This window comes from Papaver somniferum, chromosome 6, assembly GCF_003573695.1.
Source record: "Papaver somniferum cultivar HN1 chromosome 6, ASM357369v1, whole genome shotgun sequence".
Lineage (NCBI taxonomy): Eukaryota > Viridiplantae > Streptophyta > Magnoliopsida > Ranunculales > Papaveraceae > Papaver > Papaver somniferum.
The window spans coordinates 95,654,934-95,799,112 of NC_039363.1; the positions used below are offsets into that span (position 1 = coordinate 95,654,934).

Here is a 144,179-nt window from a genome sequence, read left to right on the forward strand (position 1 = left end):
CGAATCTATGAGACTCCGGATCATATGGGTGAAATCAGAAATTTGAGACACCAAAGGGCTGCAGCTTGGGATTTTAAGAATGAAGTCGATGAGGTTCAAGCTATAGTTCAGAGATATGGTTTATGGAAAGCAATTCAACATGAACAAAATGGTTGTGATTCAGTGACCGCATCTGCCTTTACTGAGAGATTTAGTCCCGAAACTTATACATTTCATCTTCCATTCGGCGAGATGATAATATCACCTGACGACGCTGATAGGATTTTAGGTCTTAGAGCACGTGGGAAAAGTGTTGATACTGAATATTCTGAATTGGATTGGGACCAGCTATATAATTTGGTTGAAGAAGTTCTTGGTTGGGATCATAATACTACCCTGAAGGAGTTTTGTAGCGCCGCTAAAGAGGTGGAAGATGTGCATGTTGGATGCGGAAACAAACCAAAGATGTTGAGGTCGTTCAAGTTGAAGAATCTGGAAGATAAGTTCGAGAACACTGTGCAGAAAGTTAAGGATGGGTTGGTGATGGACGCGACCAAAATAAAGCAGACTGTTGTTGCTTATTTGTTGCACACTCTCGGCCGAATTATATTTCCTGACCATACTGGAAACAAAGTTAGTGCTCAATATCTCCAATTCGTAAAATATCTTTCGAAGTTTCATGAGTACGCTTGGGGATCCTCTTGTGTTGCATTCCTTCTTCATTCAATTGCTACAACATCTAGGCTAGACTCTAGAAATATTGGAGGAAACTTCAGTCTCTTTCAGGTACTTCTCAATATCTTTAATTCCATTTCTAAGTTAATTAATCACGTACTTTGCTCCGTAATTAGTCGATCGCAGTGTCAAGTTCGGCCTAAATTACCAGTTCCTTGTTGAGCCGAACCTGACAACTTGTAAGTAATTATTCTGAAAACGTTAGGTTCGGCCCATAGTGGTAATTCATTTTTGAGTCGAATATTGCTCTGTGTTGCAGCAGTTTATGTTGTCAACTAAGATTTTTCCTATGCGATTAATGTAGTTGTGGGTATATTATCACTTCTCGAAGTTGAAATTAAGCACACCAATTGAGGTGGTGGATGATACAGTTCCAACTTCGGAAAAATATGAGTTCAAAGACTATAAGAAGAGGGATAAGTTTGAAAAGATAATCTCTTTAAGAAAAAAGTTAGACTCTTTGGATGGATACGATGTTGAATTTGAACCATATAACACGGCATAAGAAGAAGATGAATTCGTTGAAGACGAAGATATGCCTTTGGGGATGTACTACGGACCGTTGTTCTATCCAGGAGGGTGTGTAATTTTCGATCCTCGACGAGTACTTCGCCAATTTGGGTTTATCCAAACAGTACCATATGATGATAACCAAAAGTTCAAGTTGCTGCCGAAGGGAGGTAAAGGCACAAAGAGCACCACCGGTTCATGGAAACCAAAATATGATCCCGAGCCATCGCTTCTTCATTGGAAAGAAATGGATAACAACATGCTGAGTTGGGAGGGATTAGAGAGTTTGCGTCAAACTCCTTGTGAAGTTGTATAAGAGTATATGGATTGGTATAATCAAGTTTCCCATCCCTTCATTATTAATATAGAAAGTCAAGATCTTGTTGAAGCTGAAATCGCGGAGGCACAAGCAAAAGAAGTTGTTGCAAAGAAAGTGTCTGACAACAAAATCCATAATGTATCCGAGGAAATGACACTAATAGTAAGTGATTTATTTATTTACTCTTTTAAAAGTATTATAAAATATGAAAGTATATTCCTCTCTAATTTTTGGTTTGAAATGATATTAGTTGTCGCCGGAAACTAAGTTGTTGAGGAAAATGAAGAAGAAAGGTAATTGCAAACAGACGACATCAGTGGCTGAGCAACAAGGTTTCTGCAACGAATTGCAAGAGGTTATTCGCGTAGGTCAATCCGTCAGTGCAAAGAAAAAGTCGATGAAGAGAACCCGACAAGAACCTGGAGGCCCAAGTAGAGGTGGTAATGCATCTGATACCAATGATGAACATCGAGGTCGTGGAAGTGATCGTGGAGGTCGTAAAAGAGGTCGTGGAGGTGGTAGTCGAGGTGGTGGTGCATGAATATGTTTTTTTACTGCACTTTGATGTTTTGGATTTTAGTTTAACTTTTAAGACTATAACTTGGATTTCCGGTTTAATTGTTAACTATCACTATGAATCGTATTTATGGTTTAACTTTTAAGACTATAAATTAGATTTCGAATCCTTGTGACTTGACCTTAATGGAGTATTATCGATCACAGTGTCAATTTCGGCACAAAGTAGTAATACTTTTTGAGACGAACTTGTATTATAGAGAAGTTCGTCTCATTCGACTTCTCTTTTCCTTTGGCCGAACTTATGGCTCTACCTTAATGGAGTTTACAGTGTAAAATTCGGCCCAAAATTGGTATTCCTTTTTTAGCCGAACTCTTGTTGTAGAGAAGTTCGTCTCATTCGACTTCTCTTTTCCTTTGGGCGAACTAATGACTTTACCTCAATGGAGTTTTGTATATCACAGTGTCAAGTTCGGCCCCAAAGTAGTTTTTCTTTTTCGAGCAGAACTCACACTCTAGAGAAGTTCGTCTAATTCGATTTCTCTTAATTTTAGGTCGAACCTTACTTTTCAAGTTCACAATAATTGAGCAACGACTAGTTTTTAAAAAAAAATAGTCGTTACTCACGTAGCTTCTATATATACCCACTTTAGATGCCCATTTTTTATTCATATCTCAGGAAAAATGGAAGTTCATGCTCCAAACTTTACTTTAGATGAAGATGTATCACTATGCACACACTACGTAGCCTATTATCCAAAAAGGGGTGAGGAACGTCGCATGAATGGTATAATGAGTCAAAGTTATTGGAGGAAAATTCATGAAAGATTCTGCTCCGACACCGGGAACCCTCACAACCGAGATGGTGCCGCGTTATTTTGTCGATTGTTTGATATAAGAAAACAAGTTGAAGATTTTATTGCTTTAGTTCGGATTGTAAGGCGATATCGACTTAAAGGTGAAACCATTGCTGAAACTGAAGACCGGTCGCGAGCGAAATGGCGGCGATGGAAGGGAAAGGATTTCGAATACGACGCTCAATATCGAATCCTTGAGGACTTCTTCAAAAAACGTATGCGATTCTAATAATCCATATTTGGGTTTTATTCAACTATTTAATATTGTGTAGTGTCCATTTTATTTTGTAATGAAAAGGTTTATTAATGAAAACTTTTGGAATTATCAAAAATATAGGGCATGTTCGGCTTTTAATTTAAGTTATTGTATCAGCCGAACCTGAAAATTCCCTCAAGTTTCAATGCAATTTGTCAGGTTCGGCTCTTAATTTAAATTATCGTAACATCTGAACCTGACAATTTCCTCAAATTTTTTTGCAATTTGTCAGGTTCGGCTATTTTTGGTGTAAATAACAAACACATAAATAACAAAAATCCAAAATATTTCATTCATATAGTGTATTAATATTTGAGGATGCATTGTATGCGATTTATATTCTTACGTCATCCTCATAAAAAAAACAACCGATCCTTTATGACAATTCCAAAAAGACTTCATATTATGTTTTATGGACTTCCTAATCTTACCGCAGATTCATTGACATCGTCCTCTTCATCTTCACTTATTTCTTCATTCATCATTATAATTACTTGATCTTTCATAAGCGAGCCAATCTATCGAGTAATTATGTTGGAATCCCGGCCAAAAGACTTCACAATTCAAAGGAGGTAATGGGCAACCGGGCTTAAGCTTGAGGCCGATAAAATGACATCCTTGAACAAACGCAAGAGCGAGTCTTCAATCTTTTAGACCCTCACGATAAGGTTTTGTTGGCGACGCATAAGTAAAACTATTACCAACCCTCCCGAAACAATGAACCAAGCAATCAAAAGTCCCCTCTATCAAAAACCCACAAATCGGCATTTGCATCCAATGGTCGCTTGTGATGACGGAATCCCTATGTATACGTCGTTCGAATGCAATATACTCCGGCACCACCCCTTCGTCTCCTCTTGGACCCCCTCTCATCATTGCCTTGTAGAAGTTCTTGTTTCGGCGCAATGTTTGTAACAACCGATTCCTTATATACTTGACTTCATCTCCTTGCCACTCTGAATTCTTTGCCTCTTGAAAAGGTCCTAGTTGTTCCGCCGTGACATGATAACCGCAATTTCCATCCCCTTCGACGTCGTACATTGTTATAGTATAGTCACGAATAATTTCGGGTAGTTCTTCCATGTAATGGTCATATATCATATTAGTAGGGCGCAAGTACTTACCATCCTCATCCTTTTTAGGTCCTTTCATCAATTGTACTTCAAGCATAATTTTGTCAATACACAAATGGGACACCCGGTAAGTTAATCCCGTTAGCCAAGGATCGTCCTTATAAATTTTATGCTTGAATAATGAACAATATTCAAATCCCGCTTTAATTCTTATGATATACATTTTGAAATACTCTTTCATTGCCTCAAACACCGTCACAGTCGAGTCAACTCGCCCAAAAAGGTTCTTCTTCAATCGATGATGAGCGGACTCTACCATACTTGTAGCTTGGTTGTCGAAATGTTTGTATTGGTTTGTATAACAAGCCACGAACCTTTATTTGTCAGGATCCAAATATTTGGTAAGCAAATAGGCAATGACACTTGGCTACTTGGTGCCCCAATGCGCAATAAGTTCGTCACGTTTAACCCGATAATCATCTTCCGTAATTGACCACGTCAAAGCTTCCAATTCACGTGCGAAACAAGCCCACAACCTCTCATTCTCATCATAATCCTTCATAAATTTCTCCTTTTTATTTTCTCGTATTCCATCCGGTAGGGACTTAGTGTCCTCTAAGTCTTTCATCTTAAGTGGTTGAATTATTGGTTGACATTTTTTCCTAACGTTGTTCCCTATATGAAAAGTACAAATAAAATTATGGGCGTCCGGAAATACCTTACCAATGGTATACATCAAAGCGGATTCTTAGTCAGTTACAATCACCTTAGGAAGAGCATCCTCCCGAAACATTAACTTACATTGCTCTAATTCCAAAGCATAACTTTCTTTCAACTCGTCTCTTAATAAACAAAAGGTCACGGTGAATGGTGCCTTGGTTGAGGTATGCCCCACTATGTTCAATAACGGCATCTCATATTTATTTGTCTTGTAGGTGCAATCCATTATAAGCGCTTGCGGAAAACATTGAGCTAATTTAACGCAATCCGGTTGAGCAAGAAATAGATGTGTGACTTGGCCGAACTCATCCAATTCCTTTTGGACCATGTAGTTGTTATTCCCCGCCAATCACATCAATTGTTGCATCACTACCCTACCTTGCAATTCTTTCTTCCTCAAAGTACTTTTAGCATTGTAGATATTTCGTAGAGTGGATTTTTGTTGCGGGTCATCCACCTTCAACATGCTTAGGATTTTAATCGGTGGCATACGTGCTTTATACATCTTACCTATTTTCAACATTTCATGGTCTTTGATCCTTGAAACTCTTGCATGTCCATGAAGATCAAGTGCACGTGGGTGGTTATGAAGACAATCCATCTTTTTATTCATAGTCCAATAATATTCATCCTTGTTCTCTCCTATACGGCTGAAAAAGATCTTGAAAGGGCATTCTCTTTTGTTCTTCTTGGTCTTGTTCTTTCTCCCCGTCTTCCCAACATACACGGAACCCTTTTTATTCTTATCAATGTCTTTGCCGCTTCTCTCACAAACCATTTCAACCCAGTTATCTCGGCTTTGTTGCCCATTCATTAGCACACAATTTATTAGCAATCCATGTTCATAAGCGCAATCCTTTGCTTCCTATTTACTTCCCCATCTCTACAGAAATACAAGGCCACATATATACTTAGTAAACGTTTGGGATATATATAGTTTTTAACATATAAAGTAATACATCACTCAATTTGTTACCTACCAAGTCATTTTGGAAGTGATCTCGATTATCTTCGTGAATGGTATTAACAGCTGAAGGTTGATCGTGCAAAGGTTGAGGTTCAGTAATCACCATCTACAAGAAATGGCGTGGTTAGATAACTCTAACTAATAAAAAGCTTAGAGTAAATATAGGTTCGGCCAATACGAAAATTTGGAAAATGAGCGAACCATAAGCTTTCACGAGTTCGGCTAATTCTTTAGTGTACAATTAGATCCGAACCACGGACTTGCCTAGAGATTGAAGTTACAGTGCAGGGTTCGGCTGACATAAGTTGGGTCGAACTTTACACTGTAACTAGTTCGGTTATACAGTGAAAGAGATCGAACCATCAGAACCGTTCTTCCCTGATGCAATGTTCGGCTCTTATTTTCAGCCGAACCCAAGTACTGATTTTCTTAAAAATTTGTAAAAATTAAATTTTTAGGTGAATTGAAGCTAAAGAAAAGAAGATTAGATGTCTTATAAGAGCATACCTATGTATTATTAGAAGAAGGTTCTTCATCAATGTATTCGTCCTCTGGATTTGTCTCATAAAAACCATCATCTTGAGTTTTAGGTTGAGGTTGAGTTAAAGTAGGAGCAAAATCATTCTCATAATCCAAAAAATTAGCCAAATCCGGATCATTGTTGAAGTTGATGTGTATTATATTGTGTCTACGAGATGAAGATTCACCCGGATCATCCATTTTGAATCACAAAAATCACCTAAATCTCAAGAACCTTAGTTTTTTTTCACTTTCTTCCTCTCTCAAAAACCCAACTCTCTCACTCAAAAGTCAGATTTTTGCAACTAATATAACACTAACAACTTAACCTTATTAACTAATCATTATTATTAAAACTAATAATAAATAAGGGTAAATATGCCATTATAAAAAATGATAGATAAGGGATGATGGTGTTTTTTATTTAGTGACCCTATTTTGACATTATTCAGTATGCCTAAAAAAAACTCAGTATGCCTCAAAACAGGTTGCAGTTTATATAAGCATGAGCTCAATCACTGAGTTACATGGTCCTAGCTGATTTGTAAGGTGTATGCATCATATAATATTCTTGTTACATGCCTTTTTATTTTTGTTACATTTTTGTGTTTACATCTGTAGTTTTATTTTTATTAGTGGAAAACAAAGTTCCTTATTAATTGTTGTTACCAAATTACCATTAAATTTTTTTATATTTATTTTTACTATATAAAGGTCATCTAATCAAGTTCGCATAGGGCTCTTTAAGATTCATGATTGGCTCTGTATAAATCTAAGCTAGGTCTAGAAACACAATATGCAAGATTAATACTAGAACGTGATACCATTTTTTATATTCTATAGAAAGATGTTTAAGATGTTTGATAAACTTTCTGAAAAAAAAATGAAAGATTTAGAAAAGGTTTTAAAAGAAAAAATTGAAAGAGAAATATGAAATGAGATTTTGAAGGAATATATATTTTAAAACCTTAAATTAGAAAATAAATAAAAATCGAAAGATCGAACCAAGAAATCGTCTTTTTATCTCTCCATTTAATCATATATATGATTTTCTTTTTTTTAAGAAGTAACCTGCATTATGTTTCAAAGAGCATTTTGAATAATATGAATATATTTTTTTTTGTCTAAATCAGGAGAAAAGGGATTAACCGGTACAAAAAACGACTAAAATGTTCATGTTTTTGAAAAAAAAATGACTAGCTAGTACCAGGCTTGAAGGACAGACTTGAAAATCTAAAGCCTAGCGAAAATGGGATTGAACCTACCGGACCCAATCAAGAAATATACATTGGTGCGCGGCTTGCGCCACAGCACACCATGTACTCAACCGCTATAAATTAGGGACATGAACACCAAAACATAAACACCAAAATAAGATCTCATTTCAAATTTTGAAACAATTTTTTCCCGCCAATTTTCCTTCACCCATTTTTCTCTCCCCTCTACTCATTTGAAGAAGAAGAAGATGATTTCTCATATCGTTCAACGTTGTCCAGGTTAATATCTTATGATTTTCTCGAATTTCTATTACATAATTTCTTTTATTTTCATACGTCTATGAAATTTTGGGCACAATTTTGAAAACTTAGCTGTATTCATTTGATTTGTGCCTAGATCTTGTGGTTAAATACTTTGTTCGATTGATCTGTTCTGTTTTACAACGTTGCAATTATCTTATCTTAGTTTCTGTCTTGAAATTTTAGATTTAGTTGAATGTTAATGCTTAATCAATTTGATGATTTTTTTTTCAAATTAGGGAAAATCTGAAAAAACTTAACTATTTTCAGGGAATTTCCTGTGTAGACAACTTTATAGTTTGTGTATGCTCGTTGAATTCCTGTAATAACTTAATTATGTTAGGTATTTCTGTTTAAAACGATTTTTCCGGTCACATTTGATCACCGGAATTCCGGTAACATTTGACTACCGGAAAATAGATAAAGACAAAATTGATTCTGGAAGGTTTTCTTTTATTTTCTGTTTCAATTGCTTTGTTTCTGATTTATGATGTTGTTTTGTGTAAAACATGAATCCTCTATCCTAATCGGAGAGTTCCACCTTCATCTTCTTTTCTCGGATCAAGAAACTTTGTTAGCTTTCAGGTTAATAACCGTCCAAATACCAGAAAATTATCACTCATTAACAGTTTTAAACCTGATTCAATCAAAACATGTCCATCTATAGTACGTTGTTTGATCCATAAAACACCTCAATATGTAGTACCTAATTTGATCCAAAAAATACCTACATCTATCATACCTGTGTTGATCAAACGTAATTCTATGGTTCTGATACCTATTTTCCTTGGTCTTGCCACTGCAATGTTTATCCATTCAATTACCAGTTCCTCCTGGAGGAAAAATTTGATTATAAACTCATATAAACCTGCAATTCCTCTTTTTCTTGTTATAAATGCAAGCCTAATATCAGTCTTTTGGGTCATAACATATGGAGGTGAAGGTGATCTTAGGACCAAAGTTTGCGCGACTGTTGTTAACAAGGTTGCCGAAGCATATGTGAGTAAAATGCCTGCATCTATCATACCCGTGTTGATCAAACGTAATTCTATGGTTCTGATACCTATTTTCCTTGGTCTTTCCACTGCAATTTTTATCCATTCAATTACTAGTTCCTCCTCGCGGAAAAATTTGATTAGAAACTCATCTAAACCTGCAATTCTTCTTTTTCTTGTTATAACTGCAACCATACTATTAGTCTTTTTAATCAAAACATATGGTGGAGGTCAAGGTGATCTAGGGACCAAAGTTTGTGAGACTGTTGTTAAGAAGGTTGCGGAAGCATATGTGAGCAAATTTCTGGGTTATATTGGAATCTGCGGAATGCTTCTGATGAATTGGTTTTCTACCGAAGAATCTATATACACCACAGTGGATGGGAAAGGAATTTGTGGAAAAATTGAATCATTTGATTGTTTTGGAATTCAATTCCGAATTCCTAGAGAACGTGGAGTCTCGGTTCCACACGGGATGTTCGCTGGCTATGTTTCGAAAGTAGCCGATAGGACTGGTTTTGTTTTCTTTGAATCTTTAATTGATTTTTGATCTTTGCTTGTCTTGTTTTGTTTGAATCTTTAATTGATTTTTGATCTTTTATGATGATTTAATTCTTTTCCTTTTTTATACTGTCTGTGTTGTGTTTTTTGCAGATCTCAACATTTGAAATCGAGTATGCTCCAGTGAATATCTCAATCTTCAATTCATCACTTGCTTATAAATTTACAACAGGAAATCATCATTATGCAGTTTTATTTTGGTATTTAGCTATTTTGCTTTACTTATTGTTCTGTTAAATTAAAACTTGTTTTTTGCAAATAGTATGGATAACTAATTTCAAAATATTCTTCCCTTGTGGTTTTACAGATTGTTTGTCCCTAGTGGCGTTGGCCTGGTTTTCTGTTTTGGTAATAGCGTTGGATGATGTTGTTCCTTTGCTTGTGGAAGATGCGATTTATCCTGAAAATCTCAATGTTATTTGCATCACCATGGTTAAAGCTTGTTACATCACCGATTCTAAAGCTTACTGCTTCACCGATTCTAAAGCTTACTGCTTCACCCAGAGCAAATTATTACCGATTCAACCCCGAGAAAATTATACGAGAATGCCGCACATACACAAAACTAAGATGTCGTTTCAAATTTGAAAATTTCAAATCCCTCCTTCTTCTTTGGTCAATCAAAAATTATACACTTTCCTTTTCTGTTTCAACCAATCCCAAGATTTTCTCCTTGCCGTATTCCTTGGGATATCAATTGAAATCTATTTCCAAAAACCCTAATGATATGAGTATTTATCAATCCTTAAACCAGTCACAAAATATTAATCCTTGGAAGTACCAAAATAATTACCAAGCAATGGTGGAAAACCAAATTTCTGAAACAACTAATACCAACAAGAATACTGAAGTTGTGGATCTGGCTGCAAGGTTTAGGAAGGCAACTTTGGAGTTGAATGCTACTGCTGATACTATCATTCTGAATCAGGGAGACATCTCAGATGTGGATGAAGTTACAGGGGAATGGGATTTTTGTTTGATTGGGAAGATTATCATAGAAGGAAGAACGTCTTATGGAGTAGTGGAAAAAAACATTCAGTTCACTTGGAATTTTATTCCACTAGAATATGTTAAAATCATTGAAGTCGATCCTAATGTAATGATTTTTAAGTTGAAAAACAAGGAGGTGGTGGATAAGGTGATTGAAGAAGGACCCTGGAATGTTGACGGGCACTTGGTTATTCTTTATGATTATTTTCATGGTTCAAGTCATCAAGAACTAGATTGGTCTCAATAAGCTTATTGGATTCAACTCCAGTATCTCCAACCGGATCATATGAATGTGATAGCAGTGGAAGAAATAGGTAATCTCCTGGGAGAAGTTTTAGCAATTGAGCCAAAGAATACTGTACCAGTGGGAGGTGTTCCTGTGAAAGTCCATGTCAAGATAGATCTTTTAACACCATTAAGAAGGGGTGTTCTAGATGTCACTGCTTCTGGAGTAACGAAATGGGTAAGATTTTTCAATGAAAAAAAACCTAGAAAACTTTTCCCAAAATGCCTCATCATTAACCATTGTGAAGGAGCTTTCAAGGATGCTTCTGAATATGTGGAAGCTCTCCACAATAAGCCATTACCATTTGAAGGTGTTGGTAGATTGAAGAAAGTGATTGTTGCTAAACCTAGTGCTTCGATAACTCCTAACCAAAACTCTAGGAGGAATGGTAGAATCAATACTTTTATCCCTCCTAAAGATGGAATTTCTATCAAGCTTATTACTGAGGCTGTCTCAGATGAATCTCAAGCTAGGCTTGGTAAGAGACAAAGGTTTGGGCACAACAATCAAGAAGCTGAAGTTGCTGAAAAGGAGAATGGTAATGTATATAACATTGATGGAAAGGCAGGTAATCAAGCAACAACTAAGACCATGCAGTCGGACAAACAGCCTGGAATCACTGGTGGGGAGAATGAGGTAAAAAATCCTTTTAATCTTCTAAATAGTTTTAAACTTCTTAGATTTTAATCTTCTGTCAACTTGTTAGAAATCATGGAATTTCTGTCTTGGAATGTATGTGGTTTTGGAAATAAAAACACTAAAAACCATCTTAGAGACCTTATTAGATCCAATGACTCATACGTCATTTTTTTGATTGAAACCAAAAAAAAATGAAAAAAATGAAAAACTATACTTCAAACTTAAAATATCCTAATATGTTCTTAGTTGAACCAATAGGATTATCTGGTGGTCTTTGTCTATTGTGGAAGGAGGGAGTAGAACTTCAAATTCCAAATTCCAAATTCAATATTATCAACTGCAAAATTAGAATTGATGTCAGGACCAATCATTCTCTCTTTTCTTTTATTTATGGTGCTCTGGATGACTCTATGAGGAATACCCAATGGGCTTATATGAGTAATGTTGCTGCTAGTCACCTAAATCTGCATTGGATTGTTGTAGGTGATTTAAACTTTGTTCTCACTCAAGAGGAAAAGGAAGGGGGTAACTTAATATCTCAGTCTCTTTTAGATGATTCTAATAGACTGTTAAACTCTAATGGCCTGCATAGTATGTCTTTTGTTGGTAATCCCTTTACTTGGACAAATAGGAGAACTGGATATGAACTTATTTTAGAAAGACTGGATAGGGTTCTTTATAATTTAAGTTGGATGAATTATTTTCCTAACTCAACTTGCTTTCATTTAATACCCCTAGCTAGTGACCATTGTCCTATTTTACTAGTAACTGACAGAATTCAGAATAGCACTTATAAGCCTTTTAGAATGAATAGGACTTGGCTTAAAGATCCCTCATATAAATAAGTCATTAAAAATAATTGGAATGTCTCTGAACCTGGCTCTAATGCTTATAGAGTTACTAGAAGTCAACATTATACCAAGAAAGCTTTGAGAGATTGGAACCATCATAGTTTTGAAATATAAATACCCAAATATCTAAGATTAAGGCGCAAATAGAAGCTCTTTCTATTGGTAATAGAATTGGTAATCAGAATGAACCCCTAGAGGAACTTGAAGAAAAACTTTCTTATTGGCTTGATGCTCAAGCTGATTTTTGGAAACAAAGAAATAGAGATGAGGATCTTAGAAATGGAGATAGAAACACTGCCTACTTCCATAATAAGGTAAACTTCAGGAAAAAAAGAACAAATATAGATACTCTGAAAAATTCTATGGGTGTTTGGGTTACAAATAGGAATGATATTGCTGCCACTCTTAAAGAACATTTCTTTAATATGAGTAAAACTTCTTTGCCTGATGATCCTTCTGAGTATTTTGATTCTGTTTCTCCTTGCATTTCGGATGTTGATAATATTGCTCTTACTAGAATTCATGATAGTGTTGAACTTAAAAATGTAATCTTTAACATGCAACCATGGACCACTCCTGGTCCTGATGGGTATCCTCATGGCTTTTATCAACAGATGTGGGATGTTGTTGGTGATGATATTGTTAAAATGGTGCGTTCATTTTTTCATTCTAAACATATCCTCAAGCAGATAAACCACAATTTTACCACTTTTATTCCCAAAAAGAACTGTCCTACTAGACCTGTAGACTTTAGACCTATTAGTTTATGTAATGTCACTTATAAAGTGATCTCTAAACTGCTAGCAAATAGACTACAGCCTTTAATTGATAAGATAATTTCCCCATCTCAAACTGCTTTTCTCTCTGGTAGAATGATTACTGATAATATTGTCATAGCACATGAGTTAATTGACACTATGAAAAAAACTAAGAAACAAGATTGTTGGATCGCTATTAAACTAGATATGTCTAAGGCCTTTGATAGGGTAGAGTGGAGTTTTTTGATTGCTTCTATGAAAAGTCTAGGCTTCTATGATGACTGGTGTGCTCTTATACATCAATGCATTTCCACTGTGACTACTTCAATTCTTCTTAATGGATATCCTGGTGAAGTTTACAAACCTCAAAGAGGTTTGAGACAAGGTGATCCCTTGTGTCCTTATCTATTCATTCTTTGTATGGAATCTTTGTCTAGAGCTCTCTATGTTGCTGAAAGAAAAGGTGAAATTCATGGTATTACTGTTTCAAAAACTAGTCCTTCTATTTCTCACCTCTTTTTTGCAGATGATTGCTTAGTATTTGCTAAAGCTAGAACCAATGAAGTTGTTTCTTTAGCCAAAATCATTGAGCAATTCAGTAAGTTTTCTGGTCAGTCTGTAAAATTTGATAAGTCTGGAATATCATTTAGTTGCAAAGTGCATGATAACACTAAACAACAAATTGCTGGAATTCTGAATATTCAAAGAATGGCTCTGCAAGATAAGTATTTTGGTGTCCCTCTTTTACACCATAGGAGTAAGAATGAATCTTTTGCTCCTCTTGTTGATAAGTTTTCAGACAGGCTTGCTACTTGGCAATCTATTTTTCTCAATCAACCAGGTAAGACCACTCTGACGCAATCTGTCCTAGGCACTCTAGAAAACCATCATATGGTTGTTTTTAAAATGCCAAAAAAGATCACTGACAAAATTGATGCTGTTCAGAGAGATTTTTGGTGTAACAAAAAAGGTAGTGATAAAGGTTATTACCCTAAAAAATGGAAAACAATTTCCCTACCTAAAGATTTAGGAGGTCTTAATATTAGACATTCTGAAATCTTGAATCAATCTCTGCTAGCAAAGCTGGCTTGGAGAATGCTAGAAAACCATTCTTCTTAATGCTCCTCTATATTTAGACACAAATATTTTCTTGGTTTTAATCCTTTAATTGATGCTTTGAATGAACATGGAAGTTGGGTTTGGAGAGGAATCTGTGAAGGGATAAAAACTATTAGGAATTACTATTGCTGGGAAGTAGGTGATGGATCAATGATATCAATTTGGAAGGATAAATGGATTCCATCACTTAATACCTCTCCTAGATCTAATTTGGTGTCTGCTAATGTGCAGTGGGTTTCTCAACTTATTGATAGTGATACTAAGACTTGGAATCTCCAAATTCTGCAAGCTCTATTTGACAATAACATAGTAGATGCCATTCTTAGAATTGGGATTCCATACAACAATGTAGATAGAATTAGATGGGTTCCTGCTAGAGATGGTTTATTCTCGGTTAAAACTGCTTATAGAGCAATCTTGAATGACACTACTGAGATCTCTTCTTTGAGAAATACTATAAACTGGAAAGCCTTATGGAAATCAAAACTTCCCATAAAAATTCAACACTTTTTATGGGTTTTACATAAATGTTTGCCTGTCAGAGAAAACGTTTCTAGGCATAATCCTACCATTGATTCTTGTTGTCCCCTTTGTACCAATCCTGTTGAATCATTACAGCACTTGTTATTAGAATGTCCTGTTACTATGAATGTGTTAAGAACTATTGATCTAAATCTTTTGTTGAATATTCAGGTTAAGGATATCTATAAATGGATTGCTTCCTGGTTTGATAATGATATCCAAGCTAGGCCCAGTAATATACCTCAATTTTATAAATTTTGTTTTGTTATATGGGAAGTTCTCAAACACAGATGCAATGTTGTCTTTGACAATTTACAGGTGCATTGTGCCACTGTTATCAGAAATGTGAATTCCCACATGAATGACTGGTGTAGAGTTCAAACAATGGTGAATATAGGAAATGAGACTGGACATAATGTTGTCTCAAGAATATAGAAAAGGCTGGAACCTGATGTGATAAAAATTAATTTTGACGATGTGTTTTGTAGATATACCAACAATGCAGGCCTGGGACTAATATCTAGAAATAATGCAGGTACGTCCAATGGAGTTAGAAGTGCACCAGTCAAAGCGTTAGAACCTGAGGAGGTTGAAGCATTGGCAGCGTTGAAGGGATCAAATGAGCAGTAGCAAAAGGGTTTAGGAAAATCCATATAGCGGGAGACAGTCAGAACGTAGAAAATGCCATTAATGGCAAAGAAGGAATAGTTGCTTGGTTACATAATAATATTATTCAAGATTGTCAGTTCTTGTTAAAAGATTTTGAATTTTGGATTTGTAGTTTTGTTCATAGAGATGCAAACAATACATCAGATTCACTAGCTAAGCATGCTTTATCTATTTCAGTGTTAGAGGAATGGCTAGATATTAATCCCTCTTGGCTGGAAACAACATTGACAAATGATAGTCTGTCTATGTAATTTCATCCTAATCAATAAAATCTCACTTTTCGTATTGAAAAAAAAGGATAATGAACCTCAAGAGTGGGTAAAATAAACAGTGGCAATTCAAGAACTGACAAGGTTAAAGTCAGCTATTATTCTGATCTAGTTCACAATTAACCAGTGTTACACTCATTATATTTTGATAAATTCTTTTCCTATTTTGCATCTATCTTCCATTGTATATATTCTTTTTACCGGGTGATTATCTTCTACATCGATATCCACTTAAACCGAAGAAGACGAAAAAGAATCAATTTTGATTATTGAGGAAAAGAAAATCTCTCTCTCCAAAATGAATTTCATTCTATCTTTCAACTCCAATGAGATGTTGCATAATGGAAGCTGAAGAATTTAGAAGACCAGTTTTAGTAGTGGGAAATTCAAGAACTAGCAAGGTTAAAGTCAGGTATTGTTCCTGCTCCTAGCCTCAATCAGAAATTTTCAGTCAAGTATTGCTCCTCATAGATGTGCAGCCAACACTTACTTGCTCAACAGGTACATCCTTTTCCTTATAAGAAGAGGATACGGGCTAAGCAAGAGCCTAATTAATTTCTTTCATGTGGCTTGTAGTGCAAAATGCCTTGCCTGCAGTAGATAACCTAAATAGAAGAGGATGTTTGATAACTGAAAGTAGATGTGCACTCTGTCATCATGAAGAGGAATCTGTTGATCACCTACTGAGTATGTTATTTCAGTCTTTAATGTACATTTTGGGCTCTTCCCTGTTATGCAGACTCTTTTGATTGTTAATAAAAATAAAAAGTTAACATGTGCAGAAAAGGAAATCTTTAGAGAAGATGATAAAATATGCCGTTTTTAGTGCCTATGCTCATGCATTTAGGAAATCCAAATTTTCACGTTTTGGATATTAACCAAGTCAAACCGCAACTAAAAAGCAAAGAAAAGTTCAAGGCAAGGAAAATCAAGGCAAAACAAATTTGAAGACAAAGAAGAAGATAAAAAGAAGAAAAAAACTCCGTTCATGAGCTCATTGATTGGAAGTTTTGTGAAATGAAGAAGATAAACAAGATAAAAAACATTATCCAAATTTTTATTTTTAAAGTCTATATTTCAAATTATTGTTGTATAGCTTTATGTATTGTAAAATGACTATTAATGATTAATTCTAAGTTTAATGAATATGAAAATTTGACTCGTATTATTGAAAATTATGCTTAATTTTATTCTTAATTCAATCTTACATTTTAATTAGAGTTACATTTTAGTTTAAACTAAAGTAAGAAAAATATTAAAACTTATAATACTTAGACTTAAGTTGACAATTAAGAAATTAAAACATAAATATTGGATTATATTTGGGTAACCTTCTTAAAATCTCGAACTACAGCTTCCAAGTTGGAAGTCTTTTCCGTTGATGCGACGATATTCCGCACGACATCTTTGTTCAAGTTCCATCATGGTTCACCACCCTTCATGTTTGGACCTTCTTGCTGAAGTAAAACAAGTTATGTTCTAATTTCCTTATTCATTATAGTTAAGCGATGAGACAACCCTGAAACATCACGATTATTGGGGTTCATTGCTTGTTCTTGAAATTTTCCAAATATCCTTTCCCAAAATGTTTGGGAATGGAATGCATTTGCGAATATAGTCTTAGTTTCCTACAAATACATCCATCTTCCTCAGTAGTAAATTTTAGTAATCGCCTCCTAATTTGAATTTGCACATTTGTACGATTAGCAACTATTTGATTTTTGGCAGCACGTTGGTTTGCTATGAACTCAGCCGTGTTCAAATTATCAGCTTTGCTCTTTGAAGAATTGGAAGAGTGCTGAAAAGAATTGGTGATTGAGAAATTCTAGAGAAATATAGAAATTCTGGCGTGAACTGAAATGAGTTTGAAATTGAGTATTTATAAATGGGGGAAATTGTAGCAGTTGGATGAGGAACTGCTGAGTGATGATCTTCTCAGCAAGCGACAGCGTGACTATCGTTGGTACTGGAATGACCAACGATCGATGTTATGATCATATATGATGGATACTCTATCATTCATTAAAGACTCAGACGTGTATGCCTATGTGGTATTTCTGGCACATAAATAAACGTGTACTGTACTTTAACATGCACATAATGGATGCTAAAATGGCAAAATCAGACGCTTACAGGAATAGCCCTAAATACACATAATGTTGATTTGAAAGTTTGACCTCGAATACCTGGTAAAAATGGTTTTATTAACCGGCTTCGTCTGCTCCAATATGGTAGAAAGAAAAGAGGAGGGAAAAATCGAGAGCTTACTTTACTTGCAAATAGACCTACTCACTCACATACAACCTCCTCTCCTTCTCTCTCATCGTTAGGTTCTGAGAATCTTCAAAATCTTCGATAGAGAGACTGAGTTCCAGGGGGCTGTTTCTGAATTTCTCAATAAATCATGGCATCTTCTTCATCACAGCTTCGACTTATGTCAGATCTTAAATCCATCATTAACGAACCTCCAGAGGTTAAATTTCAGATTAATTTTTCATTGAATTTGTGTTTTTGTAAAATTAGGGCTTTTATAGTGAAAATCGGAAATGAATTTTGTACAGTATTGAATCAGGGATGTAGTGCAAGTCCTTTATCTGATGAGAATTTGTTTGTTTGGAGCGCTACAATATTTGGTCCAGATGAAACCCCTTGGGAAGGTAAACACTCAACAGATCTAGTCTTATTTTACTGTGTTCTATGAGAAATTCATTATTATGTTGCTGAATTCTGTTGTTTTATGGGAAATTCAGGTGGTGTTTTTGGATTACGATTGACGTTTGGAGATTGCTATCCGGAAAAGCCCCCTCGTGTTCGGTTTACATGTGAAATTTTCCATCCTAATGGTTAGTAGGATTTTCGTTTCATTTGCAGCTATTTGGATCTGATTATATATACAGTTTTGTTTAGGTAATTTGTATTGATGCTGCATATCTATAGATTGATGTTTCTTGCTTGAATTGTGTGTATTTGCTGCAGTTAGTCTAATTTTAGGTGGTTATTGGCGTCTTGTTTAGTTAATAATATAGGTAGTCAAAGGGTTGCATGCTGAGCTTGGTAGAATAAGATATGAAGGATTGGAAATTTGTCTTATGTTTAACCTTTATTAGATTGTTTTTATTGCTAAGTTGCGTCCCATTAGTTGTCTCCTTTAACATTAGTTCAAGAAAATGCAAGATCACACAAATGAAAAATCGTTGGAATTGAGATTTTTTAATAACCACTAGTTGAATGGATAAGGATTAGAGAACATAGGAAACTGTTCTGCAACTCTAACTTTGTTATGCCACTGCAAGAGTCAAATTTTGATCAATTTTTGTAAGGAAAACATTTTGGGTTTCTACCAATTGCCAATCAAGTCTAGCGATATAGGAGGTGCAGTGAATGATATAGGTGACTTTTTGAGTGATGGTCCACTCATCATGTCGATTAGTCGGATAAAATGACATCTTTTAAATCATTTCTGAGGAGACCCTACAGAAATGGTGGTCAAGGCCCGTCCGGGATACTTCTAATTGATCCCTCCCCACATCCAAACTCTTTGCCTCCAAGTTTTTTTTGCTAATGCATGGGTCTCCATTTAGGAAGGTTCCTTTTGGCTGCCAGGAGTTGTTAGTTTTAAAACTGATGATTCTCTTTAGGATCTTTTGCTTGTCAGGAAGTAGTATAGGAACTGTGTATCAATCTTTATCTTACAGAACTCCAAAGACATGTTCAACTGTGTAGCCGAATGTCCTTTTCTAGGTTTCTCTGCCTCAGTGCCGCACTACAAATATGATTGTAGTATTTTGAAGCTAGTTAAGGTTCATGTATTTGAGTTTGCTAGTTTTTCCTTGTATAATATAATAACTTTCCGTTGCTCAATGAACCTAAACACAATTTTGAAATTTTTTGTATTAGTTAACATATGCTTTTGCACGTTCTTAAAATTTGAAGAATGTGGCCAACAGGCCAAGAACCTATCCTTCTTCGGAGGTGAATAGAAAGTGCTCTTGCTTCTTGATTCCTTTGCTTAAAATTTGTTGCTGCATCTTACAACGAAAGAAAGAGAAATACAAAAAAAGTTTGACTTCTAATTTTGTACAATATCAATATTCTCCTCATTTCACATTAATGTATCACTAAATTCTGAGCTGTGACTAATTACCCTCCCCGGTATGCTATCTTGACAGTTTATCAAGATGGAACACTTTGCATGGACATAATCCAGGACGCATGGTCACCCTGTCACAGTGTTTGCACAATTCTCACGTCAGTTCAGGTTAGTTTTCTATCACACATGCAAATTAAAATTTCAGTCATCTGGTTTCCTAGTTTCATTTACAATCTTTTTTCTTTTGGTGACTGTTGAATTATTGCAGTCTCTACTTACTGACCCAAATCCGGCTAGTCCTGCAAATCCTGAAGCTGCTCAGATGTATCAACATGATATACAATCTTACAACAGGTTCACAGACTTCCTAATAAGATTTTCGCCTTAGCTATATCTCCAATCTAGATTCAGTATTCACTAATTTTTCAAGTCTGGGATATTTGCAGGAGAGTCCGCCGATGTGCTCGCAGATCCATCGAGTCTTAAATTTTGTTCGCAAGCAATCAGTCACCCTCATCCTGATAAACAACTTGAATTGATTTGGGTAGACTCTTCCATTAGCTGGGTTTTGTGTTCTCATTTATTTTGTAACTTTTAAGTATTCATCATCAATGTTGTATGTCATGTAAATACCATACAAAAGCATACATTACTGTTTGTCAGTCGTGGTCCTAATCTTTCAAGAACTTTCTGAAAGAAATCGGAACCTGGTTCATAATAATAATAATACAAAACAAAACAAAAAAACGTCTTTCAAAGAGAATCTCAGGCGTTTGTTTTTTCCATGTTCTTTTTGCCTTTTAGGGGCAAAATCATATCTACGAATCCCCTGGTTGTGCAAGCATTTGGAGCTAAGCTTATAACCTGTGGATGCACTGGCCCTTAAACTATCACAAGCATTGCTGCTGTACGTACCTATGGGCTCTGATAGCTTAGCTCTTTCAGCAATTCAATCTGAAATCATTCGGCTGTGGTCTGCCTGCCTAAAAGCACACTTGACTGCCTACAAGATTTGCCGTTTTGGAGTTTGGACGAGCCATGTTGCATGCATTGAAATGCTTTCATGACCAAGGATTCCTGGCTGACCCAGCTTGTCTCATTCCCCTTGGCAACATGAATTGATACCGTCAGTGTTAGATCAGAAGAAGCCAATCCGACATAAATTAGAGAAAAATTACAGGACTTAAAACCTGATCATTGGAATGTGACTCTGTAGTCTGTATCAGAATCGTCCATTTACACAGGTTACAGCCAATAGACACAGGTTGATAATATGGTTACCATTTGACATGCAGCTGACGTCGGACCAACCTAATCGAGACGAGATAGATTTTGAATTCATGGGTAATGTTAGTGGGAAGCCATATATCCTTCAAACGAACGTTTTCGCAGATGGGTTTGATGACAGGGAAGAGAGAATATTTTTGTGGTTTGATCCAACAAAAGACTTCCATACATACTCAATCCTATGGAACCTTCACCAAATTGTGTAAGTAAATAATGACAAGTTTATACGGGCCTAGCAAGGGGCTAAGTGAGAGCCCGTCCCTTATTTTGGCTAGAACTTTTTTTATTTTTAGGATACTTATTTGGGTGATTTTTGAACTTAGCCCAGCAACTCAATTATTAGCCCACTGGTTATCAAGTTCACTGGCTAATAAACACCAGAATTAACTAAAATTTTAGCTCAGTTTGCCACCGCCAAAAGTTTACAATATTCGAATGTATTGATTTGATTGATATTTTCTTAGAACTTCTCGTGAAAATCCTATTGATGCTCAACTCGAAAGGTTTGTGGACTTCATTATGAATATACAACCGAACTCTCTTGACAGACGAGAGAATCTAGCTCACCCAACACAAAATCTTGGGTCTGCTCCTGATTTTATCCATATAAATATCCCTAGTTTTATCCTTTATATTTTGTATTTAGTCCGCTTAAGTCCTGCATATTTATAAAATTTGTTTTTAGCCCCCTCCGTGCTAATTTTTGGTTCCGCCACTGACTAGTAATTATATTTGATGGAACTAACTTCTACCAAATGTTCTCATATTTCTCTGTAGGTTTCTGGTGGACAGGGTGCCAATCAGAGTTTACAAAAATTGTAAACACTTAAATCACGAAGGTATCTACGTGTTCACAACCAAAGTTCGTAATCTAGACAGACTCATACTGATGATACATTTGTGCCGATTCCTTGGCTCAAAACCCTCGGGTTTATCACAGCCTCATCTAATAACAACGTGCGAGGCGTTTGAGCACGGGACCTGAGTAAAAATAAAGAAGACCAAACATAGAAATAGATATTCATGGAGTTTTAGACGAACGTAAAGTGCTGAAATGTAAATGAGACTGGGGTTTACGTGGTTCAGCACAAAGGCCTACGTCCACGGGGTTTGTTGTTTCACTATGTATTTGGGAGTTACAAGGATAGTCGAATGACTTTGGAGTTTACATGTCTATCTTATTGTAAAAGACTTACACTCACAATTATTCTCTCTCCTTCTCTCCCTTTCTCTCCTTGATTTTTTCCGATCCTCTTTACTCTTGGTGAAGAGGGGGTATTTATAGGGTTAGAGTCTGGGACCCATCTCTGAGGACCGTTGAAACCTTATCTTCTTGTGTTTCGTGTCCGTCCCGCGGAGGTCTTCGTTCATCACTTGGTCACACAGGACCATCCTCGTTCGTTCCACGGGTTGATCGACACGTGTACTGCTCAGAGTGTTTAATGCGGGTAGTTGAGGCGCCTGCTCGTGTCAGACAAGTGTGTTCTGCCCCTGTCACATCCGTGTCAGCTAACTTTCTCTTCACCGTTGATCTTAGCTCCTTTTGGGGATGGGATAAAGTAACTCTTCGGGAGTTATTTGGTGTTCCGCGGTACATCATGTTTTGATGTGTTGGCTTGCATGCTTTCCACGTATCTTCCCATATACACGTGTTTGATGGTGAGATATGTACACACAATTTGGCGCTAGAAACAGGGACTTCGTCCCGGTAAAAGATTTATCTTATCCTGTGATTTCATAATTAAATTAGCGTAAGATTGCTCTGTTTCATTATCTTTAACAGTATCTATCTTTTATTAACTTTACCATGTTCAAAAACGCACCCGTTGTCTTCGGTACTACCGACAGTATCGTCGTATACTGGTTAAAAGATTTATTACTTAGATCCACGGATCTACATTTTTCTAGATCTCGTACGGACCTATCTTTCCGTTGGGTTTTCGTAAGTTTTCAAAGGATTTACGTGCAGTTTTAAAAGGGATTTTCTCGCGTTTCCTCATACTTTCAATGAATCCTCACTTTTAATAAGAATTTAATCCATATACTTTAACTCATGTTTTAATCAAATGAGCTTCCCTAAGAGTTCTCTGTGGCCCTCGGGCAGTTTCTCCCTGTCGTGGAATTAGGAATTTTCGCAAACTAACCCGATCCGCACGGACATTTCTGTTTCTCGCTGTTTGAAATTCCCTTGTGCAGAAAGATGCAAGAAGTAGGAAAATCCAGATCCACGTCGAAGGAAGCACCGAGGACAACCCCGGTCATCACCCGTAGCAAGCAGAAAGGAGACAAAGCCAAAATGACCAGTCAGAGACAGGACACTGCGGAAATCACTTCGCCTATGAATGCTAACTCTGTTGCAGCCGCGGCCCTCAGAGCAGCGGCAACAAAATATAATACGACAGCTGTAGTCCCGAAGACTACGGAAGCCATGAAAACTCTTGCTACGAATCAATTTCACCAACCAAAAGAAAGGGTGGATGAATCCAGAACGTACCAACCCGCGCATCCGCCAACCTTCGGAATGCCATCAACCAACGAGCTGAATCAAACTGTGCAGGTGGCTCTAACACCGCAGATGGGCACTCCGCCCGATCTGGGAATGCCAACAATCGAAGCTGAACCTCCCCCGCCTTTAGTACAAACCATAGAAGAAGAAGGCACGATGGCCGTAATAGCACGAGCTGGGACTCCCAATCAAGGGTCGAACCAATCATACCGATTGATGGCCGAACTTGAAGAATTGAAGAAAAGCAAAAAGGTTTACGCGGATGCTATGGCTTTGTTGGCCAGAGAAAACCAGGATTTAATAGACCGGATTGCCTTAGGCACAAAGACGAGCCAATAACTCGATGAAGCAAATTCAAAGGCACCAGAACCAAACCGAGACCGAAGAGTCATCGTAGCAGCCAATGGAAACGCGGCCAGAGGAAGTAGCGCATCCGACCCAGATTATAACGATGGAGAGTCAAGCTATCACGAGCAGAGGAACGTAGGGCACCACCGCGCGATGGAAGAGCTGCGTGATGAAATGATGGCAGAGATCAGGAAATTAAAAAGTAGACAAGGCGGAGGAAGGTTAGAAGAGGTCATGAGAGAGGCTAACTCCACTCCCTTAACTCATCGCCTGGCCAACACCCCTATTCCACTCAAATGCCCTGTCCCGACATTCGAATGCTATGACGGATCCAGCGATCCCGCTGCACACATTCGGTATTATAACCGTGTACTGGCTAGATGGAGCCAGAACGACGCAGTACTCTGTAGATACTTCCCATCGAGTCTGAAGGGATCGACATTGTCTTGGTTTGATAATCTGCCGCCAAACTCCATCCACTCCTACGACCAACTCGCAGAAAATTTCTTAAGAACTTACATATACAACAAGGTTGTTAATACTGGAATGGATAAGCTCTTTTCACTGGAAATCGGCTATAAGGAAACCACGAGGGAATACACCAACAGATGGCACAAGGTCTGCCAAGCCATAGGAAGTGTGGACCCGGTGGTAAGTATCAACTGCTACAAGTGGGGATTAGACCGAATGAGTCCACTCTTTGTTGAGATTCATGGAAGCGTGCCTAAGATAGAGGGGGATCTTCGAATAATTATTGAAAAACACGCTCGCCAGCGTGAAAACCCGAGGGCGTACCCACAGAGAACTCACCGTACAAATTCCGCAGAACAAACCACTGGAGCCAAAAGGAATTGCTCGATGGAACGACCTCACGAAGATAGGAAAGAACGAAGGGACGAAAGGCGAAAAGACGATCGGAAGTTCGAAGATCAAGTTTACACAAAGCTCAATGCTAGCTATGCTCGGATCCTGCGAGAGATCAAAGGAAGGGAAAATCTGGAATGGCCATGGTCTAAGGGAAAACAACCCCCAAGAACCGAGAAATCCAAAGATTACTGTGAATACCACTGTTTCAACGGGCACCAGACCGAAAAATGTAAAAACCTCAAAATAATGATCCAGAAATTGATTGATGCGGGCGAGCTCAAACATTACATACGAAAGGATGTCGCAGAGGATAGATCTAAACGAACCAAGTCATTCCAACTTCCATAAGGGAACCACACAATCAACACCATCTCGTGTTCTGAAACCGCAGGGCCCTCACTTACAGCACATATAGGAAAGAGGTTACGGAAGCAGTTCGAGGACCGATGCGAATTGTATAAGATCGATGGGATAGAGGTGGACGAACATGAAGAGTGGATGGACTCACCTATTATCTTCGATGCTGAAGATATCGACGAAGATATGGAAGACCATAACGACCCCTTGGTCCTCACACTACCCGTGGATGGATGTAACCTTAAAAAGATCCTCATAGACGGGGAAAGCTCAGTGAACGTTCTATTCTACGATGCATTCAAACGAATGAAGCTCCATGAAGAACAGCTAATGACCTCTTATTACACCATCTACGGATTTAATGGAGCACCCACGAAGCCATTGGGAGACATCGTGTTGCAGGTTGACGCCGGACCCATGAAAGTAGAAACACGGTTCAGCGTAATGGACGCCCCGTCCCCCTACAATGCCATCATTGGACGAAAATGGTTACATAAACTCAAGGCAGTGGCGGCAACGTACTACCAATATCTCAGATTCCCTACACCTGAGGGAGTAATGGAAATCAAGGGAGATCGGGTCTCTGCAAGAGAGTGCCAAGCCACTCAGGATCGCATCAACAACGAACAAGAAAAGCAACACAAAACCCGAAGACTTAAAAATAAAGAAGCTGCGAAAGAGAAGGCCATAGACCAGTTCCTCAAGGAAACTACAGGAAGGGATTTGACCAAAGATGATAATGTCCGGAACACAAAGACAAGTACTTCAGCAGCCAACGAGGGACAGAAACATACCAAGTAGCAATTAAAGAACGTTCCAGTCCTCGGGGATCCGAAGCCGGTTTTCACGCCAGTAGAGCCCGTAAAAGAAATCAACATAGGAACGGAGGAAAACCCGAAGATGATCAAAGTAGGTACCATAATGGACGAAAAGAGAGAAGATTCCCTGACCAAGTTACTTAAAGAATACACAGATGTATTCGCCTGGAAATTAGGAGATATGCCTGGGATTGACCCAAAAATAATCCAACACGAGCCGCACATCAAACCAGGCACGCCACCTTTCAGACAGAAAATAAGAAAATTTGCGCCGGAGTATCATAAGGCAGTGGAAAAAGAACTTCGAAAACTACTAGGCGCAGGTTTCATCAAGGAGGTCAAGTACCCTACGTGGATCTCCAATATGGTCGTCGTTCCTAAGAAAAATGGGGGGGGGGTTAGGATATGCATCGATTTCACTAACCTCAACAAAGCATGTCCAAAGGATAGCTATCCATTGCCAAGCATAGACCAGCTGGTAGAAGCAGTAGAAGGATATGAAGAACTGTCATTCATGGATGGACATTCTGGCTACAACCAAGTGGCCCTGGCAGAAGAGGATCAGCCACACACAGCGTTCTACACACCACATGGTCTTTATTGCTACACTAGAATGCCTTTCGGACTTCGAAACGCAGGGGAAACATACCAAAGAATGGTCGATGCTATCTTCAGGCCATGAATCGGAAGTACCTTAAAAGTCTACGTTGACGATATGCTCGTCAAAAGCAAGCTGCGCAAAGATCACCACAAGGATCTGAGAGACATCTTCGAAGCAATGAGGAAACACCGCATGAAAGTAAATCCAGATAAATGTACTTTCGGTGTCACCTCAGGGAAATTCCTCGGGTATTTGGTAACAAAAAGGGGCATCGAGGTAGACCCAGTGAAGATTCAGGCCATAGTAGAAATGCCATCCCCAAAGAATTTAAAAGAAGTTCAGAAGCTCAATGGGTCCATAGCAGCCTTGGGCAGATATATTGCCCGATCTTCGGACAAATGCAGACATTTCTTCAATATTCTCAAAAAAGGGAGCAAGTTTGAATGGACCGCAGAATGCGAAGAATCCTTCCAAAAAATCAAAGAACACCTAGCTTCGATTCCGATCCTGCAGAAGCCGGATCCTAATGAGGTTTTGGCATTATACATAGCAGCAACCGAAGACGCAGTCAGCGCAGTGTTGGTCAAAACCAATACGAAGATAGAACAACCTATCTATTACGTCAGTAAGACCCTCAATTCTGCGGAAAGGAACTACACAAAGATCGAACAGCTTATCCTAGTATTGGTATGGTCTACTCAAAAGCTGAGAACCTACTTCCTAACTCACTTCGTCCGGGTCCCATGCAAAGCACCACTAGAAGCAGTCCTCAAAAGCGCGGGAAAAGTGGGCAGAATAGCCAAGTGGAACACCCACCTGGAATAATTCAACATCATTCATGAAATTCAACATTCTCGAAAATCCCAAGTTTTGGCGGATTTCTTAGCAGACCTTCCCCTGGACAACGACGATGATATTAAGGAAATACCAGAAGCCGAGGAAGAAAGCAAGGATCCAATGGATATCCTCGAACCCTCGAGTCAAAGACAATGGGAAGTCTTCGTCGACGGTTCCAAAAATAAGGAAGGAGCAGGAATAGGCATTGTCATCACCACCCCAACCGGAGAAAGGATTGTACAGGCACTCAGGTTAGAATTCAAAGAGCATACCAACAACATCGTCGAATACGAGGCAGTTGTACATGCCTTCCGTATAATAATAGAGATGGGAGTAGCCGACGTAAGACTAACAAGTGATTCACAGCTTGTCATACGGCAAATAGGGCTCGAGTACAACGTGTACGATGACACCCTCTCAGCTTACTGGGCCTTGGTCCAAACATTGGCGTCACAAATTCCAAACATCAAGTTCCGGCACTTATGCAAAAGGGATCTCAGGCACGCAGATGCCCTGGCATATATATCATCCATGCTGAAGGACGAAAGCATCGAAGCTATTAAAATAACAAGGGTATACGAGCCTTCGATTACACCTCAATTCTCCTTCGCTACCAATCAAGATACAGTGGAAGAAAATACCGAAGACCAGGTAGGAGAGGACATCCATAACGATTTTGACGAAGAAGATATCCTGTCAAGAGAAAATCAATACGAAGACTTCAGCGACGAAGATGACTGGAGAACGGTGATCCATGCGTTTCTCGAAAAGGGAAGTTTACCCGCGGACCATAAACAGGCTAGGAAAATACTCTCCAAAGCAGGAAGATATGATCTTCGGGATGGGGTCCTGTACAAGAAATCCTTCCTCGGACCGTTACTACGTTGCTTATCTCGAAAATATGGGCACCGAATTCTAAATGACATCCATTATGGGGACGCAGGGAATCATAGCGGTATGAGATCACTAGCCGAAAAAGCCAAAACGCAAGGATATTACTGGCCCACGATGATACAGGATGCCGCAAGAATGTCCCGACGATGCGAAGAATGTCAGCGTTTCGCCAAAAAGATACACGCGCCAGCAACAATGTTAAATTCTGTAGATAGCCCGTGGCTATTCACAAAATGGGGCATAGATATCGTCGGACCTTTCATCGAAGGATCAGGGAAAAGGCGATTTTTGATAGTAGCCACGGACTACTTCAGTAAATGGGTGGAATCTAAAGCCTTAGACAGGATCAGAGACGTGGATGTGTTTACTTTCATATTCCAGAACATCATCTGCAGGTTCGGCATACCAGCAGAAATCGTATCCGATAATGGTAAGCAATTACAAGGGAAAAACATAGACATGCTCTTCGATGCTTTCAAAATAAGGAAGAACAAATTCACCCCTATATACCCTCAACTCAACGGACAAGCGGAAGCCACCAACAAGACCCTCGCCCTTATCCTCAAAAAAAAATTAGACGAACATAAGGGACGGTGGTGTGAACAGTTATACAATGTGTTATGGGCATACAGGACAACGCGAAGATCTGCCACCGGGGAATCCCCGTTTCTCCTCACTTATGGAGCTGAAGCAGTCATCCCTACAGAGATACTCATGCCAACCACAAAGACCGAAGCGTGGGAGAAAAATCTCACAACAGACATGATGTTAGAGAGATTGGACGACCTAGAAGAAAGAAGGGAAGCAGCATTGCAGAAGATGGAAAATTACCAACGAAGACTTGCAAGGGAGTACAACAAAAAGGTAAAGCTTCGGAATTTTGTAGAGGGGAAGTATGTGTTGAGAAAAATCCCACAATATCAACGAGAGAAGAGATGGGGAAAGTTAGCACCTACGTGGGGAGGACCTTTTATAATACACGATATTGCGGGAAGCGGTTCCTACTACATTCGTAATCTGAAAGGCGAGGTCCTCCGGCATCCTTGGAATGCTAAGTGGCTCAAACCATACTTCCCATAGGGGCAACGCATCCTTGGAACTGCGTGAAGCGTACCAGAAGAAGAAGGGAGCGTGACCACTCTACATGTTTCTATCTCTGGACGAGGAATTGCAGGCCTCAACCTATCAATCAAACAAGCTTTCTATATATCAAGTAACTAAACCTATCGACAATATTGGGGAAATTAGTTAATCTACAATCTCTCAGGGCTCCCCCGTCAGTGTCCATAAGTGTAAGACCAGGGGGAAGGCACCCAGCAGAAAGAGATACCCAACCAATCTTAAGGCAACGGGTCGACGGAATGGGTGTATGTAAATATTTTAACCCCATATCCTAGAACGTTTCCTCGGCCCCCACCGTCTGGGAATCCTCTGGCCCAGGATTCGCCAGCGGGGTGACAGGTCTCAAGACGATCACGAAGGTACCTCCCTTCAGTATCGCACCCAAATACTTAAAACACTTTGATTTGTAATGTCTTTCCTTACAATGCTTAAAATAAAAACAAACCAACATTGCAGGTATATCAAGAAAAAGATCCATTTCATAAAGGATGATTACAAAAAGCGGAAGACCAATTCAAGGAAGAATACACATCAAAAAATATTCTTTTTACATGATACTAGAAAAATCTAATGGAAGGATAGCGATGCCACGGTCTCTACAAAAAGCTGCGGTCTCTACTTAGATGATGCCGCCCCATCAGCAGGATTGTTCCGAAGACTTGAAGGGACGCTCCCACCAGATGAGGGTACCGAGATCCAGGCAAGGCAGCAGGTACTGGACAACGCGGATAGTTCTTCACGAGGCCATGCTCGGTCTTCAGGCCAAGATCTATCTTCTCCAACATCTTGTTCGTCTCCTCAGCCAATTGACACCGAGCCTTGTGCATAATAACTGTCGTCCGCTGCTGGGCTTGGGATAACAACGAAGATAGACGATTCACTTCTTTAGAAGCAGCGCCAACGGCCTCCTCGCGGGATGCCGCCAAACTCTTGAAGTGATTAGTCTGTTCTTCCTGCCGTGCTAAGGAAGATTGAGCCTTTTCAAACTTTTCATTTGCGACACGGAGTTGTCCCTCGAGCTCTGAAAAGACAACACCAGGGAGTTAGCATAGAAAAGACACAGTCACACTCGATGAAATAGGGTTATACCTTCGACACAAGCCGAAGCCTCTTCATACTCATTAACAACCGCATCTCGCGCTTCATCAAGATGGTCATATTCCGCTGATAGTTTCTTATAATCTAGTTGAAGGTTGGTGAGAGTAAATTGACAGACATCTAGTTCTACCTGCTTCATCGAATCCATGTGACGAAGATGGTTGACTTCGTTGTTTATCTCTGATACCCCTTTGCTAAGTCTATACATACACACTTCAATATTTATCTCAGACTCAGCATGGCGAGCTACTTAAGCACGGGACGCGGCAAGGGCCTTGCTTAGAGCCCCAACTTCGGCACGGGCATCGTCCCTTTCCCTGGATAGACACAACATGCTATCCTTAACTCCTGGAAAAGGGAGGGATCGATCCTTTCGTAATTCCTCTTCCAGAAGTTGTATCTTAGACTCCAACAATGAAGCACGCTCACGGGATTCCCGCAGATTCTCACGTGTCCACAGCAGTGTACCATTGAACAAAGCACGGTCGTGATTATACAGATTCTGCATATCAACTATCTGAACATGCCTTGCGCGCCATACCTCAGCCCGAGCGTCCCACTTTTTGGCTTCGCTCTTAATTTTCTCGACCAACTCTTTGATACGAGATTTCATCCGTGCCCTTTCGTTTCGAAGCCATATCAGCTCGGGGACGCCACCCACTGAAGATAGGGTGGGGAGACTCAGACAGAACAATTAAGTAATAGAGGAATTACGACACATGGTGAGAGAAAAAGAGGAAAAATAACCAAACCTGTGAAAGCTGAAACTTGGCCGCGAGTCTGCTCTAATTCGGCGCGAACGACAACAAGCTCAGAACGAAGACCAGCCTCCGCTTCACCCAGCCTTTCTTTCTCTTTAAGGCTTTTCTTCAGCTCTTCTATTTCCACCTCAGCCGCAGATAATTCCTTTTCTCTGTGACGAAGCTTAGCCTCCAGCTTCAAATATTTTGCTTTAAAGAACTGATACAACACGTGGTTACAATGCTCACTCCTCATAATCTACACATTAAGACAACAAACATTATTTCACCGAAGGATTCGATCATCATGAAGAGATATGTAAGAAGACTTACCTCCAAGACACGTTGCTGAGGAAAACCATATTGGTAGCCATCGGCTATGGCCATCATATCCGCAACAGAAGTATGAGGCTCCGATACAAGGGTAGTTTCGGGAACACTCAAGTTTTTCCCCCAGGCCTCAGATACCCGCGCCTGGGAAGATAGTTCCATCATACGACGGGTGTACGCATCGGAATCCTTTTCACCAGTAACCACCGGAGCAGGATGAGGAACGAACAACAGACTCTTTTTCTTGAGCCAATCCATTATGGCGTCTTCACCCTCAGATGTCGGCGAATAAGGGAAATCCGCGGAAGGCGAGTCAATCACCGACTTCCCCTTCTCCGATATGGCCCCTTCAGCACAAGTTTCGGCATCGACATGTGCACCATGATCATCCGCGCCCCCGTATCGAACAGCAACGTCTTCCTTACCAGCACCCCCGAGCAAATCACAATCATCATTGGGGGAAAGTAGAGAGAAGTCCTCAAGAAAATCGAGAGCATCATCGAAGAATTCTCCTGCGGAATAAACCCGGTCAAAAGAAAACTCTTGAGAAAGGGTGGGGAGAGTCTCCGCAGCATCACCAGCAGGGACAGAAATATCACCAATAACACCGCCGTCAGCCACCGCGGCATTGTTTCTTCCCTCATCACCATCACAACCCGCACGAACCTCCTCCTCGGTATTGAGAGGGGAAGTATCAGCACGTTCTTCCCCATCCGTAATCTCCTCATCCTCGGCAAACTCTTAGTTTACCGGACTGGTAACTTCTTCATGAACCTCAGCCTCACCCATCACAATGGTAGAAGACTGCTTCGGCCTGATCTTTTTCTTCTTCGACACCTGAAAACCAACACATTCCACAAAAAGAGTTATTCTTCCTTGAACAGTTGGACTTTTAAAGGAGGAGAAGCGCGGCTAGAATCCGCGTACCTTGACAATAGGAACACCCTTCGATGGAAGTATAGCACCAGAACCTTCCTCCTCGTCTCCTTCAACAACGTCGAGGGCATAAGGAAAGTTCATGCCTTCGAAGTTTAAACGCCAGGGACAGAAATCTCTATAACGAGCAGGAGGAGATTCACGTGGCCTGTTACTCGCAGAAGGACGCCAACCGCGCGGACCAGGAATCCAACCGTACGCCCAAGGACCAACAATTTCAATAACAGTAGCGTGCCACTCATAATCATGGTCACGCTTGATCCTCTCACGTGCTGGAAAAAGTTTCCGCTGACTAGACCCCTCGGTGCCTGGAACATACTTCAGTTTGGCATCGCTAACATCACTTAACAGACGAATTTCACCCCGAGGAGCAGCGAGATTCCGGAGGCTAACACTCCACGGTTTACGATTCCTACTATTAACGTAATCACCGAAGGAATTGTTGAAGTTTTCCGGAGTATACCATTCCCTCTCCACGGGATTTGGAACGTAACACGTCATCATCGTCTCCCCCTTACTCCGCAGATAACACTCCCTTAGTGCACGGAGATAATTCCCCGATAATTGCGACACAGAACGACTATGAGTATTGGTGGAAGATCCTTCACGACCAGCAAGCACATCGTAATAAAAGGAGTCACCGGACTTGTACAACGGCAGCATAAGACCAGCCTCGAAGGCTCCAACCGTAGTCAACAAGTGAAACTCATCAAACTGATACTTTGAGATGAGCTCATAAGTAATATCATCCTCAGGGGCATAGAAACGAAGATCGAAGGCTTGAAGCTCATGCTTTTCCTTGAAAACTTCGAGATCAATATGTTTAAACGTTACTTTTTTCTTGCTGACCGAAACGCTGCGTATCGACGGGGCAGCCTCATCCTCCTACGCGGGATCGGATGAACCAATGAAAGCCTCAGAAGCTTTTCTCTTTAAAGAAGGATTTTTAGAAGATTCAGCCCTCGGGACACCACCCTTTGTATTCTTCCCTTTGAAAGAAATTATAGGAGGGGGCAGAGGATGCTGCTCGGATACTACAGAACGCAGAGGAGGAACATCAAAAGCGACAGCACGAGGAGGTGCCTGTGTACTCCTAACTTCATCACGAGGACGAGACACCGCACGATCGACAGCACTTCGAGACCCGGAAGGATTTTTTGAAGGACCTTCTTCCCTAGGAGAAGAGGCCTTCGCCCCAGAAGAAGAAACTCTAATACCACGAAGATCATTGTGAGACTCTCTGCGTGGAGGGGATCTCGATAGACCAGCACCCGGAGATTGATAAGGAAGCCGCGGACGGTCAGACATGGCTGCGAAAAGATAAACCATAAACAAGTTAGAAACAAACACAAGGACATCACCACATAAATAACAATCCACCTAAGAAAGCACAGAAACCCTAAAACTAGCATACATACTCGAAATTCCCTAAAACCCTAACCTCAAAAACCTAATCAATACAAGTAAAACAATGGCCTCCTTGATTTGAGATGAAGAACAGGGGCAAACTAGCATGCAAGCAGTAAAAAAGGTTCTTCATCACAAACAAGGGACGACAGCAGCAGAAATAAGAAGCTACGATGTGATCAACAACAGAAAATTCACAAATCAACACAGCGTAAAATAGTGGAAACAAAGAAAAGAAAACTTACCAACAGAAACAACAGCAGAAAGGACAAATCAGAAATAAAGAAGAAGCAAGCGTAATGAATGATAAGGCAGAGAGAATTTAAGGGCTGAAGAACAAGGAATGAAGACTGACAGAGAATGAAATAAATTTGTAGGGAGAATGAAATTAATTCTCTTTCTCTCCTTAATATACCCGAAAGAAAGAGAAGGAAATTAATGGAGGAATGGGAAGCGTGCCCATTAAATGAGCAGTTAAATGCACGAATAAGAGACGTGCCCAAGCATCTAGGAGAAGTTATTAGGAGAGATGGAAAAATATGCAACGACGGTTTTCTTCAATGCACCCACTAAACATTCAAGCCCGAAGAAAAGGGGAAAATTGTGTGTACATATCTCACCATCAAACACGTGTATATGGGAAGATACGTGTAAAGCATGCAAGCCAACACATCAAAACATGATGTACCGCGGAACACCAAATAACTCCCGAAGAGTTACTTTATCCCATCCCCAAAAGGAGCTAAGATCAACGGTGAAGAGAAAGTTAGCTGACACGGATGTGACAGGGGCAGAAGACACTTGTCTGACACGAGCAGGCGCCTCAACTACCCGCATTAAACACTCTGAGCAGTACACGTGTCGATCAACCCGTGGAACGAACGAGGTTGGTCCTGTGTGACCAAGTGATGAACGAAGACCTCCGCGGGACGGACACGAAACACAAGAAGATAAGGTTTCAACGGTCCTCAGAGATGGGTCCCAGACTCTAACCCTATAAATACCCCCTCTTCACCAAGAGTAAAGGGGATCGGAAAAAATCAAGGAGATAAGGGGAGAGAAGGAGAGAGAATAATTGTGAGTGTAAGTCTTTTACAATAAGATAGACATGTAAACTCCAAAGTCATTCGACTATTCTTGTAACTCCCAAATACATAGTGAAACAACAAACCCCGTGGACGTAGGCCTTTGTACTGAACCACGTAAACCCCAGTCTTATTTACATTTCAGCACTTTACGTTCGTCTAAAACTCTATGAATATCTATTTCTATGTTTGGTCTTCTTTATTTTTACTCAGGTCCCGTGCTCAAACGCCTCGCACGTTGTTATTAGATGAGGCTGTGATAAACCCGAGGGTTTTGAGCCAAGGAATCGGCACAAATGTATCATCAGTATGAGTCTGTCTAGATTACGAACTTTGGTTGTGAACACGTAGATGCCTTCGTGATTTAAGTGTTTACAAAAATCATGCTGACAAAGGAGTTGCGTATCCGCGGTGGCAACCAATGAGCCTTAAAGTCAGTTTATGGAATGGTGAAAGCTGGGCAACTCGTGGCGGACACGATAAGGTAGATTGGTCCAAAGGTCCATTCATAGCTTCTTTCAGAAACTACAAGATTGATACTTGTGTCTGGAAAGGAAATCCACGGTTTTGTAGGGCAGATAGTAATACAAATTGGTGGAACAAAGAAAGATTTAATGGCTTAACATGGTATCAGAGGAGATTATTCAGATGGGTTAGAAAATATCACCTCATCTATGACTACTGTCAAGATAACCAAAGATTCAAGAATAGTTTACCCAAGGAATGTTCTCTTACTAAGTTTTAAATGAGTGTCATCTTACGAACAAGAGTGTAATTTGTGTTTCTTACAACTGTTGTGTGTTTTTCTTTTATCGGTTGGTGTTTCATGTGTTTGACTTGATCAGTCCTTATAATTCTTTCAGGATTTCCGGGTTTGTCTACTTGTTAGACGACCTTTTCCCTGTATAAGTTGGGGGGTTTAACTTCCATGCATACATATGCATACATTTTTATTTATATATCTAATTTAGTTATTTTATTTTATTATAACTTCTGTTTTATGGATCTAACAAACCAGAATTTTATGTTAATGCAAAAAAGAATTTTGGGAAATCCGAAAATTCGGGACCTCTCACACCCTAAGTGAGAATCGTATCACTAGACCAGTTTCCCTTTGTTGTGATGACCATACATCAAATTTTAATACCGACAATCTTGTTGCATAGATAAATTTAAATACTTAAATTGTAATGTTTTTTTAGCACTGGTGAATGAATGGATGCAAAGGAGATTAATAATTTGGCAAGAAAACTATTTCACGAGTTGCTGAAATTATACAAAGTCTGCCAGGAACATTATACTATAAAAGTTGGGGATAAGGGGTGATGAAGTGCACCACGCATGTCCAAATCACCTTCTGATTAATCTATGTCATCATATTAATTACCTCTGAACTCTAAACAAGAAACAAAAGGAAATGTAGCGCAAGAGCATGATGGACAGCCAACCCTCTAGATGCAGAAGCTAAAGCCTTGAAGAAGACTCTAAATTGGTTGAAGGAGCTTATGTTACATAATTTGTTAGTTAATGGTGCTTCAGTTAGTCTTCCTAATCTTTTTTGGGTTAGTCAAGTCATTTTTTCTTGGCACTTCAAGTTACTTTTCACTGTACGTATATCCTTACTAATAGCGCAATCTAATGATTATCTCACTTCTTATTTCTGATATAAAGTCGCTTAGATGGTGTTCAAGCATTTTAATGAAGAAGTTAATCACCAAAATTATCAAATTTTTGTTTTCGATTGAGAAAATTACATATTTGATGACGTGCGACGCCTATGCATGGAACACCTGAAGTTTTTATTGTCATATGAGGCGCATTTTTATCTTGTTCATATGTTTAGCATATTGTCTTAACTGAGCCGATTTAAACTTATCGTCTACCTTTAAAATCTAAATCGTCGTGGGATCAACACAATCACAATAACTGTTTTTATGATATTTCTTTTTACAAATAAATACTCATTACGAGTATATAAATATTAAAAATATCTTCGAAAGAAATTGTTAATTAGTAGTATATATCTCAGCTTATTTTACATCTGCCATATGTGACTATTATCCTGAGTTAAGATTTATTTTATAACTTAATTTGTTTATTTGTCTTCTCCGTAAAAACAAACCCTATATTTCATAATCTTTCTGTATTGCGGGTACATATCTATTAGTTCTTCCAAATAATAGTGAAAATAAATTTTTTGAAGCTAGGGTAAGTTTTCAAAAAACACGTATTCAACACATGAAGGAAAGGAAAATATATGTTCACCCATAGTAAGATTTCTTTAAAACTTTCTTCCTTACAAAGAGGAAAAAGAAGAAATGAGCGAGGGCCGGGAGAATTTATTGCTATTAATGGTTAATCTCAATTATGTCTTGCTTGATGCATTACTTTACAAAAATCATGTCGACAAAGGAGTTGTGTTTCCTAGGTGGCAACGAATGAGCCTCAAAGCCAGCTCATGGAATGGCGAAAGCTGAGAAACTTGTGGCGGACACGATAAGGTCGACTGGTCCAAGGGTCCATCACAGCTTCATTCAGGAACTACAAGATTGATACTTGTGTCTGTAAAGGAAATCAAAGGTTTTGTAGGGAAGATAGTAATACTAATTGGTGGAGCAAAGAAATGTTTAATAGCTTAACATGGTGTTAGAGGAGATTATTCAGATGGGTTCGAAAATATCACCTCATCTATGACTACTACCAAGATAACCGAATATTTTAAAACAATTTTCCAAAGGAAATGTTATCTTACTAAGTTTTAAATGAGAGTCATCAACAAGAGAGCGCGAAGATTAGTTCTTTGATTCTGTTTTTCTTACAATTGTTGCGTGTTATGTTTGACCAGTTAGTGGTGTATATGTGTTTAATTTGATCATTCCTTATTATTGTTTTACTGGAAACATTGTATAAGTTGAAGTTTCCACACATATATGGGAAGAACAAAAAAAAATACCAAAATAAAAGAAAAAAGATTTAGAGCAACGCGAGATTTGAAATCGGGACTTCTCTCAGTGAGAAAAATAAAATAAAAAAATGGGGACAATTTGAAAATGAAAGATTTTCTTTTTAGAAATGAAATAAAACTTTATCAAGGTTTGTACAGACCTTTGGTTGGTAGCCTAGCAACAAGCTGAGCACCAACGCCTTTTTGAATAGCTATACCTAGTCTATAAAAAATAAAACTACCTAAGCCACTGCTAGCATCATTATTAACTAAACAGTTTTTCAAACGCTTAAAAAAGCAGAAAATATCCTCACCAAGCTCTCATAAAGTAGAGAAATCTAAAACACCCAAACCATAACCATGTGAAACACATTTATCCAAATATTTGGTGCGCTTCCGAAAAACATCATTCGAGATAGCTTTGCCTGGGAAAAAAGCACGAAGACCTTCTTCCGTGAAGGGTGAGATGCCTGTGACATCCATACAAACATTTTTACCGTTCTCCCAATTACAAACAAGGATGTATACAGGGCGCAAATCTCTGTCATCATCAGACAAAAACCCAAGAGCAACTTCTTTAGGAGAAGGTACACCATCTTTGTAACAAATATCGGCGATTATATCACGAACAAGGTCATGACGAAACTTGACTCCAACATCCTTAGCACAATGAAGAGCATGATCACCAAAGATATCCATAGATTTGTTACAGCTTGAGCACAAACCATTCTCCACAAACAAGGGAATACCAAGGCGATAACAAAGTACAACTCTGAACTGTCTTGGTCCAAGGCATTGGTTAAGCCCACTAATGGACACAACAAGTAAATAATCTTGAGCATGTTTGACACGGTTGCATTTCCATAGAATGAAATCTCTTACAAACATGGAAAATTGGTTGGGGATTTGCTTCTTAACTGCATCAAAATAAGTGACTGCCAGGGAATGCATAGAAGGGGGGGAAGTATCATCGACGCGATAGCTATAAGGTAGTCTGCATACCTGAATAAATGTCTGAAGAGCCAAATGATAAGCAGAACCTTTGTCTGGTGAGAATAAGTTACCAAGTATTACCTTTTGCACCGAAGCGGTCTGGCTCTGAGAGGTAAGAAAACAATTAGTGCGAGTATCATCCATAGTATAAATACCAAACCCCCCCATCTTTGATAGGAAGGGTAGCTAATCTCTGCTACAATTTTCCAAAACCTGCCCCATCCCCCGTGACCAAAAGTCTCAAATAACAGAACAAATGATCATCAAAAAGATCAGTGGCTTTTTGAAGAGCTGCAGGATTGGTAGTACGCATTGCAAAATATAATCGAGACACGCCAGTGCAATTGCGGAGTAATAGCAACTCACTTTGAAGATCTTTGAGTTTCTTTATGGCCGCCATTAGTTGAATTGTCTTGTTCACCCTACTCAAAACCATATCGCTTATAGAATTCATATCCAAACTCACTGGACCCCCAGAAGTTTAACTCCATTAGTAGTTCTACCAATATCAAGAGGGAATACACTTTTAGAAGCACTTCTAGGATCAATAGAAGGACAAAAAAACTCCGTTTTCTTTATGTTGAGATGCAAACCCCTACTTGGCCCTTCAGTTTCTATTATGCTCAAAGACTTGGCCACTTCAAGTGTATCACCAATAATTGTACCATCATCAAGGTACCAAGCATGCAAATCAAGTGTACAACGGAAAGCAATAGACTTCACAAGAGGGTGAAGTGTCAGAGCAAAAAATAAGGGACCAAGAGGATCACCTTGTTGGACACCGAGTGCAGACGAAAAATATGTTGACCATAATAAAGTGCAGCAGGCCTTGTGTAGCAAAATTCAACCCAACGAGAAATACTTGGACAATGGAGACGAAATTCCTTGATGATATGAGAACGAAACACCATGTTGAAAGCATTAGAGAAGTCAATAAACAACATTGCCATCTTGTTTGAATGACCTTTCAACTCTAGAAGTCCATTTACAGTGTGTAAAATACTCTTTCCACGAACTGGCACACCAACACCAAATTGGTAACCCCCAAATAGGAAGCCATTTTCTTGTCGACGGAGAAAGCAGATACCTTAGAGACAAGTCGACGCCAAACAATACTATTGATGGTGGTTTTTAGCTTAGGGTTAAAATTGTAAAACTGTACATCTGACATGATGTCACTATGACCATTAGCACATTTATTGAATCAATCAGCATGCCTACATAAGAATTACCAGGGTACCTTTTTTTTTTATATACATGTGTCATGTTCCACGCCAGAACCCTTAGCATTGACCGACATCATCTGTGCCAAACCCTAATTCTCATGCTACCGTGTCAACGGCAAACCATGCCAGCCACGTCTCCGTGCCAAGGCATGCCAACCATGCTAGTCGCACCACCGTGCCAATGACAAACCATGCCAGCCACGTATCTGCGCCGAGGCATGCCAACCATGCCATCCGCATCACCGTGCCAATAGCAAACCATGTCATCCACGTCTCCGCGCCAAGGCATGCCAACCATGCCACCCGCACCACCGTGCCAATGGAAAACCATGCCAGCCACGTCTCCGCGCCAAGGCATGCCAACCATGCCAGTCGCACCACCGTTCCAATGGAAAACCATGCCAGCCACGTCTCCGCGCCAAGGTATGCCAACCATGCCAGCCGCACCACCGTGCCAATGGCAAACCATGTCAGTCACGTCTTCGTGCCAAGGCATGCTAACCATGCCATTCGCACCACCGTGCCAATGGAAAACCATGTCAGCCACGTCTCTGTGCCAAGGCATGCCAACAATGCCAGCCGCACCACCGTGCCAATGGCGAACCATGCCAGCCACGTCTCCGCGTCAAGGCATGCCAACCATGCCAGCCGCACCAATGGCATATTGTGCCAGCCGCATCTCCGCGGCAAGGCATGCTAACCATGCCAGCCGCGACACCATGCCAATGGAAAAACATGCTAGCCACGTTCTCATGCCAAAGCCATGCCGGCCCCGCTACATGTCGTTGGCTGCCGAAACGAAGGGTTGCAACAATCAACGACCACCCTTCCATCTGAGACGCAAATCTTAGCCGTCCAAGGTCACCAACCAACGCATGGTAACCTTCAACCCAACGCCAAAACCCTAGTTTTGGCCGCGCCTAAACCGCGCCAAGGCATGTCGACCATGCCACATGCGCCAATGGCATTCCATGCCATCCACCTTGTCGCGCCTAAACCATGTCATGCCGGCCTTTCCTTTGCGGCTGCCAAAACGAAGGGTTGCAAAAATCAACGGCCACCCTTCCATCTGAGACGCAGATCTTAGCCGTCCAAGGTCACCAACCAACGCATGGTAACCTTTGGCCCAACGCCAAAACCCTAGTTTTGGCCGCGCCTAAATCGCGCCAAGGCATGTCGACCATGCCACATGTGCCAATGGCATGCCGTGCCAGCCACCTTGCCGCCCCTAAACCATGCCATGTCGGCCTTTCCTTTACGACTGCCAAAACGAAATGTTGCAACAATCAACGACCACCCTTCAATCTGAGATGCAGATCTTAGCCGTCCAAGGTCACCAACCAACGGATGGTAACCTTTTGCCCAACTCCAAAACCCTAGTTTTGGCCTCGCCTAAACCGCGCCAAGGCATGCCGACCATGCCACTTGTGCCAATGGCATGTCGTGCCAGCCACCTTGCCGCGGCTAAACCATTCCATGTCGACCTTTCCTTTACGGCTGCCAAAACGAAGGGTTGTAACAATCAACGGCCATCCTACCATATGACACGCGGATCTTAGCCGTCCAAGGTTACCAACCAACGCATGGTAACCTTTGGCCCAAGTCCAAAACCCTAGTTTTGGTCGCGCCTAAACCGTGCCAAGGCATGCTGACCATGCCACATGTGCCAATGGCATGCCGTTCCAGCCACCTTACCACTCCTAAACCATGCCATGCCGGCCTTTCCTTTACGGCTGCCAAAACGAAGGGTTGCAACAATCAACGACCACCCTTCCATCTGAGGCACGGATCTTGGCCGTCCAAGGTCACCAACCAACGCATGGTAACCTTTGGACCAACGCCAAAACCCTAGTTTTGGCCGTACCCAAACCACTCCAAAGCATGCCAACCATGCCACATGTGCCAATGGCGTGCCGCGCCAGCCACACCTCCACGCCAAGGCATGCCAACCATGCCAGCCGCACCGCTATGCCAAAATCTTGTCTTGGCCGCGCCTAATCATATCAAATCCATGACGGTCATGCTTTCATACCGCTGGCTACCAAGCGAAGGGTTGCATTAATAATGGCTACCTTTCCTCTCAAGATGCAAAATCTCGACCGTCGAAGGTCACCACCGAGCCGGCAAGTCTCCCAATCTCAACTTGCCAAACAGCAGCAACATGCTACATGTTTTCCACAAAAAGCACTTGAGACATCAACACATATCACAAACTGGGGGATGCTCACTGGGTATTGGTTTGGCGGTTTGCATCGTGCGGCGTACACTACGTCTGTTACAAGACATTGTCATAAGGATGAGGCGGTTAGTAAATACAGGGAGTAATGGTGAAACGCTTTCCTTCATTATGGAACATCAATTCCAGGCGTTACCGGTTACCACCTCCTCCCATTTACTCATTTGTTTTCCATTTCCTACGAGACCAGAGTACGTTTCACTTCGACTTGTATAAATAGGTCTTACCTATTTCCACCAAAGAACAAGTTTTGGTCAGGAGCATACAACACTTAGAAAACATTTTTTAGCTTGCCCATCTGTTAGCTTACGCTTTCTGATACAAGTCAAACAACTACTCTTCCAGAACCAACTATTTTGGTCTCAACACTCTCTTCGCTTCCCTCCCCAAACCAACCCTTCTCCTCCTCTTTATGACCGAAGCAAGTCTGAAACGGCCATTTCTTGGTTTAGACCGGATTTGTACAGATTGATCTCTCGAATCTAAAGTACTCCCTTGCAATACATTGTTTATGGTTTAGACTCGTTTCTCACCCACTCACACGAAATTACCGAAATCAGCAGAAATCGTTTTCACCCTCAAACAATTGGCATCCACGGTGGGAGATTGATCTTTCGGTTACAATGTCAATTTTCAATCCTTGATCTCATACTTCGACCCAGACATCAGGGCGGTAGAAGCAAACGATCCACTCAGGGATCGACGACTCAGTTACCAGATGACCCGGTTACTAGTCATGACACGACAAGGGATGACTAGGGACTTCCCAGAGGTTAGAAGCAAATGATCCGCCCAGGGATCGACGACTCAGTTATCAAGTGACTCAGGGACGGCTGAGGACTTTCCACGATCATGGCGGTGCTTCCCACAAAACTCGGACTTGCACCTTGAAGATCCATTTTTCTTTAGGAGATCCGAAAAACCGAGTAAGTCTTGCTAGACAAAATACATGGTCCACTACTTCAAATCTTCACAGGGGAGATAAAAACCGATAGCCATATTGTTCCCATGTTTCATTTCATGCTTTCTACCATCGCACAACATTTACAATTCTATGACTTTCCTGGGGTACTCATGCTACTTATAGTCATAACCAAAAAACATGATTATACTAAAACAGTTCATTCCAAATAATAATCCAAAACCCTCATATATACAGTTCTCTATCAATTCAAATCAAACCATAAACCAGGCGCTTTGTTTGACTTAAAAAAAAAGAAAAAAAAGAGAGAGAGGAAAACTCTAACGCCCGGTTCTTCGTGGAATCAGTCACCTACTCGTACGTTCCTACTTTGCATAATAATGATTACCCGTAACTATTCATGATGTAGCCGACGTTACTACGATGATATTCGAAGAGGAATTGTTTATGATGAATTATTTCTACAAGTTTATGAAAGGCATACCTATGTCTAGGGTTTACACCAGTTCAGAAGAACAATATTTCTACAAATTTATGGAAGGCATACTTATGGCTAGGGTTTGCACCAACACAAGAAAAACAAGAAAGCAAATTGTAATAGAAACGCTGGAGTACATACCTGGAATATGCTTGCCTACTTTATTGCTACCGCGCCACGCCAAGCCGATGTCGTGCCAAGCCAGCGTCCACGCCAAGCCAGCGCCCATTCCAAGACGATCCAGCGCTAAAAGCTTGCATCCTTCCAGCGCTAACAACTTGCATATTCCCAGCGCCAGCATCTTGCATCCTTCCAGCGTTCCTCTTGAACGCTCAGTAGAAGGAAATCAACGACCCCCCTGAGTCCACAAAGACTCTCTTCCTGTCAGGAGATGCATGATTTATCGGGACTTCGCCCACAAAATCGTGCAGTCTATGATGAAACATTTGTGAGAGATTCTATACTTTTCCAAGGCGCAACGTCAAGACATATTTGCATCCCTCAATGGCGCTGCGTCAGGAAAGCAGCTATTTCCAGCCAGGAAGTCGTTCCCAAACCCTTACCTCTCTTGGAAAGCACGATAGATGGAACTGGGGACTCCTAACCACTGTTCGCTTGAAGGGTGTCCAGTTTGACAGCACACTGATTGACGCAGCCTCTCCGCTCCAACGTCCTCCAGCAGCGGCTCCGATTCAACGTTCGCTTCAGAAGCTGCTCCGCTTTAACGTTCTCTCCAGCAGCCGCTCCGCTTCAGAATTCTCTCCATAAGCTGCTCCAGGATCCGAGGAAGAAGCTTCAGTGTTTGTCTTATTAAGTTTCAACATCCTCTCCAAGAGTCGAAGCCGCTTCAACGCTGATTCCTTCTTCCAAGGATCGTACCGTGGCCACCACTTCTTCCTGCAAAGGGTCGTACCACCACGCTCCCCATGTCAAGGATCATGATCGCATCCAGCCAATCTTCATAGTCATGGCCGCCTTTGATCCATCCCACCAAAACTCATGATCGTGGAAAGTTTTCTCGCTTACGCATCCAGCCAATCCTTTTACTTCCATGGATGCCCATACAATTCCAACCAACCTACTTTGTTACCACGATAATGTAGTCTCTTCTGATTATATCTGCTACCAAGAACTGTTGCCACTCATTTGTTGATACCAGCCAGATCTTCACCACAGCAGCAATCGCTACCAAGATGAAAACATGTAAACCATACTTGGGGACTGAGGATATACACGGAATCCCTTATTTGTCAAAGCTCAGGAGACACAGTCAACCAAAAGGACATAGCCACAACAAGGTCATTTACTCTTCGAGGGTGCAGCACAAGAATATTATCACTTCTCTGTCTAGAAGACGCCTTCAACACTTTACGAGACCGCGGAGGATCTCAAGCCTGCTTAGAGGAAAACAACTTCAGAAACTAAAGAGAAATGCGGCTGGGGACTGCTCATCGCAGTCCATCCCGAAGACCATCAAAGACTCATGAGATAACTCCAGAGACGCGGCTGAAACATTTTCTTGAAGAAACAAAGGGATCCATGATAAACAACATAACTCTCTCATTCCTACCTCTTCGCTATCCAGAATATTTCGTCCATGTGATATCCTGAGCATCCCAGCGTCACATCCAGAAGAGTACAATAAGCTTGTATCAAATCCCGTGGGCATGGATCCAAGGCGATGCAATGAAAGTAGGCTACACATGGGGACTATCAGCATGGGACGCTTTCACCCCCCCTCACCCTTATTATTTCTGATTTCAACATCATCACTACCAAAGTTTTACGAGCCGCAGGAATTTCTCAACATAAATCCGTATATATGCATCGAATACTCCAAAAGCACGCCACAAAGATACATTCACATGTTCGGCCATGCCATCAGATCTAACGGAAATATAACTGGGGACTGCTCACCGCATCCCATTTCATACGGTATCCCAAGATTCAGAAGCTGGTTCGAAGGATGTCTCTTGGAACAAAGTCCTTGAATATTCGATAGCAGCACATCGGCTACAGAATGTCTCCCAACTCATCTATTTCATCTTGTGGCTTCAGAAGATTTCTACCACACAATCATCCACAGCATATCATCGTCGCGATCAGAAGGTCCGGACACTGAACAACCTAAAGTCAAGGATGGACTGACAACGCAACCACAATCTCCATGATTATCCCTGACACGATTGTTTCTGAGAATATATTTCATCCATCCATCCCAAGAATGCAATGGAGTTTGGTAAATTTTGGAATTCACTGGAGAGACACTACAGACGAAAGCACGGACCCAGACGAGCAGCAGAAAACGAAGAGGGTCGATACCTCTTTTCATGTAGATGGAGTTTCTAGAGTTTGAACAGAATAAAGATTTCTTCTTGCTCCATGAACGGGAATAGATGACTGGGCGCGAGTATGCCACCTCGGGCCCGCAACATCCCTCCTGAATTCTTCCTGAATTTTACTGTCGGACTGTTTTCACCTACCTAACGAGCTTAAAACCTAAATATCCCCGCGTAAGGAGATAAGAAATTCTTTACGGTCAGATGGAGGGGCGGACCGTCAAAATACGAGTTCGTACGAGAATTCTACAACGATTTTAGTAAGGAGTGCTATTTAGGGTTTCGGCATTCCAAACCCTGATTTCGACAAAGTTTCCAGGCATCATCACCACCGTTTGATGGACGAAGATCCAGCGTCATCACCACCATTTGACAGCCGAAGTTCTAGCGTCATTACCATTTCCTTCATTCCAAGTCGACCAATGTTGACGGCTCCATTCCAAGCTGACCAATGCTTACGGCTCCATTCTAAGCCGACTAATGCTGATGGCTCCGTTCCAAGCCGACTAATGCTAACGGGTCCATTTTAAGCCGACCAACGCCAGCGCTCCATTTCACGCCAAGTCTATGCTAGTGGCTCCCTTCCAAACCGCACCAACGCCAACAACTCGCCAAGCCAGCGTCTCAGTGTTCCCTAACCCAGCCAAGATAACGCATGACCAGACTAAGCCGACGATCTTCATCTCATCACTTCACGGTCTACACCACAGATAGAATCTATGCAAGGCCGCCAAACACGAGAATCATGAACTTTCCTTACCTCACGAAAAATGTTAGTCAGGCCTTCTTGACCATCTTTTCACGACTTGTCGCTTCGATTTTTGTCCTCGCCTGTCACCATCTTGTGCTTACCTCGCAACAATGCCCATGTCGGAGCTAAGCAGGGGACTTAATGTTGATGGTGGTTTTTAGCTTAGGGTTAAAATCGTAAAACTGTACATCTGACATGATGTCACTATGATCATTAGCACATTTATTGAGTCAATCAGCATGCCTACGTAAGAATTACCAGGGTACCTTTTTTTATATATACATGTGTCATGTTCCACGGCAGAACCCTTAGTATTGACCGATATCATCTATGCCAAACCCTAATTCTCATGCTACCGTGCCAATGGAAAACCATGCCAGCCACGTCTCCACGCCAAGGCATGCCAACCATGCCAGCCACGTCTCCACGCCAAGGCATGCCAACCATGCCAGCCGCACCACCGTGCCAATGGAAAACCATGCCAGCCGCACCACATGCGCCAATGGCATGCCATGCCCGCCGCATCTCCGCGCCAAGGCATGTCAACCATGTCAGCCACGTTCCCATGCCAAAGCCATGACGACCCCGCTACATGCCGCTGGCTGCGAACACGAAGGGTTGCAACAATCAACGACCACCCTTCCATCTGAGACGCAGATCTTAGCCGTCTAAGGTCACCAACCAACGCATGGTAACCTTCGGACCAACGCCAAAACCCTAGTTTTGGCCGCGCCTAAACCGCGCCAAGGCATGCCGACCATGCCACATGTGTCAATGGCATGCCGTGCTAGCCATCTTGTCGCGCCTAAACCATGCCATACCGGCCTTTCCTTTACGGCTGCAAAAATGAAGGGTTGCAAAAATCAACAACCACCCTTCCATCTGAGACACAGATCTTAGCCGTCCAAGGTCACAAACCAATGCATGGTAACCTTTGGCCCAACACCAAATTCCTAGTTTTGACCGTGCCTAAACTGCACCAAGGCATGCCGACCATGCCACATGTGCCAATGGCATGCCATCCACCTTGCCGCACCTAAACCATGTCATGCCGGCCTTTCCTTTACGGCTTCCAAAATGAAAGGTTGCAACAATCAACGGCCACCCTTCCTTCTGAGACACAGATCTTAGCCGTCCAAGGTCACCAACCAACGCATGGTAGACTTTGTCCCAACGCCAAAACCCTAGTTTTGTCCGCGCCTAAACCACACCAAGGCATGCCAACCAAGTCACATGTGCCAATGGCGTGCCGCGCCAGCCACACCTCCACGTCAAGGCATGCCAACCATGCCATCCGCATCGCTATGCCAAAGTCCTGGCTTGCCACGCCTAATCATATCAAATCATGCCGGCCATTCTTTCATACCGCTGGCTACCAAGCGAAGGGTTGCAATATTCAACGGCTACCATTCCTCTCAAGATGCAAAATCTCGACCGTCGAAGGTCACCACCGAGCCGGAAAGTCTCCCAAGCTCAACTTTCCAAACAGCAGTAACATGCTACATGTTTTCCAAAAAAAACACTCGAGACATCAACACATATCACAAACTGGGGGATGTTTATTGGGTATTGGTTTGACGGTTTACATCGTGCGACGTACACTACGTCCATTACAAGACAGTGTCATAAGGATGAGGTGGTTAGTAAATACAGGGAGTAATGGTGAAACGCTCTCCTTCATTATGGAATATCAATTCCAGACATTACCGGTTACCACCTCCTCCCATTTACTCATCCATTTTCCATTTCTTACGAGACCGGAGTACGTTTCACTTCGACTTGTATAAATAAATCTTACCTATTTCCACCAAAGAACAAGTTTTGGTCAGGAGCATACAACACTCAGAAAACATTTGTTAGATTTCCCATCTATTAGCTTACGCTTTTTGATACAAGTCAAACAACTATTCTTCCGGAACCAGCTATTCTGGTCTCAACACTCTCTTCGCTTCCCTCCCCAAAACCAACCCTTCTCCTCCTCTTTGTGACCGAAGCAAGTCTGGAACGGCCATTTCTTGGTTTAGTCCGGATTTGTACAGATTGATCTCTCGAATCTAAAGTACTCCCTTGCAGTAAATTGTTTAGGGTTTAGACTCGTTTCTCACCCACTCACGCGAAATTACTGAAATCAGCAGAAACCGTTTTCACCCTCAAACAAGTACCAACCGTAATAGGCCGAATACTGCCATCAGGTTTAAGTAATGGCGTTAGGGTGCACTAGCTATGAACTCGCCTAAGCCAATAGGGCATTTACCAGCCAACCAAAGGTTAACAACACCTGTAATTGAAGAAAGAAAATCATCGGAGACTGTTGTTGCTGCTCCACTCAACACATCGCATAAATGTTGAGCCTGTAGTCCATCACGGCCACAAGAGGTACCTTTTGGGAAGATCTTGATGGCAGTAAGAAATGTCTGTGAGTTCACAACGATAGAATCAATATCAACAGCATCACAAGGGTGCGAGGTTGTGTTATAGATGCTTGCATCTTCATGCCTGGAAGAAGCCGTGTAAGGGTCGAGATGGGGTTGTTCATGGCGATGTAATTGCAAGGCTTCTCAATGGGTCATCTGTGGATTTTCTTATTCATGGGGTAGAAAAACCAGCTAAGGTTGTGAAGGAATGTGTGGTTAGTGTTATGAAGAGACTGAGCTTCTTTCCCTATCTCTAGATTTGCTGGATGTCGTGTTTCAGAAACAAGTAACCACTGTCACTTGCATACCACATCCATGCAGACTCAATTTCTTGAGGACCCTTAAGGCATGCCTTGATAAAATTTTAGTCAATCCGGCTAGCCTATCTGCTTGGATTCTGCTCATTTTGCTCCCAATCTGTACCTTGTCTTTGTACAAGCCAAAATGCACTACCGAGGACCCTAACAGCGTGTTCAGTTGGGAGAATTAGAAGGCCAATAATTCAATTACAGGGTAACGGGTCCAATTCTCCGAACCGAACTTGATTTTCGATTGCATCCATTGAAGGGGGGAATAGAATCCAATTACGGGTAATCCAAAGCTAATGTAATAAAAAATTACCGATTTTCCCATCATCATGTGTATCTTTTTTTTTTATGATTCACGGGAGAGAATAAACTAGCTCGAGCTAGAGTTTTCATGGAAATTTTAAACCCTAGATTTGAAATTTGATTTTCTGAAACCTGAAAATTGGATTTTCGAAACGAAACTAGTTTGGGCATTAGAATTTCAAAGAGCAAGGGTGTTTTAGTGATACTATAGATTTGAATTCTTAGGATTGAAAACTTGAGCCGAACAGGTTGTAAGTGATATGTTTTCATGTTTGATGATGTATATATATATGGTTGATTTGATCATTATGTATTATTATTTTACTGAAGACATTGTATAATTTGAAGGGTCTAACACTTCCATGCATTCACGCATATATGTGCAGAACAAAGCCTAAAAAAATGGATATGGAGCAACGCGAGATTTGAAGTCGGGACCTCTAAAAAAGGTTGGTGTATTGTAGGAGAATGGTGGCAAAAAAAATGGGGGCATTCACGCATATATGTGCAGAACAAAGCCTAGAAAAATGGATATGGAGCAACGCGAGATTTGAAGTCGGGACCTCTAAAAAAGGTTGGTGTACTGTAGGAGAATGGTGGCAAAAAAAAATGGGGGCAATCCGAGAATTGAACTCGGGACCTCTCGCACCCTAAGCGAGAATCATACCACTAGACCAATTGCCCGTTGGTGTGCTGTAAAAACAAATTTTATTATAAATTTCTTTTTGGGAATGATATGACTCGTGGAAACTAATCTCTATTTGATTTTTATTATCAAGAAAATCTCTTGTTTTATTTAGTTCGTACAATATTTGGATGACCATTGTAATGTTTTTGGCACTGGGGGTAAAGAGGGGTTGATAATTTGGTGTAGCAGCTGAAACACATGGTTCATGATTCACAACTGAGATGTGGCTAATCCCAAAACAATAATGCAGAACTAAAAAAACAAAATGCAATCTGAGATCTAGAAAAAAATAATTCATACTTTTAAGGCCAGAATGACCGACAAATAAAGAGAATTAAGAGGATCATGATAGAAGAATAAATAGAGTCGCTCTCAAAGATGTGTGTATCCTTAACCGACAGATATCGGCCATGTATTACATTGGAATTGTGCATATCAGTCCAGCTAATTGGCGTTGCTGGTCATTTAGACATTTACACACCTCAATTGCGGGACCATTAGGTGCGTGGCGCCTGACGTGGTTTCACCGTTTCTCTTATCATTTCACCCTCATCAGATGATATCTGTTCATGTGGTAGTAGGATCTTCCCGGGAGTCCAACTGACCAACTAAAAGGCATTGACTTTATGATGTAGGGTCGACGGAATAGTTTTTGGTTTTGTAACGAAAACTATACGATTTGATTTCGAGTCATTCGGCAAATTTTGGATCACGGAGCAGATTTTGGATTTTATTAAAGAAGTTAAGCATGAGACAGATTTTGTAAACTGATAATTTTTTATTTTACCTTTGGCATTGGATCCTAGAAAATGCAATGAGTATCGTTTTGAACATGTCGATCAAACCTTCTTCTTTTAAAAATGCAGTTGAACACCGTAATAAATAAATCTTTTAACTCGGCATAATCATAATCAATAGATCTACTTTATTCTTTCACTATCACATTATTTACCACTTGGCTAATTGGATGCCATTAAGAATACACTTTAAGGTAGGGCTATATGTCTTCTTTTTTAGTCTGTTTCCTGTGCAGATGAATCTTCTCAAAAAGGTGACAACAACGGGTGTATTTGATGATTTTCCACCTACTCAAAGCAGTAATGATGTTACTGCGATAGAATTTAACGATTTTAAGAGAAAACTACATACCCAAATCCGATCAACACAGTAGAACATAGAACTTGTAGCAACTAGCAAGATGAACTACACTATTGTTCCAAGATGCATGCTAGCTAGCATTCCTTAAACACATGCACTTGGTGACCTTAATCCAGGACTCCCGGTACGGATATTTTCCTCCATTTCTTCTGGAAAACTCTGCATAAGCCTGACCCAAAATGACATTACCAAAAGACGCTTATTCTTTTCACTTGCATTTCTAAAGGTAAAGTAAGTAAAATTCATTTCATCCACCTCCAATAATTGAACAAGATATCAACTACAGAAGACGATGATGGTGATGTTGATATGATCATACTACAGCCATTTGTAATAGTAGATTGTACATAATAACTATTGAACCTGAATCAACCAATCAACACAAAGAAGTGGACGTTAAAAGATGTGGCGGGAGATAAAAATAGTTGTCGAAAGAATTTTGAGGGGCCATTCACTAGCTGTATGAAGATTATGATGAGCATGTTGTCATATTATATGGAGATGTTTTTCATTTAAATGCAGTATCAGGCTCTATATAAGTTCAGACCAAACTTCTCTCTAAATATTCCAAGTTTTGTACATTCCCTACCTACAGTATATATTTCTTGCTTCTTTCACTCATTTCATGCATAAAACTATGGCCATCAAACCCATATCCTTTAAGCAAACAAGCTTTATACTTGTCTTGCATTTCCTGACATTTTCTATCTTCTACACTGTCCTCGTCTCTGCTCGCTTCTCCACATTTCTCAATGATTTTCATGTGACATGGTCTGACTCCCATATCAAGCAAATTAGCAGTGGAACTGCAATTCAGTTGACGCTAGACCAAAATTCAGGTACTAACAGTAGCAGTCTTGCTCTAAGATGACAAAAACTTCTTAAATACGCATGAGTTAAGTACAGTCCACTATAACTTTATTTGGTTACTTGCTGATTTTTCAATTACAGGATGCGGTTTTGCTTCCAAAAACAAATACTTGTTCGGGCGTGTGAGTATGAAGATCAAGCTCATCCCTGGCGATTCTGCTGGAACTGTTACTGCTTTCTACGTAAGTCACTGGATCGGGCTGCTCTACTTTTCCACTAAACCTAAATCATTTGTTTCTCTGAATTGTTTAATTTTAAGAAACAGATGAACTCAGACACAGATACTGTCCGTGATGAATTGGATTTTGAGTTCTTGGGAAATCGTACTGGTCAGCCATACACCGTTCAAACTAATGTATATGCACATGGAAAGGGTGATAGAGAACAGAGAATCAACCTTTGGTTTGATCCTGCTGCAGATTTCCACACTTATTCCATTCTCTGGAACCATAACCATGTTGTGTAAGTTCACTCAACCATGAATGGTAATATGTACGCACATCCATGAATTATTGTCATTAAACAGATGGGGTACACGAACCATAATTTTTGTAAAAAGTAAATAACAACAAAAGCGCGAGGCCAATTTTTCAAACTATGGTCCACATGAAGAATGAAACAATGATTTGTTTTAAGTTTTGGGTCCCAGCCATGGACCTTGCACCTAAGGGAGTGAGAGTGACAACTGCCAAGCCCCAAGGCAGTGTTCATTTCTGATTCCTTTATTGAACTAAATGTAACAAGATCAAGAGTATAAATAACCTGGTTCCATACTGAATAGTCCTACAAGTCCTATTTTTGGCCTCAGGTGGTGCAGTTTCTTTTTACAAGCTCCTGGTAAAGCAAACTCTTATAGCTTATACATATCTTAGCTGGAAAAAAATAGGCCTTATCTATAGCTTCATGTTGAATCAGATTTTGTATCCTTCCTCACAAGATTATGATTTTAAAGTGATCTATTACCTATAAAAAATATTATCAGTTCACAATTGATAACAAAATGAGGATAACATATTGCAGCTTCTACGTGGACGAGGTACCAATCAGAGTTTACAAAAATAACGAAGCAAAAGGAATTCCATATCCCAAGTTCCAACCAATGGGAGTCTACTCAACACTATGGGAAGCTGATGACTGGGCCACAAGAGGTGGCATTGAAAAGATTGATTGGTCCAAAGCACCCTTTTACGCCTACTATAAAGACTTTGATATTGAAGGTTGCACTATGCCAGGTCCAGCAAGCTGCACCTCAAACCCTACCAATTGGTGGGAGGGTCCTGAATACCTACAATTAGACTCTTACCAAGCTAGAAAATATAGGTGGGTTCGAACGAACCACATGACTTACGATTATTGCACCGATAAGGTACGGTACCCAATCCCACCACCAGAATGCAGGGCAGGTATCTAAGTTTCCAAAAGTATCCTCTACTCTACAGTCTACATATACGACTACGAATGCGTGATAGACAAGCCATGCATGCTCATGATAAAAGGAAGATGAATACTGCCTATATTTTCATGTGTAGGATCTAAGTTTCTGAAACCTACCTATTAATAGTTTGTAAAAGTACATTTATGTGTGTCAGTTGAAAATTAATTGCAGAATAAAAGGTTTCCATTATTTATGAAAATAATAGCTTACCCTATTTATGGGGTCTTTAAAATATGGAAGAGAAAGAATATTCACTCTGTTCCTACTAATTTCAACTTTGATTAAGACTGAATGCAGGGTAAGGTATCAAAATTCCCATAAGTTTCCTCTTACACAAGACCGTGTATCTGAAAGATAAGCCATGCACACTATAAAGTAGGGATTCAAAACTACCGGTATTTTCATGTGCTGGTAAATCTAAGTTTCTAAAACCAACCTATTAGTAGTTTGTACAAGGACAGTTCTATGAAAAGAGAGTAGGTGTAAATTATTTGTAAGAATAAAGGGTTCTCATTGTTTGTGATAATGACGTGTTTGTACTCGTGGGGTCTCTAAAACTTGAAGAAAAAATAAGAGAGTATTTGCTCTATTCTTACTGATTTTACATTCGATTAAGAGTGAATGCAAGACAGGTATCTAGACCTCCAAACTCCGTCAATGTATGTGCTCACAAAGCCAAGCACACTAATGTTAAAATGCATATTGACTACCTATATTTATATATGGACAGATCTAGGTTTTTGAAAACTATCAGTTAATAATTTGCAAAACGAACGTCTCTGCCTGTTAGCTGTACATTATATGTAAGAATAAAAGGTTTCAGTGTTTGTGAAAATGATAGCTTGCTGTACGGGGTCTCTAGAATTTCAAACGAGAAAATGCCCCTCTATTCTTACTAATTTCAGCTACGATTAGGACTGTATAGCGTAAGGAAAATACGATATAAACATCCCCAACTGCGGCAGCTATATATTTTTATTTCAACTTGCAGGACATTAGTTTGTGTTTCCAATGACTTGAACCTTATGATAGTTCGATGAGAGAGAAGTTTACCTAAACAATGAAGTGTGAAAACAAATTTGAATTCAATATTTACCTGAAAATGCTTTCCAGTCAGGTTTGGCTCAAGCTATACATTGGAGTCAACCTTTACAGCAACTGGTCCCGAACAGTAGGGGCAGTTCCCAAACAAAACATCAAAAGATCTGCAATTTGATCGATCAAATTAATCAATTAAGGTATCCAATAAGTTTAGGAAAACAATTTAAATAGGAATCACTTATAAATTGTAATAGAGCAGATCAAATTCTGCACCTCTGCTGGATGTTCAACACTAACTCCCAAGAGTCAGTGGTGAGAGATCCAGAGATATGCATGTAAGCATGACAAAACAAAAAGGGCTAATGAATCACAAGTTTCAGTTGAAGATACTAGCGCTGATAGTAGACGAGATTGGGAAACACTTGCAGCAAAGAGGAAGTTATATGCAGAACAATGGGCATAGCAAAATGGTCATGAAAATCTTATCTTCTTTTTGTTTAAACTTTACACTTTCCTTGTTTATGTTTATAATTTCCATCAGGTCGTCCGGACTCGAGAGAGCACACTATCAAATCTGCCAATATGCCTGAGGGTTTCAGTGAAAATATCTATATGATTAATGATATAAAGTTCAATCTCTAGATGGCAGATTTCAACATGTGATAGATTTACCTCATGGTTACCTTGTCTCACTTAAGACGCTAAAAATCTTAAGTGAGCTGGGTGGAGAGGCAAGACCAGTTATCACCTAAGAAGAAGGTTTTCTTCAACCACTCAGACATGTGGTCGCAAGAAATAAGCCCTCTCCTTTCCTTCAACAAAGGAGCTTCTTCAACCACTCAGACGAACGGACATATGAGTCTCCTACTTAAGACGCTAAAAAATTGAACATGTGGCTTCCAACAACCCTATCACTACACTAATGACACCAATGGATGTAAAAACCACAAATAATAAAGAAAATTGCAACATACTGCCTCGTTGTTGTGATAGAACGCAGCCAATCTCCCAGACAAACACTATGAAAAGCTCTGCTGCAGCTGCTATTGTCACATGTATAGTCGGATCCACTTCCACTCTTAGCTCCAAGTTCATCATCTTCATCCATAACAAAGAATGAAATGAAAATTAAACAAACGGGTGCGACAGAATATTTTTGATTTAAAAAGGAAGAAGAGAAGTTTCAGAGTAAGAAGTTTTTATCTTACTGATTGGAAGACAGTGAGCATAGCATATGCCACATTCAACTTGTTGATCCTCCATTGTGGATTGACGAGGTCCAGGAAGCGAAGTCTCCATCAGATTTTCCAGGTTTTCGCCAATTGATTTGTCCTTTGTCCTATGGAACAAAATAGATAAAACTAACTCACTTTTATCTATCAAAAAATTAGTCGAGGAAACATCACAGGTGAAAGAGGAAGTAACCATAAAAAGGTTCCAGTCAAGGTAATGTGGGCATTCATTTCACATAAAATAGATTAACTCAACATTCGGCTTTACATGATATCACTATGAGTACCATAGGTTCATGCATGCATTTGCATCATCAAAAAATAGCAAGCCAAAATTAAATGAAATTCAGTATTGCAAAATGACGTAAAAAAGGAAGATAGTCATAAAATGGTAATATATAAGGTATAATAACTCAATGACCAGAAACCTCAAAATCTGAGTTTGAATCATACCATCTATTGCAATTTCTCCTCCATGTCTTTCTCATCTTATCAGTGATTGTTTCGGGTCCTAAGAGACGACACCTACAGAAGCTCAATCTCATTACCGAAGAATAAATATAGGAACCACAGAATTTGAGCAGCATTAGAAACTGACCCAAGATGAATTCTTACTCAGGCAAGGACCGTGGATCAGAAACATTTATAGCCAGCATGATAAAACAGTCATTTCCTGAGACAAATAAGAGATAACAGAAATCAACTAGAAGACCCTTAAGGACAGTGCAAAAGGATAAACAAAAAAAGGTCTAGCACAAAAGATTACCTAAATTGATCTGACGGAATGATGTTGCACGAGATGGCTGTATTGGACCAACAACCCAGAGTTTTTTATCAATGTCATCCATGATAGAAAAAAAATCTTGAAGCTTTTCCAAATGCTGGATACAAATGAAAGTGGTGTGCACAGACAAAAACCAGGAAACCATAAGAAAAGCAGTGATACGGTGAATTGACGAAGATTAAAGATGTGAAGTTATCAACTAAAGAGTAATAGAGCAATTTACTTTAATGTTTGAGTTAGAAATCTAGAAGTACCTCGCGCACCTGGAGCACAACATCCTTTAGTCTTGATGATATGGACCATTTCAACTCACAAACATATGGCACGTCCTGAAGAAAAACTGAAAAATATTCAGATGAAAAACATAGACTACCAAAAACATGTGCAACTGTATCCAGTAAATCAATTGTGTTATGAAAGTTAAACTACGAAGAACATGCAGTGATATTGAGATATTTCACACCTAATAGGCGTTACCCCCACACTAAATATAAGTTTTGTACAATAGAGAGGAAATCCACAGGATAGCGAATTGAGTGGAACTACAATTCTCAAATTCAGACATTCTACTCAGGATTCCAGATTAAACCATACTTAGTACACAGATTAAAGAGTTGGTGAAAGTTTAAAAGGAAACTAACTGCTGATATTGAAGGAGCGCATTTGGGATAACTTTGAGGCAAATATATCTCAAATATATGTGATTGTCCTTTCTTGTCTCTAGCAATCAACATTAAATAAAGCTAAATAAGTTTCTCATATTAGCAATTGCAAAAGAATAAAATAAGGTCACAAGTATTGAAAACCAAAAATTGCATGTTTGCCATCTTACAAGATGCGAAAAGTCATATGCGTAAGGTCTTCACTCAGATGCACCAGATGTTCCCATCCAACCTCTTCTATCTGCCAAAAACGAAAAGCCATGTGATTATGTTCTTTTAGAAATCAATGCAATAGACGGTGAAAGAATGACAGGCAGACATGGCAAGACCAAAATTCTACGTAAGGATATTTAGAGTTTGTTCCAATAGGATTAGAATAATGCAATTAGTGGACAAGAACTTTCATGTCCCATTTGTCTATTGATTATCGTTATAATGAACCTACATGAATTATGTAAGCATCCATGATACTGCATCTTAAAATGCCTTAAAATTCATAAGCATTGGATGGCGCAAGTGTTGAGGCAGGTCCTCGACAAGACCCAATTCAGGCAATGTTTACATACTTACCAATTGAGGGACTTTTACACACGTCTGCGTTCAGATCTATCGTTCAATACTTCAATGTATGTTAGGTGAAGAAGAACCCATATCTGACTAGTGCGGCATCAGACTCAAAATGTCAATTTCAGTCATGCTCTTTAGCATTTACATGGCAAGTATATTAATTCTACCTTAACAAAAATTCTCATACAAAATGACCTTTTATCAAACACTTTCTAGACACAGGACATAATGTTACACAAAATGGAACTAAATAACAAAAATATATACATTAACTGCGAGCAGAAGGAATCACTCAAGCAAACACGAACCAATAGAGAAACCAAAACATTTGATTTAAGAGCAGGGAGTAAATTTTAGAAATTAACAAAAACAAACGGGATTATATTGAAGCATCTGATGATTCACCTCTGAATACACTGATCGGTGAAAGGAAGACGAAGAGGATCCTTGTTTATCTCTATTCTGTTCACTCTTGCAACATAAAGAAAATCGAAAATGTGAGATCAAATCAAAATTTAAGAGAGTAAAAAACCGAGACGAGATTTTGATTTCACTTCTTACCAATTTTCTACTCATATTCGAGATCGGAAGAGCTTGCTTGATAGCTTCAAATTAAAACTGCCCTACAAAGTAGATTAGGGTTTTCAATTTTTAAATATAAGCAGAATCAGACAACTTAGTAAATATAATACCGTCGATGTTTAAACAGCGGATCGATAAGACTGATCTTGATTCTTGATCAATTGGCGGGAAAAGGAGAACTTACCCTGTTATTTGGGCGCTACTAGTGCTGATTTATACTAAGAATGTGGATATAGGTGTGTGTGTCCGCGTGCGTCGATGTCGTGATGCGTCGATGTGTCTCCATGCCCTAATTGTGCCAAGAGGTGGTTAAGGCCTCATCTACTCATGTCAACGGCCTCATTCATCTGATCTGAAGATCAAGTTCTCTAAGTTTTTAGAAGAGGAATGGAGTTGAAACGTAGTACGAAAAAACATCATTTTAGGGAAAATAATGGGAATTTGGTTCAAACACGAAAACTCAAGCTCATAATTTCCAAAAGCAAGGCCAAAAATGCCAAAATCTCTATCAAGCCATGGCCATACTTAAGGGCACTCACGGCCTCTCTCGTGCAGGAAAAACAAAAAAAAACAAAAAAACAAAAAAATAAGTCAAGATTCGTAATGGGTTTTTTACCAAAATACCCTTAGTTTCAAAAATGGGGTATATTTTCTTTAATAAGAGATGTTTGATTGGCACCTGCAATGAACAAGCTCTCAACACACAAGGTATCGACCACAAAAGATAGATGAACGGCTACCAAGCCTAACCAAGCCTCTTCGGATCGCCTAAAAGAACTTGGACACAAATAAAAGAAAAAAGCAATTAGGATTTTAGGTGCAATACAAGCCTGAACTCAATATTTGTATGAGACGAGGACTCCGTGAATACAAAAACGAGTACCTATATTCTCCCAAGGATCTTCATCGACCTCACGACCATCTAGGAAGTCGTCCAAAGCCATCTCTATCCCATACCATCGCATGCACAAAGTTCAAAGCTCAAGGTAGCACAAAAGAGGAAATTAGGGTTTTGATCAAACAAACCCTAATTAGCAATCCCATTTGACCAAGATGACAGTTTCATCTCATCAAGACTCCATTTATATGCCAATGACGTTCCCAGTGTAAAAGTCCAGAAGAATTCCAAGTTCAGAGCCGGAACGAAAAAATATTGAGTACCAATTCGCATAATTTGGGACTCTACAAGTCTAAAGGAACAAGAGGGTTATTATTACGCATCTGAATGGTTCGTCACCATCTATATACTCATCATGCAATAATCAAGGTTCTATTCATAGTAGGGGACTTAATGTAGATGGTGAAATTTAGATAAGGGGAAAAAATATCATTCCAAGACCAGAGGAAAAATGATAATTCCATAGTTAGAGGTTGAGTCATCATGCTGAGCCAACAAATATTTTCAAAGTTCATGAAAACTAAATGAGAGATAATTGGACGTAAAAAGGAAGATCTGAAGATAAGTTCAATCCTCATCGCCAAAAGACAAGCTCGGACCTATATGACAAACTTAACTCCCACGGGAGAGACTCGACCCTTGGTATTTAAGGCATCCACAGCCACGATTTCTAATATATGTTCCTGCGAGACATTGTTGGTCGTGATGCCGTGACTCCTAACAGACATCCTCGACGAGATACTGCTGGGCACTAGCTAGGTTTTGTATAGCGTAAAAACGTCAACTGTTGACTTATGACCCAGAACAACCATGATTCCAGCATGTATTCGCGAGATGCCACTGATTATGATACCATGATTCCTAGTATATATCCTCTAGGAGACATTACTGGTCATGTAGGCTCTGTAGATGCGTAAAAATGTCCACTACTGAACTTATGAACCAGAATGGAGATACTCATGTCTCCCATAAACACGATCGCCCCTATTTGAGATCAACGACTGATTCCTAGTATATCATCGCGAGATACACTGGTCACGTCTATTCTAAGACCCGGTTCGACTTATTGAGGATTCTGAATAATTCCTAGAACATCTCCGCGAGATACACTGGTTATTCTACCTCCGGGCCCTTTCGAAAAAATTCCGGAATATATACACTTATAAGCCTGTTCTGGACTCTCACTTTCATTTCTAGGCCTCTTTTTTTTATTTCTTACAAATCTAGGCCAATTGAACGAATTACATCCAAATCTGTTATCTCAGTCAATATCTCGTCAAAATCTCATTTGAGGATATATCTTGAATATGAGGAGATTACAGTTATGCCCTTTCTATAATGTGTGGGAGATAACGACAAGTGTAAGGTAAATGATAGCTGGTTTAGATTTATATCTTGAAAAAAAACCAACGGTCTATATATTATGAACTTAAAACACCTGTTGAGAAATCAATCTATCATCTAGCATTTCCCATCTTGAGGAAAATCAACGATCTAAAATAAACCTCTTTATGTATCCTAAAACCTTAGAAAAATACACTATCAAACATCCTTATCCATCTCCTTCTCCTTTCCGTCTGGTAGATATACTCTTCCATTTGTTTTCATTTTTGTTGATTTTCCGTCTAGAAGAGATGAGCAGTAGAATCCCCTCCTCAAACAACGGCAATAACGGCTCCGTGTGGTTTGAATTGGTAATTACAGTGATGATTAATGCATTAATTCGATTATTTCGACCACAACAAATGGAATTTGAGGGGTTTTGGCATAAATTGATAGTGGGTCTTGATTCAATGGTGATGGACGGCGAGAATGGATGGTTCTGTAAGTGTTTGATTGAATGCAGGAAGGTGTTAGAAGGCATAAGAATAAAGGGGTATTGATTGCTAATGGCGGAAATGAAGAAATCGGTTTAGGATCTCGTCATTTCCTGATGGTTTGATATCAACAGTTTGGGGGTTTCTAGAGCAACAACAACTATTGAATTATGGGTTTATTTATGGTATGAAATTGATGTTCTGAGAAAAATGGGAAAAGAAAAACTGATGCCGGTTGTTTTGGATTGTAATTGATGTGTGATTTAGAGTTTATTAATGATTAAAAGAATGTTGGATTTGTATATGGAATTTAAATTTTTTGCAGGGAAGGAGATGAAACATGGGTTGAAACAACACGACAAACTCATCTCCTCTAAAACCAGTTCACGTCGTTCGAAGAAAGTCTTAAAAGGAATTTCTCTTATATTATTACTCCATACATCATATTTACGAGGTTCTACCATTGAGTTTTTGGATTATGCTTTAAGGGTTTTGATTGTGTTTGTAGAAGCCAGTGAACGATAGCAGTGGCTTGAGGCGTTGGTGAATATTTGTGCGAGTCTCGGGCAGGGTTTTGTAGTAGCTACAGAACAATCAAAAATTGAATTATTATAGCTGGATATAAAAATGGTTTCAGTGGTCTTGATTAAAGGTTTAGGTGATGATCTGTGAATGTAAAAAAGAAACAAAGAGGCAATGAGTAAGCCGTGGATGAAATCTGTCGTCCTCTAGTTTAATGTTCCAGTTGAAGGTGAAGAAGACAAAGTTGGACTGCCACGTATGCAGTGCCACATATGCAGTATTTGTTGACGTGTGCAGAGTAAAATCGTCGAGTCAGTTATCAATGATCGATTTCAAGGACTATTAGGTCCTTTTATGTACAATTAACGGGGCTAATTTTCCATCCATCAGTTTTGGTCAAAACTTGCCTAGTTTTCTAAGAAATAAAAAACAGACTTAGTTTTGTAAACCATAAAAAAAAACAGGCCTATTTTTGTAAAAAACCCAAAAATTCCTAAAACATCCTTCTGAGACACACTAGTCATGTGGGGCCCACTATAAGGACGCAATTGACTCCTAGCACATCTCCGCAAGATACACTGTCCAAAGACAAGTGAGTTATGGTATCGCGAAGACGTTATTAGGAATAAAATCCTATATTTTCTGTCAAACATGTCCAAGCTGACTACAAAGAGGCTCAATCGCATAAGCAAGCCTCAAACGACCTCACGCTAATCCGAGTTGAACCAGTTCGTCGAAAGAATGTTGTACGATCATAACACTCAGTCACAAGCCTCACCTAGGGAGCATGCTTCTTTATCAGTGTCTTAACTACACTCACAGCTTGTAAATTGAGCCTGAACTATAAGTGTTTACCCAGAAACATGGATAAGATCCCTCGAGATCCTCATGCTCAACAAAGGGACCCCACATGCAATAATTTGGCCTCCACATGACATGTGTGACCGGCCACAAAAATATAGAGCAAAATATCATCTCTTCTAGCACTCTATTCACGATTTTTGAGGCATTTCCTTGCCTTTTTCACAAATCAGAAAATATCTTTCTATGTTGGCCAAGCTATAGAGTATATTTTTCTGTCTCGACACATCATTACAAAGAATGACTCAGGAACACACAAATGTGGGGAAATCAATTAAGGTTTTGGTCTGGCGGTCTACGAAAAGTATGAGAAATACCCGGCCGATTTGTCACCGCTGAAGAGAGTAAAGACGGTGGAATAAAAAGATAAACTCAACCTAATTTATCTTTATCTATTCCTAAAAAGACGGGATAAGTGCTTCGCACGGAAAGCAATCCCTGTTTTTACCGACCCGAGGTTAGAGAATTCAACTACAAATAGGTCATCTATTTCTCCAAGATAACACACAACTTTCTCATAAACTTTCAGAGGGATAACTTTTAAATGACGAGGGTACCAAGTACAACACAGTCTTTTCGATATCAAACTATTTGAGACACATCTTGTGTAATCTAATTCAGACAAGTACTTTCAAGGAGATTACTTTTCAACAAGGTCACACTGGTATAAAGAATAGGTGTCCAACCTGAACCTAACTATTAGGATCAAACCCGAGTGTTGGATTAATGTACAAGTGTATCTACATTAATTATAAATACAAGCTAAATAATACGAAAGTAAAGTAAATCACACGACACAAGATTTTTTTAATGAGGAAACCACAAAAGCAAGAAAACACCGGGACCTAGTCTAATTGTAAATACTCTCAGAATTAAGCCGTTATACAAAGACTACTACAACCTTCATAAAGTTGAAACCAAATAAACTAACTTTAATTTACCTAATTCCTTCAGTATCCCTGCGCCTACTACCAATTTGGTCAGCACATGTGAATTCCAAGATAAAGTCCACTATCTCAAGTTGCTTCAGTCGTTGAGAATACTTCTAGCACTCAAATCCTTTCAATTGTATTACGAAGAAATCTAAGACTAATTTGTATTCGGTAACCTCTCTAAATCTCAAGAACTAAATCATGGATATATGTTGAGTTATATTTCAAGAACTGAAATGATATTTCGTTTAAATAATATAAACTCATTTGTATAGGTTTAGATCAACCAATATTTACATTACCATGATAATCAAATCTTAGTCCACAACCTATCATATTCGAATCCTGAAGTAAACCACCAAATAATAGACTGTCGATCTACACAACAAGTTATGGAAGTCTATCAAAGAAAAACCAACTTGTTGGATCCCAGGAAATCAAATGTGCACGAAGTATAATCACAAAGTTCGGAAACCAATCAGAAATATTCTTGTCTTAAAATCTTCGATCTTCAATGTACCTGTACATATAACTTGATTCCCTTATGATCAATCACGCACAGAATGGAGTCTGTTAACAATGGATGATCATAAGCATATTTTCAGATCTAAAAGAAGATCTGAACTTTGTCGATCCTTGATATAGTTCGAGTAACCTTATATCATAAGAGAAGGATCACGTAATAAACAAACTAGGTGTAGTCAAGGTTCAACCACTGTTAGTCAATCAGAAAGTAAAATAACAATACGATTCTAGTTTCCCACCAACGATACTGCTAGACACTTCTTGATCCCACACAAGTCTTTAAAGAGTGGACGCAAGAGATTTCTCCTAATTAGGTTACTTTCCGCTCCAAGTAAGTATTACGAATAATATTATTGCTTGTCTATCACATTGAGTACAAAATAAAGTGCGTGTGTCGGAATAAGTTTGTAAGAAGAACAAACTTCACTGTTTATTGACCAAGATAGTTTGGGAACCAAGGAATTTCCATAACCGAAAATATCAAAAGATAAATAATAATTTTCAGTCTTGTCTAATTCCAACTAATATATCGGAGTATCTCATGGATGACAACTCAATATTATCTAGCATACAGTTATACTTTACCAATATATGATATGCTTTGCTTATTGGGAAGCAAAGACATATAAATTCGAAACCCAAATAAAAAGTTCTCAAATATTTCGGTTTGGGATCTCAGCATGAGTATCGAGGAACATATTTGAACAATAAATACGTAAGTTTTAACGTGTGTTCAAATACTCATAATGTAGATATTGTGAACTTTCCTAAGTATCAACTCATATTCCAATATCCATGCAAACCATATAGTATATACGAAAATCGGAAATACAATTGCTATTAGGGATCGGTCTTGCTAGTGATCCCCAAGTAGGGATTGGTCCTGATAGAGATCCCAAGGTCTGGATCAGTCCTGTTAAATTTCCATGGGAATCGTACCACCAATAAATCCTTTTGATACCTTTCAACAACGAAACATGTTTTACAAATCTACTTCCTTAAACTCATGTAGTTAAACATAATTTTCTAGGAATAAAATCAACTCAAAATTCATCACGCAATCTAGTAAAGAATTATAGAGATGGTGTTATTTTGCATGTACAAAGTTTAAAAGATAAACGTTATACATTGTATTTTTTTTCCTTGACACTTTGATCATAATATAATAATACAACTTGTATATTCTTCCTTGACACTTTGATCATAATGTAATAATCAAGTCACGAATACTAGAGATCAATATAAATATAAATATAACTTCGCATGTTATGTTTTCCATATAAACGACTTGAAAGAAACTTAGATAGAAATGGAAACAAGTCAAATCTTGTATTACTAACCGAGAACAGATGGATGATGTATTCGTTGATGTCGATACATCTTCAGGTTCTTCAGAGTAACACGAGTTTGTCTTAACATTTCTAGACTTCCTAGCCTAACCTTACGAAGTTGACTCTAGTAATCTAATAAAGCGTCTCAAGTTTTGGAACTAAAATATAACAACCAAATTTGACATACCAACACTTGGTGGGTTCAACCGAGTAATGCTCTAACACCTTTAATAGTTACTAATGCATTGCTTCTTCCGATTTTGTATTTCTTTCATTTGCTTTTAGTTTTTGAGATTAACTTTCGGTTTTACTAATCCTAATTTTTCTATATCATATTGGTTATATCTTGTGATTTTGTGACTTTTTGATTTAACATATTTCAATCTAAACTTTGGGGTTGCTTTATCAATCGATCAATGCTCTGACAAACTTGTTCTTTTATCTCTCTCTTCATCTCATCTTTCATCGCTAAGATCGGCCCTAACCTCTCTTCAACCTTCCCTAACTCACTTTTAAAACCATAGATTCCCATTTTAGACTCTCACTAGTTTTAGGTAAATACACCTAGGTTCTTCATAGAATTGTATTCTAGGTTACGACTTTGAAGCCTTCACTTAGGGATTTGTGAAGACCGGTCAGACTATCGTTTACCTGATAGTTCTTGAATCGGTATCTTGTTCTTATTGATCTTTGAGGTTTTTGTGTCTTGGATCGAAGGCTTGTTAGAGGCAGTTTGGTATCAAAAGTCTTCACTGAGGTTGAAGCAACTCTTAGGCTCTAAAGTACGTCAACTAAGGGAATCAAGTGCGTAAAACCTTACGAGGTTTAAGGGACGTAAGTAACATGACCGAAACTGAATTTCTTGGAGGTTAAATATGGTTTCAACTATATTCCAGTCTGAAGTCTGATAGTATGCTAGTGTCTGTAACGGTTTAATGAAGTGTGGTGTTCAAAGATGGACGAGGTCCCAGAATTTTTCTGTAGGTGCAGTTTTCCTCGTTAAAAAAATTTCTGGTGTCTTGTGTTTTTCCTTTTCCACATTATATTATCTTTATAATAGGAAATAAGACAAGTAGTACATAATCAATCTAGATAGTATAAGTCTATATTATTTGAGATAAGAAATAAGTCTTGTTCTTTTTGAATTCATATCTTGGAAGATACATTGAAAGTTTAATACTTGTTAGAATTCTCATCCTGTTAGTTCGAGTACATATAAATTTATCTTGGTTATTAATTTTTGAAATCGTCCAAGAACTCTTATACACAATCAGGTTCACGGACCTTTGGTCCATACATATTTATTGTAGAAGAGAACGAGAGAAACTATATATACAATTTTTTTGAAGGGTATTCGCTTTGACTTACTTGTGATTGTATTAGGTCTTTTCCGTACAGGTTGTCGAACGAAAAAGTTGGTGGTGTACTTGGTACCCTCTCCTTTTTATTTATAATTTTTAATCAAGAAAAGTCGGATTGATGATAGTTGCAACTCCAACTTAAGTTTTCACACCCAAAAGTTCACCTAGCTTTGTTAAAATTTATAGTATTTGTGAGAAACTATATGATATTTTCCTCTAATTCAATCATCATACAATCATGTCCAACATGATTCCAAACTTCACTAAGATGAGTTCTTTTTGTTGTTTCTACCTAGTTTATTTGCTAACTTTATTAAAAATAACGTGTTTGTTGGTATTCCCAAAATCAAGGAGAATATATCAGTCATTCTCCCATTCCTTCTTTCGCTACCTCTTCTGCTTAAAGTTAGTATTATTCCTTAATACTTTATTTACCAATACCATTTCACCTAACTTTAGAATAAAGTTATCCCAAACCTAGCGCATCAGTTGTTGACTCTTCAATGTTGCGCTTGTTATTCTTAAACTTTGTGTATCAATAGTTGATGAAAACGAAGTAACCAAGAAAGTTAGATTATGGATGTTTCTGAATTGCAAATAAAGAAGAATGGAAAAACTCACATTTTCATTTCACTTGATAAATTGAGTCAAACAATTCAAAAGTCTCTGCTAAAGATAAACTTAAGTTCGAACCAAAACTTATGGTAAAAGTAATTTTTGCACTTATATTAAAGGAGAATAAATATGATATTTAAAATGACGAGCGTACCGAGACACCACAATATTTTGTATATTAACCTATGCAGACACACCTTGTATAACATTATCGGTATTATAACGATCAAAATATTATTTCAACAAAATATTCTTGGTAATAGTCAGAGTTTGTAAAGAAATAACCATAGGATCGTTACCAGATTGACTAATGTACAAGTGTAATTTACTTAAAGCAACACGACACAAAAGATTCTAGTAACGGGGAAAACTGCATGGTAGGAAAACTCTGGAACCTAGTCCAATTTTGAATATTCTCAAAATTAAGTGGCTCTACATATTGACTACCGTAACTTCATATAGTTGATACCAAGTAAATACTCGTTCATCTCCAAGTTCCTTTAGTATCCCTGCACATACAACCAATCTGGCTTATGCATGTTAATCCCAAGATAGAGTCCATTATCTTGATTTTCTTCACAGTTGTGAAGACTTCCGCTCTCAACTCTTTTGGATCGTAACTCGAAACAAAAAAAATATTAATATGTTTTAGTAACCAACTTACTTATCGATCACCCAAGTTAGTGGTAAAGTAGAGTAAAGGATCTTCTATTCATATCAATAAAATTATTTGGTATAAAGATCAAACCAAGACAAATGATTATTAAAATAATCAATATTAGTCAACAACCTCTATCCAAGCAAGTTAATGTAACTAGACAGTTTATTCGATCTTTCTACAAGCCTTATGTTTATTAAGAAAATAGCTTGTGGATCCCATAGAATCAAGTTTGCAAGAAGTAACACAAAAATCAGAACGAAAAGTAAAAGTCTTCAAGTCTTCAATCTTCAAATTAATTGATGCAAACAACTTGATCAATATTAATCAATATATATAAAAATGAGCCTGTTAACATTGGTTGATTAACAAATCTATAAACATATCTAGAATCATTTAGATTTGTTCTAGTCAATCTTCAAACAAACTTGAGTGGCTTAATTATATCATAATATAAGGACCAACTAATAAAAAAGTTTGATCCATTGAAGATAACTATACTGTTAATTCTTAATCAACAAAGAAAACTAAAATAATAATTCGATTGGTACTACTAAAAGCTTCTTGATCCCAAATAAGACTTTAAACTAAGGAAACACAAGATGGTTCACCTAATTAGGTTACTCATGTCTCTTAACAAGTTGGCTTCTCACATAATTTATCAGAGATGTGTGTTCAATGGATGAGATTGTTAGAATACAAGCTCCACTATGTATAGTGTTATGAACAAGCCTTTTTTCGAAATAAGACAACCAATTTTGAAAATCTTAAAAATTTGCAATACATATTTATTTTCAAAATTAGCACAAACCAATTGTATTCCAACTCATAAACCTGTTTGTCTCATAGAATGACAACAAAATTAGCTAGCACATATCCATGTACTTTTCCAATATTACAACTAGAGATATGCTAACCTGCAGGATTTGGTAAGTATATAAGTCGATATCAAAAGACGTATTGAAAAATAGGTTTCCAGGATCTTGCCTTGTGTATCAAAAAAATATACTTGAATAATAAGTTTTGGGGTTTGTCTCATGTTCAAATATTATGTCGACATTTATGAACATTCTCAATCTAACTCTTGTATATATCGATGTTTTCAGAAACCCTAAGATAGCATATATATTAAAAAAATAAAAGTTTGATATAGTCAGGATCGGTCCTCAGATCGATCCTAACTACAAGGGATCAATCCTCTCCAAGGATCGGTCCTAGGATCGGTCTTATAATTAGGATTAGTCCTGAATCCACCTTTTAACAACGAAAATAGTTTCGCAAATCTAATACCTAAAATTATGTTTCTGAAATTGTTTTCCAACATAATTCCAAAGGTTTAATTCATTTGGAAGTTCAACACACCAAATAATAACAAGTTACCAATTAATGCAGTATCGATAACACGAATTCCATAGATAAATTATACTTCTTAACTCCATATAATTAAGTTGTGGAAACAACTATTGCATATCATTCCTTATGATATTTTGATCGTAGCCTAATGACCAAGTTACCAATACTAAAGTCATTGTAATAAACTTAACTTCGTATATTATGTGTTCAATGAATAAAGACTTTAAAGAACAAAAAATAGAAACATAACAAGTTAAGTTTGTAATTGCTAATGAACCTCGAATTGAATGATGGTGTCTACGTTGTTTTCGATAAATATTCAAATATTCACTGAGTAACTAGAGAAAGTCTCAATCTTTTTATATCTAATGAAGTTGACTTTAGTAACCGTCATTAGCGACTTCGAGTTTTGGAATAAACTTGACATACGAAAGCTTAATGAATTCAACCAAGTAATGGTCTAACAATATTGTCTTCAAATAAATAAAAATAAAAAAATAAAATTGTTAAATATGACGAGATATATGCGTTCATAAGTACAATTATACTAAAGAAGACTTACTGGTATTATTATTTGGTTTCTTTGATATTCGTGCTTCTTTGTTCCTCCATATTATTCAAATTTAATCCATTACAGTTTGTTCAAGTAAGAAGGCCTTTATTAATTTAATTATTTAGTGTATTTTTTTATGTTGATTTACTTGATTACAACATGCTGATTTATACGAAAATTTGAGCATTTCATTTTTGAAAACCATCCAGAAATGTGTTTTGGTTATAGTCACCCATGTTTTATTTTGATCTGAAAATTTATTGTTGATATTTATTTATAATTATGGTTATATTTTTATGGGCTTTGAAACAATATCCATCTTCTCAGCTTAGATTGTGTTTATTACTCTTGCAAACAACACATATATAAAGAACAAGTATGGTGGTCGAAACATCAGGTGCAACTCTTGTATTCTATGGATGGGAAATTAATCCCATTCTTTTAGCAAGGCAGAAGATTGAACCACTTATAAAGTATGTTTATGGGTTGAGACACACTGATAATACAAAGTTAGATAAGGTTGAGGAGTCACTGGTCAAGTTAAGACTTTTGTTAACAAAGATAAAAGGAGTTATGTGTATTCAAAAGACTATCTGAAGGATTATTTGGAAGGTGTTCAGAATAACATAGATGATTTCCTTTACCAAGACCAACACTTTTATGAATGATTATGGTAGGAGGAAAAAGATGAGAAAGATGAGCATATTCGTCATCCTTGTTATACATATACACAAAATATCTGAACAAAGAGTAGCAGTCTTCGTTACTTAGAGGTTGGGGATAACTGGACTGTCCCCAAAAGGGAAGAAACCATGGAACTCCCAGTAGTATGCAAAATTCTGCTTGAGTTTGCCTCCGCCAATAAAGGAATTCTTAACGCATTCCAGTCGCTGCAAGTCTAAGTTGGCACGCCATCTAGCCGGTCAATTTTGGTGATGCTAGATGTGTTAAATATGTACACGCCATCTAACATCGCTATTTTATTACTTCACTTTAATCCTTTAGTCGGTCAATGATACAAAAATGTTTAGATCTAAGTAGTTTCCTTATATCATTGTGTGAAATCGATTAATAAAAATACTAAGCTTTCAACTAAAGATGTAATACCAAATTCAGAAAGGGACTAATATCGAGTTCATTTCCAGAAAGATAAGGGACTTTTAGAGGTTGAAAATGTCACAACGGGGGGTGGGGGGTTTGTTTTAGTTGTTGTAAATAAAATAAATAGGGAAGTAAATAAAGTTGAGTTGCATGCAATGGAAAGAGATACGATCGAGGAATCCTTCTTCTTAATTAAATATTTATCAAAATAGTTTATTCATCTATTCGTCATTAATCTCATATTATTACTAAGCATAGAATAACAATAAGGTATTTTCGTAGTGGATTAAGTTAAAGATCCTGATATTTTATTCTGGTTAAAATATATCAAACACTCTGGTTATCTCGCCGGAAACATATTTATGTCAAATTTATTTATGACTCAGATAATATCAAGTATTCAAAGGACTATCTGGAAAAAAAATATATTTAAAAGAGGTTCTTGAGGACATAATTGTTTTCCTTAATAAGACCAATACTTTTATGAATTATTATGGTGGGTTTCATATTGATCAAAGTTTTAAGGATCTTGGGTGTGGAAGGGGTCACAAGTATTTGATAAACCTTATGAATCTACTGGAAACTTCTTTGGAATAATCATTTTTAGCAGAGATGATTGTAAACAGAGATTATTATGTAAGGTACTATATGAGGCTTCTCAAATCACTCATGGTAATCCATTTATGTATACAAGCACCTAACCAGGTGTGCATAACCGAATTGTAGTTGTAAGTTGGTGTATTTACATGAATAACTGAGACGCTTCTTTTTTCTTCTACGAAATAAGATATTTCTATCTATTTTCCAACAAATGATAATAGTCAAATAAGATAAGACATTGTGTAATATACTTGCTACTATTTGCTTGAGAAAGCATTGATGATTGGTCAGTGTAGAAGTCAAGATTTGAATGGTTCATCCTCTCTGACCAAAGTTTATTGACGTGTCATTGCGCTTAGCCTAGTGCTTTTCCCAGACCCATTTTGATGAAATTTTTGCTTATATTCTTTATTCGCTTTAATTGTTGTATCAACTCAGTGTGTCCATCACTCGTACGATTTAGTAGATCAACCTGATTGCCACATTCACAAAAGATTATTTGTTGTTCACCTGTTAAAGGAAAAGAGAACCTCTATGCTCTTGGATTTCTGTACATCTTATGTATTTAAGTTAAACACTCACCGAGAGGCTTCTATTGCAGATTTGTATAGTAAAAGTTGTCTTTGGCTTCATCTACATTAGGTGCATATTTAGTTTGTTAAGTTACATCAGTGAACGAATTTTTCTTTTCATTTGCATATATATTAAACAATTTTTTCACAACCTAAGATTTGTTAAGAACATAATCTAGTACAATAACCTTGTGTTTAGCACTCCGACCATCTTGTAGTCGTTTGTAAATTGAGAAACTGATAGCATCACCATTGTTAGGTTCCACTTTTGTATTATTTTGGAAATTGTTTTAAGATATTTATTTGTTTTCCTTGAGTTGTGTATTAGGCGTTAGTTGTATAAATGTCCATGTGCATCGTATATTGTATTCCAACATCAGATCGGAATTATCTCTTTGTTTCTGCATTTTTTTCTATCACTTGAAATTAACATCACCTTTTTTTTTGTCCACCTGTACTAGCGCATCTTTCAATATATTGCAAAGTTAATTATATCAAATGGGGATTTGGAAATATTCCAACCCATATCACTCTAGACTCTTCATTATGTGCATTAACGTCGACCAAATATGTAATATGGACGCTAAGAATTATAGTCAAGCCTCTTTGATATGCTATGCGCATAAAATATTCCTGCATGGTGACCTCCTTTATGATTTTGTCCTTTGTTTGGTATGAAATTACTGCTATTAATTTGAGCCGATTCTCATTTGAAGATTTGAGGATATTAACAAAGTGATCGAAAAAGTTGGGAAAATCTTAAGGTTGTCTTGTACATATTTTGAAGGAATATTATATCTCTTGAGATTTTCTATTTTTTATAGTAGGCACCATACGAAAGGGTGATATGAAAAGGTGTCTAAAGATGATATGAACATACAGGTACTAACCGACAGGGTCTTAGACTCTTAAAGGATGATATAATGCTGAAATGGCGATGACGTGGGTCCACCCAAAAACACCAACATGTGTTTACGAATCACGTTTGTTTCTATCTCAATCAACTATGACTCACTCACCCAACATGGTTTCTTCAATTGTTATGGATAAACACTTGTCTTCTAACAATTTTCTTTTAGAAAACGTACAAAGTTGCAACGTTTTGTGTTAAGTTTCCAAAGAATTTGTAAAGCATTAAATAATTATGAATTTTATGGTTTAAGAGTTGCGATGAGGTGGCTAATGATGACATGTAAATAGGTGTTGACATGGATTCACCACAAATCAAAATGAGTATGGCATCGCCATGTGACCTTTTTGGGTCCCTTATTATAAAGAAAGACAAACGGTATTACTGGAATTGGAAAGACAACAGTTGCTCAACTTTTGTTTAGTGATTCCATAATTATAACAAACGGTATGTTAAAATATTATAAGGAGTTATTATTGCTATGTACATTTTTCAAATATGTTATTCATGGTATTCCAGTTTTGTTTATAGTTGGTATCACTCAGCTTACATGTCTATTGTTGGTATTACTGCTATTTGGTAATGCTATTAAATACGGCCAGTAATACTAATTAGTTATTAAATTAGGTCTCATGCATTAAAAACACAAAGAAACATGGCATATATGTTTAACCATTCATATTAAAAAATTAAAAATTAAAACCTTTTCTTATACATTTAAAATTTTCTAACGTCCATTAACCTACATTTTCCAAATATGTAAATTGACTTTTAGTTTAAGATTCAACATAGACATATTACAAGTTTTTTCATATTCAAAAGAAATTCATAATTAAAATGTATTTATATATGCTTTTTTTCCCCTTTCAAAAGAAATTCATAATTCTAACGTCCATTAACCCTGAACCGTTATTTTTCCTTTTTTCTCATAAGTAACGGAAGGGCGCTAGACGCTTGAGATTTCTCAAAATTTTCATTTACATCAAGGTAAGGTTCTTAATTATTTTTTAATAATTTGAATATTAAACATATATTATGAATATACCGTAGAAGTTGGTAATAAAATGTAGGTTACGTTGTAGTCTTAGATTACCATCAACAACAACAAAAACCAAAGATAAATTTACTTTTCTTCTTAAATCGTCATCCTATTTGATATTTGACCATGTTATGGTCATGTTTACCAATACCAATCTCCATATCAACTGGTTTACCAATCAATAATCATTCTTTTTCAATAGAAGCAACAATTTCCATACTACAACGATTTTTATCGCTTGAATTGAATTGATTAAATATAGTTAACTTAAATAATCGATTCACAACTCTTATAGTAACTTGAACTAGAACTTGAATCTAACCACTTCAATTTTTGTAAATGCTCTTTTGCATAAAAATATAGAGGACAAACTGAAGCACAAGGAGGAGGAAATTAATCATCATCCCACTTAAAATTATCCCTTGATCCTTTTATTTCATGCAGGCAAAGAAGAAAATTTTAATTAGGTAATGATCCATACCAATCATCACGAAATCGCATTAAAGAGAGACATAAGTAGTAGGCTCGCCCTTTCTTTAGTATTGATTGAAGTTGTTATCATCTCAAATAAATGTTTTCGGGTGACGTACGAGATATATAATAGGTTATGCGACTGAAATTTATTAATCATAGTGAACAAATCACAATTTTAAGTCACAAGTTTAAATTTACGTTATGGTATCATGATCCAGGTGTTCAGTTTTGGTTTGAAAGTCCAAATATGAACATGTCACCACACTAATATAATGATGACTTTTAAACAAAATTATATACTCCCTCCGTCCCCTATATATAGGTGGAATAGTGGAATTCTCTTAGAATAAGAAAGTTTTTGGTTTTTATAAATTTTCCTTATGTTCCCTGATATACCCTCGTCAATTCCAATATATTTATTTAGGAAATATGGAAATATCAATTTATTAAGAGTTTTTATCCATTGGAAAGTACAATTGTTCTTGGGAATTACTAACGGCATTAAAAGTTTGTTAATAACATGTTCTTTAATAAGGATGAATATGGAAGAAACCACGTTGGAATTGATTTTATCCCTATCTATAGGACTAAAGAATTTTAATTCTCCGCCTTTATAATGGGGAAGAAGGGAATATAAACTTAGAATAATATGCATTAAACATTAAAGTATTTATTCCAGAGTCCAAATAAAATAATTAAACAGTAAACTTTAACACAAACTACTACAACTTTAAACATAAAAAGCAAGTAGGTACAATGTATTAAATCTTGAACTAAAAACTACTATGACTTAAAATTACTCAAGATCAAACTGAAATCCATCAGCATGGTCTTCAAATATTAGTTCAAATCCTGCACCACCATGTCCATCAAGATCATTATAATCTAAATATCTATTGTCTTCATCCATCACTGACTTGTTCGGATAATCGGATAACATGCATGCCTTTCCTCTAAAAAAAATAACATGCGTGCCAGAGGCTCATGCATTTTCCTACTGGCCTAGAGTCAAGATGAGACATGCTCATGAGACTGAGAGTGAGGCCTGTGTTTGGGTATGAGAGTGTCTCTTGCTTGTATGAGACTATATGCAACACTTGATTTGACTAGTGAGTCTCCCGAGGAGGTTAACGTGAGTCAACTAAGAGGCACGTAAGGCTTCAGTCGTGATCGTAAAACCGGGAACGAGTGGTGCTTACTGGAGACCTAAGTATTCCTCATTCTCCGTGGACGCGTTATGAGGATAATGAGCGGACATAGTCAGTATATCTCGTGAGGATTTACTAGGAGCCGTGTCTATGAATCAATGCCAAAAACTGAGTGTTAAGCGCCGAGAGCTGAGTCTTGTTTATGAAGTTAAGAGCTAAATTTCGAGAAATTTAGAACCGAGTCTCGCTCATGATGCCCAGATTTAGGCTAGGCCTTGTCACAAACATTACCGTTTATAAAAGGCAACCTTTAACGCAAGGCCGATAATAACTTTGAAACACCTATGCAAGATCAAAATGGCACAAGTTGGCCATTCCTATTTAAGGTGGATAAATATTGTTACTTTTGAAATAAAGCTGCTTATTTTCGTAAAAGTTTACACGCCTAAACCGGATATCACTTTCTCTCATTTTAATGGGGAGCGGGTTATTCTTAATCACATGAGATAGTGTTAGCTAAACGAGACACCAAATAGAAACATCCAAGAGTCCCCAAGACACAAAAGACAGAGGAAGCGACAATCACTTCATAACCCGCCAACAAAAACAAAAACAACTTACAAACGAATGACATATTCGCCAATGCTCCACTGCTAGTGCTAATCACTAAACACATCCTGAATTTCCATGCAACTAAACACCAAAATTAGAAGATTCGTTATTGAATTCCCCCAAATTAGCCATTATAAATTACTAAGTAATATGCTACACAATAAAGTAAAGGTTATCACGCCTAAGTATATTATTAATTAATCATATTTTATGTAAACTCGAGTTTGATATTTAACTACTCTCCAAGAAAAATTGAGAGAAAATAAAAATAAAATAAAAAACAGAAAATTGATCAATTAACCAAATAATGACAATTTCTGGGTGAAAAAACATATAAAATTAGATACTATTCAAATGGACGAAAATGTAAAAATAGCCAGGATGTAAACAGTTTCATCCTACCATTTTCAAATATTTTTTTTTTATTTTTAATGTACATCAGGATGCATCCAGTTTCATCCTCGCTCTTTTTTAAGTTTAAGACAGGATGAATCCAGTTTCATTCTTGCTATTTTTTGTGTCCATTTCACCCATACTAATTTTTACTCGTCCATTAGAACCATGTTTTAAATTTTTTTGGATAGTTGACCCATTTTGCCAATAAAAAAGTGATCCTCCATGCGAGCTTCCGCTTATCTTGTAGTATGTAACAGGTTGCCCATAACTTGGCTGGGTGCCCTAAATATCATGGATGCTAATGGGATTACCAGTTTTCTTGGGGGTGAACCAATCTTTTACCAATAAATGTTTTGTCTTCTATTGAATTTTGTACACCCCCAAGCAAATTTGTACTCTCATTAGCATCATTTTCTTTTTCTTTCCTTGGTCGCTTGAGTTGTGTTTGATAACAATTAATCTCATGAAATTAGGAATGTTTGATTATAAATCTTCCAGACAAGAACAATGAGTAAGTGACTGTTTATTGGCATTATTTCCTTTCTTCATGGATATCTTCATTACAAAACAATGAATTCCATTTCTAAGTACAATCCAAACAGAAACAGAAAAAGTGAATAGCACTTCACTTGATCTCGTAGAATCATCGAAAACTACAATGTAAGTACAACATGACAAAAAGAATATGTGAATCCTTGGACATACGCTGGCACGCGCATGAATTAACAAAAACAAAATCTACATCATCTTCTTCGATTCATTACTTGTTATGAAGTGGATTAGCTCCTGTTGGTACAGCTCTCTTGTCTTCCAAACTAGCAGTACTGTTAACAGTTGCCGAAGAAGACTGAAAATTATGCGTAAGATCAATGATTTCTCTAGCTTTTGCTACCGTGACGAATGATCGGATAAATATGACAACAAGTAGAACCAATAGAACAGTGGCCCAACTAAAACCAAAAACTCTACGCGCCAAAATCATCGTACACAAACTAGATTCGATTCTCATCCAAAAAAAGTTCTTGGAATATTACCTGGTGAATCAACAGTAAACTATACGATGACTAATGGGAGAATGCATGAACTTAGAGAAATTTAGGATGCAGAAATCACCGTAAATGAAACGAGCTAGCTAGTTAGAGGAGAAGAGATAATCAAAAGGAAAGCAAGAAAGTGGAACATTGGCTTTGAGAAAAATAGATTGACCTTACTCCGACAACAGTTGCTCCGATGGATACTGAGCTCGAATCCGAAGTGTAGATAACTCTAGAAGTGATATCACTCGCGATTGCATTTCAGTCCGGAGAACAGATACCTTACAACCTTTTATAGTTGAAGAAAAATCAGTTAGTCGATTGTGGTGGGCTTGAGGATCTCTCTGTTGTGTGTAAACATGAAAATTCTCAAATATAGAGTACGAGGAGATATATGCCTCATTCCTACCCAAACCAAACTTTGTAATGCATCGTTGGTTCGGCTAAGTTAGTTCATCAAACACGGCCAATCATTTCTGATTTTTCTAGCTTTCAACGTCTGTGTTTCTTATCATCTTGGGCCCAGCTAAATGGCCCGGTGAATATCTGTATATTTTTTCTCTTCCAGTGATACAACCTGCAATGCACTGATGATATCCAAGAAACAAGAATGATCCCATCAATGAACTGGGAATAGCCTAGATGGTAAAGGAAGTCAGCCTTACTGAGCTCAGTAGTACTGCGAATCCCAGGAGTAAGGAAAAAAAGCTTGATTCCAACCAGTTGTGAGGGAGAGTTTGTTGACATGATGATTCTCACACCGTCTCATACTATGGTATCAATTTTTCCTACAAAACCCAAGGGATGACATATTATGAGTTCTTACCAAAAAAAAATAAAGTTCTGCCTTCTGGTATACTAAGAGCATCCACAGTGGGCGAGTATAACCAAATTTATGGGATGAGATCGTAACACAGTGGGACGGAGTAAAGATCAAATTTGGACCAAAGATCAAATTTCAGACCAAATATGGTCGCGACCAAATCCCAAATTCTAATATAGTCGGGCGTAAATTTAAAGTACGCTTGTTGCTGGGCGTAAATTTAAAGTACGCTTGTTAACGGGTGGAGATTTAAATTACGCCCGATGAAATTTTAATTAAATAAAAAAGAAAAAGAATGAGGCGGACTTTTAAAGTCCGCCTGTTAAAATTTACAAAGAGAGGGGCGGACTTTTAAAGTCCGCCTGATGGAATTTTAGTGAGGCGGACTTTTAAAGTCCGCCTGTTAAAATGTATAAAGGATGGGGCGGACTTTTAAAGTCCGCCTGATGGAATTTTAATGGGGCGGACTTTTAAAATCCGCCTGACGAAATTTTAATCATGCACCGTTGCGTCACACCACGGACTAAACCCAAATTTTGGTCTTTTTTTTGATCTTTGATCTTTGGTTTTGATCGCACCACTGCAGTTGGTCTAATGTTAAAAGAGCAGATAACAGTGTTGTACGTATCCGATTATATTTATCTTTGCATTTTATATATTATTTAAACATCATGTCCAATGTTATTATCATTTTGATCCTATAAAATATTGCCGTTAAAATTGTGATAAAAAGGTCCTGAGAGTTTGTCTTTTACATCTGCCAACATTTATTTTCTCATGTTTTTTGGACTACGCTTCGTCTATCACTTCTTTCTCGGCCGTTATCATTTAAGGTGTTGCTTATGGTTTTCTCTATTTATTACTTCAGTTTTCCTATTTTTCATGCCACTCATACTTTTTGTACAGAATTAATTTTTAGTTTTCTATTAGTACCACCTCCAAAAGTCAAGTCAACTAGACTATGATTTTTAGTTACTTTTCTCCTCCTTCATTTTTCTTGTTGGATAATATGCATAAGCCTCCCTACTCCGTTAGTGGTACACCCAGTCACACAAATTTTGGTCTCCTATATAGAGAATTTGATAGATCTGCTGATAAAAAATACAACACAATGTTGATTTCTTTATAGCTATGAATACGTTGCCTACGAGTATTTTTGGGTCACACATATTCTAAACTTAGAAGTAATATAAATATGGAAGTAATAATAATTCTACACTCCCCTCAAGATGGCGCATATATATCACACATGTCCAACTTGACTATAGAATCACAAAATGATTTGTTTGATACCACCATAGTTAACACATCTGCAAGTTGCTCTGAAGAACGACAAAACAGTACTTCAATAATTTTGCGTTCTAACATCTCATAGATGAAGTTTCTATCAATCTCAACATGCTTGGTTCTATCGTGTTGAACGGGACTTTGGGAAATCTTAATTGCTGATTAATTATCACAAAATAACTTCATAGGACACTTGGTGGATAAACCCAGATCCCTCATGAGATGTTTAAGCCATAACAATTCACAAATTCCTTTAACCATTGCTCTGTATTCAGCCTCAGCACTAGATAAGGAGACAATTTTCTGTTTTTTACTTTTCCAAGTAACAATATTACCTCCAACAAATGTGAAATAACCTGTAGTTGATCTTCTTCTATCTCCTTTTCCACCTCAATCTGAATCAGTATACCCAGAAATATCCATATTTCCATAGTTTGAAAACATCAAACCTCTTCCAGGTGCAGACTTTAAATATCCAAGTGTTCTTATGACAACATCCAAATGTTGTTTATCAAGATTATGCATGAACCTTATAATAGCACTCACTTCATAAGAAATATCAGGTCTAGTGTGAGAGAGATAAATCAAATGCCCTACTAATCTTTGATATCGTCCCTTATATGTTAGTACTTGATCAAAAGCCTCATCTAGTTTATGATTTTGCTAAATAGGAGAACTAATAGGTTAATAACCTAACATACCTATTTCCTTGGTATGATTTGTATTACTTTGTTTATAACCAAATTTAATCATTGCATTTCGAAATCTTCCAAACCAAGCACATGGCGATTTCATCAAACCATACAAAGCTTTATTCAAATCTACACACAACATTTGGATATGAATCATCAGATCCTGGTGGAAATGACATGTAACTTCTTCCTCTAAGTCTCCATGTAAAAAAGAATTTTTCACATCATATTGTTGCAGTGGCCAACCCAAATTCACTGTTATAGACAACAATATACGAACGGTATTCATTTTTGCTACAAGAGCAAAAATATTATGATAATCTATACCATAAGTTTGAGAGAATCCTCTTGCAACGATTCTTGCTTTATACATGTCAATAGAATCATCTGGATTAATCTTCATGGTGTATACCCATCTGCAACCCACTGGTTTCTTTCCTTCAGGTAGTATAATTTCCTCCATGTATGATTTTTTTATAAGTGATTGCATTTCTTCAAACATAGCATTAGCCCATTTAGGACCGTATAATGCTTCCTAAACACTGGTAGGAATGAAAATATCTGACATCTGACTAACAAATGCCTTGCAAGAGTCTGTCAATCTATGAGTTGACATGTAATTTGCAATATGATACTTGACCATCTTCAGCTTCATTCTCCGTAGTATATAAAACTTCTTCAGCTTATGTAGATTCTATCATTAAATCACAATCATTTGGAAACAATTTCATCCAATTAACACCTTCTTTTACACTCTCTTCCAAGTGAGAGACATTAGATTCAACGGAAGCAAAATACATCTCATATTTAGAGAAAGTCACATCCGTGGTGACATATGTTCTTCTAGTTGGAGGATGATAACACTTGTAGCCCTTTTGAAATTCATTATATCCAACAAAGACGCATTTAAGAGCACAAGGATCACGCTTAGAACGTAAATGCTTTTGTATGTGTACATATTCTACACAACCAAATAGTCGTGGAGAAAGTATAAGATTAGATGGAAGAGTCACAAAAGAAGACAGTTTATCTACCGGTGTCTGAAATTTCAGAAATCGTGTAAGAACACGGCTAAAAAGAAAAACAATACTAATAAGAGCTTCTTCCCAAAAATTTGGTTTCATATATGCTCCAATTAAGCTGGCCCTGGTAATCTCGAATAACTGTCTATTTTTCCTTTCTGCAACTCTATTATGTTGCGATGTAGATGGACAAGTAGTTTCATGAACAAGACAATGCTAAAAAAAAAACCCTTTCAGGTACAGTTAATATATTATTCACCTATATCACTTAATATAACCTTTAAAGTTCCATAGTATTGTGTCTGGATTATCTTATGAAAATTGCGGAAACAGTCTGGCACATCACTTTTATTTTTCATCATATAAAGCCAAGCTATCCGAGTACAATCATCCATAAATAGAACAAACCTTCTATTACCAGCAGTAGAAACAATCTTTTATGAACCTTAAACATCAGAACGAACCAAAAAAAATGGAACAAATCTTTTATTAAAACTATCAGGATAAGTAGCACGATGACTTTTTGCTAAAATGAAAGTTTCACATCGAAAATCAGATGGTTTGCAAGAAGTAAATAACTTTGGATATAAATGCTCCAAATATCCAAAAGAAACATGTCCTAGTATACGATGATGTAACCAAATTTCATTTGTATGTGTATGAGATATTCCTTTAGCTGACAAAGAACTTCCTTCACATACATCATCCGCATAGTATAACCCCTCTCTTTTAGTACCCCTCCCAATTGTTTCACCACCGCCGAGGTCCTGGAGAAAAGAGAAATCAAGATATATCAATACTAAACACTTAAACTGAGAAGTTACTTGAGATACTGACATAAGATTATCCGAAAGAGAAGGAACTAATAAGGTATCTTCTAGAGATAAATATTTGGTTAGATCAACTCTTCCTTCTCCTGTAATAGGAAATGTCATGCTATTAGCATTTGTAACACTAGAACAAGTTGAAGTACTTTTGTCTCTTAATATGGACGCATCAAAGATCATATGATTAGTAGCACCATAATCAAGAATCCAACCACTGTCATTTTTAGAATTATCAACAAGAGAAGTAAGAAGAATATTACCTCGTTCAGACTCTGTTGTTGTTGTTGTATGAACAACAGTTGTAGAAGTAGCTACCTTACCCTTAACTTTTCCTTTTCCAGCCTTTATACGTCTTTGGTAATCATCCCACCAATCTGGATAACCAATTTTTTCAAAAAAAAATAATCAGAAAGATGTTTTGTATTCCTACAATGAACACATCTTCCATTATTAACCGGATGAGAGGTTTTTGTACTTAATGAATTTTTCTCAATTTTTCTGATAGACATAGCAATTTGAGAATCAACCCCTTGAGTTAACATAGTACTGTATCGTTGTTCTTCTCGCCTCAGTATAGTAAACACAACTTCTAGCTTGGGTAAAGGATCAGTACGAAGTATTTCTCCTCGAACCGAATCATAAGCATCGTTGATAGCAGCAAAGAATACATATACTCTTTCTTTATCAATTTCTTCCTTACAATTATTGATTACCTTTGGTTGTGTAAAGGTAATAGGTTTCCTATAGTCAAAATATTGTCAGATTGATTTTAATTCAGAGAAAAGTACATAAATAGGTCTACCATCCTGTTTAGTTGACATAGCTTTCAGAATTAAGTCATAGAGAATAGACTTATCAGCTCCTTCATAATACGTTTGAGATACAACATCCCAAATATCCTTTGCCTGCAAAGGAACGAAAATATTCATTAAATTAGGTTCTATTGCACCAATCAACCAACCCTTGACAATAGAATCTTCCATGATCCACTTATCATACTTAGTTTTTTCTTCTATAACCGGTGTTTTAGTATCACCGGTAAGATATCCTCTTTTTCCTTTTCCTGCAATAAATATTGTCATCATTTGAGATCATAGATAAAAGTTGACATCTTTCAGTTTTATTCCGTATGGAATTGATGTTGGTGTTGGTTTGTATGTTGGCATATCATTCATTGTATTCACATAATATGATGGTTCTGATAAATCTTCACCACCCATCGTAGCTCCAAAGTACTAGGGTTTTATTTAGTTTCTAGGTAAATAGGGTTCAAAGGGATATATCTCTGGATATTTAAATTGTAGGTAATTACTATTTAGAGTTTAGAGAAAATATGGTATTGAAAGAAAGAAAAAAAGAGTTTGGAGAAAATATATAGTTTTACCTATTTCCAATCCCCACTTTTCCTAATTCCAATCCCAACCACACAAGTTATATTTTATAAAACTCTTTTTAAATTGGGTAAACAAAGCTCACCAAGGGCGGAGCCATCCCATTGCTAGGGTGTGCACTTGCACCCCTGCCCAGCTGGCTCCAAAGCCCATTTTAAGCTCTTTAAGAATATTTTTTTAAGCCTGTTTTTGCATTTTTGCATCCCTAAAATTTTTGGTTGCACTCATAGTAAAATTTTGCATCCCCTTCCCATAATTCTTGGCTCCGCCCCTAAAGCTCACTATATTATTTACCATAGTTATGCTAAACCCTCACCAAATCCATTGAGTTGGAAATTAACTTCCAGATCACTATTTTCATCAGGTAAGATTGAAATGTGAATCTCATTTATATTTTTGTACAAAATATGATAGTGCGGACAAAAAAAATAAATCCATTAACCTAAAATTATTAAATTTGGAGATAACTGAATTTAATAAAAACTTAATTGAAATAGCAAACAATGGATTAAAGTTTTCGTTCTTCCCGTTTTGGGTATACAACTATATAGTCATAGTGATGGTTAATATTATATATAAGATGCCGTGGCAGTGATCACAAAATTTATGGACTTTAGTAAAAAAAAAAAATTAATGCAAAACACCATTATATTACTAAGATTAAGTTACATAACTTACATTTATAGATAACTGATCTTCTTTTATAGTTTGACAAAATATATCTGGGATACTATTAGAGTAATCAAAAGAAGATCTGTCAATCCTAGAGGTGTTTGCTATAACATGAGCAACATTGTTAGCTGTTCTCTTAACATAATTAACAGAAAACCAAGAAATAGTAGTCAGCAGGTGCCTTATTTCATCTATAATTCCTTGATTCAACCAGTGAACTGAGGAAGTAGCCTGCTTGATGGAGTTAATTACATTCAAACTGTCACCTTCAAACGTAACCTTTTTGCAAACCACAATGTCTAGCCCATAATATAGCTTCCTTCATAGCTAGACATTCAGCTTGCTCTGCATCTATGGACTTTAGTAATATGGATTAAGAGATTTAGGATTGGATTAGGGGGATAGGGGAAGAAGGAAGAAGAACCACGGTGGTGGATTAGATTTTAGGAGGGCCACGTGATTGCTTCTCTTCTGGCGGGTTGGGAGCCTAGCTAGGGTGAGTTTTGTTTACCAAACCTCGAGGAGTTAAACAGAAAATCCTTGATATGGTGTGGATGGGATTTATGAGAAGTGGAGATGGGAAATATGTAAAACCAAATATACCTCTTAGATATTGAAAAGAATGTAATAAGTGTGCCCAACGATCGTACCTGCTCTAATACCAACACAAACTTTGTGTTGGATAAACTTCAACATTAAGCCTAAGATAATCTCTAACAAGTTGGTTAGGATAAGAAAAGGCAATTGATGTAATCCTAAGGGAATAAGAAATCATCTAGTTCTAAGAAAAGGAAAGACATGTAATAAGGTAATAGGACTAGGAAAAGGAATTCATAGTATATATATATATATATATATATATATATATATACGATCACCAAAGTTGTGGTTGATCATATGAGCAATATTAGAGCTTGTGTTTAGTTTTGAGAGATTTTATAAACATCAATAAAGAGAGTTGTCTTTATATAAGCTAAGTTTCATCTTGCAGTTGCCATTAATTGGTATCAGAGCTTGTTTCTGAGCCATGGAAAACGAAACCACCATTGTGGGTGCAAAACAGTTCACGCCACCATCAATACAAGTTCCAATCCTCAACGCCACAAACTACACAGTATGGGCCATGAGAATGAAGGTACTGATGAAAATCTACAAAGTTTGGGAAACAATTGATCCTGGTACATTGGACCCAGACAAAAACAATGTTGCCATTGGATTACTCTTTCAAGCAATACCAGAATGTCTTGTTCTACAAGTTTGTGAACAGGAAACTTCAAAGAAAATTTGGGATGCAATAAAGGCACGTAATCTCGGAGCTGATCGAGTTAAAGAAGCCCGTCTGCAAACCTTAATGTCTGATTTTGAAAGAGTGAAGATGAAAGACACTGATACTATTGATAGCTTCGAAGGAAAGCTATCAGAGATAGCCTCAAAAGTTGCGTCACTTGGACAATCCATTGTTGAAGATAAACTGGTAAAGAAGTTTCTCAATAGTTTACCAAGATCCAAGTATATTCATATCATAGCGTCTCTCGAACAAGTCTTAGATTTAAAAAAGACTAGCTATGAAGATATAATTGGAAGATTGAAAGCATATGAAGAAAGAATCTTTGATGAAGAAAACAATGGAGAAACTCAAGGAAAACTCTTGTACACAAACTCTTACCAACAAAACTTTGCGACAAGAGGAAGAGGTCGTGGAAGAGGTGGTAGAGGAAACAGAGGCCGAGGAAGGGGAGGAAGGTTTAACTCACAAGATAGAACAACAAGTCAGAATGATCAAAACCAAGGGAAAGAAAAGAAGGATAGATCAAACATTATTTATTACAGATGTGATAAACCAGGACACTTCCCCTCTGTATGCCCTGAAAGAATACAAAAGATGGAAGAAGCAAACAAGAATGAAACAAGGGAAGCAGATACAGCTCTTTTCATGCACGAAGTTGTATTCTTAAACGAAGGGAAACTAATACCAAAGAACTACGAATCAAAGGATGGAGAAGAAGGAATCTGGTATTTAGATAATGGAGCCAACAATCACATGACTGGTAAGAGATACTACTTTTCTGAACTCAATGAGAAAATCAAAGGACAAGTGAAGTTTGGGGATGGATCTTCTGTATAAATTGAAGGGAAAGGATCAATTCTATTTCAGAGCAAGACCGGAGAACAAAAGTTTGTCTCAAACATCTACTTCATCCCAAACTTACAAAGAAACTTTCTAAGTTTAGGACAAGTTACAGAATTTGGATGTGATGTTAGAATGCGACAAGATTATCTAACATTTCATGACCCAAGTGGAAGACTTTTAGTTAGAGTCTCACGCTCACAGAATAGACTCTACAAGATAAGTCTCATGATTGGAAGGCCATTATGTCTGAATATGAGACTGGAAGATCAGACATGGAAGTGGCACGCAAGGTTAGGACACATAATCTTTAGAACTTTAAATGCAATGTCTCAGAACAAGATGGTTCGAGGACTACCACAGATAAATGATGAAGCGAAAATCTGTGAATCATGTTTAGTTGGGAAACAAACTCGTCAAGGTTTCCTAAAAGCAACAACATTCAGAGCCTCAAAGCCATTAGAGCTTCTTCATGGTGATTTATGTGGTCCTATTACACCACAAACCCTTGCAAATAACAAATACATATTTGTTATTATAGATGACTTCTCAAGATATATGTGGTATATTCTTATGAAAGAAAAGGGTGAAGCATTTGACAGATTCAAAGCTTTCAGAAATCTGATAGAAAAAGAGTTAAAAGAGGAGGTCAAAATGCTTAGAACTGATAGAGGAGGAGAGTTCACTTCCTTAGAGTTCAACAAATTCTGTGAGTCAAATGGAATCAAAAGGCAACTCACAGCACCATATACACCACAACAAAACGGAGTGGTGGAGAGGAGAAACAGGACTCTAATGGAGATGACAAGAAGTTCTTTAAAGGATATGCAGGTACCTAATTATCTATGGGGAGAAGCTGTACGACACTCCACATACCTAATAAACAGGATACCTACGAAAGCTCTGAAAGACATGACTCCATATGAAAGTTTGCGAAAGAGAAAACCAAACATAGATCATTTAAGAGTGTTTGGTTGCATAGCATACGCAAAAGTTGATTCTGCAACTCTTGAGAAACTGGATGATCGATCTCAGACTCTTGTGCATCTAGGAATTGAGCATGGATCCAAAGCTTACAGATTATTCAGTCCAACAACAAAAAGAGTAATAGTGAGTCGAGATGTGGTATTCGATGAAAAATCAAACTGGAACTGGAAAGAAACTAATGATGGACCAAGTAGGGATCCAGGAATGTTTCACATGAGATGGGGTCAAGTAATTGATTAAGGCGAAGGACCCATAATCATCAATACAAATGGAAACAATGATGTTAATCAAGAAGAAGAAGAGAATAATGAAAACACTGAGAATAACGAAGAAGTAGAAGAAGAAGAAGAAGAAGAAGAAGGAGAAGGAGAAGAAGAAGAAGAAGAAGAAGAAGAAGAAGAAGAAGAAGAAGAAGAAGAAGAAGAGGAGATCGATGAAATAACTCAACCCATTCCCTTGCGAAAATCAACAAGACAGATACAAAAGCCACAGTATCTGGAGGATTATGTTCTTCAAGCTGCAGAAGAATGTGAGATTATGCTACTTTCTGTTAATGATGAACCAAGGAATTTTCAGGAAGCAAAGGTCTCGACTAAATGGACACAGACATGTAGAGAAGAAATTATTTCAATCAACAGAAACAAGACTTGGTTTCTAGTTGATAAGCCAGGTGGGGTAAAAGTGATTGGTCTTAAGTGGATCTTCAAAATAAAAGGGAATGCTAATGGTACTGTCAACAAATATAAGGCAAGACTTGTAGCTAAAGGATACGTTCAAGAATTAGGCATAGACTTTGATGAAGTTTTCGCACCAGTTTCTAGACTAGAGACAATTCGTCTCTTAATAGCAGAAGCATCATCAAAATCATGGGAAATTCACCACTTAGACGTTAAGACAGCATTCTTACATGGTGAATTGCGAGAAGATGTGTATGTTGAACAACCAGAAGGTTTTGAAGTAAAAGGACAAGAGCATAAGGTTTATAACTTATCAAAATCTCTATATGGTCTAAGACAAGCCCCTCGAGCCTGGAATACAAAGTTAGATCAAATCTTAAAAGAAATCAGATTTGTTAAGTGCTCTAAGGAAACATCAGTATACAGAAGAGAAGAAAAGGGAACGCTTCTTGTGATTGCAGTCTATGTAGATGATCTATTTTTGACTGGAAACTCCCTTAAGGTGATCAATGAGTTCAAGAGAGAAATGTCATCAAAGTTTGAGATGTTAGACCTCGGAAAACTCACTTATTACCTTGGCATAGAAGTCCATCAAGGAGTAGATGGGATTCAGATTAAACAAGAAGCTTATGCAAGGAGAATTCTGAAAGAAGCAGGACTTGAAACTTGTAATCCAACTAAGATACCAATGGAGTTTGGACTTAAAGTTTCAAAGGCAAAAGAAGAAGCTGAGATTGATCCAACGAGTTATAGAAGAAATGTTGGATGCCTTAGATACTTGTTACACACAAGACCAGACTTGGCTTTCTCTGCGGGAGTAGCAAGCCGTTATATGCAGAGTCCACGCAAGTCTCATGGTGATGTAATAAAGCAGATATTGAGATATCGAAGAGGAACAATCAGCTGTGGATTGAAGTATGGTCGAGGAGGATCAAAAGGAATTGTTGGGTATAGTGACAGCAGTCATAATATTGACCAAGATGATGGAAAAGGTATAAATGGTCATATATTTTATCTAGGTGAAGCACCTATTACATGGTGTTCACAGAAGCAAGACACTGTAGCCCTCTCATCCTGTGAAGCTGAGTTCGTGGCCGCAACAGAAGCAGCTAAACAATCAATTTGGCTTCAAGAACTGTTGGGTGAAATCAAAGGAAGAGAACCTAAAAAAGTTCTCATCAAGATTGATAATAAGTCTGCAAAATCCAGTGTTTCATGGGAAGACGAAACACATTCACAAAAGGTATCATTTCATACGAGAATGCATCGAGAAGGAGGTCATTAACGTAGAACACATACCTGTAATTGAGCAGAAGGCAGATATATTAACAAAGGCATTGACTCGGATCAAGTTTGAAGAGATGAGGAAATTAATAGGAGTACAAGATTTTTCACAAGCACAGTTGAAGCTTAAGGGGGAGAATGTTGGATAAACTTTGACATTAAGCCTAAGATAATCTCTAACAAGTTGGTTAGGATAAGAAAAGGCAATTGATGTAATCCTAAGGGAATTAGAAGTCATCTAGTTCTAAGAAAAGGAAAGACATGTAATAAGGTAATAGGACTAGGAAAAGGAATTCATAATTCTATATATATATACGATCACCAAAGTTGTGGTTGATCATGTGAGCAAGATTAGAGCTTGTGTTTAGTTTTGAGAGATTTTCTAAACATCAGTAAAGAGAGTTGTCTTTATATAAGCTAAGTTTCATCTTGCAGTTGCCATTACTTTGGTCTCCTATATAGAGAATTTTATTGATCTACTGATAAAAAAAAATACAACTCAATGTTTAGCTCTTTATAGCTATATGTAGCCTAAAAGTATTCTTGGTTCACACGTATTCTAGACTTAGAAGTAATACAAATTTGGAAGTAACAATAATAATTCAACATAATCACTAGTTAATCATGTTTACTAGTATATGAATTATGGAGGCCTAATCCCTACGGCTAGCAAAATGCTAGCTTAATACTATTATCAAAATCATCTAACCAGATTTGATCCGATACATGAAGCATTGAAGTCAAAAGAATATGGAAACCATTGCTATCTATCAACACCCAGATTCCGCCAACTAAACAAAAGCACTCTCGATATGACTTTGCATGAACAGTTACAAGGCATGTTTTTCAACTGATGTGAGACTAGATTTCTGGTTAGGAACAAGGACATTCATCTGATTTTCTTTGATTTTGAAAGTCAAGCCAAACAAAATCATCGTAAGGATGACCAAGAAAAACAAAGAACAATACTACGATGAGATATTCAACAACAAAAAATAGTACTGACAATTCAAACTAATTCCACAATATCATACGATTCATACCTCCAGTCTACCACTGTCCTGGAACGGGTGGGTCATTCAGTTTTATATCAAGACTGCATTCTAAATCTTCCGCGCCATAATTTTTTTCATCGGTTAAGTATGCAGCCTAAAAATCATTTGTCTGATAATATATTTCATTTCCGCATTGGCATGTGTTAACAATTAAAATCCATGTAACATCCATCACATTTTGTTTCTTCTTTCATCTTTTGAGTACATCTGAGCTGATTCTACATACATCCTATCACTGTACCACATTCAATCAACAGTGCTGCATAGTCTTGCCAACCCCACGATCATAAAGCACAAAGAAAGGACCTTGATTTTAGATAGATAGAGCTGGGTCTGCAGTGCTGCTGCTGGTATTGGTTGTACGCAAGTGGCCCTACAGTAGTATATGTAGTAATCCTAGATATTATCTCTGTATCAAAAGCAAAGAAACTCAGTATGCACAATACTGAGCCCTGTTTTGTCATGACTGATGAGAGCCAGGCAGACAGACAGATGAGTAGTCTTTCTCTTCCTCTGCATTGGGAAATAGCTTCCCCGCGCTGTTTCCGGGCGTTCACTCATTCCAGCTTTAATAAAAACAACAACTCCCAAGATAAGAGCAGGAAACCTCCATAATGCAACTGAGAGTTTAATTTTTGTTTTCATTTCATCATGAGGTCCAGTTATTATATTTACAAGTACTCATGTGTCCACATGCTTTTCAGTCTGAATTGACTCATCACAAAAATTATATATCAGCTTTTATTTTTTCAGTTTCATTAGTTGGTTGCTAATTAGAGTCTCAACAGTCTTATTAGAAATGAATGCAAGGATTATGGCTGTAGGCTGTAGATTCTTGCTGATAATTCTTCCCTTGTGTACTTTGGCTGTTAGGCATATTGGGTTTATATTAAATGTTTCAAAAGTATACTAATTTTCTTGTTGACGAAAAAAAAAGAGATTCTGGTGACTGACTCTATTTAGCTCATGATTCTTAGCTTAGAAAGAATTAATTAAATAAATAAGTTTTTAATCATACTATGTAAAAGAGAGATTCTTGATAAGACTATTTTTTCTCATATATTCTTATCTAAAAAGGAATTTTTGAGCTATTCTACTAGTTAACTACAGAGTACAGATATATTTCTTAATCATTGTTGTAGAATTATTTTAACGATAAATTAATTGAAATAGAGATCGTGGTCATTCTATTAACCTCGTGATTATTATATAAAAAGTATAGTAGTAGGAATTTTGATTTAATAATTTATGTTCTCTCTACTAGTCTATATTCTACGTAGAGACATTGTAGTTGTTGAATTTCTTATCGTTCTCCTTTATATAGGGTCACAGACTTCACAGTAGTAAGGATCTTAGCACATAACTATTTGACTCTTTTCTCTGAAAGCAAGAATAAAACCAGAGCTACTTGATACACACTTTCTTCCGGCACCTTTTTCTTTCCATGGTAAATTTATTTGGGAGGAGCGAGTTTCGCTCGAATGCCTAAACAACTAATGGCAGAACTATCATGAACTACTAACACCAAGTCTTCGGGCTTCATAGCGACACAAAACCCTGGTCTTAAATTCCCCTTCGCAAGCAACTTCCATGTAAATGCAGAAGGTGCATGTCAATCACAAGTTTAGCAGAACCATTGTTGCAGCAAAAAATTACTTAGTAAGGAGTCATTTATGGTTCCACACTTTTTCTATTTTTCTGTCTTTTTGGCTTCTCATGTATTTTTTAGTCTCCCATTACCTTTTTTTTTATTGTTCTTCGCATCATTCACAACCGCAACACTCAGTTCCCTTGACAGATAAGTGATTTTGGTCGTCCAGCCCTGCAAAACTTTGTCTAGTGGCAGAATTACACAAAATAAGTAGGAGAAGATTTTGGAAGTAAAAAGCAGACGCAAAGCATTTTCGGAATATAATTGACTCTCAATCTTAAGGTTACACTTCCACAGGAAGCGTAAAATTTGAACTACCCAAAATGTTTGCCAGTGCATGCTTATAATCCTAAATTTCGCAATCGAAGAAAAGAGAAAAGCAGACACGAAAAATGGAAAAAGAAAATAAGATTTAGTAAAAGCTAGTGCATGAATTATTTGTGGTTGTTGGTGTGGTAAAAACAACCAGATCGAGGGTTTTACTCGTTGGAAAGATGAAGAAGAACAAAAGTCTTTCATAGGGAAGAAGCGAGAGAAAGAGTCAGATCAGATGTAAGTTTACAGTTGAAGACTGACCGTGAAAATAAGGAAAGAAAAAACATTTAGGCTCGTGGGCACCTGTCATGTAAAATGTCTAATCTCTTTCTTTATCATGTCACAATATAATTATCATGTTCACATGGGTCCTTCCTTGGCACATTTGATTCTTTCTGTAATTAATGAGATCAGTTTGTAGCTTTCAAATGAAATTTTTTGTTCCCGACTGACTCCCTTTGGTGTCATAATCAACCAGAGATAATGCCCGAGCAAGATCAAGTTCGATCTATGAGCATAGACATAGACATAGAACAAACATGATTGGCACCTCACCACTTCAACTTATTTGCTCCCCATATGTATCTAAGTAGATCCTTAAGTGCGCATTTATCCCAATATATTATCCAGTGCAGTCGGGTTGGACAGCCTAAAAGGGTGAATGTTTAATTCAAAAGTGAAGCACTTGCTGCCGTGTGGGAACTGCTGCTACTATGTTTAATACCAGTAGGAGTATGCAACGCACGGACGGTTGCTGATTAGGGTCATCCGCAACCAAATCATCAAAATGTGGATTTGGAAAATTGAACCGTGACCGGTCCAATCACCCGCGGATTTGACCTCTGCGGATCAGCGGAATGTACGGACCGGATGCAGATTAACCGCGGATTTAGTCAAAAAAAAAGTAAAACAAACAAACAAAAATACAAGTATAAAAACCAGAATTTAATACAGACGACTCTTAATACGAAAGAGTAATAATTTTAATGGAGCACCTCCATTCATGTCCTTGCTGTTGTAGCGTTTGCACATCGATGACAAGTCGACGCTCTATCAAGTCTGTTTGGTTTTCATCACCTCTTACACGACCTCTACCTTATCCAACCATGATATTGGTTGAGGTTTTGGAATCATTTTGTCCTAGCAATTTATGCAATATCAAGGAAGCACCATAATGATAAACTTACCGAAACAGAAATAAAGGGCATAGAACACAAGAATTGAACTGCAGAATGTAGGATAACCGGATTTTAGGGTAAAAACCGAAATTGTCTGCCAAGTTTGTTTCACTGTTCGGTTATCGTTGCCAGGTCGGTTTAGGTATAATCTTTCTCTTACTTCATGGTTGTTGTTTACAAACTGTATAAGAAGGTTCAGTTAGGCTAGATTTTGCTAGCATATAAGTTTTGTGTACTGTTTTTTTAATGGTATGACCTTGTGTTGTTCGTATGTGCTTTCTCCATACTTTTGAAACTAATTACCCTTTTTTACTATTTTTTACCTTTGTGTTATATAGGATTTCCTTATTTGTATCTTAGATACATTTTTATTTTATGAAATTTCTTCAATACCCTACGGTGCGGATAAATCTGCAGATTTACAAAACCAACCGCAACCAAACAGCTAAATCTTGCGGATTTGGAAATTCACCCGTGACCGGTCCATAGACTCTTGCCCACCCGCAATTTTGCGGACGGTTGCGGATGAAATCCGCGGTTCCGGATTGTATGCACACCCCTAAATACCAGCAACAAACACCACTTCTTATCCAAAGAACTCGATGTCTTGAATGTCGACTTTTACAATAGTTGCGAAAGGATGGAAAAACTCTATAACCGGGACAACTGTTATAGTCCAAATTTGGGACAATGAACCATAATCTTTGATCATTTACTTTTCCACTCCACTATCAATCCCAATGCTACAGCCATTCTCTTCTTTACCTGTCAGATTGTGTCACATATTATCCAAACTCTAGACTAGTCCATGTAAAATTGGCTGTAGCAAGGTCGGAAAAGAAGTGTTGTTCGGGGATTTTAGAAACGGTTCAGTGTAATTATGTAAAAGAGAAATGGCAAAACCATTCACTAACACTATTAAATTTTACCCGACCAATTTGCTCCAAAGCCGAACTAAATGTTTAATTAAGATGTCAAACAATAATACTTAGTTATATTGACATCGTTATTATGTCCTCATTATAATGATATAACCTTGACATTTTAGCGCCATTTTTCCTATCAAACCCAACATGCAATGAATTTGAAGCTAAAATTTTGGTGACATATTCCTCATATAAAACTCTACATTCCCACAATAAATGAGAGGATTCTGAAATACGAAACTTTACCATCCACAAATTTTAATTTCAATTGTTAATCTTCAATGGTTGATATTCAAAATGATAAATGGTAGTCTTACACATTTCGAAATGCTCTCATTTTTTTGTGGGAGTGTAGAAACTTATAAGAAGAACATGTCACCCAAAAATTAGCTTCAATTTCATTGTCGGTTGAGCTTGGTAAAGAAAATTGTGCTAGAATGTCAAGTTTATGTTGTTATAACCATATCAACGGATCTTTCCCCATTAAATATATTCCAGTGTCAGAAACATAATTATTGATAAATCGAATGTTTAGACAAATGATTGCCATTTTTATTGGATGTCCCTGAACCAATTAGCAAATACCAGTAATAATATTGAATTACGAGAAAAATTATGATTCTTACTTTGCTTTTTGGATTCTAATGGAATATTATGGTTTAGCATGAAAAAATAAATGATTGTCGTAGCAATAATCATTTTAAGCTGTTGTATACATTTAATTTTGAAGGAAACAGTTATAGTAAGAAAGAAACGGTAGATTACAGTTGCAAGATGGCGCATGATCACAAAGAGAGTCGAAAAAAGAGAAAAAGGAAAATAGATAACGGCGGTGCTATTTGGCTCCCTAATTCCACCTCCCTATTTTTCTCCCTACAATCTAAAGATTCTAAACCCCACGTTAGGGGAATGGTGAATCCCATCTAAATCTGAATGCGAATCTCGATATAAATGTGGAGCTTAGATTATAGGGAAATGAATAGGGAGGTGGAGAATAGGAAGGCAACTAGCATTTCCGAATAGAGAAAGCACTAAAACAGAGCCCATATATCAAGACTGCTAATGGGGATGCACCCCCAAACAAACCTGTCCCCCTATTAACAATCTCGATATATATGATCAATGGTTTTACTTTGGCCTAGTTTTTCTCAAAATTCTGCCACATAACACATTATTCTTTAAAGGTAGCTTCTTAGACATATTAGCTAGTCTAATAGAAATGGTTTACACCTTTTCACCCTTTTATCTTTTTTTTCTTTTTTTAAGTTATGTAACTCCCATATTTAACTTTAAAAAATCAAACATGCATGGATGCTCCACTAATAATTGTGTGATATCCGGCATGGAGGTCGATTGTGTACACACTTTTTGATAATTGTTTACATGACATTTGAGCCTCATTCTTTAATTTATTTATAGGAGTTATGTTTATGGAAAATGGGATTTTATTTTATTTTATTTTTTGGATAATCAACATATTTCAATTCATTCATATTAAAATAGTGATTACATGTTCGCTTATAAGTAACAAAAACATCAAAATACAAGATAATCAAAATCCTAATAAAAATAAGGACATCAATTACAAGTAGATCGCGAAGAGAAAAAGCGATAAACCGCAAAGATATCCAAAGAATTTTATGTATAAGGGAGGGATGATGGTATATCCGGAAATAAATCCGACCATTTAATCTGATTGTATTCTTCTTCGATAAGAGATGCTCCTAAAACAAAGGAGTACTTTGCCCATAAGTTTGTCGATCCACACGAACACTGCTGCTGATTCAAAGCGACGTCTTGATGAATCGTCGATGTTTTTGAATCGAAAACAAGCCACGAACCAGCTATTAAAATTTGAAGAACTCGCCTCACAGCGACGAAGAAAAATTGCCCTAAAACGACGAAGAAATATGTCAAAAGACACCAAAAACGATGTAAAAACGTTTTATTCAATTACTTACTACCAAAAACATGAAAGGAAAAAGAATCCTTGCTCAGATCTGGTCTAAAATGACCAAATCTGAGCAAGACGGCGCAAGTGTTTTTTTTTTCATTTTTTCCTTTTTTGAGAAAGAGAATAGAAGGAGAAAATGGGATTTCTAGTATATATAATATTGTTTACGTTTTCTTTATTACAGTATTAACTACTTAAGGAATTAAATGAAATAATCGAGATTACATTCTTAAAAATGTGCACAAAATTAAAACTATTTAAGTTATTAAATGAAATAATCAAGATTACATTCTTAAAAAAATGTGCACAAAATTAAAATTTCTGATGCGTTGTGAGATCGATCTTAAGAACATTGTCTAGAAACAAAGATATACCACTCATGCGATAACCATAAAATGAACACGGAAAAGCAGAAGGAATCACAACTGTTAAATAATAATGAAAAATTAGACAAAAGTTGATACGTATCTTTTTACCATGGTGATTATTATTATAGAGACGGAATTCAAAATAATAATAGACGAAAACTAAAAAACAAAACACACTAGAAACCAGATTCAAAGAAATATCTTCTCTAAATTATGAACAAGAAAACTACTACAATTTTCTCTTTGTTACACTCACAATCTCTCTAAACAGTAAATAATCTTAAACTATTTTGCTAAGCTTGCGTTTACAATAATTAATTTCCTCACAAACTTCTCTCTAGGTGATTTGTCTCACAAACCTCCTTTCTTAGATGTGTTTAGTTATGAGCTAAACATCCCTATTTATAGTCTTGATTTGGTTTCCCAAACCTCTTAGGAATCTATTTCCTTATCTAGAAATAAATCCTTTTCTGGGTATATTTCCTTATCTAGGAACATTACCTTGTCTAGGAAATATTCCTTTTCTAGGTATATTTCCTTATCTAAGTTACTTCCTAAAATCAGTATTCCTTTCTTAAATTACAATTCTATCTCCAATCCGTCTGGAGGATCATTAGTTCCCAGAAAAGGAAAGATACACCTGTATCATGGGCCCCCTTTAATAACTTGAACTTATGTGAAAGTTAGTATTGGAGGTCAGGGAACTCGAGAGTCCCTTTAGCCCTGCTGGACCATCTCTTCTTGCTTGGAACTTGACCTTGACATATATTTAGGAAAGCCTTCTTCCCTCCATGTCGTGTCTTAGTTACTCTCCGCTCCAGAATTCCCTTGGGTGGTTCCTCCTGGCAAGGTAGTTAATATCGCGTATCGGTTTCGTATCGGCCGGGTCCGATACACCTATACAAAAGATATTATCGGTTTTTATCGGTAATACATTATTAGACCTAGAATTTCAAATATTTATAAAATCATAGTAAAAAATAATAATAAGCATGCATATATCTCAAAATTCGAAAATACAAGGTGGTTTGTTAGCCAATATTGTGATTGTTGTCCCATTATGCCGGTAAATCTTTCTTATCATCCTTCACATTTATATTTTACATTTCCCAGCCTTGCAGTCAAAATATAATTTCCATCTTATATCCTACCATATAGTCGTTGATTTTATATCATAAAAATATTAGCACTTTTTACCTTCTCCAATTGACGTTGTACTTGTTTGTAAAGACTAAATGCATATTGATGGAAAATTTATTCACTAAAACCGATATTATCGGTGTATAAGTAAAACCAATATATCGGTCTGTACTGACGCGTACAACCGATAATATCGTTTCATCTTTGTATCACTGATATTTTCAATATCGTATAGTTATTTTCCGATATCCGATAAAAACCTGTAATATCGGCATGTACGACGGATGTTGACTACCTTGCTTCCCGGTCAAACCACAATTCTTCCATGCACGGTAAGATCATCTTGTCATCTCCATCATTATCTAGTAATGGTGGTTCAAATATCTTCAACCATTCTAGGTCGTCTTCTTGTTGTTTGGTTAGGATTTCCAAACAAACTCTTCTCGGCTTCTTCTCTAGAGAACGGGTCACAAGGAGAATGAACTTCGTAATAGCATTCATCAACCATTTAGCGTAAGTGGCTGTAATGAAACTCGCTCCCTCAATAGGAGAGTCTGTATCTCGTATTACAAATGCTTATGTAAATGTGAGAATAATCTTACATAATCCAACTCAAGATATTAAGCGACATATTTTTCGAATATTTAAAATCAGTACTTTTTCTCTAGGCTTCTTAGCTTTCGAGTAAGCTACATTAGTAGCAGACTTTTTGATCGACTTATAAAACCATTGGAATTACCTATATTTTGTATTTGTTTTTACATTATGACCTTGATTGAGCCAATGTACCGTCGGTTTAAACTCATTAACAAATTTGACCACCACTTCACCATCCGACTCAAAAATAACTTTATTAAAGCCCAATTCTTCCGGCCAGCTTATTGCTTCAACTACGGACGTACCTTCAACTTACTCCACAGATTACTCTGGTTTTAGTCCTCCATTAAACTAGCTCCCTGCTGCTTCATGACATTCACCTGCTCAACCACAAACAAATTGACCAGTGTTTGTTTTTCCTGTTCTCATGTTTAGTACCTGATTTATTTATGGAAAAACAAAAAACATATTCAACAAATCTATATTTTGGGACAAATCCAAAATCGACACAAACATTACAGTGGTACTCTGCCAGCCTTGGAAGGTGAGGCATGATCTATTGATTCAAAATATGAGAGTTCGTTATTATTTTTGTTAAGAATTTTTGATTTAATATATCCTCTCTTTATTAAAAAAACAAAGAAGAATGACAAGTACTATTTACCCATCGCCAAACAAAGCCAAAATATTTTCATACCGACCAAAAACTCATGACTGCTAATGGGGATACCAGTGTATTTGGGAGTGTACGAAAATCCTTATAAGACAAACTAAAAAGTCCTCTGTTTCAGTAATCTGGCACCCCCATTAGTAATGTTGCACAACCTTTTTGTGGAACCAAAATGTAGGGCTGTCAATGGATAACAGAATATTCGATATCCGTCCGAGTCCATTCAAATCGTTAGGATATTATTCGAAATTTCGGATAACGGACATCGGATACAGATACCTTATCGGAAGTTCTTACTTTAACGAAACGGATATAGAAAAGGAATTATCCTATAGGATAATATCCGATATCCGCTAAAGAATGCATATGCAAATTTTTTTAAATGTCTATTGAATAATAGATTTAGTTGTTAACTTGGTAGTATATGAGGACGTAGTAATAAAAATATTATAAAAGAACAAAAACACAACTAGTTTTGTTGGTTGTGAGAAAAACGGAGAATTTTTTCAATTCTGTAGAGAAGGTTTGAGTTTTGTTTAAATCTAATTTAAATAATAATTTTAAAGTCAATTTTTTTTGCATTTGATCAAGATAGTTAGTGTTATTTATTTGAATTTCCTTAGAGTTTCTTTGATTTATTTCGAAATTAATGAAACGTAGAGAAAGACTAAAAAAGAATTTAAAATATTTTTATTATAATGAAATAAGTAGATACTTATGATTATTGGATAAAGAGTATTATTACATTAACTAGTTGGAAGCCTAAGAGCAGTTCCTATGGAATGAACAAACTCAGAGCTTGTTCATTTTTCTCCCACTATGGACTCAACAAACAGGAAAAATGGATGTTCAAACCAACAAATCTGTACATTTGTTCATTGAGTTAAAACATGTAGCGCGCGCTAGATTATAGGTCGGGCGAGCTTGCCTCCAACGCTGGCGCTTGATCCAACAGCGCTGGCGCTTGTCACTCTGTCGCCAGTTGTTACTTCACACGCCAGCGGTTTTGGTTAAAGGGCCAACGACTAAATCTGGACGGCTAAAAAATCTTGTTATCTAACGGCTATAATTTTTGAGTTCTATAAATACTATCCATTTTAACTCCAAATTCACGTTCACACATCTAGTGTTCTTTACTCTTCTCTGAGCTTAAAAATTCTTCCACTTCAACAAATTTTTCAATTCTTGAACATGTCTCGGCCCTTGTTAGTTCGGTGCGCTCCTTATACTAAAGAAGAAGATGAATCTATTTGTAGAAACTATGTTTTTTTATTAATCATCTTGCTTCAGCAAACTATCCATGGGTGAATTTCTGGGTGGTTATTCACGACGAGTTCTGCAGTGACACCTGTAATCCGAGTCGTCGTGCTATATGCGACATAGAAAATCGTTTTCGTACAATTAAGAAAGAAGTAAGTGAGTTTGTATCTTTAACCATACAAGCCAATCGATATAGACTGAGGTATGAAACTGATGCTGAGATGGTAACAAGATCTTTGGCCGAATGTCGTAGATGGAAAAATGTGGCTTTTCCTTTCGAAAAATGCTTCGAAATCCTTAAGGTGTTGAACAGTTTCAACCCCTTCTTTGAAGCTAACGTAGTCCTCCATAATTTTGTGAAGCTAATGTAAAACGCTTAATTTTAAACATATGTAATTTTATTTAATAAAGATCGTCGTACTTTAAAACTAAAATGACAAATGTAGAAGAATTAAAAATTACAATCTCTCTAACGTCGCTCATCACTAGATCACCCATTGTTATTTTCTGAAGTCCAGAATTCTGCAAGACCTGGGGATAGACCTGGGACATCCCCACTTTCCAACATATTAAATAAATTTCCATATGTTGATAAACCTGGGGATAGACCTGGTTGACCAATATTAGGCGATTGGAAAGCATTAGGCGATTGTGGGAAAGCACTTGGTACACTCGGAATCGACCGGTACCAGTTGACATACTGTGCTTCACTAATATTCCTCTTTGTATTTAGTTCACACCTTTCCCAATTAGTTCTTCTCAGCCTTTCAAAATCTGATCCAGAGGTTTGCATCTGTTGTGGCGCGTTAATTGCAATTGCATATATACCTTGTATTTGGTACTGCAGTCTTTGTCCCAGGTACCAAACCCCTCTATCCAATTATGGAGTGTAAAAAACAACTCTACGCAGTGAATAATCAAGAATACGTTGTCCAACATCATCACCATACTGAGGATAATCAATGAAAGGGTGAACAACGACGTTTTTATAGCTCCGAGTCATCTGATGAAACCTCTGAACAAAACTGGAACTCGAGATACCGCTGCCAGTGTTCTTCGCTAAGTTGGTCGAGATATACATATCCAACATTGGAAATCTAGGGGTATCGTCTTTAAGGATTGGTTTACTAACACGGAAGTACGCATTCCACCAATACTGCAAATTACTTCATAATTTTAGTATTTTGACTTAGTCTACATTTGCTCATAAAATTATTCTTCCACTAAAAATAATAATTTTGATATTTACCTCTTTGATGCCCCAGAAACCAGTGAAATTATCTCCGCTCATGGACGCTACATCCAGCCCACAGTACAATTCTGCTAATTGCAGATCCCCAGTCATAATCTGATGCTTTGTCGAGATCTTGTAACTCTTGAAGCCAACCAACACGAGCAACAGAAGTTGAGTTAGGAAAGAATATTTGACCCAGTACCCATAAGATAAACATCCTTTCGAGTTCAGGATAGTCATCTACATGTTGTGGGTTTCTGGGTTTGGTAAGGAAATACTTCAACGCTGAACATTTAATCCCAGCTCCTTTCAATATTTTATAATTTTCAGGCATTTGTGAACCTATAAACGAGGGAAAAAGTGTCTCCCATTTACTATTTGATATCCATTCATCAGCGTTGAATGATGGCGGCTCTCTTATTCCACTTGGGATCCCCACAAATGAAATACAAATCAAGGGGCGTAATTCCTATTACAAGTATAATATCAACTATGATTAATTCTTTTGATTATTTAATAATTATTTAAAAAATATAATTTAAGTTAAGTTAAACAAGCTTACCAATTTCAAAATCCACAAAATGGAACGTGTGCGTCGTCACCCACCACCTTTCTACCACTGTTTTCAGAATTCTGTTATTGTATCTTCTAGGTTTCACACTATAAAGCACACGCTAGGGATATCTGTCAACCCCTTCTCGAGCTGGAGGGGGTAAAAGTTCATAAACAACCTTTAGGTCTGAAAATCCACCTCTCATTCTAAAATAATCCTCAGAACGACCTTGATGCCCCGACACATGATCCTGGACTAATGATGGAGCAACAACGACACTCGGCGAAGCAAACTCTACTTCCCGATTTTGAGAAAAATCTACATCTGACAGACCGCGGTGCCGGTTCATTTCTTCGATCTTTTTTCTTCTTTAGACTATTCGTCGCTCTTCTTAATAAGTTGCTCATATGTATTAGAATTTTTTGGTTTAGAAGAGTTTTAGAAGAAGGAAATGAGAGTGGTGTGACTGAAAATGAATTCAGTTGAAGGAATTTATAGTTTAGAAAAAATTTACCGTTGGAAATATAGGCGTTAGATAATCGAACGTTGGAGATTTTGGGTCTAACGCCAGCGTTGGTGTCATCAACGCCAATGTTCCTGTCGACCACGCCAGCGCTTTAGCTTCTAACGCGAGCATGTTTTCTTACTACGACAACGTTTGTCTGAAATTCGGACGCTTAGTGATCAACCGCTGTGTGTTTTGTCATAGTGGAAAAATCAGTTTGGCCATCCACCTGGCTCAACAAAAAAATGAATTTGACCATTGCCATAGGAATTGCCCTAACAAGCTAAGCTCCAACAGCGTACTACTACATTAGTTGTACAGGTTTCCGTGTTAACCTACCAGCGAGTCTCATGAAGAACCAGCCGAGGGGACCGAAATGGATAGGGGATGATTATGTCGCAAGGGGGCAAGCTATAACTTAACTTACCATGTCAAATTCTGTAATATTGCGTCATTGAAAATTCGAACCTGGAACCTCCAAAAACGCATCAATCTTTAAAGAACGGGGATGACCAGCTGAAGTAACTACTCGTTTTTATTGGATATTGTCGGAATGGATTCAGAAAATATTTTTGAATATCCATCTAATATCCGATAATCCTTATCGATAATGGATACCGTTGAGGCCGTATCCGTTTGGATAGGTATGGTTTACAGGTTTACCAAAATGAAAGGAGGAAAGAGAAAGAAAGGGAACTGAAGAGCGTGGGACCAAATTGATTCAGATAGCGCGAGAGATCCGGGAGTAATAATAGCGTAGGACCCACGTGTCTCATGGGGTAATACTGCTGTCTGTCTGCCCCATCTTTGTACTCTTCTCACGTTCTTTTTCCACATCACTCTTTAACTCTTTACACAGAGCCTGTTAAATCAATCTTTCAATCCTTTTTATTTTTAATTTTCTTTCTTTATGTCTATACGGGTGGTGCTGGTGTCGTCGCCGCCAGCTCTTTTTCATCTTCGACACGTCATTTCTTACATTTACATAACTTTATTTGCTTTACTTACGTGTAAAGGTTTTATTAGGCAGGATTTATACACGACTAGACCAGCCATTTCGATTTTCCTTGATATAATCATTCTGTTTATTATGGTTTTACTTTCTAGCTAGTTTGTATCATGGCTGTAGCCCGATTACCAAATTTCACCGGAGCTAACAATAATCTACAGGACCAGTAGTTGTGGTGGTTCATTTTATGAATAGATTGTGTAGCTTCTTTTAGAATTTAGTAACCTCTATACTACATTCCACGGCTTTTGCCATTGTATATTTGGTAATGTGTTCACCGCCGACACTCGAGTCGACCATCCCATAATTTTCAATGGTTTATTGTTGCATATAGCATTTGTTATCAGGTCCAGACTATGGAGTCCATATAGCATTTGTTCTCTAGAACACGTCGAACTCCTACTAATATCGGAGTAGTTTCTTGGCTGGGTTGTCACCGGCATTATGTAATCAATTGCTTGAGCTGCCTACAACTACAAGTACCTATACCGAAACCGATGTACCTGAACTTTGATATGAAAGGTCGGATGCCCCACTCAAAAACGTGTGGACACCAATAGAAACTTTCAGAAATTTGTCTCTGGTTTCTTTTTCTCGAGGTCTTCACTCCTCGGTCTTCATTTGCAGTTTGTACTGGATCAACACCGTTATGGCTACATAAATCACATGTCGAGGTAGCAGGTTGATTTAGAACAGATTGTCCCATCCATACGGGCGAATAATAAAGATGGTAGTCCCCGCACATCCTATTTAACGGTCATAGTTTTGTGATGCGTATGCAAATTTGTGTCTTCCTACGAATTTGTCATGTACATGAGTTTAAACTTGTGAATGAACTTGATATATTTAAGAAACGAGGACATGTCATAGTAGGCTTTAGGACGCATCATAAGTTGCAAATGTCTTGGGACAAAATAAATTTCATACATGTGATGATACAACATCTTATTCTTAAATAAGGGGTACTGGTTTTTTCTATCACTTATCAATGGTCACACCTATGACCTATCCATCGAATATTCTAGCTGCATGAGACGATAATTTTAATTTCTCAAAAATAAATGAAACAATATCTAACCCGGCTGCTACCTAAGTATTACCCTGTTTCTGGAATGAATTTAAAAAAATGGGAATGAGTAAGTCTTTCCTAATGAATTAGTATGACATAAAATCATTAACGGAAAATGGGTCATTTGTCCAAATTTTTTTAAATTATGGTTCTAATGAACGAGTAAAAATTAGTATGGGTGAAATGGACACCAGAAAAATAGCAATAATGAAACTGGTTTCATCATGGCTTAAACTTAAAAAAGAGCGAGATGAAACTGGATGCATCTTGATGTAAATTAAAATAAGAAAAAATATTTGAAAATGGGTAGGATGAAATTGTTTACATCCTGGCTATTTTTACATTCTCGTCCATTTAAACAATATCAAATTTTATGTCTTTTTTACCCATGAATTGTTGATTTTGGTTTTTTAAACCAATTTTGTGAATCATTAAACGGTCCTTGACAGTTATTAGGAGAGTTAGATTTATGGGCTCGAGACCCATCTTCACAGTCTCAGTTTGAGACCCAAGACCACAGTCTCAGTTCACAGTTATCACCACTGTTATGGACAGTCCAATGATTCAACTGTTATGGACAGTCCAATGATTCAACTGTTATGGACAGTCCATTGTAAGGTCGAACTCTAGGGTTGTATATCTTGTATAAGAGGCAGATTGAATGAATGAAGGATATACGAAACTATTTTGATATATGAGTTTTACAAAATCTAACATGGCATCACGAGCCAGAGTTGATTAACACGAATAAACCCTAGAACAGTAACCATGGCGGGTGATACAGAATCATCTAAAAGAGGAAAAGAGGTAGAAAACAACATGCAAAAGAAGAAACCAGAATATCATCTGGGATCCAGTGATGGACCAGGGATTATCATCACACCTATTGTATTAAAGGGAGCAAACTATGATGAATGGGCTAGAGCAGTGAGAAGATCATTGATAGCCAAACGAAAATTTGGTTTTGTTGATGGAACCATCAAAGAACCAACAGAACCTGAGGAGTTAGAGGAGTGGATTGCAGTGCATTCGATGCTGGTCTCTTGGATCAGCAATACATTGGAGACAAATATTAGATCAACGTTGGGGGATTATGATGATGCGAGCATGTTATGGATGCACTTGAAGAGGAGATTTTGTGTTGTAAGTGGAACTCGGATCTGCCAGTTGAAAGCTGCCTTAAGTGAATGCAAACAGAAGAAAACTGAGGAGGTTGCAGTGTACTATGGGAGATTGAACAAGATATGGGATGAGATGGTGACGTACATGAAGATACCAAAGTGTAGCTGTGGCCAGTGCACGTGTAACATTGCAACACAGGTTAGTACGTTGAGAGAAGAAGATTTCTTACACTATTTTTTGATTGGTTTGGATACCATGTATAGCTCCCTGCGTGAACAATTACTGGCAAGAGAACCACTGCCATCTATAGACGTGTCTTATCAAGCTGTGGTTAATTCGGAACGTCTAAAATTGGGGGAAGGAGTTGTGTCGTCTCAGACACAGGAAAATATTATGGCGTTCAAGGTTCAGTCAGATCAGCGTCCATACAATAATATGTATGATCCTAACAAATTTTGCAAGCATTGTAGCCGAGAAGGGCACTCACAGGAAGGGTGTTTTCAGCTGATTGGATACCCGGAATGGTGGGGTGACAGACAAAGAGGTGGAAGAGGATATGGTCGAGGAGGCCGAACTGGTGGTAGAGCTGGTGGTAGAGGACGTGCTGGTGCCGGTTTTGTGAACAACAGAGGAGGTAGAGGACAAGACAATATACGTGCGCATAATTTGAACATCTCGGGAGCAACAGCATCATCTCATCCTGCCACTGGATCTTCAGGATATGCATCAGGACTGACAGGCGTGACTGCAAGTCAAGTTCAGCAGGTTCTTGAATATTTAAATTCAAGAAAAATCAGTTCCCAACTCCAAGGTAAGACAAATCAAACATCCTGGATTATAGACACAGGAGCTACAAATCATGTCACGTGTAAAAGAGATGATATGATAAATGTAAAAGATATTAGAGCATGTTCAGTGGGACTGCCGGACGGAAAACATGCTCACTCTGAGAAAATAGGAACATTTATTCTTCCTGGTGGTTTGATATTGGACAATGTGCTTTATGTGCCACAGATAACTTGTAACTTGATTTCGGTTACACAACTCATTGATGAGGTAGTATGTAATGTTCAATGTACTAACACTTTATGTCTTATACAGGACCGGTTGACGAGGAAGGTGATTGGAGTGGGTGAGCGACGAGGTGGACTATATGTTCTGTGGTGTGCCTCCAGTTAAAGTGCTTACGGTGAGTGAAGATACGTATGAGCTGTGGCATCAGCGATTGGGACATCCATCAGAGAAAGTGTTACAACAGTTACCAGGTCTGGGTAGATTATTGAAGAAAAATGATGCGTGTGATATTTGTCCACGTGCAAAACATCGTAGAAGTAGTTTTGCTAGTAGTTTGAGCAAATCCAGTTGTAGTTTTGATTTGGTTCATATAGATTTATGGGGTCCTTATAAGACGTGCTCGTCTTCTGGAGCACAATATTTTTTGACAATAGTAGATGATTTTTCAAGAGGTGTGTGGATTTATTTAATTCAAAGCAAAACTGAGGTTGCAACAATATTTCTTAACTTTATTGCGCTTGTGAAACGTCAATTTGGTAAAGAAATCAAAATTGTCAGAAGTGATAATGGAACCGAATTTAATGCATTGCGTGGCTACTTTAAGACTAATGGAATAGTTTTTGAGACATCCTGTGTAGGAACACCTCAACAAAATGGAAGAGTTGAGAGAAAACATCAGCACATAATGAATGTGGCAAGAGCTTTGAGGTTTCAAGCAAATTTACCGATCAGATTTTGGGGAGAATGTGCTTTGACAGCAGCGTATTTGATTAATCGTACGCCTACACCGGTTCTAAATAACAAAACTCCATATGAAGTTCTATTTGGGAAACCGGCACCATATAGTCAGTTGAAAGTATTTGGTTGCTTGTGTTATGCACATGATCAAAGTAGTAAAGGGGATAAGTTTGCAAGTCGAGGAAGAAGATGCGTCTTTCTGGGTTATCCTTTTGGGAAGAAGGCATGGCAATTATATGACTTAGACAAGAGACAATTTTTAGTTTCAAGGGATGTAGAGTTTCATGAACATCAGTTTCCTTACATATCTAGGGTACCTGATCAGCCAACTGAGACAGTTCAGGCTAATAATGACGTGTGTTGGAGTGATGATGAAGAAATAGTGCAGCAAGAGAACCCAGAAGATATTACTGAGAACCCAATATACATTACTGAGAACCCAGAAGACAATACTGCGAACCCAGAATATATTACTGGGAACCAGGAAGGTATTACTGCGAACCCAGAAAACATTACTGAGAACCCGGAAGACATTACTGAGAACCCTGAGATAATACTGAGAACCCAGAATATATTACTGAGAACCCTATGGTCTCGAAGGAAGTGACGGACGCTAGTATGGGTAAAGGAAGGAGACAGAAGATTCCGTCTAGTAGGCTCAAAGGTTTTGTAACGCACACTGTACGACAAAATAGTCCATCTCATGCTCACTCTCCACAATCGTCATCCTCAGGTACGCCGTATCCTTTGACATATTATGTTAGTTGTGATAAATTCTCTACAGTTCATAAAAAGTTTCTTGCAGCAATTACTGCTGGGTCTGCGCCTAAAAATTTCAAAGAAGCCATGAAGTATCCAGGATGGCGTAAGGCAATGGCAGAAGAAATACGAGCTTTGGAAGAACAAGGAACATGGGAATTAGAAGAATTACCGCCGGGAAAGAAAGCTCTTGGTAGTAAATGGATTTACACAGAGAAGTATGATGAGAATGGACAGTTGGTGCGGCTCAAAGCTAGACTGGTGATCTTTGGGAATCATCAAGTAGAAGGGTTGGATTACAATGAGACATTTGCACCAGTGGCGAAAATGACGACAGTGCGGACTTTCCTAGCTGTGGCAGCAATTAGAATTGGGAAGTACATCAGATGGATGTACATAATGCATTTCTTCATGGAGACTTGGAAGAAGAAGTGTATATGAAAATACCACCTGGATTTTCTCAAGGTAAGTCTAATATGGTGTGTAGGATGAAAAAATCTTTATATGGTTTAAAGCAGGCTCCTCGGTGTTGGTTTGCAAAATTGTCTGCAGCTTTGAAGAATTATGGGTTTCGGCAATCATATTCTGATTATTCTCTTTTTATCATGACTAAGGGAAAAACCCAACTTAATGTTTTGGTCTATGTGGATGATTTGATTGTTGCGGGTAATGATTTGGTTGCGCTTGATCAATTCAAACGTTACTTGGGACAATGCTTCAAGATGAAAGATTTGGGAAAATTGAAGTATTTTCTGGGTTTGGAGGTGGCACGGAGTGCACAAGGTTTTTATATGTGTCAACGCAAATATGCGTTGGATATCATCATGGAAGCAGGTTTATTAGGTGCAAAACCTGCAGAATTTCCAATGGAAACTAATCACCGTCTTTCTTTGGACAAAGGAGATTTGTTCACGGATGTGGAAAAATATCGAAGATTGGTTGGGCGTTTGATCTATTTGTCCGTGACTCGGCCAGACCTAGCATATTCTGTTCATATTTTGTCTCAATTCATGCAACTGCCGAGAATAGCACATTGGGAAGCAGCTCTTCGTGTGGTTCGATATTTGAAGAAGAATCCTGGGCAAGGAATTCTGTTGCGCTCTGATAGTGGTCTTAATTTGAAAGGATGGTGTGACTCTGATTGGGCTGGTTGTCCCTTAACTAGACGCTCGTTGACGGGTTGGTTTGTTCTTCTTGGGTATTCTCCAATATCCTGGAAAACTAAGAAACAACATACTGTTTCTCGTTCGTCAGCTGAAGCGGAATATAGATCTATGGCAGCGGCGACGTGTGAATTAAAATGGTTGAAAAAATTACTGGGTGATTTGGGAGTTCATCATCCACATGGAATGCGTCTTCTCTGTGATAGTCAATCGGCTTTGTATATTGCTCAGAATCCAGTTTTTCATGAACGAACAAAGCATATTGAAGTTGATTGTCATCTGGTTAGAGATGCTATCGTGCAGAAGCTTATTACGCCTTCTTACACTCCTACAACAGTGCAATTGGCGGACATTTTTACTAAATCTTTAGGGAAAGCTCAGTTTCAGTTTCTTATGTCCAAGATGGGCATGTGTGACCTCCATGCTCCGTCTTGAGGGAGGGTATTAGGAGAGTTATATTTATGGGCTCGAGACCCATCTTCACAGTCTCAGTTTGAGACCCAAGACCACAGTCTCAGTTCACAGTTATCACCACTGTTATGGACAGTCCAATAATTCCACTGTGATGGACAGTCCAATGATTCAACTGTTATGGACAGTCCAATGATTCAACTGTTATGGACAGTCCATTGTAAGGTCGAACTCTAGGGTTGTATATCTTGTATAAGAGGCAGATTGAATGAATGAAGGATATACGAAACTATTTTGATATATGAGTTTTACAAAATCTAACAACAGTTTTAGTTGTTCGCTCTTCTTTGAGCCGTTGTAGTTTTATCATCTAGAGTGACCCTTTTTTTTTTCTTTCTAATATATTTTTCTATTTTCAATAAGGAAAAAGATCTCATTAGTCATTATGGGAAGAGTGATTTTCCCAAAAACATTAACGAAACTAAAGTTATTTATGGGTAGTGTCAAAAAAAAAAGTCAAATACAGTAGAACTTCGATAAATTAATTCTCAATAATTTTTTTTGCTAAAATAATAAAATTCTCTGATCCCGACTAGGAGCTAAATTTTAACTCGATAAATTAATAACTCGCTAAAATAATAATTTTCTTTGGTCCCAACACTATTAATTTATCAAAGTTTTACCGTATTTATATAGCTAACCTTTAAAAAAAAAAACAATTAAATTCATCATGTTTGGCCTAACCAAAATTTTCAAAAACAATTGGTGAACCGTTCAAAAATTCACTCAAACACCTCCACTCGCCCAGTGTACCTCCAAAATTTCCCCTTATCGAAGTATTTTGGGATTGGGTTGTTCTGGAATGGTCTTATGGAGTGTCTACAATATATTTACACTATGATTGAAACGTAAGTGAGGTCTAGGGATCTCAATTGGTGCCTTCGTCCCTGCCCAGAAGAGTCTAACTCAATCGAGTTTTACTTAGACGAAGTAATATTTGAATAAAAATACATACTCCCTCCGTTCCGCTTTAGATGAGTGTTTAGGTTATTTTTCTGTTTCATATTACTTGATAGTTTTCATTTTCTCCCACAAAACTACCAACAATACCCTCACGATTTGTATTGGAACCATAAGTTTATTTTTAAATACACTAATAACAATTAATGTTTGAAGACTTTCTCAAGGGCATAGATAGAATTATTCTATATCTCTCTCCATTTCTTAATCTGCGTGAAAATTCCTAAAACATCATCTAAATTGGAACGGAGGTAGTACGATATAGACGAAATGTTCGAAATGGTCCCCTATCGTGTAAGACTTGTTTTTATTATTTCTAGATTGTAAATTTAATAAGCACCTTAAAAAATTTCTTTCAAAAAGTAATCTAGACGACACTTTGTTTACTGTCTAGGGTGTTTTAGTTTTACTTCGAGCAATGGCGAATCCCTCTCCGACCTCTACATTCTAATTATTTTCAAAACAACTGAGTGTTTTTCCATAGCCAATGTTCTTAAAAGCATTACGAAGGTGCAAAATTGATTTTGATATTCACAATCATCGTTTGATAAAGACTTTAGTTAATCAAGTGTGGCACTTTATGAATTTTTCGAGAAAATACCCTTTTAAGACTCACTTTTATGTTCCTCAAATTCAAGTTTCAACTTGCTTGAATCATAAACTCACTCTAATTTGGCCTAATGGTTTGGTAAATCTTTGTCTCTAAACGCAATAAATGAGTATCCAATTTTGTACACATTCTTTAATGAGCGTGCATAAGACATTTTAATTTTCACCACTAATTTAATTTTGGGAGGTATCCTACAAGGATTGAGTTTGCAGACACGAGTGTTAATATGACATAATCACCGATCAAATTGACATGTCAAATATACACTCTTTAGAAAAGTGTGCATAATTATAGACTCAACAAATAATGCACATTGATGTTTAATGGTGAGCCAATCACTCTAGAAATCAATGGGCATCATTCATATACGCCTAGGTGAAAAGGTAAATTTTATTTTCGCCAGGTTTGATTCACCTTTCGCTTCAAGCACTTGCTCGATCCATAATATGGAAATTCAGTTTTGGCAACGGTTTTGCAGGATGAATCTTGAATTTGAAGAAAACCCTAAAACGCTAAACCAACAATATATTTACGATTAATGAATTCTTTTGGATATCCGTGATTTGCGTTCGAAAGAATTACAATATATTTAATTTTGATGAAACAAAGGAAAAATTAAAAATATTCTTGAGAACTTACAATAAGTTGGTGGGTAACCTAGAAACAAGCTGGACACCAACACCCTTTTGGATAGCTACACTTATTCTATAAAAAAGAGTACCGCCTATTTATAATTAGCGTCATGGTTCGAGATACAATTCTTCAACCTCTTCAAGAAAATGATAGTTTCTTCACCCAGTTTACCCAAAGTCGAGAAAGCTACAACATCAAAGCCATAACCATGAAGGGAGCACTTGTCTAGGTATTTATCGCGCTTACGCTTAGTAGCCCTAGATATGGCATGACCGGGTATGAAAGTACGAACTCCCTCGCCAGTGAATGGTGAAACACCAGTAACATCAAAACATACATCCTGACCGTTCTCCCAACCATGAACAAGAATATCTGCGGGTCTCAAGGAAGTGTCGTTATCCGATAGAAACCAAGAACTACATCCTTCCTCGCATGTACACCAGCCTTGTAACAAATGTCTGCATATACATCCTCACAAGGTTATGGTGGAATTTGAGACCGACATCATTAGCACAATGTAAAGCATGGTCACGGAAAATATCCATCTTCTTGTTACAACCGGAGCATGAACTGTCTTCGCTGAAAAGAGGTATGCCCAATCCATAACTCAGCACGGACATAAATTGACGAGGTCCTAGATTTTGATTTAAACCACTAATGGGAATCGCCTTAAGAAAATCTTGAGCATGAGCCATCCTATTACTTTGCCATAAAACAGAATCTCAAATGGACATAATAAAGTAAGTTTGACGGAATATTCTTCTTAACAACATCAAAATATAACACTGCCAAAGAACGCATGGGATGGGGGCAATATTATTCAGGTTGAAGGTAGAAGAAGAAAGTCCACATACCTCGATGAAGCCATTCAAAGCCTGCTGGAAACTAGTATAATAAATTGAATACAATAAAATTCTCACATTACCGCGCGGATTAGGTGGTTCTGCTCAGCCACTAGCTTTGCCAATCATGGAAGTTTGGCGATTGGTTCTGCAATTTTTTTATTTGAGAAAGTCGGACCTCTCCGTCGCATGCTAGTGCAGTTGTCTTAAGTGTCATGTGTAAGGATACTACTGCTCTGGCCTCTTTAGTCTTTTACGTAGTACAGAATCATTTTTTTAAAAATGGAATTGGCCTCTTTATATTCACTGCTCGAGTATATTGCGCCTCTGCGAGAGTTCAGAGTTCAGACCCAGGGTGACAAACATTTGACTCGCGCTTAATAATTTAGGTAATGCATGATCTAAAGCAATATTTGACTACTACTGGACCTAAAAAATAACTACCACATAAGCACATTGATTAGATATAGGACCATATAGGAGATTGAATTTTGGATGCTAAATCCCCAATAGCTTGACACCTCCATACTCATAAATTTCATGATAAATTTGCCAAACAAACTGATGTTCAATAATCCACGGCAGCTGGTAGGATGTCTTTGTACTGCATCATTAAGATTCTGCTTATCTCTAATGATCTCTAATGAAAAAGAAAGACTTATACTTATTCATTTTAATTACTAATTCTTTTTCTCTATTTCTTTCTATGTGTAATCAATATTGCTTTATTTTCCGCATATATTTTATTATTTTTTCAATTTCAGGAAAGAAAGAGTGATTAACGTCTTGTCAACCCACTTAGACACGGAGCCGTTGCCGGTCCTCTCTGACCTACCGACGCTTCTCTCTTTCTTTCTCTCTTTTTACAACCAACCATATATCATAACAAATACCAGATCATTGAGAATTGAGATGTATCTCTCTTTTCTTTCTCTCTGTAGTTCTTGTTTCTCTTCTGTCTTGAAGTGATCATCTATTTATATACAATGTTTTTACTGTAGCCATATAGTGATCATCAACTGAGAAAAAAAGAGAAGAGTTATTTTACACTTTTCATCTACGCCGTTCAATTATGATCTAGCTAGTACTACTACTACTGCATCTATCTTCTTTACAACAATATCCCATTCTAAAACTTAAACTTGCAGAGAAATAAGTAGTAGCTGCGGTTTTGGTCCTCATGGCTCATCAAAGTTCTAATCAATAATTATTATCTGCAGAGATCAAGTAGGGTTTCATTCTCTCTCCCAGAATATCATAGAATAATTAGGGTTTTGTTTTTGTAGTCTAGAGATAATGGAGGATTATTCACAAATGGATGAGCAGAATACATCATCAACACCAAGGGGGAATAGTTTCTTATATACAACACCTATTGTTTCTCAACATCATCATAATAATAATAATAATCTAGCCACCATCAGTACTGCTTTTCATCTTCAATCAGGGTCAACAGCAGAAGGAGACGATGATCATCATCAACATCAGTCTAACAATATAAATTTCCTTTCTCATCTCCAACATCATCATCATCAGCATGAACAAGCTCATCATCATCCTATTGTGAAGACAGAAGCTGTAGGTGCTACTTATTCTCAACAACAACATCAACAACAACATCAACAACAAATTCAGAATCATCAAGAATTTTATTACCCTTCTCTAATGAGAGGAGGAGGACACGGGAACCCACAACAAGAAACAGTTCAACAGCATCACCAGGAGCAACAACAACAAAGGCAACAAGGAGGAGGGTTTAATAATAGTAACAATAATTTGGAAGCCATTAAAGCCAAGATAATTACTCATCCTCAATATTCGAACCTTTTAGAAGCTTACATGGATTGTCAGAAGGTAATAAAATCTCCAAATTAATTAATTAATTAATTACCCCTAAATTCCTACTCTATCCTATAAACCACACGAGAATACACTTCACCATGAAATATTATACATAGAGACAGATATTAGTAGATTACTTGATTTTGACTTATCATATGGATAATTTTACAGGTAGGAGCACCACAAGAAGTAGTTGCAAGACTTACACATGCTAAACAGGAGTTTGTCGCAAGGCAAAAATCTTCATTGATTAATAGAGATGCATCTTCTTCTTCATCAGCAGCAATAGATCCAGAACTTGATCAATTCATGGTGTGTAAAGATATACTACTCCATATACTAAAATCTTAATGTATTAACCCTAGCTAATCAATTTTGAGTTTGCTATAATATTTTCCCTACTGTACTCATCAAGGATTAATATTAATGTTAATCTGTAGGAAGCCTACTACGATATGCTAGTGAAATATCGAGAGGAATTAACAAGACCATTACAAGATGCTATGGATTTCATGAGAAGGATTGAAGCTCAACTCAATACCCTTGTCACTAATGGACCTATTCGTGTCTTCACTGGTACTCTCTTCCCCTCTGTCTTTGCATATCTCTGTCTCTGCTCTCTCCTTCTCACCCCTCTCTCTTTCTGTCATCAGTTGAGAATTTCTAGTTGTGGGAAAACTGTTTTGTTTGGTGAGGTTAACTTTGACTGACATTTCTTCTTACATTACATTATAGATTTGGTTCAGTTACTAAGAACAACAAAAGAGGATGTTGTTACTAGGATATTTTAATTAAGAAGATCTTATGATGTAAACACAACATATTTTTATTCCTAGTTCCTACCAGCTGCTAATTGATTCTCTCTTTCTCTAGTGAGTCCAGTCTAAGATCCTCTCTCTCTCTGATCATTGTCGTTGTTTCCCAAAGTAAAAGAAAATCAGATCAATTAATTGTTTAATGAAGGACAATATAATTAAGAAATTGAGTAAGTGCTAAACAACATCGGATACTGTCCCGAAGCCGCATTAATATTAGCACCACACTAGCTACTACAATTTCCGAGTACCATACACTTGAACTACTTATGTCAGGTGGATTCCTTCCAAATCTTTACACCATTTATTTGTCCATAAATTTCTTCAGAATAAAACACATATGCTAGCTATACTTAGTAGATCTTTGAGCACTCATTAAAATATACTGATCACCTGTAAAACATAAACCTTTGGAATAGCACAAAACCTTTCAGTAGACTATGAGTAGTTCACTGAACTCGGCACTGATCTGAAATATCCGAATCTAAATGAATTAATAAACATGCACTTAATAAACACAAAACAATAATTTATCCTAAGTATTGTAAAGAATGTATGTTGGACTTTTTCGTTTAAAGTTTTAAGGTTGGATTTGGTTGATTTATACTAGTATTTTCATAGCTAGTAGACTATTAATTTTTGTTTGTTTGTTGTTTAATGTAGAAAAAATACTATTATAGGTTCCATGTTTTTGGGTTTAGTATTTGCATGGTGGAATTAATTTTTGTTTTCTTTCCTTTGATTGTTATGAAATACAGTAATTTTGAATAATATAATAGCACCTGAATGAGCTATAACTAGGGTTTCATTTATGCGTAGTGGTAGTTCTATTAGATTCTTCATAGGTTCTATTCCTATATGGAAAAAAGAAGTTATGGATCACCTCTGTTTAGGTATGCTTGTGGACTACTACTACTGCTACTTTAGGGATACTATTTAAACAGAGAGTGTGAGTGAGACAATAAGTTAAATGGTTTCCCACTATACTGTATATTGATAGGTTCTCTTCTCATGCAAAAAAGTCAGCACTCATCTTTCCTAGTTTATATCTGTGCAAACTTTTGTTTCTACACTGCAGTAGGGTTCTGCTCATTCTAAATAGGGCAAGCTATTTTGGTGTTAACTGATTGTGGGTTCATACAGCTGTTTATGGGTATTGACTAATTTTTTTATTTAATCTTTCTCGTTTTTGTTTCTTTAAATTTTTAGTTTCAAATGTGCTAAGTGACTCAGCTCTATGCTTTACCCTACTTTGTATTTGATTCCTAATGCATCATCACTCATGAAATATAGTGATTCGTGAAACATTGAGCATCAATTCATTGAGGATTTTTTACCTATCATCAGAGTCAGTAGTTATCGTTTGAGTTAGAAGACCGGTTGCAGAAAAACTGCTCTATAAGCTGCATTGCTAGAATGTACCTATCATGAGGGATCAATTTGGTACGCAAAATGCACTGGCAAACTCGTGGTCTTCTTTAAATGTTTCTTTAAGGTGTTTCTAAACAAAATGAGAAAGAGATGGCGTATTAACGAATGTCAACAACGGGACAGCTTGGTTTCTCTCTAGGAAAGAGGTGTCAGCTAAGGATTTGTCAGAGGTATCACAAGTGTACGTCAAACAGATAATTCATGGACTAGAGGTGTTGAAATCCTAAACACAAGCGTTGATCAAATTCTTGTTTGAAGAAGTGAAGCATATAATTTACTTTGCGTTCATGTGTTTGGCATAATCACAACCCTACAGATCTGAATAATGCATTAGCAAGAAGTACTAGTTAAATACTCTTATATACTCTTTACTGTATGACAAGCTTATCGTAAGAATTTGGTCTCAAATGTTAGGCTGTATTGTGATAACTTTAAGCATGTAAAACTTTATGTACTCATCTCTGACATATAAAACTTTCGGGGAGATAATAATGGTTTCAAAACTCTCCAACTGGTTCTTAGTGTTATTCAACCATGTGACGAACCACTAGTAATGACTGATATAAAATTGTGTTTATCCCCTAAATGGTTGATATTTCTATGTCACTTTCAGTATTCTGTGCTGCTAAGTACCAATATATGTTAGAGATTCTGTTTGCGACTTAAATAAGTTAGATCACATTTATATACTTATGCTGATCTTTTGACTGAAAGCTTGGACTGATGGAGATGCAAGGAATATGCAGATTGTGTTATATATATAATTGGATTTCGCAAAAGAATGCTAACAATTATGGCTGTCTTCACCACCAACTTTAAAAAGTTTCATTCTTATATGTATATATCAGTCTCCATTATGCATTAGTCTGCATCAATTTCTCTACTGCATGTAGGGGTTATCATTTTCCTCAGCATTGTTATTGAAAAATAATCCTCTAGACAACTTTATTCCTGCGAGATTCCTTGACTGTTGAGTTCAGCTCATGTTTTATATCGAGTCTTGTTAGCTATTTCTAGTTGGTATATGATCTAATTCTCCACCATGTATGTCCTCAAGTAGTGGGAGCGGAATTTATTATTTTGCGCCTTCTAATGTCAATCATTGCTATGCCATCTTAAGCTCTTCAATTCTAGTGGGAACAAGGTTGTGGTGGATATACGAGTGATCATCCATTTTCAGTTATATTGCAACGAACATCATAGTGAATTATTCACAACTTCATCTCTTTAGACTGCAATTTATTTTCAGTTCTTGACCCGTATTGGTCGGAAAAGTATGGGTCATGATACTTGCAAGGGGTGGGTATCGAGATAGAACCTTGTATCTTGATTGTTGCTGGTATATAAAATTTCGGGAGATACTACAATGAACACCTAGCATTTGTCAGCTTGTATCTTACATTTTCATTTTTTTCTGATACTGATAACTTGATCCATGCAGATGAAAAGTGTGAAGGGGTTGGTTCATCTGAAGATGACCAAGATAATAATAGTGGGGGTGAAGCTGAACTCCCAGAAATTGATCCTCGAGCTGAAGACAGAGAGCTAAAGAATCACCTATTGAAGAAGTATAGTGGTTACTTGAGCAGTCTGAAACAAGAACTTTCTAAGAAGAAAAAGAAAGGGAAACTGCCAAAGGATGCTAGACAGAAGCTACTGAATTGGTGGGAATTACACTACAAATGGCCATATCCATCGGTATGTTAACTATCTTGTTCATTAAACCTAAAGAATCTCAACCTTTTAAAATATGATGCATTTAGCTCAGATCTATTTTGGTAAGGAAAGAAGGATATTTATTTCATTTGATATATTTTTTTTCAAGTTTCCGTTTGCTTGGGAAACCAGTGAAGATTTATGTGTTTTTTGATAATACTACAGGAGTCCGAGAAGGTAGCCTTGGCTGAAACTACTGGTTTGGACCAGAAACAAATCAATAATTGGTTTATAAACCAAAGGAAACGACATTGGAAACCATCTGAAGATATGCAATTCGTAGTGATGGATGGTGGGTTACATCAACCAAACACCGCACTTTATATGGATGGTCACTTCATCGGCGACGGCAGTTATCGCCTAGGCCCCTGATCACCTGCTAGCATGATATAATAACCTGGGCGGGATAAGGTTTTTATGTATTCACTGATGTTCACAATGACCTGACATGGATAATGTGCCATGTATTTGTTGTATCTGAACGTATGGTTTTAAATGTAAGATATTGTCATAGCTAGGAGGTTATGTATATGTTTTTTTGGCAAGTATTTCAAGATGAAAGACTGTTTAAGTTTTAAATGAACCACATTTTTTGTAGTTCTGTAGCTCTTTAAATCTGTGCTCACTTTTATGAAATTCGCGTTTAATTTGGTAGTGAGCAGGATTTATACAACCAAGCAACATGAAAACTAATCTTAATGTTAGTAGGATATTAGGGCAAGGCTCAAGAACCTTTTATTGTTTTGCATCATTGCATGGGACACTGATGCAGTCAAACGGTGCTACAGCTTGTGGTACTTGATAGAGTTACAGTTACTTTCTCACATTCTGTGTGACAACGCTGAGCTTGCTGTATATTGACAAATCATTGTTGTATTAGATACGAAATTATTTTGATCGAATATGTGAAATTTCAGTTCATTTACTAGGACCCCTAGCTAGCCATTAGACCTGTTGGCAAATCTATGACTAATGTGAGAAACCTGGCGCAATGCATGTAAATTTAGAACTATATGGTCCTTCTCTTTTAGGATGTAATCAAAATGCCTCCTACTTGAAAACCGACAAGCGATAAATGATAATGGCATTGTAAAGATTTTGGACCAAAAAAACAAGACTCGATTGGCTTCACAAAGGCTGGCCATGAATGAAACCAAGAATTAAATACCATGATAACTGTCGGAAAACGATTAATAAAATATAATTTTTTAAAGTTTTAATAAAAATTATTTATTGTTGTCTTTTGTGAATGAAATTTATTAGTCCCACATTGTGGAGTTTCCAATTTTTAGTAGTTTTAAGAAACTATATAAACCTTTTAGTCCCACATCGGGGAGTTTTTCTTCTTAAGTTGTATTTGACAATTATATAAACAAATTCACTACTTTTGTAAAATGTATGGGAAAGGGGTTCCTCTATATTTAGAGGGACCCCTAAGGGAAAAAACATTTTATATTGTTTTCTCAAGTGTTCGAGATTTTCCTTTATGGTTTTTTTCGGAGTTGCCAAGCTCAAGTTGAGCATCTACTACATATGCTAGTAGTAGGTGTAGTAGGGTGTTTTATTTTGGAGATATCCGTCCTATAAGAGCTATAGCATCACTCTTGTGTGTAGCCGGGCGCTAATGTATTAAGGGCAACGTGTTGAACACGTGACTCACTCTGTTAATCCAAAGTTTTGCCTTGTTGCTGTTGTGGAGATATGGGGAGCTCGTCCGTTTCATCAAATCGATCACTTCTATTATAAAGGAGCTAAGTATCAATAACTTTTGCTTATTTGGTTTTTCCTTATTTTTGATTATTGCACCCAACAATCTTAAGACATTAGAATTTGTAATAATCGAAAATGGTTGGTTGGTTTGTGAATCATGGATGTTAATTGTGGAGTGAAAAACAAAAACGAATTTTTGGTCAGCTGTAGAGTTTTGAGTTTATCTCTTAACCTAGAAGAACTTTCTATGAGCCCTTTTGACACAACGTAGTAGACATCCTGATAGTTACCCAAGTAAAATTTCAGAATTTTTGGAGTTGTAAAAGTATTTTTTTGATATTTTACAAAACAGAGAAACGTTCCTGAGAAATTCTGACGGGCAGAATTTTGTTGTTAACTAAAGTAGTTTTTATGGGGTAACCATGAGTTTTTTGATATGGTGGTTCACACGAAGTTTACAAATCTAGATATTATCTTGAAAACTCATATTTTATCTGAACTAAGGTTTGTAAGATGTGGTGTATTAAGTGATTGGGAAATTACCGTGTCCGTGATCAGAGTATAAACGAAGTTTGTGACATGAAATTGAAAAGGAACATGGCTAACAGGCGCATGTGGATGAACACAAGTCTTCAAAAGCTGACAAAGGAGAGAACATCAAACACAACTCTAAGCGTAGTCTTCATAAGAAAGGTATGTTTCGTAAAACTGAATCCGACATTACTTTAATTAAGAGTGATTGTTATGTTTGTAAAATTCCTGGCGATGCGGCAGTAAAGTGTAGACAACAAAAAACCTTAATAAGTAGAAAGTTAATGCTAATTTAGTTGAAACAAATTAGAAAGAGTTCATTGACATGATGTCGGAAGTTATTTTAATAACTAATGTGAGAGACTGGTGGGTGGACTCTGGAGCCACTAAGTATGTTTATTGAAACAGAGACCTGTTCACCTCTTATCAGAGGATAAGGGATGTCGAGAAACTCTATATGAGTAGTAACTCATCTGCGACAGAGGTTGCATAAAAGGGAAAGGTCGAGCATAAGCTCATATCTGTAATATTCTCACACTGAATGAAGTTTTCATGTTCCGAGCATATGAAAGAATCTTGTATCTTGTTCTCTTGAAGATGGTAAAAGATTGAAGATCTTAATTAAATGTGGAAAACTTGTTATAAATAAGGGCATTGATTTTTTCGGCAACAATTATAGGACTTAGGGTCTATATAAGTTTAAAGGAAAATCTGATGAAGTGAACATAGTTGATTCTTGTGCTTTTTTTGTGTGTGTCTTTGAATGTTTTGCATGGTAGACTTGGAACAGTAAAATTATAAGTCAATACATAAACTGCCTAGCATAGGCTACGTACCCAAATTTAGTTAGGATCTTGAACACAAAAGTGAAATGAATATGCTATAAAATCTTTTAGCACAAATGTCCAGAGTAATTCTAAGCCCTTAGAATTAATTCAGTTAGGCCTAGTTGACATGAGTTCAACCCAAAACCACTATGATAAAAGATGGTTTATAACTTTCGTGGATGATTGTACGAGGTACTATCTTGTATACTTTCTTAGGGATAAGGATGATGCCTTAGAAGCCTTAAGATGTATAAACTTGAAGTTCAAAACCAATTAGAAGCCTTGAACATAACAATTGTATCCTTAAGAAGATGATAAATGCCATGTTGATTAGTTCAGGATTACCTGCGGCCTTGTGGGGGGAGGCAGTCCTCTTAACTAGTATATATCCTGAATATAGTACTCTTAAGGATCAGATAAAACTCCATATGATTTATGGAAAGGTAGATGACCTTCTTATGAATGCGTCAAAGTGTGGGGGTGTTTGACTAAGATTGTCATTTCTCTTCTTAAAAGAACTAGATAGAAACCAAAAATGTTGATTGTGTCTTCATATAGGGTATGCTGAGTATACTTCTACATATAGATTTTTGGTTGTGTGTTCTGATTTTTCATACTTTGGTGTGATTTTTCTGACTTTGTTGTGAATACTATTACATAATCTAGGGATGCTGGGTTCATTGAACATGTTTATTTTTAAACCTGTACCTCATTAGAGATGTGTTGTTGATCCCCTAGATTTATTGTCAAATAGTCAGAACTTATTTTAAAGGAAGATGAAGTTAAGGTTGAGCCTAAGAGAAGTAAAACAATTAGACTTGAGACTTCTTGTGAAGCCGACTTCATAACATGCTTAGCTTAGTCTAATCCCTGGATTTGTAAAGAAGCCTTGTTATCTACTGAAACCCCATTCTGATAAGAAACTTCATTTAGTGAAATGGAATCAGTCCGTCGGAACCTGACTTGGGAGGTTTCTAGTTTACCTTCAGAGAGTAAGACCATGAGATGTAAATGAGTCTTTAAGAGGAAACATTAGGTATATGGAACTGTGGAAAAATATTAGGCTAAGTTGGCAGTTAAAGGCTATAAACTAAAAGAAGGTGTATATTTCCTTGATTCTTATTCACATGTGACGAGATTTACTTCTGTTGAGATTCTAATTATTATTGCTGTCATAAAAAAAATTAGAGATACATCAGATGGATGTTAAGACAACTTTTCTAAAATCGTGAATTAGATAAATAAATTTACATAGACCAACCCGAGGACTTTGTTGTGAAAGGTTATGATGACAAAGTTTGTAAGTGGAACAAATTTTGTATGGTTTATAAAATAAGCACGTAAACAGTGACATGGAAAATTTGATCATGTGATAATGTGTAGTGGATTTAAGTTAATGAATCTGACAAGTATGTTTACAAGTAACTTGTTAAGGATGCCTGTGTGATTGTATACTTGTATGTTGATGATATGCTTATACTTGATACAAACATAGATGTGATTAATTCCACTAAAAACATGCGATGAATGAGAACGTTGACTTGAAAGACTAAGGCCTGTTGATGTAATCTTAGGGATGAGGGTTAGAAAATAATCTAACATATGTAGTCTTAGTCATTCTCATTATGTTGAATTTGTACTTAAGAGATACAATCAGTGTGATTGTAAGCCTGCTTGTACTCCGTACGATTATTCTTGTAGACTCAAGAAAAAAGGGTCATGGAGTATCTTAACTTGAATACTCAAGAGTTATAGGATGTCCGATGAATTTAATGAACTGTAAGAGTCCAGACATTACCTATATTGTGAGTAAGTTAAGTAGATACAATTGTAGTCCGGAGCAATAGCATTCAGATGCACTGAGTAGAGTATTATGGTACCTAAAATACTCTATTACCTTTTATTTGATTTATGAAAGGTATCTTGCTGTCCTTGAGGGACTTTGTGATGTAAACTGGATAGTTGACTCAGAGGAGTCTAAGTCTACGAGTGAATATGTTTCACTCTAGCATGAGGGTTTGTTTTTGGAAGATTTACAAACAAACATATATTGCTCAATTCATTATGGAATCTGAGAGTATTGAGTTAGATAAAGCACTAGAGGGGGGCGAGTGCCTAAGATTCTTTTTAGAAGACATTCCTCTCTGGCATAGGCCTGTGCCAGCTATATCTATACATTGTGTTAGCCAAGCTATAATAGATAAAGCTGAAAATAGCTAATCTCAATCGGCGTTATTTCCCTTGATTGGATAAAGTCCAAGGAGAATATCGTGCAACCTTTGACGAAAGGTTTATCCCAAGAGATAGTTAGAAATGCATCGAGGGGGAAGGGGCTTAAGGTCATAAATTAAACTTGCCATGAAGGATACTCAACCTTGCTGATTGGAGATCCCAAGATCAAGGTTTCGAATGAGACAACTAATTTGTGGTGGGTAAAGGTAAACACTATCAGAGAATTTTATCCTCTGTCCCTTCCCTATGATGTAGACGTGATAGTGTGACTGCATGTGAAGGATGACTTTTAAGAAGTCTTAATGAATTCTGTAGTTTCAATTTAAGATTGAAGTGGGTTGTAGCAGTAACACTCTTTATGGAAACTCACCTATCTGAATGAGGAAGTGGTCTGCTTCCTATGAGAATATGAGCTTTGATTCTCTAGAGCATTCTGAGAAACAGGATATGTCCAGGGCCAAATTGGACAAAACGGCATGAGCTTGGAAGCAACCTTGGAGATATCACCCGTGGTTGTTATCGCGAATTACATCAAATGCTAGTAGTTCAAGACATAGTTCACTGTCTCTAGCAAGTAATTCCGGTAATATCTCACTAAGCAAAGGTTCAAGACCTCATGGACACCTCTGCCTAAAATGGTATTTCCTGCGCTTTTTATGTGAATTTCGTTTTGATGGTTTTCGTATTACTGGAACTTAGGACCTAAAGGCCACTAAGGGTTCACTAGTTCATGCTTTTTCACTTTGGTGAAAGATACCTATAGTCTCACCATGTGAGAACTAAAGATGAAAGATCTCAATACTATTATGATTTGTGCAATCCATAGTATGACCCTGGGGTCAACACACTTTTGTGTGAGGGAGAGGACGTAGAAATGACTAGTATGATTTCAACACTTGCACGATCAGTCTGTTTGGATCCTGAGATTGGGATGTTGATTTACCAAGATCTATCTGTGTTTTCATGTTTTATTGAGTTTTCATTTATGTGGGGGATTGTTGGAAAACGATTAATAAAAAATAATTTTTCAAAGTTTTAATAAAAATTATAATTTATTGTGTTCTTTTGTGAATGAAACTTATTAGTCCCACATTGTAGAGTTTCCAATTTTTAGTAGTTTTAAGAAACTATATAAACCTTTTAGTCCCACATCGGGGAGTTTTTCTTCTTAAGTTGTATTTGTCAATTATATAAACAAATTCACTACTTTTGTAAAATCTATGGGAAAGGGGTTGTTCTATATTTAGAGGGATCCCTAAGGGAAAAAACATTTTATATTGTTTTCTCAAGTGTTCGAGATTTTCCTTTATGGTTTTTTTCGGAGTTGCCAAGCTCAAGTTGAGCATCTACTACATATGCTAGTAGTAGGGTGTTTTATCCTGGAGATATCCGTTCTGTGAGGGCTATAGCATCACTCTTGAGTGTAGCTGGGCGCTGATGTATTAAGGCAACGTGTTGAACACGTGACTCACTCTGTTTTTCCAAAGTTTTGCCTTGTTATTGTTGCGGAGATATGGGGAGCTCGTCCGTTTCATCAAATCGATCACTTCTATTATAAATGAGCTAAGTATTAATAACTTTTGCTTATTTAATTTTTCCTTATTTTTGATTATTGCACCCAACAACAACTAGCCGAATTCCGTTCATAGGCTGGGAAAACACTAAACAGCCGGTTCCTGTAACTATTTTCACCTCAGGATTACTACTATCATCCGGCTAAATCGACCGTTTTAAGACATTGAGGCGAGTGCAGTGTTTAACAGGATTGACAGAATCGGTTACCCCTTATAGCATGATAGGAGCTGGAACTAGAGTATCCGGTAATTTAAACATAGAACCAATTTACAACTTCAATCCCAAGTACAGTTCAACAACCAAACCGAACCGAAGAAGTGGGTTCCCAAACACAGTCCCTGAATTAAATCCCAGTCAAAATCAGTTCTCAACACTCAAAATCCACTATGCCAAAATCCACCTCCATAAATTCCTCAATTCTACTCTTCATCTTCTTCTTCTTCTATTTCCTCCTTTCATCATTTCAATTAACAGCATCATCAAATTTTCAGAAATCAAACCCTGGTTTCCTCGGAAAATTTGCTCAAAAGATTCAACAAAAACCATACCAATATGAAACCAAATACTACACACAAACACTTGATCATTTCAGTTTCTCAGACCTCCCAACTTTTCAGCAAAGGTATCTTATCAGTACTGATCACTGGTCAGGTCCTAAACGATTAGGTCCAATTTTCTTATACTGTGGAAATGAAGGTGATATTGAATGGTTTGCTTCTAATACTGGTTTTGTTTGGGAAATTGCTCCTCGGTTTGGTGCTATGGTTGTTTTCCCTGAAGTAAGTAAAATTGAAATTTCAGTTTCATTTCATTTATAGATAATATAACAGGCATCTATGTCTAGAATGATGATGAAATGTTATAGAGGTTCGTATTTTGTTTGTTGGCAGCATCGGTACTATGGGAAATCAATGCCGTATGGAAGTAGAGAAAAGGCGTATGAGGATTCTGCATCATTGGCACATCTTACTGCTGAACAAGCATTAGCGGATTTTGCGGTTTTAGTGACTGATTTGAAAACAAATTTGTCTGCTGAGGCATGTCCTGTTGTGTTGTTTGGTGGATCATATGGTGGAAGTAAGAATTACAACTTTACAAATTTTGTGTACATTTTTCTGATATTGAAATGAATGAATCAATTTGGGCCTGTGAAAGTGAAGTTTGCTAGTTATTAAGTTACGGTTTTGTATTTGGTTGTGCAATCAGTGTTAGCAGCGTGGATGAGATTGAAGTATCCACATATTGCTATCGGAGCACTTGCTTCTTCTGCACCAATACTGCAATTTGAAAACATTGTGCCTCCAGAAACATTCTATGATATAGTATCAAATGATTTCAAGGTTTGTATATGTTGTTTATTCTCGTTGATATGTCATACTAGTTGTGTATTTGTGTATAATGTAACATGAATTTGCATTTTCTCATATCTTGACAGCGTGAAAGTGTAAGCTGCTTTGACTATATTAAGAATTCATGGGAGGCGATAGAAGCTGAGGGGAAGAAGGCTGACGGTTTATCACACCTAACCAGAACATTCCACTTGTGCCAGTAAGTTATGGTATCTAATTGTTTTGAAATTTGCATTACTTCTAGTATTATGGGGTTAATTGTTTCCTCTATTTTCGAAATACTTAATGTCGAAGTTCAATGGATCCAGGAAATTGAATAGCACTGATGACCTGTCAAACTGGTTGAGCTCGGCCTATAGTTATTTGGCAATGGTGGATTACCCTTATCCTTCAGAATTTCTTATGCCTTTGCCTGCCAATCCCATCAAAGAGGTCAGTTGAGTCACGTGGTGTAGCTCTTTTCGCTTTTTTAATAATGTGAGGTGTAAGGTAGTATCTGACTTAATTTTCCTTTTATTAATTGTCAATGACTTCAAAATTGTCAATATGATCCTTGATTGATAGCTTAATAGTTGTACATCATGTGTGTGTCACTTGTATGGACAACATCTATTTGTTAGCTGAATAAGCATGAGGAGTGTTCTCCTATTTTTGTTTCCAGGTATGCAAGAAAATTGATGATCATCCTCAGGAAGCTGGTGTTCTAGAGCGTATATTTTCAGGAGTTAGCATCTATTACAACTATACTGGAACTGTTGATTGCTTTGACCTTGGAGATGATCCACATGGAATGAGTGGTTGGGACTGGCAGGTCAATTATTTTTTAGAGTTCCTGTGTTCCATCTGTTCTTGGGTGCAAACATCTCATTGTTGTCTTTCATAAAGTAATATTGACTCGTTCTTTTCTTTTTTCTATTTCTAATTTTGAAGGCTTGCACTGAAATGGTTATGCCTATGTCCAGTAGCAAACACAACAGCATGTTTCCGGCATATGATTATAACTACTCTTCTTTCCAAGATCAATGCTTTAAGGATTATGCTGTCAAGCCAAGAAATCGATGGATTACCACTGAATTTGGTGGTCATGTAAGAACCCCAACCTGGGAGAATGTTCCTTTCTTTCTCAATCAATCAATTCAGCTACAATTTTTAGTAACTGAAAAGAATTTGGGAATCATTCCTGTTATCTCTCTGATTGCCTTATATTAGCAGCATATGTAACCCTTGAACCTTAGAGTCTAATTAACAGATTGTTCTTTATATGTGAAGGATTTGAAGACGACTTTAAAAACATTTGGAAGTAACATTATCTTCTCAAATGGGCTTTTGGATCCTTGGAGTGGCGGAAGGTGAGCTCTTCCACCCATTTGACGCATAAGCTGTGCTTGCTATCCTGTGGATGTTCGCAGGGTTAGTCGTCCGACTATTTTGATGACTTCTATTGTGTATTTGTTTCTTGCAGTGTGCTGCAGAATGTGTCGGAAACAGTAATTGCTCTAGTTACAAAGCTAGGTACTCTCTACAAATATTGTCTCTTCGACCATTTCTTTCTAGTGACCTAAGTTTTGGTGAGGCTGATTTGCATATGAGTAGATCCTCCATAAAAATCAGTCCTTTATAGGTCTCAATCCCCTGTCTGCAACAGAAATAAGTGCATGTCGATACTTGTGACCAAAGATGGTAATGGTGTAGGATGCAATACATGTTCTCTTTAGGTGTAGCTGCATGGTTGATTGGATAGTTATTGTTCATCCCACATGTAAATTTAACCTCTTTCCAGATATAAATAGTCATTTAGATTTTGATTTTTAGTTCTGATCACAAATGATCTCTTTCTTACATTCTAGTCATATTGTATAGATGCTAAAAGTAATGCCTTGGGTTGAAGTAGTGCTCAGTATACAAGAACAGCATTTAAGGATGATCGTTTCCGCTTCCCGTGAATTATTGACCTGATCTGTCCTATCATTATATATGTTGAGTCATTGGTATCTTGTAGTTATGAGTTGATCACTGAATATTTGCAGTTCTTTATCCTTTACGAAAAGTTGATTAATTTTTATTTCATGATATACAAAACTTACAATGCCGAGATATATTATGTTTCGAAAACCCTGGAGAAAATTTGAGTGCCCCTTACTGTATATATGCTGTTAATTCCCTACCTTCTTGGTTTCTTTTCATTAGTTAGCAACAAAGACAGTTCACTTTTGTTTTGTTCAGGTGCACATCACATAGATCTACGTGCTGCGACAAATGAAGATCCTGATTGGTTATTAGAACAAAGGACATCTGAAATCAATGTGATTAAAGAATGGATAAACAACTACTACCAAGAAAAGGTGACCCTGCTAAGCATGTAGAATCAGAATGGTAATCTTACAGGGATGGGCACTTCATTGGTGATGGTAGTACCCGCCTGGGACCCTGATCACCTGCCAGCATGAAAAGAGCCTATAAGATACACAGTAGAATCTTAGTCGGACAGGTTTTTAAGGAATAATTGGTATTTATGATCAAAGCCGTCTTATAGACCAGGTCAGCTAGGCTATTGCCTAGAGCCTCACATGGTTGGGCCCAAAACTTTAATTTTTCTTACTATCTTGACAATCTTTTTTTTTTTAAAGCATTAAAATGTTGTTTGTTATCCGTGTACTACCGCCTACTGCTTTCCAATTCCATCTAGCTATCCACTATTGCACACTTTAATGTAAGAACATCAGAATTCAATTTATTAAGCAGTTTTCTTGAAACTAACCTAGATGTCTTCTTTCCGACTAAACTATCCAATCCCTCGTCTTTCTTTATATTATATTGATTTAAACTAAAAAGAGATTATGTGTGGACACGTTAGAACCCGTGGAATCATCAATTACATATAATCTTAAAAAGGAAGGTCAACGTATTTCCAAAAATTATTTTCAAAAAATCTCTGCCGACTTACGACTGTCGCCGGGTTTCCTAGTGCATCATCCGTCTGGTTGGCCTCTCTATAAATGTGGTGGACTGCATGATATAGAATGGACCGCAGCAGGTCTCTATTTTTGTTGATCATATTTCGTGGGTACGATAGTGTCTCGACCGGATTGTGGGGTGAAATAAACGAGGTTTTGTGAGTTAGACTCTAACCAAACTTTGTTTTCATTGTCTGTTTGTTGTTTTTATGACTACCATAAACATGGCCCATGCTTCTTAGAGGTTGTGTCATTGCGACGATCGTGGTAGTTCAGGAATTTTTGCAGAAAAATCCTCGTATAAGTTTGATGTTATAATTAATGGGAAAATCCTGGAGAAACATTATAAGACAAGATCGGATGCATGGGCCATGTATAAGACTATCCATGGGCGATGTTATGGTTATCAATTGAACCCACTAGTATTAGTATGTTAAGCTTGTTGTTGATATTAGATGACCAAAACTATATTTTGATTTATAATATACTAAAGTTAGTCTCGGCCCAAATTAAAGCATGATAGTTGAGTATCAGAATTCACTGAATATCCTTGAAGATTGAAAACGGAAGAACACCAATGAAATACAATGTCGTATGACTTTAATATATGATGAATCACAAAGAAGAAGGCATCAACTCAAGTATTGGATGTTCATAGGTCTTATCACTTTTGAGGTTGTGAACAATTTTTATTGTTCAAAAAACTTTGTATGTGAAACATAAGTATTGGATGTTCCTTCAGGGATACTGGAGGAACTGAGTAACTAGGGGTAGTTTACTTGGTCTCAACTATATGAAGTTTCGGTAGTTAACTTGTATAACGGCTTAATTCTGAGAGAATTCAAAACTGGACTAGGTCATTGAGTTTCTCTACCTTGCAGTTTTCCTCGTTAACAAAATCTTGTGTATCGTGTGATTTACTCTACTTACCCGTTATATTTCTTTGTCTTTATAATTAAATTAAATACACTTGTACGTCAATAAATCACCGGGGACGATCCCATAAATTGGTTCGGTTCCGAACTGACGCTATATATATATACCTTCATCATTTCACTTTTGTTGAGAGAATGTATGGGGAAAGTGATACCTTCCATCTTCCATTTGTAGAGATGACGATTACCCCTGATAATGTTTTGCAAATTCTGAATCTCTCTGACCATGATAAAGCTTTCAAGGTAGGATACACCAAGCAGTTAATCTGGACCAGGATTTATGATTACCCAAATAAGTGTGTTGTTGGGATTACTCGACATATGATATTAAATTCGAGAGGAGAATTGGTTAGATAAATCAGACATTTCAACTTGGTCGAGTTGAGGAAGCTATGAACTCATGAGTTAGAATTTCCGGAGTTCAGACCGTATATAGAATTCAGTGTTTCAGACGAAGATTCGGATGAAGATTGAGACTTATGTACCTTTGATTAGATTTTGTCGGTAGATTATACCCCTGAGAATCTCTTTATATATTAAATGCGCCGATAAGAATCGGTGCCGACTTTTTTCCTATGTACCGTTAATTCTTGTGAGATACACAATTGGTTTATTCGTGGAAAGCTTTCTAGACATCAACCGAATAGTATTTTCTTTAATCGTCTGTGAGCCCCATCCGCCACACCTGTCGCCTCATTTTAAATGTTGATATTTTAGGTTCATGGATACACAAGATTATCCTTATTCATCCCTACCATTGTGTTTTGCAATAGTTCACTGCTTAGGATTAGTTCTTACTTCATTCATCCTCAAACTTCGTCAATTTTTATTCAAAACTTTCCTCGGTTCATCGACCAAACAAGCACATCCCATGTTTTGTTCGAAAGGAGACCATTTTACGCCCTCTCGAACGTATTTTTGATCAATTAAGTTTTTCTCTTCCTCTCGTTCTTCTACGGTTAGTTTACTAAGACGTTCAACCTCTTCCTTCGACCTCTTAGCAAAAAAATTTGGTTTTTGAATTTGGATATTGATGTCTGCAATTGGTTTTGATATTGCACTTTATGTGTCACGTACATAAGAAACTTTTGGATTTTGGGAAAACAATCTTTATGTCATTCATTAAGTTCGATTGTTATCCGTTACTATAACTCCCAGAGTTTGCTCGCCATGATAAATCGACTTCAATATTTCCAACATCTAAATATAACTCACAAGGTTCTTGTGATCCATGAAAATCCTATGCCACTGTAACTATATTTTTTTCCAATGTGTGAAAAGAAATGTTCAACAATGGCATGTCGTACTTATTTGTATTATAAGTACAATCTATCAACAAAATTTGATGGAAGCATTGAGTCAATTGGATCATCTTTATATGTGCCAAGAAAATACAAATCACTTTACCATACATTTCATCGCTTCTCAACTTGCAGTTGTATTGCTCGCCTAACCAATCCGATTGTTGTATGACGAATTTACCTTCTTATTCCGTCCTTTTGGTCGTATCTAGGGTCGAGTTAATTGTAAACAACGAAGACAAGTTGTTGGGGTCGTCCGCCTTAATCTTAGTGAGGATTGCACTTGATTTACTTAACCTCATAGACTTGACTGTCTCTATTTCACGTGGTTTCAACTTGGCAACTATTACGTGCTCAACAAGACCTTTCAGATCCCCATAGCTTTGACGACCATTAACAACTCTAAACATTTTATATATTTTATAGTCGTACATATGGAATATAATCTTAAATGCGCATTCATACTTCTTTCAGTTACCCTTGAGTTCCTCTCCATCAACTTCACGTACTTACGAGCCTTTGCCGAGCGATGCTCATGCTTCCATTTCTTGCAAAAACTTTGAAAATGCGGATGCTTTACTTGATTTTTCTGAATCACTACACGCATTTTCTTTTTTTCCTTGTTGATAAACCATTTCTTTACCTCCACTCTAAATACTCATATAATTATTTATTTTTACAGTAATCTAGCAAATAACATAGATTGTAAAAGAAGACAAGAGTTTGTGGCTAGCATGCCAAATCGCTAGCATAGAGGGGGGAAGTATCAGGCTTCTCATATAAAACGGGATCAACCGATGCAACAATCTACATACAATAGCAACACGTTATCCTAACATAATTGGTAACACGGGATTTTCGTTACCCTCTGATTGAACAACAGTCGGTTGATAATTAATCGGTAGAAAACTAAAGTCCAAATATGACGGATTTAAAATTAGTGAGGTTTCTGGATCCGAAAATGATTATAATCGTAGACGACTATGATTCTTTTTTGCCGATTATACGACTTCAAAAACTTCAAAGTTGGAATTTATTTTCATTTGGGATTACTTCCATAATTGGTAGATATATAACTTGATAAATCTAACAATTATGAAAGTAAAAAAAAATTGATATTTTTAAAGCTTGAGAATTTTTACATTTGGGGTACTTCCATAATTGGTAGATATATAAATTAACAAAGCTACCGATAATAAAGGTAGAAAAATTCGAAAATTTCAAAGTTTGGATTTTTTTTTTGATACTTGGGGCAATATTCATAATCGGTAGATATTTAACTTGAAGAATCTACCTATTAAAGTACAAAAACATCGAAATGAGAAAATAATAATAATTTGGCGTTTACTATATAATTTGTAGTACACGAATTTGACGAAATTACCGACTATGATTTTAGAACATAAATGTATAATTGGTAAATATCATACTACATTGTCTACCGATTCTGGGATGACAGTGGCATTAAATGCATATAAAATCCCCCCCCCCCCCTATTGATCACATACAAAGTGGATATTTGAGTTTCTTAACAACAGACATGTTTGTTCGATGCATTATTATCTTCACTTGGGTGTGACTTCATTTTCTTTCACAAAATCATCATTTAGGGATTATCCACAAAAATTTGGATGATCCAACAAATACCCCAAATCGTCATCACGATAGCACTATCTTTTTCATGAGATGAAGATTCTCTTGTTTCTTCATACTCATCCATTTTATTACCAAAATCAACAAGACCTAGTTTCGCTTCAACAGTTTCCCAACTTCTTCCTATTTTCCAACACACTCTTTATTTGTAAAATCTAAAACTCTAATGATTTTCTATCATACTAATTATAATTAATCGACATTAATACTAGTTAATCAACAATATTTTAGTCATCATGAGACATCGATGGATAAGGAGTTTTGCATATTACTTCTCAGTGATCCTATTTTGTTTCATTATGTATCCCCAAAGTATTTTGGAGCATCCTCCAAAATACACGCAAAAAAAAATAATGGATTACATATTTAAAAAGGAAAACATCCAGAGAAGCCGCAGGTAATGACCACCCTTGAACATATTTGGTAAATTCTATTTCTTCTTTCTTATTCTCTCTCCAAAAATAGCTTTCGAAAACCTCTTTTTTTTTTTTTTTTATCTTATGTGAGAATGTTGTTTTTATTCGAATTCGTCCTGTAAACACAAGATTTAACTAATAAACATTTACCGCAGTTCCTCTCTTGCACAAAACTAATTCTCCACCTCCATTAAATATTGTCTATTCCGTCTCCTCCCTTCATCACTTTTCTTTTTTTTTGTAAAATAAAATAAAGAAAAAATGAGCTTTTGTAGAGTTAAGTGGTATTATTTTGGAGAAGAGTTAGCACTATATTTTTTTTAATTAGTTAGTAAAGTTAGTTCTTGTGTATCTCTGTTGGTTCAAATTCCATCCATTAAATGTTTTACACTTTGTGTTTAAACATACTGTAAACATACTTACTTTCTTGTGTATCTCTATTAGTTTTTGTGTACCTTTACTGTAAACATACTTACTTTCTTCTTCTGAGATTTGCAGGTAATTTTTACTCAAGAGATAGATTTTCAGAGAAGAGTGGAGTCAAGGATGGATCTGACATAGGCTAACAGACGCTATAACCCGTCCTTGTTTTTCGCTTAATATATTTTTGTTATTGATTTTTTATTTTATTTTATTTTTAGGTCTAGCCTACGATTAACTAATATAAATTTTTGTCTTTGTAAAATTTAACCCACATTATTATAAGAGAATTAGAATCAAAATGTTGTTTAAATTAAAAAATTGTATTCCTTTTGACACATTTATTTTCCATCTTTCTTCCATAAATAAACTTATCATTTTTTCTACAATTTTTTTTTGGTCTTTTTAATACATGTCTATTAATCTAGTATTCTACTCCCTCCGTCCCCAATATACAGGCGGAAAAGTGAATTTCTCTTAGAATAAGAAATTTTATTGATTTCCTACATTTCCATCATCTTTCCTGTTTTATCCTTTTGTACAATTTCCAACATTAGAAACAAAACTTAATTATAGTTGTAACTACCTATGATAAATAAGGGTAATATATGAAAAAACCCATCTTGGAATTGAAAGTCCGCCTATCTAATGGGACTACAGTTTTTTACAATTCCGCCTATATATAGTGGACGGAGGGAGTATAAGTGAATCACTATTCACATATATCAAATGCTTCGTATGTTGTGTTCACCAAAGAGTACCTTTTACGAATCGTGTATTGAGTCTTATTTTCTGATGCTAATTTGATTGAATCTCTTGCTCAAAATATTGTTCCTTGGTCTTCAGTCCTGAGTACTGTGTGGAAGAGAATGCATTGGATGGATGCCCAGGAATTTAGAAGGAATGACGCTTTCATAGAACATTTCCTATTTTGGTAAAATGCATTTTCCGCTCTTTCTTTTGAAATATTTTCTCCACACAGTATCTTCAAAATGTATTTGCAATTTAAAATCTTCTACAAAAGGAAGAAACATGTAATGTTTAATCTTTACACATCTTCAAAGTAGCTCACACTTTGTCTACATTGTACCCTTAAAATTAATTCAACTCAATTAGCTTCCCATGAAATCTGTTTTCATTTTCAGTTTTTTTTCCCTTCTATTATGGAGCTATATATTTTAAGATTTTCATATGAAGCTATTTTGCTTTTTTCTTCTTCTCGATTTTGCAGAAACGCTACATCGAGTTCCCCAACCATCATTAACTACTGTTATCTCGAAGGAGACTTACAGGTGTTGTTATTTGGTTTCTTTAATTTTCTAAGTTCTTCTTTGTTCATATATTTCTTATTTATTTAAAATTTTAAGTTGGTAACTACTTTATTCAAGTAGTATGACCCTTATTGATTTATCTATTTAGGTGCTTTTTCGTGTTGGTTTGCTTGATCACAACATGTTGATTTATATAATAAATTGAGAATTTGATATTTAAAAGCCAATCATAAATGCATTTGGTTATGTTCCTCCATGTTTAGTTTTGATCTGAAAAGTTGTTGTTGTCATTTATTTTCTTTTAAAACATTCAGATATGATATGTCATAAAATAACCCATTTAAGATAGTAAATGCTTTATTCAAGTAGCAAGGCCTTAAAGATATTATTATGTTTAAGTGTTTTTTGTGTTAGTTTTCTTGATACAAGAGTCAAGATGCTGATTTATAACTGAGTTTAATTTGATGTATGGAAATTTGAGCATTTTATTTTAGAGGACCACTCAGAAATATGTTTTAGTTATGTCCATCATGAGTAGAAACTTTTTACGAAAAAACAACTTTCTAAGTTTTGTTTGAAGATGCTTTAATTTGGTATTGATGTTAAGATGGTTTGTGTTTCCATTTACAAATGTTTATCTTGCCGCTTTTTTTTTTTTTTTTAAAAAATTTGATTTCAAGTTAAACTTCCAGATGCAGAGTCAATAAGAAATTGCATAAATTTCAGCATATCGGGATAACAGTCAGGAAATGAAACAAATATTTTCAAATCAAAGCGGTCGTTAACCCTTCGGTCATCATATAAAAGCTTCGCAAGTACCTATCTACCACATCCAGCACCACTAGCAGTTGGAATAACCCCATTATCCCCATTCACCAACAATAGTGGCTCTAACAATAATTTTATTACTACACTTTCATCCTTTAGCCGGTTCATGATACAAGAATATTAAAATCTAAGTAGTTTCCGTATATCTTTGTGTGGAATCAAAGGTTAATCATTAATCATAACACGTAATCTATCAATAAAAGATGTGATACTAAATTCATAAAATGATTGATTTCCTTATTTTTAAAAATCATTAAAAAAAGTAGAGATTGTAATATCATCGGTTGCATTGTTTAGTTCACCAAGAAACATCCTTAAAGTTCCCATTCAGTTACGCATAACTGCGGTATAATTATAACACTCGTTAATATGTTAAAAATGTAAATGACGAATAAACTTCTTCTTTTTAGATGTCTCTGAATCTAAAATATCAAGAATAGCAAGAAAGCTATGCTTCAAGCTCCTAAGATTATCCATTGAGGCTATCATGATAAACGAGGGTGGAATAGAACCATCCAATGTATCCAATATTTCGTGAAAAACTACAGTGATGAGCAGAACTTCGTCCTCCAAACCCATATCCACTGGACGGTCCATTTCTTTAGTTGATAGCAGGAGAAAGAATGAAATAAATTGAACCCCAAAACCTAACAGTTAAATAAAGAAAATGGAAGTTTTTGTTAGTCTAAGACACAAACCATAACAAGAGAAGAAAAAGCCCCAAAAATGAGTAATGTTGAAGGAAAATAAAAACTTAAATTCGACATCAAATGAGTTGGTAAAATTTAACGACCTAATAATGATTTGTTACCTCAAAGAAAGAAATCTTTTTCGGTTGCAATGAAAAATCTTTTTAGTTAGGGTTTTCAAAGATAGTTAAGATATCTTTACGGCTCTGATGCGTGTCGTGGGTGCAAAAAATTAGTGATATTATTTCCACTCACATACTAAGTAATATGATGAAAGTCAAGTTCGTTCCCACGAAGAGCAGAGAGTTTTTTTCGTTTAAAATGTCTCAAGTGGGGAGTTTTGTTTTATATTTGTAAACAAAGTAAATGATAAAGCAGTTAAGTTGAGTTGTAAGCAATGAAGGGTGATATGATCGAGGAATCTTTCTTCATCACTAAACATTAATCAAAATATTATATTTATCTATTCACCATTAATCACATATTATCGCCAACCGTAGGATAAAAATAAACTATGTTATCCCCTACATAGGCTAAATTCCTAATGTCATTGGATATGAAAGCGCCCGACTACCGGTTTTTATCCGTTTGAGCCACCAAGAATAATCTCACAAGGTGTAACTTAGTTGAATGTTTTAAGTTTTCCTAATGAAGTTGATCCTAGCATCAAACCCATAAGCTCGGCCGGTCTACTCACTAGTGTTATCTTTATACGTGATTGCTCCAAAGAATCCTTCTGCAAGGTCTCACATTTTTTACTTGTTAAGAGTTTGCTAAAGTATTAATCATATCTCATAATTCTTAATCATCGTTAGATTAATTAAAATTTTGAATTAGTTGGTCACCTAAAAAAATCTATCAATCAAGCATAGACATTCATTATAGTAAAGACAACCGATAATCATGTGAAGAAATCAAAATAGATTTATATATTATATCAAAATATATTTAGAATTTAGGATTTATAAATTAATCCTCAATCAAGTTTGAGTTTATCTACTCATGGATGTAGAATCATCCATGTTATACATAAAAGAAAATAAAAGATACTTCGTTATGATAGTAAAATCGCTTCGAAACCCTAACTTTTTCTCCTTTTTGTTGTAAAGTCTCTCTCTACATAGATGTGTTAAAAGATAGATCCATTCTCATGGATGTGGAAGTATTCTTATATATTATTCACCGATCATAAGTTTTAGAGTCCCAATAGTACCATGTTGCCTTGATTTAAAAGATAAAAACGTGCCCAAGAAATTTCCCCCATCGAGCTATGATCGGTGGATAAGATCATCATAAGTGACGATTGTAAAAGCTAAAAACCAAAGTTCTTATACATAAAAGTACCTCTAGAATTGGTTGTTATAATGTTCCACATCCACCGATTCTTGGAACATCCTTTTTATCCCACTGTTTTGGTCATAACTTCTCATATACCTCATGGTGACCTCATTATTTTTTTGTTGGATTCGTGTTTCAATTCTCTTCAAGATGTATCCTTTAATTTTTGGATTTGAACGAGTTGAATTTGGACTTGGTTCCTTTTGTATTTTTTCAACATTTGTTTTTCCTTTTCGTCGCATTTCTTCCACTTTTCATAGCTTTAGACACTTGGATACTTGGAATACTTCACTCCTTAGCTCTTTTGTATACATTTTCACTATTATTGGGATGATTCACCTAATAAAAACAAATAAAAGAAAACTAGAGTAATAACAAGCTAGAACGCAAGGATTATACCAAATATTTGTATGGATTTGACATTAAAACCACGAGGTTTGCTTTAATTTTATTTTTTACCAGGAGATCCCTTAAAGCAAATAGATTTAAATTACCTTGATTATAAATATATAAAAGGAAACCAACTAGGTGTCTTGTTGTATGCATGGTATCGCTAGTCTTCACGAATAAATATAGAGCAACTTCTAGGACTATAAAGGACGTAATGAATCAAGTTCATGGGGTTTTACGATATCCAAGATACGTAAGGGAAAATTGCATCTGGATACCTTAGAGGGTTTATTCAGTATGACTCGCAAAGAGAGGTGTTATTGGCACCAAGGATACTTGGAATGGCTATCTGACTCGCAAGTCCATCATTTTCCTCAAAAAGTACACCCTAAAATGGACGTACCTGCCTCTTAGAGAATCGGTTTTTGGTGGGGAAAAAATACCATTTTCAAAAGACGGATTGTGACATACTCCATTCTTGAATTCAAGACTTTTATTTGACTAATAAGTTGAGATATTTTTGGAGGAGTCTATTGAGCACCTGCATTAGAGGTGGTTGAACATGGGAGTTTAGATTAAAATGCCGAGGTGACTCCTATTTTGTTGAACACACAAATAATATACCAAGCACGCATTATGTTTTCTCTTCTACTGTGTGCATTGGTGATTAGTTCACTAGACAAAGTAATATAATTTTAGAAGGGACCATAATGTGTGTTGTTGAAGTACGAGCGTTTAGTAAGTTCTACTTCCGATAATCTCAGGATTCCCCCACCCCCACCCCAAATAAACTTACAAGTATTAATCTCTTTAAATCACTTTCATTATCATTCATTCAACTTAATAAAGTTGTCTGTGTTAATGATATTACTGGTCATGGCTGCAGCCCTTTGTAAGAAAAAATGTTCACACAGAACCTAAAAATTGAGATAGAAACTAGGCACATCGGAATTTAACCACAACAAGTGAATTATTTTCATGTGAAGGGAAAATATCTAATTGAAAATATTAATGATGTTATTGAAACTTCTGTTGCAGTGGAAAGCTGCTTGGGAAAACAGGGAAGGAAGCTCGCTGAAAAGTTTTCATGTTCATAGTTTCCCATGAAGCACTGCAAGGGTGTTGATCTATTATTGTATAATTAGAGAGTAAATCGTATGTGTGTTTGTCCTATACGTTATTGAAAAGACGAGGGTACCCAAATATACCTCAATCTAAAAAATTTCCACCTATAAGTCCTTTCTTCGGAAGTGAATGTCTATGGACTGAGTCGAGACAATATAGCTAATCGGTTCACACTTCATGTGATCGTTTATGGATATGAGATCGAGACAATACAACAACGATGTATGATTACTTGATAAGAGGTTCGGACTTAACCAAACACAATAGGGTTACTATCAAGTAAATAGGAATTAATGTTTGTGTATTTTACTTCTAATTATAATAAAAACAATTATAATTGCGGAAATAGAAAAGTAAAAGACATAGCAAGATTTTGTTAATGAGGAAACCGCAAATGCAGAAAAACCCCGAGACCTTGTCCAGAATTGAATACTCTTAGGATTAAGCCGCTATACAAAATCATACCAACTTCGTATAGTTGAGACCAAGCAACTTAACCTATAGTTCACCTGGTTCTGTCTGTATTCCCACGCCTCCAACTGATAGATAAGTCACGTACTTGGAACAATTCCTTTGGTTCGTATTACAAACAGTAAAGGAACGACAAATATGTTTGGTAGAAGCTCTTTTCAACCAAGTGATGTGAGTTCGACAAAAGGATCTCCCGTTTATCCCAATAAACTCCTTTGTCAGGTCCTTAGATCTATCTACTAACAATTACCGAAGTAATCGTCTAGATTTTTCAATCAATACCTTGAATCACAAAGAAACGTATTGATGCCGATTTACCCAACTAATCAATCCAATCTACCTCAAGGATAAACTGATTATAGTTGGATATTCTTTAACCGAAACAAGTATTGCGCACACCAAAGATTATGAAACCAAATCATAAATTTTCAAAGTCTTCTTTGTCTTCAAATCTTCTTAGATCTTCATAAACATCTGCACACAATCAACTTGAATCTATTATGATCAATCATGCACATAACGGAGTCTGTAAACAATGGATTATCACAAGACGTCTTTAGATCTACAAACAGTCTAAAGATACCCGTCGAAACTTCGATCTAGTTTGAGTGAATCTTATATCAGAAGAGAAGATTCTCAAGCATAAACAAACTAGGTGCAATCAAAGTTCAACAACCGTTAGTCAATCAAATCAATTGAAAACTAATAATAAACCACAATTATCTAGTTTCCCACTAACGATACTAATAGAGCTTCTCAATCCCAAAGAAGTCTTTAAACTGAGCAGCCATAAGAGATTTCGCCTAATTAGGTTACTTTCCTCTCCGAATAGACGGCTCCACCAGTAACAACACAACTAGGTAGTTTTGCTGGGTTTGAGTATTAGTTTGCAAGAAATGCAAATTTTGGTATTTATAGACCAAGGAAGTTTGGACACCAAGGAATTTCCAAAACCGAAAATATTCTCAAGATATGCATATATTCCAGATTTGGTTTCCATAATTCCTGAAAATGCTTTGTCCAAACATTGACCGAAATCTCTAATTAGTAAATGCACATTACCAATTTTTATTTTCCAAAAATAAAATTAAAAACTTTAATTAAAATATTCTCAACTTATTTTTCGATCCGGAATTTTTTCCTTTATATATTAAGGAATATCTTTGAAAAATAAAAGATAAGTGTTATTGCACATGTTCAAAGTATGTCGATCTGACTTTCAGGAACTATGTGATTGATTAAGAACACTCAATCACAAATCATGGGTTTCACGGTTCTACCAAAACAAGTTTCGGTTCTACCTCCATGTGAGTATTGTGCATAGTCACACTAGCTTTCCAAAAATGCGGTTGACTAGGTACTAGGATCGGTTCCCCACACACTTATTGTAACTACTTGTATTTGCCGCACATGTCCATATGATCAGTTCCCATTTCACTAAAAAATTGTTGCACATGTTCATAGGATCGGTTCCCCCATCTACTAAAAAACGTGTTGCACCTCTTACAAGGATCGATTCCCCTCTTATGATCGGTTGCACCTCTTCATAGGATCGGTTCCCCTTTGCCTAGAGTTGGTCATACCAATAGCACTAAATCGATCATGCCATCTCAGGTGATTACTTAAGATCGGTTTCACTAGTAAAAGTCATACCAATACAAAAGTCAGGCCTTGTGAATAGTTTTACCAAGAACATAAACAAGTCATGAGCGGTTATACTAATCACACATATTGGTATTTCAAAAGATATGCAATGAATAACAATACCAATAAGCCTAGCGATTTCCCTTTCGATTCACGAAACCAGTTCATGAATTTACTTCCATTAAACTAATGTAAATTATTGTTTCCTAGGATGAAATCTCATCTCATACCGATACATAATCGCAATAGCATTCAAACGATTATGTCGATGTCTTATATACGAATTTCAAAAGATAAGCGTTATACTTCGTATTGTATTCATTAATACTACGTCTAACTAGAGTGTAATCATCCATGCTTCGCAGTTATGTTTTCAATATGCACGACTTGAAAGATATGGTAGGGAGTGAAACAGTTCAAGTCAAATATCATTAACCTCAAGTGGAAGGATGATGTTGTCGTTTTGGCTCCTTACTTCTTCACTTCTTCAAGTCTTCGCAATATTTGTAATGTCTCATATCCTAATACTTTCAAGCTAATCTATATTAAGTTGACTCTAGTACATAATCAAGCTACTCTTTAAATGAGTTTTGGTTCACTAAAATATGACAACCAAACTTGACATACCAACGCTTGGTGGGTTCAACCGAGCTATGCTCTAACAATCTCCCCCTTTGTCAATTTTAGTGACAAAACTCTTACATCATATGGATAAAAAATTACAAGAATTCATTACACATACGCTTGATTCCCAAATTCAATAGCACAATAACCAGTATACATTAAATCCATAAATGCTGATGTTGGCATTATAATAACAAAGCTAATACTCCCCCTAAAGGTAAGATAGGTAGATTTTATCAACCCACACATATTTATTATTCCTTCGTAGTTCATATAACTACAAGTATCATATGATATGCTACTCCCCTTAG

The 144,179-nt window shown here is 37.1% G+C and overlaps 6 protein-coding genes and 1 non-coding gene across 17 annotated transcripts; 5 read left to right on the forward strand and 2 right to left on the reverse strand.

Annotated features, from left to right (window-relative positions):
- The first annotated feature begins 17,861 nt into the window (after positions 1 to 17,861).
- On the forward strand, positions 17,862 to 20,480 carry LOC113285917 (ubiquitin-conjugating enzyme E2 1-like). The gene is made up of 6 exons (XM_026534656.1): positions 17,862 to 18,100; positions 18,200 to 18,284; positions 18,378 to 18,470; positions 19,797 to 19,885; positions 19,986 to 20,071; positions 20,164 to 20,480. The coding sequence occupies exons 1-6, from the start codon at positions 18,032 to 18,034 to the stop codon at positions 20,201 to 20,203; spliced, it is 462 nt and encodes a 153-aa protein (XP_026390441.1). The 5' UTR covers positions 17,862 to 18,031; the 3' UTR covers positions 20,204 to 20,480.
- A 526-nt stretch (positions 20,481 to 21,006) lies between these two features.
- LOC113291141 (probable xyloglucan endotransglucosylase/hydrolase protein 10) lies at positions 21,007 to 35,695 on the forward strand. The gene is made up of 4 exons (XM_026540707.1): positions 21,007 to 21,206; positions 21,782 to 21,803; positions 26,720 to 26,724; positions 35,320 to 35,695. The coding sequence occupies exons 1-4, from the start codon at positions 21,007 to 21,009 to the stop codon at positions 35,693 to 35,695; spliced, it is 603 nt and encodes a 200-aa protein (XP_026396492.1).
- A 14,781-nt stretch (positions 35,696 to 50,476) lies between these two features.
- TRNAP-AGG lies at positions 50,477 to 50,548 on the reverse strand. Its single transcript has one exon. It is a non-coding gene; the product is annotated as a tRNA-Pro (tRNA).
- Positions 50,549 to 51,441: 893 nt separating this feature from the next.
- Positions 51,442 to 59,354, reverse strand: LOC113288477 (E3 ubiquitin-protein ligase FANCL-like). Of its 10 annotated transcripts, XR_003330636.1 has the most exons (14): positions 59,068 to 59,354; positions 58,863 to 58,924; positions 58,707 to 58,772; positions 57,905 to 57,975; positions 57,714 to 57,792; positions 57,327 to 57,401; positions 57,055 to 57,169; positions 56,904 to 56,961; positions 56,742 to 56,813; positions 56,265 to 56,395; positions 56,031 to 56,154; positions 55,112 to 55,220; positions 51,966 to 52,073; positions 51,442 to 51,879 (listed from the first exon to the last, which is right to left on the reverse strand). XR_003330636.1 is itself a non-coding variant. In XM_026537523.1 (13 exons), exons 2-12 carry the CDS (start codon positions 58,875 to 58,877, stop codon positions 55,145 to 55,147), a joined length of 873 nt encoding a protein of 290 aa, XP_026393308.1. In that variant the 5' UTR covers positions 58,878 to 58,919; positions 59,068 to 59,354; the 3' UTR covers positions 51,442 to 51,879; positions 55,112 to 55,144. The 10 variants fall into 10 exon arrangements, 9 of the variants coding, with proteins under 9 accessions (XP_026393308.1, XP_026393302.1, XP_026393307.1 ...); XM_026537523.1 differs by lacking the exon at positions 51,966 to 52,073 and having other exon boundaries at positions 58,707 to 58,763; positions 58,863 to 58,919; XM_026537517.1 differs by lacking the exon at positions 51,966 to 52,073 and having other exon boundaries at positions 58,863 to 58,919.
- On the forward strand, positions 52,189 to 54,254 carry LOC113288476 (probable xyloglucan endotransglucosylase/hydrolase protein 6). Its single transcript, XM_026537515.1, has 4 exons — positions 52,189 to 52,549; positions 52,662 to 52,762; positions 52,846 to 53,042; positions 53,601 to 54,254. Exons 1-4 carry the CDS (start codon positions 52,336 to 52,338, stop codon positions 53,989 to 53,991), a joined length of 903 nt encoding a protein of 300 aa, XP_026393300.1. The 5' UTR covers positions 52,189 to 52,335; the 3' UTR covers positions 53,992 to 54,254.
- Positions 59,355 to 114,681: 55,327 nt separating the features above from the next.
- Positions 114,682 to 120,190, forward strand: LOC113288478 (homeotic protein knotted-1-like). Its single transcript, XM_026537526.1, has 5 exons — positions 114,682 to 115,635; positions 115,795 to 115,935; positions 116,064 to 116,199; positions 119,311 to 119,567; positions 119,751 to 120,190. Exons 1-5 carry the CDS (start codon positions 115,078 to 115,080, stop codon positions 119,955 to 119,957), a joined length of 1,299 nt encoding a protein of 432 aa, XP_026393311.1. The 5' UTR covers positions 114,682 to 115,077; the 3' UTR covers positions 119,958 to 120,190.
- Positions 120,191 to 126,756: 6,566 nt separating this feature from the next.
- On the forward strand, positions 126,757 to 130,566 carry LOC113288479 (lysosomal Pro-X carboxypeptidase-like). Of its 2 annotated transcripts, none has more exons than XM_026537527.1 (10): positions 126,757 to 127,239; positions 127,351 to 127,537; positions 127,667 to 127,800; positions 127,896 to 128,008; positions 128,118 to 128,241; positions 128,471 to 128,620; positions 128,740 to 128,895; positions 129,079 to 129,158; positions 129,272 to 129,321; positions 130,033 to 130,566. In XM_026537527.1, the coding sequence occupies exons 1-10, from the start codon at positions 126,847 to 126,849 to the stop codon at positions 130,170 to 130,172; spliced, it is 1,527 nt and encodes a 508-aa protein (XP_026393312.1). In that variant the 5' UTR covers positions 126,757 to 126,846; the 3' UTR covers positions 130,173 to 130,566. The 2 variants fall into 2 exon arrangements, with proteins under 2 accessions (XP_026393312.1, XP_026393313.1); XM_026537528.1 differs by lacking the exon at positions 130,033 to 130,566 and adding an exon at positions 129,431 to 129,620 and having other exon boundaries at positions 129,272 to 129,371.
- Positions 130,567 to 144,179: the final 13,613 nt, after the last annotated feature.

Bases quoted from the DNA above. Each gene is read 5' to 3' on its own strand.
- LOC113285917 (XM_026534656.1), top strand. From the start codon at position 18,032: ATGGCATCTTCTTCATCACAGCTTCGACTTATGTCAGATCTTAAATCC. The intron at 18,101-18,199 runs GTTAAATTTCAG...GTATTGAATCAG, and splicing joins TCATTAACGAACCTCCAGAG to GGATGTAGTGCAAGTCCTTT. The intron at 19,886-19,985 runs GTTAGTTTTCTA...GAATTATTGCAG, and splicing joins CAATTCTCACGTCAGTTCAG to TCTCTACTTACTGACCCAAA.
- LOC113291141 (XM_026540707.1), top strand. From the start codon at position 21,007: ATGCAGCTGACGTCGGACCAACCTAATCGAGACGAGATAGATTTTGAA. The intron at 21,207-21,781 runs GTAAGTAAATAA...ATTTCTCTGTAG, and splicing joins TGGAACCTTCACCAAATTGT to GTTTCTGGTGGACAGGGTGC.
- LOC113288476 (XM_026537515.1), top strand. From the start codon at position 52,336: ATGCATAAAACTATGGCCATCAAACCCATATCCTTTAAGCAAACAAGC. The intron at 52,763-52,845 runs GTAAGTCACTGG...TTTAAGAAACAG, and splicing joins GAACTGTTACTGCTTTCTAC to ATGAACTCAGACACAGATAC. The intron at 53,043-53,600 runs GTAAGTTCACTC...AACATATTGCAG, and splicing joins TGGAACCATAACCATGTTGT to CTTCTACGTGGACGAGGTAC.
- LOC113288477 (XM_026537517.1), bottom strand. The intron at 57,402-57,713 runs GTTAGTTTCCTT...GTTTTTCTTCAG, and splicing joins GCGCTCCTTCAATATCAGCA to GACGTGCCATATGTTTGTGA. The intron at 57,170-57,326 runs GTACTTCTAGAT...ATTTGTATCCAG, and splicing joins TTGTGCTCCAGGTGCGCGAG to CATTTGGAAAAGCTTCAAGA.
- LOC113288478 (XM_026537526.1), top strand. From the start codon at position 115,078: ATGGAGGATTATTCACAAATGGATGAGCAGAATACATCATCAACACCA. The intron at 115,936-116,063 runs GTGTGTAAAGAT...GTTAATCTGTAG, and splicing joins CAGAACTTGATCAATTCATG to GAAGCCTACTACGATATGCT. The intron at 119,568-119,750 runs GTATGTTAACTA...ATAATACTACAG, and splicing joins ACAAATGGCCATATCCATCG to GAGTCCGAGAAGGTAGCCTT.
- LOC113288479 (XM_026537527.1), top strand. From the start codon at position 126,847: ATGCCAAAATCCACCTCCATAAATTCCTCAATTCTACTCTTCATCTTC. The intron at 127,538-127,666 runs GTAAGAATTACA...TTGTGCAATCAG, and splicing joins TGGTGGATCATATGGTGGAA to TGTTAGCAGCGTGGATGAGA. The intron at 128,242-128,470 runs GTCAGTTGAGTC...TTTTGTTTCCAG, and splicing joins CTGCCAATCCCATCAAAGAG to GTATGCAAGAAAATTGATGA.